The 144,179-nt window shown below is 42.8% G+C and overlaps 3 protein-coding genes and 2 non-coding genes across 5 annotated transcripts in view; 1 reads left to right on the top strand and 4 right to left on the bottom strand.

The window, feature by feature from the left end:
- LOC114667289 (keratin, type I cytoskeletal 10-like) overlaps positions 1-5,141 on the top strand; it is a 20,163-nt gene extending 15,022 nt beyond the window's left edge. The window contains exons 7-8 of the mRNA XM_028822544.2: positions 1,016-1,050; positions 5,022-5,141. Coding sequence (XP_028678377.1) covers positions 1,016-1,050; positions 5,022-5,032 — 46 coding nt within the window. The 3' untranslated portion in view covers positions 5,033-5,141. The remainder of the gene's footprint in view (positions 1-1,015; positions 1,051-5,021) is intronic.
- Positions 5,142-33,657: 28,516 nt separating this feature from the next.
- On the bottom strand, positions 33,658-74,734 carry LOC114667729 (transportin-2-like). Its single transcript, XM_051920740.1, is given in 30 exon segments — positions 33,658-34,923; positions 35,278-35,412; positions 38,942-39,016; positions 39,115-39,214; positions 41,969-42,044; positions 44,700-44,738; positions 44,741-44,794; positions 45,136-45,153; positions 45,156-45,191; positions 45,194-45,214; positions 45,217-45,231; positions 45,407-45,495; positions 45,765-45,861; positions 45,864-45,927; positions 48,910-49,017; positions 49,119-49,205; positions 50,527-50,698; positions 53,869-54,094; positions 57,175-57,327; positions 57,678-57,849; positions 58,131-58,191; positions 59,074-59,192; positions 60,906-61,028; positions 63,288-63,369; positions 63,647-63,780; positions 64,557-64,663; positions 66,613-66,762; positions 67,098-67,173; positions 73,751-73,889; positions 74,558-74,734. Coding segments are annotated over 28 exon segments (2,661 nt in total). The 5' UTR covers positions 73,850-73,889; positions 74,558-74,734; the 3' UTR covers positions 33,658-34,923; positions 35,278-35,304.
- LOC114668275 (small nucleolar RNA SNORD41) lies at positions 58,277-58,346 on the bottom strand. The gene has a single exon (XR_003718865.1). It is a non-coding gene; the product is annotated as a small nucleolar RNA SNORD41 (small nucleolar RNA).
- Positions 66,914-66,982, bottom strand: LOC114668276 (small nucleolar RNA SNORD41). The gene has a single exon (XR_003718866.1). It is a non-coding gene; the product is annotated as a small nucleolar RNA SNORD41 (small nucleolar RNA).
- A 6,098-nt stretch (positions 74,735-80,832) lies between the features above and the next one.
- On the bottom strand, positions 80,833-136,355 carry il12rb2l (interleukin 12 receptor, beta 2a, like). Its single transcript, XM_028822637.2, has 18 exons — positions 135,975-136,355; positions 135,760-135,839; positions 126,810-126,949; positions 118,637-118,712; positions 115,575-115,850; positions 115,353-115,461; positions 111,712-111,869; positions 109,178-109,317; positions 108,960-109,104; positions 108,485-108,546; positions 102,661-102,922; positions 99,489-99,695; positions 99,286-99,387; positions 94,594-94,749; positions 91,371-91,505; positions 87,613-87,703; positions 85,680-85,764; positions 80,833-83,985 (listed from the first exon to the last, which is right to left on the bottom strand). The coding sequence occupies exons 4-18, from the start codon at positions 118,689-118,691 to the stop codon at positions 83,689-83,691; spliced, it is 2,280 nt and encodes a 759-aa protein (XP_028678470.2). The 5' UTR covers positions 118,692-118,712; positions 126,810-126,949; positions 135,760-135,839; positions 135,975-136,355; the 3' UTR covers positions 80,833-83,688.
- Positions 136,356-144,179: the final 7,824 nt, after the last annotated feature.

Here is a 144,179-nt window from a genome sequence, read left to right as displayed (position 1 = left end):
TAATATATCTTTCACAGAAAGGAGAATTAAAATTTTGTGCTGAAATCTCAAGCTAAAACTATTGCCTGATAGTGACAGCATCGTTGCGACGATTTGCCCTTTAACTACAGTAGTTAAGTCAGCCGTGAGGCAGTTTTTAGTCAAACAGAAAGACCGAGCGCACCCCGGGTCGCTGTAACTCAAGTGTCGTTAAGCCAACTTTCATACATTTCTTCGGAAATTGTCGTTATTGTTTGACGAACACAAAAGTCGTGTCACTTACCGGCTTTGATTTCAAGCAGCAGGAGAAGTGAGTTGCTGTGACTGAGGTTCAGCAGCAGAGATGAGTGCAGGACGGGGTGGGGCGGAGGGAGAAGGCCAGACTTTGAGCGTTGAACAAGAACTACCATTGCATTCTGTAAGAGTAAGGGACAGTGATGAATAAAATCAACAATATGATTTCTACCGTGTGAAATAAATTTGGAATATTATTATTTGTGAAAAGAATAGAAAACCACATCTAATGTCATACCTTCTCGCATGGCAACATTCAGTCATCCAGCTGCGCCCACATCGGACTCCGCCCTGCCATGTGTCCTCTTGTACTTCAGTGCACACAATTGTAGGCGTTCCACTGTTTTGCCATCAGGAGCTACTGTTGACCAAGTAACTAACAAGTATGGGGTCAACATAAGCATCTAATTGGTAGCTGATATCACAACATTGCTAAAGTAGTGGGCCTTCCACCACTAAGTTCACTTTATTCTCTGGGACTGGGGACACCTGAACACTAAACAATTTGCTAAATGGTGTTAAAGCAGCGGGCAACAAAACCAGACTTGTTCATTCTACAGAGACCCACCTTTTGGGGAAGGGGTTTCTGGTGAGTTAAGGTGCTGGAACTTGGGAGACGAGCATTAGGCTTCCCCGGTCAACACTGGTGTCATAAACCCCTTCAATGCTCTTGGCGAACGCGTGTGTTTGCTTCAGGGATGGGACTCAGGAATTGATGGAGTTCTTTTTGATTTTCTCTTAGGGCGTCAGTTGAAGGCTCGGAAGAACATCATTCAGGTAAGCAGCAGAGTTCACCTGAAATAGATCTTCAAAAACCGGGGTCCGCTGCTCAGATGTTAACAATGAACTGATATTAAGAGTTACCACAGTGATAGCCAGGGCTCTAAGTGACATCAGGACCCCCGTGGTAACCCCATGGTGTGGGGGTCTATTCTTTCTTCAGGAGATATGTTTGTATTCTACCAGCTGTCTAGGATTACACGTTTAGTGGAGTTGCCAATCAACATAAAGTCAGGTGCCATTAGGTTTTGTGGGTAGTCGTTTTGAAGGTGTAATTCACATGGGATCAAAGTCCAAAAAAAACATTTTAAGAAATCTGACACTGGTGTTTTGTGACTCCCTTCTACCCCCTGGGGTTTCAATTGCTGCTCAATAAACTTCAAAACAGGTAAAACTGGGTAGTGAGATCATAAAGGTTGAGAAACACTGCTTTAAGAAAAAAAGCCGGGTAGTTTCCTGGGCAATGCCAAGTAACAAAAAAAATTACAACTCTGTCTGGTTGGGACTTTGCAGGTTAATTCAGTGACACTTGCAGCCTCCACACCTATCGAAGTAGAAGTCTGTTTACAAGCAGGGCGCTTTCTGGGGTCCCGACTGGTATATACCTACAGTATTTTACATGCATCGCTCAGTAATTCTTAATGAAGCCGTCTTCTCGTGTGTCACTCATCCCGTCTGTTAGCTTCTGAGCTGACTAAGGAGTTGCATATGGCTGCTAATGGGTGGGTGAGTTTGATCAAACAGATAATGATTCAAATTCTGACAGGTTCACTTTGCTTTTATTTTTTTTTTTGAGCAGCATTCACACGCCACATTTATGAACCCAGCTCCTCCTCTCTCTGCGTTGTGCCCTCGTTGCCCCACCTTCCAGAGTGACGTGGCTGCCTGAACTGTCAGGTTGTTATGTAAGGAGAGGGCAGTGCCAATTTAAACTTGGCACATCTTGGGGTTTGGCCTGTTTGGTAACATTCTGGATTTTTTCAGACTTCTGCCAAGTTTTCTTTTTAGAATTGCGACATCTTCATTTTAGACCAAGGGTGTCCAACTCCAGTCCCGGTGGGCCACAGTGGCTGCAGGTTTTCATTCTAACCATCTTATTAATTAGTATGTCATTTTTGCTGCTAATAAAGTTCTTTTTAGTTTTAATTGATGTGGCTCGGACCCCCTTAGTTCACAGGTGTCAAATTCTGGGCCTGGTGGGCTGCAAGTTTTCATTCTAACCCTTTTCCTAATCAGTGATCAGGTTTCAATAGCCAGGTTTCCATCCAAGGAGTTTTTGCGAAAAAATATTTAGCGCTTCAAATTTTTTTACCGATATAGCTGATGGAAATGCTAATTATCGATAAAATGTTGTACATGTCGACATAATATTTTTCCGTTTAACTTTAGCGCATAAATTCCATATCGATACTTCAGATGTCGCAAAAACTACATTGGAAACAGTTTTTGTCGGAAAAAAGGGCTTTAACGCAAATAAATGTGTCACATTTTCATCACGTGCAATCAAAACGAGAATGGCGGAGCGGTTCGCATGGTCTGATGAAGAGAGTTTTTTTTTTTGATTAAACGTCGTTATTTTGTATTAATTCAAATTTCAGTTTTAATTAAAAACCTTAAGGGAAGCAGGTTAATTCAGTTGTTATCGCACTGTGAAGGGATGTTGAAAGGTAGGCTCACCTGTACAGATCCGATGCTGCAAACACAGCTGCATCATGGGCACTTCCAGGAGTGCCAACGCAAATGTCTCGTATCATGCACCTGTCATCAACAAGGGCCTGGAGAACAATAGATGGCCACCCTTTGCGATTAATGTAATCGCGGTAGCCTTCCGTCGGGGGAAGAATAGGCACATGCGTGCCATCCAGCGCACCGTAAATCTGTGGCACAAGATGCACCAAGGAATTGCGGTATGCAATTTCATTGGCCTCCGCTACAGTCGGAAGTCTGATATAACGCCGCATTAATTTTTCTTTAATAGCGGTGCACACAGCATATACACATCGATGGACGGTAGTTTTACTAACCCCGAAAGTTTCTCCAACTACTCTATACTCGGCGCAGGTTGCCAGCTTGTAAAGGGCGATAGCAATCCGCTTTTGGGTTGGAACCGGTGGTCGGTGGCAACCTGTGATGGGCGCAACATCAGGACTGATGAATCCACACAACATCTCAAACGTCGGCCGTGTCATTATAAAATGTTGCAGCCAGAGATTTTCTGTTAAGTGTCTCTCCACCACCTCCTCCCAGAAGGTCTTATTCCGTCGTCTCTCCCATACCCGTGGGTTTCGTCGCACTGGGGTACTTTCTTCGAGCTCTAGGGCTATCAGACAAGCAACTGCTTCATTCTGCTGTCGTCTTCGGATATTATGTACAATTCCAATTATTTGTGAAACTGAAATAACAGTAAGCTGGCAAATTTCAAAAAACTGTCTGAATAATCTCTCCATTTCTTTGTTTCGTGGAGGGGGTGTAACGTGGAAAACAAAAGGTAGATAATTTGCGACATACACAAAATTATGTATGGAAACGGCTCAAGGGCAGATTTTTTTCGCGATACAACAAAAGTTATGCAACAGTTCGTTTTGGGGGGGGGGGGGGGGGTGACGTCATCACGCACACCATTTTATCGATAAAAAGCCAGTTGGATGGAAACAGGCTGGAGACAGCAAATTTCGCACATTTTTTTTACGTATATTCTGTTTGTCGATAACAAAACGTCGCAAAAAACTGGATGGAAACTTAGCTACTGTTAATTAATTTCTTTTCCCTTCATTTTAATAGCCCTGTTTTTAAGGATTCAGTCCTCTGATTTGATCCGTTTCTTCATTAAATGGCAGCCAAACAGAATGAGACGTAAAACGAGCCGACAGATGAGCAGCTAAACTGGGATTTCAAACTCCAGCCAGTTTGTTAATGAGAAGCCAATTCTTGCTGTTAATTTAACCCGTTATTTAATTCCATGGCTTGTTGCTGCTCTCATTCTGCCACAGCAGACATTTCCAAATCTGTTGATTTTCTGTTTTTTTCAAAGAACATCACCAAAAAGTTTTGATGACCTGAGAGATCAACCTCACAGAGACCTTCACCTTTCTTTATTTTCAGGTTAGCTGGTCACATGGCAGCTTGTTTGTGTCTCATTATTGTTTGGCTGCTAATCAAGGAAAAAAGACAACTAAGGGGCCGGAGTCAAGTTAATTAAAACTAAAGAAAAAGAAGTAAATTAGCAGCAAAAATGGCTCACTAATGAAGAAGATGGTTAGAATGAAAACCTGCAGCCACTGTGGCCCACCAGGCCTGGAGTTTGACCCCCGTTTTAGACCACCTGCTGTGTTACCGATGATGATATTATTCCAGCATTTCTGTTGATTCTCAGGCTGACATTGCCATGTGCCCTCCATGTGAGGTAGGCAGCTGATAGTACTAAAGGCGGCGTCATGCCCTTTAAATGTACTCGACCGTTCTGAAGACGGCATGAAAGTGAAATATTTGTTATGGCGATGATAGGCAAGCAGCCATTAGACAGCTTCTCGTTCACCACTTCCCTTCTGCTTTTCTCCTCTCTGTCCCAGACAACACTCCACAGTTTTGATCCAAGGCCCCTACCTGTGACAGAAAAGCCCAGAGCCATAACTGTTCTTGTTAGGCCAATAATTTATGAACAAATTGATCTTTAACAACATTAGTCGATGTGATTATATTATTACCACAGTAGTACATGCAGCCCCAGGTCATGGAACACAGCGTCAGTCTCTCCTGTGACAGCTAGCTAGCTACTCTTTGACTCCCGCAGTCATTCCAATTCCTGGCTCAGGTCCGAGTGCACACATTCTCTCTTCGCTTGACCAGATGGGTGACATCATACACTGATATTATGAAATGTTAAATGTAATTCAGGCTTCCCTGACAGCACTTGTATGTGGCGATGCCAGTCCCGCACATGTCTCACTTTTTCTTCTCTGTCCCTGCAGATCACAAGTAAGAACACCGGATGTCTCCACTACTGCTTCAACTGGAACAGCCCCTCTGGTCGGCCTCTAGCCAGGTGCCTTCATTTTCTCATCTGTTTCTAAACTGATTATTGCTTAGTACGAGAGTCACGTGGTCCTGCCTATTGACCCCACGTTTTCCAAATACAGCAGCTCTGCGTCAGCAACCCCAGCACTCCCTTCGACAGACACCAAGAGAAATCTGGTCATCGTCTCACCAGACCCCACCGTAATGACCGGCAAACTGGAGCTCTCCAAACACAGCCCATCACCCTAAGAGGTCTTGAAGATGGCATCCAGCTTGTGACTGCTCCTCGATTTCGAACTTTGCTCCAACACTTCTAGACATCACACAATGTGATAAGAGTGAGGGGTGGGTGGGAAGTCAAGGGTGGGCCACCATGATCCTTCTGCTACTCCTCTCTGTCTTGTCTTTCCTGAAAATGATGCTTAATAAAGCTTTCTGTCACAAGTGGTCACGCGTTTGGCCTTTTTTAATAAATCAAAAGGACAGGGTTGGGGTTTGGTAAGCAGCAGTTCTTTCACTTTGGAGTTCTTGTTTTCACAGTCCAGACAACTTAACGTATCTTTGGGGGGTTTCTCCGTGTAGTCTGATTGACCTCCAAACTCTCAAAGCCAAACCTAAACATAATGGAAAGCTCTTGCCTGGTGATAGACTTGGTATTGTTACACTACAGTCCTGCTTCCTACAACTTGGGTTCCATGATGAAGTACTCAAAAATACTTAAGGCCCATCATGCAGTACAAGATTACACCAGTTTAATTCAGATAAGCAGCACAGGGTGGGCTAGACCGCATCCCAGCATTAGGCACCGCACTAATTTAAAGTCATTAGTCACCAGGAGGTTTGAGGATGTGAGAGAAAAGTCACATGGACACCAACTGGATGAGGCATTCATGCCCGGCCTTCCAGACCTGTGGTGTATCACTGCTAAGCTCATGACCACCACGACTTCCCCATTACTTAGCAGTAAGATCTGTCCTCTGTCCATCTAACACCAGACCAAAGGATGAGTGTGTACGAGGGGGGACTCAAAAAAAACGAGAATTTTTTTTTTCTTGATGGGCATTAGTTCCAACGTCTGCCACTAGGTGAGCGTACTGGACCACCCTCAGCATCGTTTGCCCAAGCAGCTCAAGTTTGTCAAATTTATTTGAAAGCAAAAACTGGGATCTCCTCTACTAATTCCTCTCATAATTTTAAACACCTCCGTCAGGTCCCATCTTAACATCTTCTTTGTTCAAACTGAGGAGGTTCAGCTCTTTCTGTCTCTCCTCATAGCTCGTACCTCGTGTCCTGGAATCAGCCTGGTCGCTCTTCTCTGGACCTTCTCTACTGCTGCTATGTCTTTTTTTGTAACATAGAAACCAAAACTGCACACTGTCTGGATGCAGACAGAGACTCCAAGATACTTCTTATGAGGTGTACTTTTGATTTTCAGACCTCCCATTATGTATTCAAACCTGGATGCTGGAGTGCCACGCCACGGCTCCCTCATGTCTTCAATTTTTTTTTTCCCCCTATGTCAACGCAGAGCGCCCCCTGCTGAACCCAAGCAGAGAAAAGTTACTGTCAAGCCTGACCTGTTCAGACAAAAGGCTCATCTCTCTTGAGTGTCCTTGCACACCTCTATAAACGTATTGGGTTTTTATTCTCATTTTCTTAGAGGATAGATCAGGGGTGTTCAACTCCGGTCCTGGTGGGCCGCAGTGACTGTAGGTTTTCATTCCAACCATCTTCTTAATTAGTGAGCTATTTTTGCTGCTGATTAACTCATGTTGCCTTAGTTTTAATTGACGTGACTCAGGCCCCGTAGTTCACGGGTGTCAGCGAGCTGTTTTCATTGCTAATTAACTCCTTTTCCCTTCCTTTTAATTAGCCCTGTTTTAAAGGCTTCAGTCCGCTGAATTGATTCGTTTCTTCAATAAATGGCAGCCAAACAGAAATGAGATGTGAAACGAGCCAACAGATGACCAGCTAACCTGAGAAACGGCTTCTCATTAAGAAACTGGTTGAAGTGAAATTGGCTGGAGTTTGACATTCCAGTTTAGCTGGTCATCTGTTGGCTCGTTTCACATCTCATTTCTGCTGGACTGCTACTTAATGAAGAAACAAATCCATTCACAAGACTGAATCATTAAGAGGAAGACCCTCTGCGTTATTTCCCCAGTTGATTCTGGGTTTCATCAGGGGTGTATTCTGCTCCTACTCTGTTCAATGCTTGCATGGACTGGGTGTTGGGCAGGTTCATGGGGTCCAGCAGCTGTGAGGCATCTGTTGGTGAAGAAAGATTCACTGATCTCGACTTTGCTGATGATGCTGTGATCTTCATGGGCTCTGATTGGGCTTTTGAGAGAGTGAACAAGGAGTCAGAGTGTTTGGGCTTGCGAGGGTCCTGATAAAAACCAACATCCGGGCCTTTAATGACCTCTTGGGTACATCAGTGTCTGTGGAGAGAGTGTTGACCTCGTCGAGAGGTTTACTGACCCCGGCAGTGGCAGTCATATCTCTGGTGACTCTTCCTATGAAGTCAGTAGACGGATTGGGAGAGCATTGGGTTTGGGGGGGGGTTCATGAGGTCGCTGGAAAGGGGTGTGTGGCGCTCCCGATATGTGCAAAAGGATGAAGGTCCAAGTCTTTAGAGTTCTGGTGCTTCCTATCTTGCTATAAGGTTGCGAGACATGGACGCTATTCAGTGACCTGATACGAAGACTGGACTCCTTCAGTACTGTGTCTCTCTGGAGAATTCTTGGGTACCACTGGTTTGACTTTGTGCTGCTCACGGAAACCCAAACGAGGCCCATGATCAGCATTGTGAGGGAGTGTCAGTTATGGCACTATGCCCATGTGGCGCGATTCCTTAAGCACTCGAGGATAAATGAGATGTGGTCATGGTGACTCATTATAGCCTATTTAATCCAAAAAGTTCTTCTCCTACTACAATATCCAAATAACTAAGTACTTCCTTAGTAGGCCCTGTTACTTTTTGGAAGTTATTGACTTGTATACACATATAAACTTCAATAAAATGCAATATAATAGCATTTGCTGTTTCACTGTGTGTATTGAAGCTCATAATTACGCTTCTTAATACTCTTCACCTCCTCGACTCTCACTGATGTGTGGAGTTCACATGTTCTCTTATGGGGTGTGGTGGACGGTCAGAACCAGGGGAAGAGAGCTTTCTCAGGACATCTTCATCCCCCGGACCGATAGAGGGCAGCCCCCTTGGCTTGCAGCAGGGCTACAGGTTTGGAACATGGAAGCTCAATCCTGCTGTGGCCTATGGCCACCGCCAGGGGGCACCTGGACATCCACTGGGCCCTGGATGGCAGCACTTCCACCAAACCCAGAAGTGCTGCCGGAATAATGTCGCTGGACACCTGGAGTCCTTCCAGGTATCCTAAAAAACGGGGCCAGTTACCACTACTCAATGACCAGATTCAGGAGGAAGAAGACGGACGAAGCTACAGAGAAGGACTGTGCTTTGGTGCTGTGTCTGTGCTGTTCAAGTGGGAAATGGGAGAAAAGCGTTTCCCACATGGGAAAAAAAATGAACGTTTGCCGTGCAACATTTGTGTCTCCGCCAGTGTGTGTCGGGGTTGGGGCGGCTGGAGCACCCCTGGTATTGCACAGGGGTCTAATCCCATATGCCAAAGACAAGCATCACATAATGGAGGACGCTAACCTGGCCTCATGAGCAAGTGTGGATGTGTCTTCTTGTGGAGATGTACCCTAGCCAAGTTTGTTGCTGCCCCACATTGGCTCCAGTGCCCCACAACCTGTGAACTGGACTATGTGAGGTTAATAAGAGATTGTACTATACAGGTATGACAGTTGGTATTATGTGTCACCATTAAAGGCACTACGCACAAATGACATGGAGGATTCAGAACAACAAGAGAGTTTAGAAAATGGACTACCTACTTTATGTGCATCTATTAGTTTGTGTTATGGGACAAAAACAAGGCATCATTTGCTATTATTAAGTATTATAAAAGTGCCAAAGACACTAAAAAAACAGACTTCTACAGCTGCCGTTGTTAGTACATACAGTAAAAAGACTTTAGCAAATGCTTTGGTTGGTCATAAGATGACTTATAAAGCACAGATGACAACACTCTACCTAAAGAGCCTCGATCAGTCAGTTACTACTAAGAAATTAGTTAAGACTTTGGACTTAAAACCCTGAGGTTGTGGGTTCAAATCCCGCTACTGACACTGCGTGACCACAAGCAAGTCACTTCAGCTCCCTGTGCTCCAATTGGAAAACCAAAAGAAACGCAACCAGTTGTATCACAAATGTCGTAATTTGCTCTGGATAAAGGAATCAGCCAAATTAATAAATGTAAAATGTTTATGATGGCATTGATTTTTCTTAAAAAGACTGGCAACGTACCAGTGGCATTTGGGACTACTGTAGCTTTAGGGCTTCTATTAATCATTTTCTGTTACATGTAAAGAGCTTAGTTTGGTATTAATATGGCTTATAAAACTCTAATGATACTTTATTACGGGGGGGCCTACACTGCATAAGGCATTGCTATGAAAAGAAGAGCGCAACAAAGACTTGACTGGTTATGATAAGACTAGTAACACACAAATGATACCACACTTAACCACAGTGGATCTGTTTGTCACCATAACAAGACCGTCACAAAGGCTTTCTGCCGCGTGAAGTCCGACAAGACTTTTATCTTGTTGAGACTTTTGACACTTACACAACTTTGATGTGTCGTTTATGCTTTCTGTGAGTCACCTTGTGCTTTTGGAATACCCTTCAGGATTGCTTGTGTTGTTTAGTAAACAACCAACTGAGGTCTCAAAAGATGTTCTTGAAGTCACTGTTCTAAAATTACAGACGTCTTTTTCTAAAGAGCCCCTCCAACCACTGGTTTCTCCCTATGAACAGCTCGTCTGCCACCCTGGGGTTTTTATAAACGGTCCACACACGCCAAGCTTTCCCAGCCTCTGTGGGCCCCTTTAACAGACACGAGTACAATGCTTTTCAGTCTTCCCTAACTAGGTGCTCTCATCATTTCTGGATTAATGCCACAACCCCCAGCCATTTGCTAGTTCCCTATTGCTGAGACTTGTCCATATGTCACAATCTGTATCTACTGTAAATCTGAATATCTTACTACAGCTACTATATCATTCCTTAGCACTCTGTAATTACTGGCAACAAGCCAAATGTTTGAAAATTGGAAGATTTTCCTGCCACCAGGCCTTTCGAAAACAAACCTGATGAGACTTTCTCCCACGGTTGTGTGGTTGGAGGTCCCCAGGCTCTGTTTACTGATAACCTGGCAGCAGGAGCCTGGCTTGGAGACAAAGCTCCACATACTTAGCCCAGGGGCCTGTATTGCTCCACCTTACCCAAGAGCGCTCTTTCAATAAAATATGCATGTGGAAAGGTTTCAGGTGCCAGGTACAAAGAAACAAAGCTTTCAAATGCACAGTCAGCTCCATTTATGGAAATGTCTGATGCTGACTACTCAACTGCCTCACACTTAACACAGCAGGAAACGGACCACAGCAACTCTGGGCTGAATGCATCCATTCAAAGAGACACAGAATCAAATGTGCAAAAGATGGATCAGAACAAGAATAAAGGACATCTCCACAAGAAAAATAGCCCGGAAGAAAAGGCGATACCAAAACACAACATCATGTTGTTTATGCAGACCCAACAAGCTGGAGCTGCTGTATTTAAATGTCGAGGACTTTTACCTGTGGTACAATCTGAGCACGTCTGACCTCATCTTTCTGACACCTACAAGCCTATTGTTCACCAAGCCAGACATTTTTATGCCTGTCTGTGAGGGGTTGCTGTATATTATAATATTTATATTTTTCTTGAGTTTCTGTGAAGTTATAATTTTGACCATGGTCCTGATTACTATACTAATATACATCTAATATTTAGTGCCTTCCACATCCATCGATCTAATCCTGCCTACTGAACTAATATCTATCTATCCCTATCTACTGTATCATTATATACATACACACACACACACACACACACATATTATACAGTATACAGTGCATCCGGAAAGTATTCACAGCGCATCACTTTTTCCACATTTTGTTATGTTACAGCCTTATTCCAAAATGGATTAAATTCATTTTTTTCCTCCGAATTCTACACACAACACCCCATAATAACAACAACGTGAAAAAGTTGAGGTTTTTGCAAATTTATTAAAAATAAAAAAAAAAACTGAGAAATCCCATGTCCATAAGTATTCACAGCCTTTGCTCAATACTTTGTCGATGCCCCTTTGGCAGCAATTACAGCCTCAAGTCTTTTTGAATATAATGCCACAAGCTTGGCACACCTATCCTTGGCCAGTTTTGCCCATTCCTCTTTGCAGCATCTCTCAAGTTCCATCAGGTTGGATGGGAAGCGTCGGTGCACAGCCATTTTAAGATCTCTCCAGAGATGTTCAATCGGATTCAAGTCTGGGCTCTGGCTGGGCCACTCAAGGACATTCACAGAGTTGTCCTGAAGCCACTCCTTTGATATCTTGGCTGTGTGCTTAGGGTCGTTGTCCTGCTGAAAGATGAACCGTCGCCCCAGTCTGAGGTCAAGAGCGCTCTGAAGCAGGTTTTCATCCAGGATATCTCTGTACATTGCTGCAGTCATCTTTCCCTTTATCCTGACTAGTCTCCCAGTTCCTGCCGCTGAAAAACATCCTCACAGCATGATGCTGCCACCACCATGCTTCACTGTAGGGATGGTATTGGCCTGGTGGTGAGTGGTGCCTGGTTTCCTCCAAACGTGACACCTGGCATTCACACCAAAGAGTTCAATCTTTGTCTCATCAGACCAGAGAATTCTCTCTCATGGTCTGAGAGTCCTTCAGGTGCCTTTTGGCAAACTCCAGGCGGGCTGCCATGTGCCTTTTACTAAGGAGTGGCTTCCGTCTGGCCACTCTACCATACAGGCCTGATTGGTGGATTGCTGCAGAGATGGTTGTCCTTCTGGAAGGTTCTCCTCTCTCCACAGAGGACCTCTGGAGCTCTGACAGAGTGACTATCGAGTTCTTGGTCACATCCTTGACTAAGGCCCTTCTCCCCCGATCGCTCAGTTTTGATGGCCAGCCAGCTCTAGGAAGAGTCCTGGTGGTTTCGAACTTCTTCCACTTACGGATGATGGAGGCCACTGTGCTCACTGGGACCTTCAAAGCAGCAGAAATTTTTCTGTAACCTTCCCCAGATTTGTGCCTCGAGACAATCCCGTCTCGGAGGTCTACAGACAATTCCTTTGACTTCATGCTTGGTTTGTGCTCTGACATGAACTGTCAACTGTGGGACCTTACATAGACAGGTGTGTGCCTTTCCAAATTATGTCCAGTCAACTGAATTTACCACAGGTGGACTCCAATGAAGCTGCAGAAACATCTCAAGGATGATCAGGGGAAACAGGATGCACCTGAGCTCAATTTTGAGCTTCATGGCAAAGGCTGTGAATACTTATGTACATGTGCTTTCTCAATTTTTTTATTTTTAATAAATTTGCAAAAACCTCAAGTAAACTTTTTTTCATGTTGTCATTATGGGGTGTTGTGTGTAGAATTCTGAGGAAAAAAATGTAATCCATTTTGGAATAAGGCTGTAACATAAGAAAATGTGGAAAAAGTGATGCGCTGGGAATACTTTCCAGATGTACTGTATATGAGAAAGTAAAAAGACATGCAAATGTGTTTAATCTTTCACCAGAACTGAGTGCCGTTTCCTGCCATTAGTGAGTTAAGCCACTGCTTGGGACTTCACAGCCAGTGGGAGGAGCCAAATCCATGTAGAGAAGAGAAATGGGCGGGGCCAAACATGGTCTACTACCGAGGGACCCAAGAACACAGTATTAACAGCCACTGCCTTCGGTCACTTCTAAGTGAACTAAGATACTGGAATAGGCTTCAAGTGGGAGACCCTGAAGGAGGGTCGTGTTCATGTCATGCTTATATATCAGTAAACTGACTAAGCTTCGACGAAACGGTCCCTAAATGTTCTATGGGCAGATGTGTCAGAAAGTTGAAGTTTGCTTTTTGCAAACTTTTTCCCTTTTGCAGCCATAAAAAAAATCTACCATTACAGTCTAATAAGATTCATCAAAATCTCGAGGTCAACTTTTTTCACGATTCCTATACTATCTCTATACTACAGAAAGCACGGTATGACACATCTGCTAGACAAAGGATCCTCTAAATGGGGCAAAAAGTGTGCAAGAAAGTAACAAAAATAAAGGACCAGCTAACTAAACGAGATCAGTTATTATCACTTATTGTGAATCTGGTTGAAACAAAAACCAGCAGCCACAGGGGGTCCGCTGGAGCGAGTTTGAGAACTGCTAGTATAACCTACACTTGTATTTTAACTGAATCGTTCATAGCCTGCTGTGCTTGTACTCTGCAAAGAGGAAACACAAAAGATAAGTTGTATTAAAATTGTATTGTAAAATGACCTATGACATTAGCCCTATGGGCTGTCTGCTTCATGACTCCACCTGTACAAGTTTTTCTTGCCTTCATTAAAATACTAACATGACTGGCCGTATTTTTTCCAGACAAGCATTTAACAAAACTTTATCTTAATTGCAAAAAGAACATTAAATCATATTGAAAGAGCTATATAAAGCATTGTTAAAAATGTGTGCATATTTGAAATAACATGTATGATTTATTTTGAAGTAAAAGCAGATTTACAGTCAGCTACATCAGATAATGTCAGAGCCCATGGAGGGTCCACCCCTGAGGCTTTTGAGCCCAAAACAATGGCATTCCTGAGCAAAGCAAGCATTGGGGGACGGCGTCACAGGTGTCCATTACCTAAAAATCACATTCACACAAATAGCTCTGATACCCGTCAAGTTAACAATACAAGGTCAGGCAGGATCAAACATGAGCCAATTATAATTACCACTTAAACCCAACACAGACATCTTTAGGGTTCTGGGAAAGAAAGAAACTCTTATGCCCCCCAACCCAAAATAAAATGCACACACAAAGACAGCAAAACACTGGAGTGGCTTCACTCCTGTAATAAAGAAAATTGTTATCTTCCGTGATGTGCCCATAGCCCCCCAGACTTGCTTCTAACCTTACTGTATGTGCCTTCTATTTTTTTTTTGTTTTACATCAATGCTTATTTCTTGAAATATTTTGCTGCAGACACAAAGTGACAAGGGAAGTAAAAGCTTGGGATTTCAGATTTTAAAAATCAACCTTGTGCGTCTGTGGGGTGGGAGGCGGGGAGGCTAGTAAACCAGTGCCAATTCTCACAACTTAATGAAATCAAAGTACTTTAATGAGGCTAGGAGGAGGAATTTGAGATGGTGGTTGGCAAGTTTTGCAATAATGCAACTCCTTACACCTTAATAAGCAGCCCGCAGCAAAATAAATAAATTACTGTTCATCAATAGACAAAATTCTATTAAATTCTGGGAAGAGCCACAAGGGAGGGATGGGACAAGAGAGAGTGAAAAATGTAAAGGAGAAAGACATTAAACATGAATCAAAGATGAAGAGATTCGTAGCCCAGTAGAGACCTGCACAGAATGTTAATTACGGCAGCTTGTTGATGCAGTCTTAAGCACTGCAGCCTCACAGATCCATTGTTCTCAGTTCAAATTCTACATTTGGTTACTGAGCAGGTCTGTTGTCCCAATCCTATCCCCCTCAGGGACCCCTCAATTTGGGTCCTCTAAGAAACGCCTGTTAGCTGGTGACAGTGTAAAAGATGGGAGGTGTGCACGCAGAACCTGTGAAAGACCCAACAATCTCTTCCTGCAATGCATCCGGTGCAGTCCGGATTAGCTACTGTACAATTCCCACAACTGCAAACTAGACAGGATGCAGAACTTCCGGACAAATGGGTGATTGTTTTTGGGGGGGGGGGCGCTCCTAATGCAGAAAAACCCATGTGCCCTTTTACGAATGGTACACTGTAGAGCTTTGCATGCATGGGACAATTTCCCCAAGTCAGCTGCATTCATGCATGAAACTGCCATCGCAGATAATGGGGTGGAGATGCTACACTATTCTGAATGATCATTTATTGTGAAAATCCTTCGAAAAGTTGAATTGTGGCCGTTCTTGACAGGTTTTTGACTATTGACCAGCTCTGAATCTGCCCTACTGAGAGCGACAAATGACATGGGAGTTGTGATCATTCATTGTGGATCAGAGTGCGGCCTTTGACATGATTGATCGTGACATTCTTATTGACATACCTGAACTTTGGATTGGCATTTGGGGCGCTGCGCCTCGAGTGGTTGGCAGATATACCATAAGGGCAGGACCTTTAGTGTCAGCTTTTGTAATTCATCATCTCCCATACACCCTGTTAACTGTTCACAGACCATTTCTTTTTCCTTTGTATATGGTATTCTGCCACTTTGCACTATACAATGTAGGATGAGAATGGGCATCTCGGCCTAAGAAGGATGGTTTATTACCCCAGTGCTGTACGACAAACAGGTTGGCCGGTGGGATGAGAAAGTAATTTTGTGCCTGGTGTTACACACGTGTGCATGGGATGCAGTCGATGGGCTTAATTAAATAAAATGATTAAGCCAGAACGAGGGTTGACGATAACCAACAATGCCTCCTCTTCTCCCTCTGCAGACCTTCAGCAGAAAAGTCCTCCTGATACCCTCACTTCCGGTCCTTGGAGATGACCTCACTTCTGTTTCCTACCCCAAAAGCACACCCTTTATAAAACCGACATACTCCACAGCTACAAGTTCAGTTCAGTTGTGGACTCAGTCTACTGAGATTACTCGCAGTATTGTGGATTTACTTGTCTACACATTCAAGTGTACACAGTGGCTTCCCCAAACCCATTTTCTTTTTTTCGTCTCTTTCTTACACCAGCCAGTATAAAATAATGGATGGACCAGCAGAAGCTGAGAGTTGGGAGCTGTTCCATCCCCCATACACTAGATGGTAGTGGGCCACATATGGTAGCCCAGTCAGGACATCCGCAGAGGTGGCAGGGAGTTGGAGGTCCGGATGTGTAACCCTGTTGGTATCCCTAGGTGCAGATAGTGGGCACTTTCTGTATGGCCCGGAAGTGCTTCCAGGAAGGCACACATTCCCGGGTCAGGCTTAAAAAGGAGCCCCGCTACCTCACATCGATGAGTGACAGTCACGCTAGAAGTGGAGGAGGGGACTGGGACCCAGCTGTGTGTGTGTGTGTGTCTCATGTGGGAAGACCAGGGTGTGAGTCCTGACTCCTGGTCCTGGCAGAGGCCAATGTTGAAGCGGCCCTGCCTCACAGTAACGCAGACAGCGCAAAGGTAGCAAGGAGGCCGTGTGTTGCCCAAGATGCCTGGCAGGCTGCCCATACTAGTCAATGCGACAGCAGGCAGGTTGGGCTGTGTATAGCACAGACAGTGCAGGCGCTGCTGTGGTGTACAACATACACATTTCTTTATAATATGTTGTTAGGAGTATAAACAAAATAAAGGTGGGAAACGCTTCAGAGAGCTACAGTAACGCACCCTGACCACTAGAATGCACCCTAAGCCCTTGCCCAGAAATGGCAGACACCAATAACAGCTATCTGGATCATCGGCACTCTTTCATGGAGTTGTCCACAAATCTCCAGATTCGCGTCAGTGAAGTCTTGTCTGCATTAACTGCTTGTTCTGCACAAGACACACATTACAGGCAAACTCTTCATCAGTTGTAGACTCAAATATGGCATCATTTACAAAAAATGGCTTAGCGGTGATGCCATGCTGTCCGCTTATACAAGATAAAACTGAGCATACAGCACAGTCAAAGAAGGTGCTGCCCACTTGATCCTTTACATCCGATAAATGCAAAAATGCACTTGGACACAATGACAAAACTATGTGCTCCGTCCACTCAGGGTAGTCTTAACACATGGGCACACTGGGCAGGTGCCCAGGGGCCCGATGAGCATAGGGGCCCCATGCTGATCCATGTATGTTGTGACATGTTGATTAATCTTTGCTGTACAGCATGTTATTTTTGTTTGTACCAATACCAATACAATAAATGTGTTTCATTGTATCGACCATTTACATTTTTATTCCTGTGAGAGGTTGTGTAGGTAGGGGCACTAGTGCACTACTTTTCCTGGGGGCCTAAAATGCTGTTAAAACATCAGACAGTCTGCAAATCAGACACAGACACAGGCTTTTGAGAAGCAGCTGCGCGAGTTAAGTTCGGTGATGCCGGCAGTTCTACAATTCTTCTTGTCAAGTCTAGCAATTAATGGAGGGGGATAGCTGGTGGACAGGAACGCAAACAGGCAGAGCAGTTAATAATAATACTAATAATTCTTTGCATTTATATATCTCTTTTCTCACTACTCAAAGAGCTCAGCAATTGCAGGTTAAGGGCCTTGCTCAAGGGCCCAACCGAGCACAGTCCCTATTGGCATTTACGGGATTCGAACCGGCAACCTTCCGATTGCAGTGCAGATCCCTAGCCTCAGAGCCACCACTATAGCCTTGAAAATGCAGCATAAGAGGACAAGCATCTGCTTTGGGCTTAGTGGTAGACGTGTACACTGCACGTGCAGTGAAGAATTTAAAAACTCGCAATGGTCGAGCATGCAGTGAATTCAAAGTATTCAGACCCCTTCACATTTTTCAAACTTTGTTTTGCTAAAATCATTGAAAATGTTTTAATTCATCAAATAACACTAAATACCCAAGAATGATAAAGTGAATACAGGATTTTAGGAATTACTGCAAGAGGAATTATTATAGCTGAGGTTTTTGAGTAGGGTGGCTTGTCTGGTGGAAACAAAGCTGACCGTAACGGCCAGGAAAATAGAAACTCGGCAGCCCACCGTGCCGATTACTTAGACATGCAGCAACTTTGACACTGCTGTTTTTCAGGTCTTCAGCCATCACCCAACACTAGACACAGGGCACCCGAGTGGAAAACTAACATTTAAACGAGTGTCATTCATCACCGGAGGAAAGTTACCCAATACTGTACCACAGGGGTCTCAAACTCTGCTCCTGGAGGGCCGCAGGTTTTCATTCTAACCCTTTTCTTAATTAGTGACCTGTTTTTGCTGCTAATTAACTTCTTGTGCATTCATTTTAATTGACTTAATTTCACTCCAAATAGTTGCTTAATTAGGTGCCGTTTCTTGTTGTTAATTAAACCCGTTCTTTAATTCCATGGCTTGTTGCTGATCTCATTGTGCATTAGCAGACATTTCTGAATTTTTTTGATTTTCTTTTCTAAGAGCTCTGTTCAAATGTTTGGGGGACCTGAGCACATCAGCGTTCCTGAGACTTACATCTTTCTTTATTTTCAGATATTGTATGATTGGCACAGTTTGCTGGTCCTGTTTTGCCTCATTTTGTATCTCATTACTGTTTGACTGCTAATTACAGAAAAAAACAATTAAGGCGTCTGAGTTTTCAAGAACTTTTCATTCAATGAAAATGAATTCAAAAGATGTTAATAAGCAGCAAAAACAGGTCACTAATTAAGAAAAGGGTTAAAATGAAAACCTGCAGCCACTACGACCCTCCAGGTCCGGAGTTTGAGACCCCTGCTCTACATTCAGAAAAGCACAGCAGCATGATTTTTACATTTATAAGACATTTAGAAATATTTCTACTTTTGCTACAGATTTAAATGCTTAACTCTTTTGATGATTTCATTCTATTTTGCCCTTTCTCTGAGCAGTTTTCCCCTTTCATTGAATCTTATTAATGACAATTAAAAACGAGCAGAGAAAATAACACTGAATCATCAAAGGCTGCACCTATTTTAGCGTCAGACCCACTAATTAGAAAATAATGCATTCATTAAACAATTAGAACACCTGGAAAAGTTGAATGAAAATCAAGATGAAAATATTGCTAAAAAGAAAAAAAAAAAACATTAAAATGTACCAAGGAGTTACATGGGAATATTTTTTGTTTTTTTAACCAAACTTCATTTTCTAATTTCGGTATTGTTCCCAAAACACAGAACTTGGGAAATAACAGTTCACTTAATTAGCCCAGGAGTCCAATTACCAATAGAAGCTGGTGGGAGCAAAACCCTGAAGCCACAGTGGGCACCCAGGACTGAGTTTGGGAAGCACTGACCCGAGATGTTTTTTTCAGCACCTTTTTTTTTTTACTTCACAAATAATTTAAACAAAACAGACACACGACTAGTTCACTCCAGTGTCCATTATCTAATTCAGGGGTGTCGAACTTCAGGGGCACTGGAGGTTCCACAGTGGCTGTGTGGCTTTTCCTAATCAGTGCCCAGTTGTCACTGCTAATTAACTCCTTTTCCCTTCATTTTAATTGCCCTGTTTTTAAGGATTCAGTCCTCCGGCTGTCATTTAATGAAGAGACGAATCGATTCAAACAGAAATGAGATGTGAAACGAGCCGACAGATGAGCAGCTAAACTGGGGCTTCAAACTCCAACCAGTCTCTTAATGAGAAGCCAATTCTTGCTGGTAATTAATTAAACCCGTTATTTAATTCCATGGCTTGTTACTGCTCTCCTTCTGCCACAGCAGACATTTCCAAAACTGCCGATTTTTCTGTTTTTTCTAAGAAAACCATTAAAATGTTTTGGTGACCTGACAGATCAACCTTAAAGAGACCTTCACCTTTCTTTATTTTCAGATATTGTGGTTAGCTGGTCATATGGCGGCTCGTTTTATGTCTCATTATTGTTTGGCTACTAATTAAAGAAAAAGAGACAAATAAGGGGCCTATGTCAATTAATTAAAACTAAAGAAAAAGAATTAGCAGCAAAAAACTGGTCACCAATGAAGAAGATGGTTAGAATGAAAACCTGAAGCCACTGCGACCCACCAGGACCGGAGTTTGAGACCCCTGATCTAACTGATTTTAGTTGAACATCTGGAAACGCTTAAGTTTCAGAATTTTCTAGCAATGTAAGGAACTGAGAAAGGGCAAATACTTTTTCATAGCACTATACATCACGGGTGTCGAACTCCAGTCCTGGAGGGCCGCACTGGCTGCATGTTTTCATTCCAACCATCATCTTCATTAATGACCAGTTTTTGCTGCTAATTAACTTCTTTTCCCTTAATTTTAATTAACTTGACTCAGGCCACTTTGTTGTTTCTTTTTCCTTAATTAACAGCCAAATAATAGTGAGATACAAAACAAAACACCACACAACCAGCTCACCTGTGTCCATCACACAATATCTGAAAATGAAGAAAGGTCTCATTAAGGTTGATCTCTCAGGTCACCATAACATTTTGTCGGTGTTCTTAGAAAAAACAGAAAAATCAACAGTGTTAGAAATGGCTTGTTGCTGCTCTCATTATGCAATAGCAGACATAGAATTAAATAACAAGTTTTAACAACAAGAATCGGCTTCTCATTAAGAGACTGGTTAAAGTAAAATTGGTTGGAATTTAAAATCCCAGTTTAGCTGGTCATCTGTTGGCTCGTTTCACGTCTCATTTCTGTCTGGCTGCCATTTAATGAAGAAAGGAATCAATTCAGAGGTCTGAATCCTTAAAAACAAGACAATTAAAATGAAGAGAAAAGGAGTTCATTAGCACTGATCACTGATTAGGAAAAGGGTTAGAAAGAAAACCTGCAGCCACTGTGGCCCTCCAGGCCCGGAGTTCGACACGCCTGCTACACATCATTTGGTTATTCACCTCAACAGTTTAGAAAAATGTAGAGTTTAATGAAAGCGCCTCTTACACAGTGAGTGAACGTACAGCCAGCACTACACTAAGCTGATTTAATGACACTACATTTCTTTTCCGGACCCCCGTGACCCTGTAGTTAGGATATAGCGGGTTGGATAATGACTGACATTTCTTTTCTGAGAGCGGAGTGCCAGGGTCACTACTTTGGGCACCACTCTACTGGCACACACAGCTACATCTTACTGCAGGCCATAAAATTAAATCAATGAGTCAAGATAATATTAAATATAAACTAAAGACTGAATCTGGGCTGCCTGCCTCAAATTCACCTTTATTCGTTTAAGGGGTCAGTGAAACGTGTCTAGTATTGGAGGCTTGTGAGGAAAAGAACTAAAACGGATCACGTTCACACGTTCCATTGCAGACGCGTACGGTCACTTGGGAGTCCTTCTGACATGAAGGGCATATGGCGCACCAAGGGAAAGAAAACGGCAGTGCGAAAAAAAAAAGAGAGAGCACGGACCTCAGGGCTGCAGGGTGGAGCTCTCCCAGGGGTTTGTTGAAATACGTTTTGTGTATTAACATTTCACTCTTTTCTTGTTAGTGTACACCGCATAGACTTGGGCAGAGAAATAAGCATTGAATTGGCAAGGCCTGGGACTCGACATGCCCCTACTCGTAGATTTCTCCCTCCGCTTGCGCAAGAGACATAGTTGCTTTTTTTTAAAACAAAGACGACGTACAGGGAGATTCACTCAAAAGAGGCCCTGAATATTCTGTTGTTGAAGCAATCTGAACTAAAAAAAATCCGCTCTATACCTTGACGTTTGTGTAATCGATTGCGCTACATGTGATGCTGGAAGTGGTTTCCGTTTTCTGCCTGACACATTTTGATGTAGTGCTCCATGTTCCTGAATGTATCAGCAAGCGTCTCGGTGGAGGGAATAGCAGTAATTTCACACTGGATGTTTTCCCTCAAAATCTTCTACAGTGCAAGGCTTGTTCCGATAGACTTTTCCTTTGAGCAGACCCCAAAGGAAGTCCAGTGGTGTCAGATCCGGCGACCATGGAGGCCAAATCACCCTGCTGCCGAAGAAGGACTCAGTTTCTGCCATGCTCCTTGCCGATGTGTGACACGTTGCTCCATCTTGCTGGAAGTCACCTTCCGTTAACTCACGATCATCCAGTTGATTCTGACATCGCTTAAACGAATTTGTGACCCAACAGGTTCACACCATGAAGACGTGCTGCTCAATACTGTACACCACCATCTTGATGAGAAGTTGAGTGACTGAGTGAAGGGGTACGGGCGGTAGGCATCCAGAAGTTGCAAATGGCTGTCCGGCGCCTACAGTTGTGCTTGAAAGTTTGTGAACCCTTTAGAATTTTCTATATGTCTGCATAAATGTGACCTAAAACACCATCAGATTTTCACTCAAGTCCTAAAAGTATATAATGAGAAAGCAGTTAAACAAATGAGACAAAAATATTATACTTGAGTCATTTATTTATTGAGGAAAATGATCGAATATTCCATATTTGTGAGTGGCAAAAAGTATGTGGACCTCTAGGATTAGCAGTTTGAAGGTGAAATTCGAGTCCGGTGTTTTCAATCAATGGGATGACAATCAAGTGTGAGTGGGCACCCTGTGTTATTTAAAGAACAGATCTATCAAAGTCTGCTCTTCACAACACGTTTGTGGAAGTGTATCATGGAACGAACAAAGGAGATTTCTGAGGACCTCACAAAACGTTGTTGAGGCTCATCAGGCTGGCAAAGGTTACAAAACCATCATCTCTAAAGAGTTTGGACTCCACCAATCCAGTCAGACAGATTGTGTACAAATGGAGGAAATTCAAGACCATTGTTACCCTTCCCAGGAGTGGTCGACCAACAAAGATCACTCCAAGAGCAAGGCGTGTAATAGTCAGCGAGGTCACAAAGGACCCCAGGGTAACTTCTAAGCAACTGAAGGCCTCTCTCACATTGGCTAATGTTCATGAGTCCACCATCAGAACACTCAACAACAATGGTGTGCATGGCAGGGTTGCAAGGAGAAAGCCACTGCTCTCCAAAAAAAAAAAAAACATTGCTGCTCGTCTGCAGTTTGCTAAAGATCACATGGACAAACCAGAAGGCTATTGGAAGAATGTTTTGTGGACGGATGAGACCACAATAGGACTTTTTGGTTTAAATGAAAAGCGTTATGTTTGGAGAAAGGAAAACACTGCATTCCAGCATAAGAATCTTATCATCCCATCTGTGAAACATGGTGGTGGTAGTATCATGGTTTGGGCCTGTTTTGCTGCATCGGGGCCAGGACGGCTTGCATTCATTGATGGAACAATGAATTCTGAATTGTATCAGAATTCTAAAGGAAAATGTCAGGACATCTGTCCATGAACTGGATCTCAAGAGAAGGTGGGTCATGCAGCAAGACAACGACCCTAAGCACACAAGTCGTTCTACCAAAGAATGGTTAAAGAAGAATAAAGTTAATGTTTTGGAATGGCCAAGTCAAAGTCCTGACCTTAATCCAATCGAAATGTTGTGGAAGGACCTGAAGTGAGCAGTTAATGTGAGGAAACCCACCAACATCCCAGAGTTGAAGCTGTTCTGTATGGAGGAATGGGCTCAAATTCCTCCAAGCCGGTGTGCAGGACTGATCAAGTTACCGGAAACGTTTAGGGGGGGGGGGGGGGGGGGGGTCACACCAGATACTGAATGCAAAGGTTCACATACTTTTCGATCATTTTCCTTAATAAATAAATGACCAAGTATAATATTTTTGTCTCATTTGTTTAACTGGTTTCTTTTTATCTACTTTTAGGACTTGAGTGAAAATCTGATGATGTTTTAGGTCATATTAAGCAGAAATATAGAAAATTCTAAAGGGTTCACAAACTTTCAAGCACAACTGTACCTCATCGCTCTGATGCAGGGGCATCCCGGCTTGTTCGAAGCTGCATATAACAAGGAGCACATTTCATGTAGTTTCGTTCAGATTGCTTCATCCTAGCAAGTTATTACAGAATATTTGGGGCCTCTTTCGAGTGAATCTCCCTGTATAACACAAACAAAAAACGGCAGAATAATGCCTAAGGCCAACCTAAACTCTGTTACATGCTAATAAAGCAGAACTTGTGGTAAAGCAGATGCTGTTAAGTAATGACTGGTGGTCTCTGCCCCTCCACTTCACATTTGTGGCTCAGGATGTTCGGCATCTTACTGTCACAGACACCAATGCAGAGCAATTTGACAACCAGACACTTCTGTTCTATAAACATAACCCGCAAGTGCTGCGTTCACAGTGCAAAACAAATTTAATCCACAAGAGCCAAGAATTAATTTTTTATATGCATGGTATATACTTAGTGTCTCCATACCTTCTTTGAACGTTACACTTTCATTCCTGTCCACACTTAGTATTAGGAGATGCACCTAGGGAACACAATAATATCTTTTATTTATATGCTGATACCTCAGCAGCATTTATCAATTAGACCAAGCACTTTCAGATACATCATTAATTGCTTCATTATTGTTAATAAAGTAGATCAACTGTAATTTGTGAATGGTCATTTTGCAATGTTTAAAGTTACTAAAGAATACTCTTAACTCATAACGCTTGAATTTGAGTTTACCTGAACGCATCCCCAATGCAGGTGACATTTTAACATACACAGCACAGGCCTGAATGTCACCAGTGCATAGCCCCTGAGCACTAGCACACAGCAGAGTGGTTAAGCTGGGAATCCAATATAAAATTGGGATTTTTTTTTTTTTTTTAAAGAAATATTTTAATATAAATATTTAGAATTTGTGCTTAAGGCACAAACTGTGCATTCCCACCATATACTTTGTAGAAGCAGAGTTAGTCTTGTGCTTTTTTTTTCCTTTTTAAATCCTTTAGGCATTCCTCAAGATGTCAAAACAACCATAAAACAAATCGGGACACTTGACATACAGTAAGGCAGATGACTCAGCAAGTACATATTTAAAATCAGTCAGATTTTCCATAGAAGTTTCTATATATGTATGTATGTATGAAGGTCATGGGAGTTTGACAGTTCTGTCTACAGAGTTGCAGAAGTGGTAAAGGCATACGACTATGCACCCCGTGGTATCTGGTGGGAGGTCACTACATGTCATTTGTTACTCGTATTTGTATTTAGTATTGAAGTTGAGACTAATCAGTGGAGGTGCTGAACTCTGTCAAAGGTGCATCTTGATATTTATGAACATAACCAGGCACAGCTGCCATTTGGATGGTATTCAGTCTGGGGACCCAAGTGTTGCTGTTTGCAGAGATGTTCTGCCCTTGGCCTCATCTGATTGAGCTCTGCTACACAACAGAGAAGTCCGCGGCTAAGCACGATTGAGTTAGCACCTGTAAATCTGAGGACATGGTCTTCTCTCAGAATTAAAATGACCAGCTACCTGCATAGAAGAGGTTAGCGTCTCTCCCACCTGGTGGAGCTCAATCAACTCTAGTGTACTGATCACGAGTGAGGTAAGAGGTGATGGTCAGTGCACCAGTTTGTTAGCGAGACTGACCAACATGCTGGTGCACCAACAGTTTTTACTGATGCTGTACCAGACCACAGTAATGAAGCAGGAGCAAAGTTCAAGGACAAAGCTGTTGATACACCAGTAAGTCAACATTGCCATTCTCAGCTATGACATGGAGCTTAGGCGAGCGCCTGAAAGAACTACCTCACAAGTAGCTGAAATGAGGGTCCTGCACAGGACTGCGAGGCCCACTCTACACTGACATGGTAAGGAGTTTGTCCATACTACAGGATGAGCTCAGAAGATGCTCCCCTTGCAATTAGTTGATTTGCACAAATAGATGAAAGTTGGAAAGACCCCAAGGATAACCCCTCTTGGTTGTTATTTGAAAAATCTGGGCATTTCCCCAAGGAAAACCTGAAGAATTCTCTTCAGAACAGTATGCCTGATTGGTCATTATATTTTACAGAGAAACTATACAGTAGACCTTATGCAAGCAATATTCTTCTCCTAACCATCCAAGAACAGTTTGGTGACCAACATGATGGAGCACCAGTGCCATAAGGCAAAAGTGAAAACTAAGTGGCTTGGGGTCCATGGCCAGGAAACTCCTCAGACACCTTAATCCCATTGAGAGCTTGTGGTCAATCCCCAAGGGGTGGGTTGACAAACAAAAGCCCACCAATGCTGACAACCTCCAAGCATCGATTCTGCAAGAATGGGCTGCCATCAGTCAGGATTTGGCCCAGAAGTTGACGGACATCATGCCAGGCGAATTGCAGAGGTCTTGAAAAAGAAAGAAGGGCCAACACTGCAAATATCGACTCTACATAAACTTGGTCATTGTCAATAAAAGCTTTTGAAACTTATGAAATGCTTGCAATTCTACTTCAGTATACCAGAGAAACATCTGACACAAAGACCTAAAAAACACTGAAGCAGCAAACTTTGTGAAAACCAACATTTGGGTCATTCTCAAAACTTTTGGCGGCAGCTGTATAGATAGACCAGAATTGTAGCTGTGAAGGAGGTCTATACCCCCACATTGAAGGAACACAGTCTGAGAAAGGAGGAGAGGTTCAGAAGCATACGCTGATACGGCGCATTGCTGTACCCACCACATGACAAATCAACTCAGCATCCCAGATTAGGACCAGAGTGCGGCCATGCAACAGGTGACCCCTCAGCACCGCACTAGCTCAGATGGATTGTGAGGTTTTTAAATCGTGGCTGGAGTGCCAATTCTGCCACCAAGCCCCAGGTTTTTCCTGAAAGGTTGGAGGGCCTACATGTAGGGCTGGATACAGATTAATGTCATACTCGGGATGGAGCAATTGCAGGTTAAGGGCCTGGCTCAGGGGTCCAACAGAGCACAGACACTTTAGGCTTTTACGGGATTTTAACCGGCAACTTTCCGATTGCCAGTGCAGATCCCTACCTCAGAGCCACCACTCCGCCTTAAGTCAGAGAGAGAAAGAACGAACGAACGAGAAAGAATAAGAGAACGAAAGAACAAAAGAATGAGAAAGAAAGAACGAAAGATGTTTAAATGCATGCACAGTGTGATTTTGGGAGAGATAGTACTGAGCTATCAAGCCAACTCTGCTTGACATCAGAATGAAAACATATGAAAATCCAGTGCATTTAATTAGGTTTCACAGATAAAAGACCAACAACCCATCCCCAACCAACAAAGAACATATTTCCACACTGAGCCTCTAAAACACGTCAAGTCAAAAAGCTACATATAATAACTATCACAAAAACTACGAGAGCTGCTTAAGAATCAAGCTGGTAAAACAATCAGGCAATTAGAGGGTGTGGGGGTCACCCACACTAATACCAGCCACATTGTCAGTTTAGTTAGTGGAAAACAAGGAAACACAATTCTCTTCTCACTGCCTATGAGTACAGACATTCAGCAAGGGGGCACATTTGCCTCACCAACCCCCTTGCCCCACCCATTATTATTTATTTTTATTTTTAAGATGCAGGCCTTTGATAATAGTAACAAAGATGACAATTAGTATTGTTTAAGACGACATCCTCTGGTGACCTCTAGTGGTAGGTGTCCAGTAAGCCAGCTTAAAAACGGGGGAAAAAAATCTGAACTGAAACCAAATGCATTGCATTGAAGTCATGATTGCCAAACAGGTTTACAAGTTTGTTAATTCAATTTAAAGTTGTTTTTCCATATTTGTAGTTACAAAACTTACCACATATTTCTAGCAAAAAAGGGTCTAACTTCAGAAAACATTAGTGCTTTTAATTAGAGCTTCTTGATACTCCCATTCCTGTTAGCAACAACAGAGTTTTTAGATACGACAGCCAGCTTGACAGAACTGCCGGCCTAAGACAGACCCACCAGGGCACGGGAGAGGTGAAGCATGTGTTTAGCAAGAGACCAACTGGAGAAAGTGATGAAAAACCTTACATAGGGGTGTCTCAAAAAGAGATTTTGGTGAGCCACAATGGCTGCAAGTTTTCATTCCATCCACTCTCTAAGGAGTGGACAATTACTGCAACATAATTTATTAATCTGGCTGGGTAAAGTAACACACATCATTAACAGCAAGAACTGTCTGCCAATTATGGTTGCAGTGTAAACCATGTTGCCATTGTGAGACCCCTGGCACATTCTAATATGTCGCTTGGTTTATCCATTAATGTGATCCTGACCTGAAGCAGCTTTGGAACTGGCAGCTGGTTTAAAAAAAAAAAGTTAACATTTGGAATCCTTAAAATCAAGACTGGAAAGTGACAGGAATGAAAACCTGAAGCAACTATGACCCTCCAGAAACTGAACCAAGAGCCACTTGAAGATAGCCTGTGAGAAACGCTTCTGTTCCAATTCTGTACCTCTTTTCTCCGCTCTCTTGTAGTCAATATGCCGTAGCTCATCTTTTGATAGGTTCGGGCTCATATGGGTAACATTTCACAATGCCACAGAAAGTATAAAAAGACAGCTCGTTTGAGTAAATGTCAAGTTCATCTTTACCAAAATATGACTGCACTTGAACCTTTTATGAAATGAGCTACAAGAAAGCAAACTCTTGGGATTGAAAAGTTGGATATGGAGAGAGGGAATGAATTGAACTGACACAAGGAGTTCTTTAAAATAGGGGGAGCCTCGCAAAAATAAACTGCATCTGGGAAAAGGATATGTGCACAATGTCAAGAAGTGAATCAGCAATACGGCACACTACTGGCTTCAAAATGAATGCATTTGTTAAATTTTAAGGCTTTTGATGTGGTGTTGCCATTGTAAACCAATGGTGGTGGTAAAGCTTTGATTTAAATTAAATCTGTTTCACTTCTGAACAAATGTTTCTTCAAGAGATGAATGGCGGAGTGGTGGCTCTGAGGTTAGGGATCTGCACTGGCAATCTGAAGGTTGCCGGTTCGAATCCCCTAAATGCCAAAAGGGACTCTGCACTGTTGGGCCCTTCAGTAAGCCTCTTAACCTGCAATTGCCGAGCGCTTTGAGTAGTGAGAAAAGCGCTATATAAATGCAAAGAATTATTATTATATTCGTATGATTTTTGGAGAGGGAGAGAGAGAAACAATTAAAAGAATTCCAAACTAAACCTTTTAGGGCGAGATTTTTTTAGCCTATTAACAAAAGATTTTTTTTTTCTTTATTTTGCCTTATACTATTTCTTGTATTAGGAATTTGTTAGTTTTCGCATACCCCTTGGGGTCAGAGCGCAGGGTCAGCCATTGTATGGCACCCCTGGAGCAATTACAGGTTAAGGGTCTTGCTCAAGGGCCCAGCAGAGTAGGATCTCTCTTGGCAGTGACGGGGATTCGAACCGGCAACCTTTGGGATACCAGCGCAGAACCTTAGCCTCAGAACCACCACTCCACCCCAAACCGTTGAACCTATAACAATTTCACAGCAATACTAGCCTAAGATATTCTATTACAAACTTAAAATGATGCAATAAAAAAAACAAAGGAAAAAAAGTTTAAAACCAAACAATCCAAAGTCTTTTTATAGCATAGACACCACCAGTGTAAAAAAAAAAAATGAATGCAGTGATTACAAACCAAAGAATTTAGATTTCTATTTTTCAATGATGATATTTAGTTCATGTTAACACTATGCTATAATATACAAAACATGGAACACCGATTACAAACTAAAAATTAATGCCCAGTGAAAAACATATTTGACCCTAAAATACTAATGATGTCTTCATCAAAGACCCAAAATTTGGGACACGTGCTATTAGGTGGCTGCCGCTTTGAAGTAAGTTTAACCATTTTTTTTTTGTTTTACATAGAGTACGTCGACTTATCCTGAATAACGTAATTTTGCTTGTACTTGTCTCATTTTTACTGAATCATATTTAATCACAAGTGACACAAGCTGTACAAGCATTAGGCGAGTTATGTACTCGTTATGTTTACCACCACTCAGGTGCTTAATTCAAAGGCACACAACCAGGCTTACAGACATATCCCACAAAAGGAATAACGAAACAGAAATCTGTGAGGTCTTTCAGTTGTGAAGGGTCCAGCAAACAGGAACCCCAACATTATGAGACCAAACAAGTTTCTCACAGATGACAGAGCACTTTGAATAAGGAGGAAGAGGACTTACCTTCAAGTTAATGTGCCAACTCCAGAAAAGCTGCTGCTGAGTAGAAACGGCATTCAGAAAACATTAAGACCTGCAGAAGTACTTTGGGTAATTGAAACAAATCTGAAAATCTTCACATCAGTGTGACTGAAGTTGTCATGAGTAACCAAGGCCTTCAGCGATTGCAATATGTACAGGCATTTTAAAAAATAAATGTTTGATGTTTTGTCTTCATGAACTTTGTTAAAAGAATATGATTCAAGCAACAGTGTCATCGTCAAAGTATTATGCGCTAGCCCAGGCCCATCAGGACAGTTGACAAAGATAAAACACGCAGAAAAGATGGCAGAACATTCAGTTTACCAGCCACCATCCTTCAACAAGACACAACAATTTCAATCATTTAGTAAAGTTTATTCTCTTTTTTTTTCTTTCTAAATTTTCTCCTGCTATGTATTATACTGCATTTCATCCATAATACAGGCATTAACAGTTCTAGGAATGTTAAAAACAGTGAATTATTGAATATTCAAACACAAATTTAGCTGAAACAAAAATAAAATAAAATAAAACAAAAAAAAAAAAAAAGGTCCTTGATTGTTCATCCAGTTCATGAAAACATTCACAGTTCAAAATCCATTCTTTTGGTCCTAATTTTAAACTAAAATGCAAACGCTTAGCCCACAGAGATTAACATTCTCACATTTTGTAGTAGACAGACAACTGAAAGGAAAAGGCTCTCTGTCAAAAAGAATTGCATGATATGAGCATTTTGCATTGCAGAAAGTTTCAAAACAGACGTTTTCAAAATTAGCTAAATCAAAAACTTTAAATGAGCTGTAGGAATCAAGACAATAGTGTGCCAGTCCACTTGCAACTGAATGACAATGGTAGGGAAGTAACCTTCTACAATCTCAAACAGAAGTGGAAACACAAGATAGTGCAATGGAATGAATACACGTACAGTATAATAGAAAAACCAACATGATGAATGGAATTAGCGCAAGCCAAAACCGCCAACCTAGTGGTCAGGTCAAATAAATTACTCACAAAAGGAAGCAGCCCTTTCAAAACAAACATTTCATTAATTATTCATACCAAGCATATTATTTTCTACCATGCCACTAATTCTCTTTATTATATAGGCACAGTGTGGAGTCCCACTTGGACATGTATGTGGGGAAGCTTTACAATGTAAATAGAGCATTTCAAAATTCCAAATGAGGGGCAAAAAACCAAAAATAAAATAAAAGTTTGTTCTTTGAAGAATCCCCATGTGCAAGCAATAATGTGACTGAGAGAGCTTTATTTTGGCTATCCTGAATCTCTAGTGCCCAGCAAGAAACAGCAGACAAAAAAATGACTTTAAAAATAAAAAATAAAAAAAGGTAAGAACTAGACAGACAACACCAAACAATAAGGGAACATGGCACAATTTTAAACCATCAAGACATAAAGACGCATGGGTAGGAGGAGGAGAGATATGCCAGACATACACATTAAATACATAATTTATTACATTAAGAAAAAAAAAAAAATCTAAAAAAAAGCAGCAGACAAAGACATGTAAACTGGAGTCAAGAATCTTTAGTCAAACAAAAATTACATAAAAATGAGAAAATAAATCTCATTTTAGCAAGGTGCAAGCAGTTGCCATTACACTGATCATCATACACTGCAGTTTAACCATAGGAAACATTACATTACACACGTACAAATATACAGAGTTAGGGAAAGAACACTGTAGACAACCAAGGAAGGGGAGAACAAGTTCAATAGGTCCCACAACAAAAAGGGGATGTCACACACGATCACGGTCTCCCACTCAATGCGACAATTAACTGGGGTAGGAGGGAAAAAAAAAAAAAAAAAAGGGTGGCCAAACACCAGCATCCGAGTAGCCAGCTTCCCGAGCGCACACATTCATGGTTAAAATGTATTAAAGTAGTCCAATACCGAAGGATTTAGTTATAAAAAACTATTTTATGTCATGTCAGATTTGGAATTCAATATTACGTGCTAAGGAAATGTCAGGTAGGATTAACAGTAGCCAGAAAAAAAAAAAAAAGACTTCCCCACATATATTAAATTCAAGTTTACAGGTATGTAAAGAACGCTATAATTAGAAAGCCTATTCGACTGTCAGAGTATTTATTACCAGTGTAAAAAAAAAAAAAAAAAAACTCAGAGCAACTGGCTTTTAGCAGAGTGGTGTTCGACAACCCTACACGTCATTTGCTTTGTAACTCCCTCTTCCTTTACAAAATGGTCCAAAAAAACTTTTTCAATTTACCACAAATCCCAAAAAGGAGGCTTTTACATGTCAATAAGGCCAAGGTCTGCTTTTTAGAAATGATCACAGATTGAGCCAAAAACATGACAAGCAGCTGGCAAACTCATCAGTTTTCAGTTACAGCATTTAAACGTCTCTTCACTTTACATGAACACACATAATAAAAAGAAGAAGAAAAAAAAAAAAAGGACAATGCAGAATCTTTGCAAAATGATTAACACAGCCTCTGAAGTGTAAAGAGGAGAATCTGACCACTGATTTTTGCGGAGAACTGGAAGGCGAAGAAGCACAGACTATTTTGCCAATAAAGGTTTTTTCCCCCCCACTCTACAGAAGAGCAGAGCCTTCGGAATTACCTTTTCTTTTTTTTTTTTTTTTGCAAGCAGCAAAGAAACTCTCAGGTACAGGTTTAATAGCCTCAACACAGCAGAATGAGACACATTCATAATGAAGCTCTTTAAACATCTACTGTTAAGTAGAGACAGGCATACTGTCCATCAGAATAAGAAATGGTCAAAGTAAACAAAAAAAAAAGACAAAAGAAAAGCCAAACTTCCTCATCTCCACTAAATACCCTACAACACCCAATTTACAAGGAGTCCAGGTCAGTTTTATAATGTCTTCTTGGTTAAGGTGAAGGCTGCAGCTATATCTTGAACATTATTTTCTAAAAACAAAAAAATGAAATCACAATATTTTACCCAATTAAAGCAAAAAAAAAAAAAAAAATTATTGCTAGGTATCAATGAATTTGACAAAGCAGCTCCATAAAATTATTCTTCAAGGTTTAAGAACATTTTCTTTGCACGCTCCACTGAAGCCACCAAGGCAGTATTTTTTATTTTTTTACAGTCTTTTCCGGTGTAGGCGTTCATGTGTGCCACATCCGAGCTTTCAAATACCTGCTGGACTGATCAAGCAGTATACCACAAATACAGGAATTTGTACTGAATAATTACAAAAAATATATATATATATATATAAACTAATAATTCAAATCAAGCAAGCAGGCCCCATGCAACACATTAAGTAAAGGCATGCAGCAGCCAGTGCTTCATATGAATTAATTGCTCAATAATCCAACAAACACTTCCCACCCTCCCATAATAGTTTATGTCCCTTCCAATATTGGCAGCAATCCCTTTTACACTTAGGTCTCGTAATAACTCAATGGTTCACTGAAACAAAACAAAACAAAAAACAAAAAAAAATTGTAAAAAAACAAATCAAAAAATAAAAAAATAAAATCTGTGCGAATGCTAACAAAAATATAAATAAATAAAATAAAAGTCTAAAATCATTGTTGCAGCAAAAACAAAAAAAAAAATAAAATAAAAAAATATTAAACGTGGAGGGCTTATTGAAGATTAAATATATTTCTTTTACTACAGCCAATCAATTAAAAAATTTTGTAGGGCAGGGCAGCTTTTCAAGGATTCGTATTTGAACCTGGTGGATACAAGAGCTAAATGAACCACCAACCTAGACCACTAAACTACCTGGGCAGGTGGAGAGGCCGCGATTCAACAGTTGTAATGGCCGTCTCTCCTGCCCTTTTTCATTAGGGCTGGTCACAGTAGAAAGAAGTTCACTCCTAGAGTTCTGGATTCCTTCATTAGATAATATTGCCCGAGCAACGTCTTATGGTAAGATGAAGTTTAAAAGGCTTTTCAATGCTTGAATGGAAACAAGTAGTTTCCGGGCTTTTTTCCTTTTTGTGTGCATTATTCAAGGGTGTGAGAGCAGACAAAACAATACAAAAAAAAAACTAAAAAGACAAAATCAGTGCATAGATATGTTTGGTGATACAAACAAAGCACCCTGCTGCATTGCAGTATTATTGGTTTTTCAAAGTGGTCTCTAACTGCAGTCCAACAAACCCCCCCGTCTACTACAATGCACAACTAGCTTTGTGCTTCTCTGCCCAGTAAGGTCAATTAAATGTGACCGTTGTGTTGCAAAGCAATTCTGAAAAAAAAAAAAAAAATCCAAAAAAAAAAAAACAATAAAAATAAAAATAAATAAAAAAGTGAAACAAGGGGGTGGGGGGAGAGAACATCCATACACACCACCATGGCAAATTACTCATCTAGCCTAACAAAAACCTGGTCAACACAGAGCCTATTTTTTTACCTCCTCCTTTCAAGTAAATCCTGCACATTTCATGCTGTGAACTGCATCGAGACTAGACTGGTGGGTGATTTACACATGGAATCACATATATTGAAGAAGTGAGTACCCACCCACACCCACCCTCTACTTCCCCCTTCTCTGAAATACAGCAATGTTTGTGTTCTAACACTTGCATTACACACCAAATTGCTTTTTGTTAAAACCATAGCTTCAAGTCAAATTCCACTTTGTTCCAAAAGGAGAATAAAGGGGGATAAGCCATTTCCACCAAATTCTCATTACCTAAGATTTTATAAAATGTTTTTGACTGCAGATTTTACCCTGGCTATTAAAGTCAAACTATAAACCTACCCAGTTAATTTCCCCTTATACATCTAAAGCCTGGTGGGTTGCAGAGTTTATGATTCTGTGGAGTTTGTCCCCTTTGTGTTTATTGGTCTAGGTATATAGCGACTGGAGTGGCTGCCATCTCCTCTCCAAAAGTTGCATTTTCACCAACACATTTTCCCCCAGGTGAGCAGGATGTGTTCACGTTGTTCAGCAGAAGTTCCCGAACCCCACAGTATTAAATCCAGGGGTGGGGCATGGGGGTGGCAAGCATTGTCCCCTCTAGCTCCTCCCTAACCCCCCAAAAACAGGGCAGTGCAATATGAGACATGGATGAGTTCCCAGTAACCCTCCCATAAGATACCTGCAAAAACAATAAAAAGTTTGATTTAATAGAAGTTAATAGAAGGTTTTCACTCACTCCTCATAATACAAGTCCAATAAGCTAAACTGTTGCATTGCTTACTACTCTTATAACATTTCCAAGGCCATTTTCTGGTAAGATGGGCCGGAGGTGAAAAAAAAAAATTCAACAATCCACTAAACTGAAAGCAAACAATTTAATAATTTTGTTCAAAACCTACCAAGGTCTAACTGGCATGATGAGGTTACTCACTAAGAAAATACATAAAAAGATTGGTGAATCTAACACCACAAACAGTCATAAATAGAAGGAAAAAATAAGCTGCCAAGGAAGTATGCATGAAAAGTTACCTACCTGACATTTACCCCCACACCGCCATGGTTACACTCCATAGCATGCAGAGAGCCGCTCCTTTAGGAGAGGAGGGAACTGCTCAGAGAACTGCTGCCAGTTCTCCTCTCCCACCTGGTCTTTGAAACCATGCAGGATCTGAAAGGAGAGAAAATGAATTTAGTAATTAACTAGCTGAAATACCTGCCGTTGCCTGGGAGGAAAATAGTTGTTTTTTTTTTGTTTTTTTTTTTAAATTGAGAGAAAAAAAAAAAAAAAACTTTAAAAGTAAAAATTAACAAACAAAGACTCACTAAAGTGAGTGTCTTGCGGTCTTCTATGCATGTTATCATCCAGTTGGCTCTCAGAACCGGCCAACTCTATTTAATTTGAAGCGCAGTGGTGGTGCTCAAACAAAGAATGCTAGCAGTCACCTCCAGTTCGCCCTCTGGTGGTCGTTCCAAGTGTCAACGGGATGATAACATGCATACAAGACCACAAGATCCACCTCCCAACTCTACCCAGAACAGAAGAGGGTGGGTTAGGGTTCATTTCACCCTACAATATTTTTAGTTGGCCAGTGAGAAACATGTGTACCAAGTTTCACGAAAATCGCTCCAGCCATTTGGAAGTGATGCTGGAACATACATACAGTTAGGTCCATAAATATTTGGACAGACACAACTTTTTTCTAATTTTGGTTCTGCACATCACCACAATGAATTTGAAATGAAACAACTCCGATGCAGTTGAAGTGCAGACTTTCAGCTTTAATTCAGTGGGGTGAATAAAACGATTGCATAGAAATGTGAGGCAACTAAAGCATTTTTTGAACACAATCATTTCATGGGCTCAAAAGTAATTGGACAATTGACTCAAAGGCTATTTCATGGGCAGCTGTGGTCAAGTCCGTCGTTATGTCATTATCAATTAAGCAGATAAAAGGCCTGGAGTTGATTTGAGGTGTGGTGCTTGCATGTGGATGATTTTGCTGTGAACAGACAACATGCGGTCAAAGGAGCTCTCCATGCAGGTGAAAGAAGCCATCCTTAAGCTGCGAAAACAGAAAAAACCCATCCAAGAAATTGCTACAATATTACGAGTGGCAAAATCTACAGTTTGGTACATCCTGAGAAAGAAAGCAAGCACTGGTAAACTCAGCAATGCAAAAAGACCTGGACGTCCATGGAAGACAACGGTGGTGGATGATCACAGAATCATTTCCATAGTGAGGAGAAACCCCTTCACAACAGCCAACCAAGTGTACAACACTCTCCAGGGGGGTAGGTAGGCGTATTGATATCCAAGTCTACCAGAAAGAAAAGACTGCATGAAAGTAAATACAGAGGGTGCACTGCAAAGTGCAAGCCACTCATAAGCCTCAAGAATAGAAAGGCTAGATTGGACTTTGCTAAAGAACATCTAAAAAAGCCAGCACAGTTCTGGAAAAACATTCTTTGGACAGATGAAACCAAGATCAACCACTACCAGAATGATGGCAAGAAAAAAGTATGGAGAAGGCGTGGAACAGCTCATTATCCAAAGCATAGCACATCATCTGTAAAACACGGTGGAGGGAGGCAGTGTGATGGCTTGGGCGTGCATGGCTGCCAGTGGCACTGGGACACTAGTGTTTATTGATGATGTGACACAGGACAGAAGCAGCCAAATGAATTCTGAGGTGTTCAGAGACATACTGTCTGCTCAAATCCACGCTAAATACAGCAGTCAAATTGATTCATGATACAGATGGACTAATGACCTAAAACATACAGCCAAAAGCAACCCAGGAGTTTATTAAAGCAAAGAAGTGGAAAATTCTTGAATGGCCAAGTCAGTCACCTGATCTTAACCCAATTGAGGAGGGAATTTCACTTGTGAAGACTAAACTTCAGAACAGAAAGGCCCACAAACAAACAGCAACTGAAAGCCGACTGCAGTAGAAGGCCTGGCAGAGCATTAAAAAGGAGGAAACCCAACATCTGGTGATGTCCAGGAGTTCAGGACTTCAGGGCTGTCATTGCCAGCAAAGGGTTTTCAACCAAGTATTAGAAATGTACATTTGATTTCCAGTTATTTAATTTGTCCAATTACTTTTGAGCCCCTGAAATGAAGGGATTGTGTTCAAAAAATGTTTTAGTTGCCTCACATTTTTATGCAATCGTTTTGTTCACCCCACTGAATTAAAGCTGAAAGTCTGCACTTCAACTGCACCTGAGTTTGTTTCATTTAAAATTCATTGTGGTAATGTACAGAACCAAAATTAGAAAAATGTTGTCTCTGTCCAAATATTTATGGACCTAACTGTACACACATATACAGGTCAATGTTATATAGAGAGAGATACACACATATAACAGAGAGAGAGAGAGAGAGAGAGAGAGAGAGAGAGAGAGAGATATCTACATACATATTATTACAGATACCAAACTAACATATCATCTGCAATCATTCAAATTCTATAATCTGTGAGTAATTTGTGATTTCTTACTCAAAATGAATGTCGCGCTTTCACGATATTAACATACTTGCTGGCAGAATTGAGGCAATCAAACTGAAAACCTTTCCGCAATGTAGGTTTGTGTGGGGAACAATCTACTAGTACAGAATTGCCCATACTTTGCAAAAAAAACTATTTACAAAAAAAAAACAAAAAAAAAATTGCACAAAATTCGGGTAGAATAACCGTCTTTAAATGAACAGAGGTATAGATGATCTACTATAGTGAAATACACAAGCAGCAGCTTCATCCCTTTGCACACCAAGGCCTCAGGGAGTCAAAGATGTAAAATTGTTAGGTACCAAATCATTAATTGCTCTAACAGTAGATTAATAACATTCAGCAGGCAATTAGGTGAGATCATCTATTCACTATGGAAAACTCAATTACCCCAACACAGTACAAAACTAAGGCTATAATATTTTAATTATTTGCCGGTATTTTAAATTAGGACTATGGAAACTGTATTCACTCAGGCCATGTTATTCAGAATAAAGTATTTAATAATATCATGGGATTTCTGAAATTGCCATCTTCTATTTGCACTCAGCTTCCTTATACAACCCAGCTGCATTTTTCATTGGAGTTGCCAGAAAACACTACTTTTCTCTACTTTGGGAGATAGGAGGTCTTAAGCAGATTTATACTTCAAAGATACAAATCAGGAATCTCTGTATGCACAAACTGATGTATGGAGAAGAATACACTTTTGCCTTATGGGTCTGTCCTCAAGCAAAGAAAGGCCACAAAAAGTTTATAAGAAAGAAACTAAAGCTGAAAGAGCGCGTTAAATCTGGCTTCATTTGAAAAGCTCAAAAAATATATTAAAGATTGTAGAATGAGAAACTGTAGGGTCACTGATAATTTTTACCCAACTGGGTACTACATTAATCCACTGCTTGAGCATATTCACAACCACATGCACCATTGCTCATAATGGTCCAACTTAAGAGCTGTCAGTTAGGCCAACTCACCTTAAGGATGTAGGAGTAAATCCCACAGACATGGACCAAATACACACACTACACACTGTCAGAAAAGGGGATCCTAAGCAATTATAACATCATCTGCTTTATATCATGTTTTACAGCAAGCATAAAACTTTGCACCTTATTCATGAAAAAGAAAAAAATGCTCCCTCAAGTACCAGTTTAGAACCTTATCACGCAGACTACACAAACAACTTACCTTGTAAAACATTTCCCTTAAGTCATCCTTTGGGCTCACCCATGAGGCCACAGCATCACAGAAGAAAATGAAATCCTGAAAACACAGCAAAAGCACCAACTCTTGAACAATTACAATATTGGAAGAACAAATACATAAATGCACGATTGAACAAACAACCAAAGCAAGCTTACTTGAACCACACCCCCAGGGTTCACACCAATCATCATGCAAATTCCTCGGAATGCAGAGTCCTTTTCTTCATTGTCTCTGATATTTCTCAAAGATGTACACCTAAACAAAAAGCATAAATAAGCATTTCATAATTTGTTCTGTAGGTTTTGTATTTCTGAAAAAGAAGAAGTGTCAAGAGTAGACTCAACACTTCAACAGCTGATCCAAACTAATCCAGCATAGATCTGTACCAGGAGACTTTTCTATTCTAAAAGAAAATCTTGAGACGAGACTATTGCCAAGGTTTTTTCAATTTCCCCCCTCCTCTCAACCATTTCCTGTTAACACCCCACATCCATGGTCCTCTCACCTCTCATTCGTGTCAATGCTTTTGTCAGACACAGTTCCTGCGCTCGCAGCTCTAATAAATTTTTACATTCTCCTCACTTTAAGTTCCCACAATAAAAGAACTTATTTTGTCCAAATCTTATTGAAGAATTTCATCCCGAAGGGTTATCAACATAAGAAATGAGTACACAGGCAATCCTAGCACAGAGAAACAAAGTCAAACGAATTAACGCGAAAATTGTCAATCGGTTACACGGCAAATTGGTTAAATGCGTATCAATAGACTCTGCCGAAACAGTTGGTGGCGATGCTGCGGAAGATGAAATCATCAGCTTACAATAACCCGAAGAATATCTACAATCATTAACACCATTTGGTCTTACACCGCAAGAATTACTGTAGAAAGAAGGATGCATTGTAATGTTATTGCGTAATTTATGTCTGAATGATGGGCTATGCAATAGGACAAGATTTACTTGTATTCAAAATTGGTCAAACAATTCTGACATGTAAAATTTTAACAGGCGACAAGAAAGGTAATGTAGTCCATCTTCAGGGATAACATTAGACACCAAAGGAGATCTTGATATGCCATTCGTATTAAAACGTTTACAGTTTCTCATTAGAATAGCTTTTGCTATGACAATTAACAAATCACAGGGACAAACATTCAAAAAAGTTGGTTTATTTATTAGACAGAAAGAAACGATATTCACTCACATGCAGTCATATGTTGTGTTGTCACGATGTACAGTAAGTCCAAACATTGAATCAAAATTCAATTCGATATTGACGAAAAGTTGATTCCAAATATTATTTTTACTTAAGTTTTACAAGTGTAAGTTCAAAAAGTATTTGCGTGTTAATTTCAAAGCCAAACAGAACGAAAACGTATAACGCAATGAATACCTCTAACACAACATGAAACACTTTTCTTTCAATTAATTACGTTTTACTATAGTTAATTACTTGCTGTAATGTAAAATAGTTCTACTATGCATATGTAACAATTCCCATGAAAATAAATCGATTAAATTGTACCTCCGCTTCCCCGTTCGCGAGCGGCAAAGCCACGAAGTGGCTAGCGTGTAGCGTCCCCCAGGGGGTTGGTGAGCAAAGCAAGCAGGGGCACAGCCCCCTCTGCTAAATGAACAGCTGGAAGTGTTAGTACAATACATGCAGATTAATTCTAATCGCATTAACATGGTGATCTCACAGTTAACCTCTTTTGGAAAACCTGATTTTTTTAAATGTTGCAGCCTTGCTTGCTGTTTAATTTAAGAAAGATGCACAGACAAGGAAAAAGGGTTCTGGTTCTGGTCATGCCTTTCAATTTACAGGAATGAGCGAGACAGATCAAAATGTTGAGGCTTATTTCAGTTGTCAGACTATAGCCAGACATCAGTCTTTAAATTTATATGTGCAACTTTAAACTAATAGACCTGTTCTAATGTTGCCTAAAAGCTTTAAAACTTTGATAATTTAGCACATGCAAACGAAACATGAAAGAATAAAAAGAAGCAGAGCAGCACCCATACTATAATAACCATATGCATCGTGGACAGAAACATTAATAAACTTTTGAATAACATTTAAGATAATTGTATCTACTCATCAGTCAACTGATTGGCTGTATTATTTGTACTGTATTTTTGTTAATGTTTCTGCAGCTGTATACTCATCTTTCAGCAGGACAACGACCCTAAGCACACAGCCAAGATATCAAAGGAGTGGCTTCAGGACAACTCTGTGAATGCCCTTGAGTGGCCCAGCCAGAGCCCAGACTTGAATCCGATTGAACATCTCTGGAGAGATCTTAAAATGGCTGAGCACCGACGCTTCCCATCCAACCTGATGGAGCTTGAGAGGTGCTGCAAAGAGGAATGGGCCAAACTGGCCAAGGATAGGTGTGCCAAGCTTGTGGCATCATATTCAAAAAGACTTGAGGCTGGAATCGCTGCCAAAGGTGCAACGGCAAAGTATTGTGCAAAGGCTGTGAATACTTAGATAGATGTGCTTTCTCAGTTTTTTTATTTTTAATAAATTTGCAAAAATCTCAAGTAAACTTTTTTCACGTTGTCATTATGTGGTGTTGTGTGTAGAATTCTGAGGAAAAAAATGAATTTAATCCATTTTGGAATAAGGCTGTAACATAACAAAATGTGGAAAAAGTGATGCGCTGTGAATACTTTCCGGATGCACTGTACATTTGAATTTCCTCATGGGATTAATAAATGAAGTCTATAAAAACTACTATTTAGAATGTAATTAATACACAAAGTATTTATTAAATACGTCACTACATTATTGCATTCCCTTTTGGGGGGTTGAGACAACACTGATTGTCTCTGGATAAGGCATTTAACTCTTCTTTTTTTTGTGTTGACATCACATCATTAAAATTTTTCTATATTTTCCAACATACTAGCATTTTATATCCATGGCATATTTAACTAAGTTCTTGCCAAAAGTTAAAACTAATGAAAAGAAAGGCTTCAGTACTTGTTTGGAAGCCTAATTACACACCAGGGTCTGATGAACTGCTGCAGCATAGGAGCAACCTCTTGAGGCACACAATAGCCAAGCCTTCCAATGGTGATTGCTGAAAATGCACAAAGAAAAGAAAATACATTCACAGCCCTTAGACAAAGGCTCCTTTAGTGCATACTAACAAAGTCATAATGACGCATATGAGGTATAGCTTCCCAAATGGCAAGGTTTCATTTTTTTTGCATGTGCATAGCTGTGAAGATTAAGCACCCCACTACCTGTAATATGTTTCTCTGGAAACTTTAAAGAGCATGTTATCAAACGGATGTCTACAGCTTAAAATATCGATCAACAAAACACAAAAATCTTTACTTTAAAAGGTGTCTTCCACTGAAGGCATCATCAAAAAAAAAGATTATAAAACAATACAAGTAGCCACTGTAAGCCACTGCACATCAGAGTCTTACACACAGGTTGAATAGTTATCAACAGTAATAAAGGTCCATTGTTCAGGGTGTAACATGCTAGTCAAAGATTGACATCGACTCCAAAAAACTGTGGCATACAAATTTTTTTAATGGAAACTTCATGTTAACTATGGGTAGTCTGTCCATTCAGTTATAAATGTTCATGACAACAAAATGTTTACACTTGATAAGATTTCAAAATATGAAAAACGCTTTTTTTTTTTTTTATTTTAAAGATAGGCACTACACTAATTCAACTCCCAGTACACAAATTGTTATGGTGGCAGAGTGCAATATATGATAATCAATACTTATGATGAATAAATTTCACTGAAAGCGACTTAAATTACAGGCGGAAACAATTATTTGTAAAGTATCGGCATGTAAAGTGAGAGCAAGAATTAAATCTGTACATTTGCAGTTCACATTCCATATACAGGGGGTGTCGAAAAACTATTTGGCCCCCTTCCTGATTTCTTATTCTTTTTGCATGTTTGTCACACAAAATGTTTCTGATCATCAAACACATTTAACCATTAGTCAAATATAACACAAGTAAACACAAAATGCAGTTTGTAAATGGTGGTTTTTATTATTTAGGGAGAAAAAAAAATCCAAACCTACATGGCCCTGTGATAAAAAGTAATTGCCCCCTGAACCTAATAACTGGTTGGGCCACCCTTAGCAGCAATAACTGCAGATCAAGCGTTTGCGATAACTTGCAATGAGTCTTTTACAGCGGCTCTGGAGGAATTTTGGCCCACTCATTCTTTGCAAAATTGTTGTAATTCAGCTTATTTGAGGGTTTTCTAGCATGAACCGCCTTTTTAAGGTCATGCCATTAGCATCTTCAATTGGATCAGGTCAGGACTTTGACTAGGCCACTCCAAAGTCTTCATTTTGTTTTTCTTCAGCTATTCAGAGTGGATTTGCTGGTGTGTTTTTGGGTCATTGTCCTGTTGCAGCACCCAAGATCGCTTCAGCTTGAGTTGACGAACAGATGGCCGGACATTCTCCTTCAGGATTTTTTGGTAGACAGTAGAATTCATGGTTCCATCTATCACAGCAAGCCTTCCAGGTCCTGAAGCAGCAAAACAACCCCAGACCATCACACTACCACCACCATATTTTACTGTTGGTATGATGTTCTTTTTCTGAAATGTTGTGTTCCTTTTACGCCAGATGTAACGGGACATTTGCCTTCCAAAAAGTTCAACTTTTGACTCATCAGTCCACAAGGTATTTTCCCAAAAGTCTTGGCAATCATTGAGATGTTTCTTAGCAAAATTGAGACGAGCCCTAATGTTCTTTTTGCTTAACAGTGGTTTGCGTCTTGGAAATCTGCCATGCAGGCCGTTTTTGCCCAGTCTCTTTCTTATGGTGGAGTCGTGAACACTGGGGGGGGGGGGGGGGGGGGGGGGGGGGGGGGGGGGGGGGGGGGGGGGGGGGGGGGGGGGGGGGGGGGGGGGACCTTAATTGAGGCAAGTGAGGCCTGCAGTTCTTTAGACGTTGTCCTGGGGTCTTTTGTGACTTCTCGGATGAGTCGTCTCTGCGCTCTTGGGGTAATTTTTGGTCGGCCGGCAAACTCCTGGGAAGGTTCACCCACTGTTCCATGTTTTTGCCATTTGTGGATAATGGCTCTCACTGTGGTTCGCTGGAGTTCCAAAGCTTTAGAAATGGCTTTATAACCTTTACCAGACTGATAGATCTCAATTACTTCTGTTCTCATTTGTTCCTGAATTTCTTTTAGGTCTTGGCATGATGTCTAGCTTTTGAGGTGCTTTTGGTCTACTTCTCTGTGTCAGGCAGCTCCTATTTAAGTTGATTTCTTGATTGAAACAGGTGTGGCAGTAATCAGGCCCTGGGGTGGCTACGGAAATTGAACTCAGGTGTGATATACCACAGTTAGGTTATTTTTTAACAAGGGGGCAATTACTTTTTCACACAGGGCCATGTAGGTTTGGATTTTTTTTCTCCCTAAATAATAAACACATCATTTAAAAACTGCATTTTGTGTTTACTTGTGTTATATTTGACTAATGGTTAAATGTGTTTGATGATCAGAAACATTTTGTGTGACAAACATAGCAAAAGAATAAGAAATCAGGAAGGGGCAAATAGTTTTTTCACACCACTGTATTAAGTAAGTGCCATAGAAATGTAATACTTCTTTTGGGTTTGTCCCACCAATCAAATATACCAAAGTAGCAATTACAATCACACCTCATTTGCTATGTGGTTAAACCACACTGTTTGATAATTAAAGTAAACCCCAAAAATTTGCAAGCCATCTTTCTTACCTGTGTTTTCAAGCAGTGTTTTAGGTGTATTTGGCCTATAATGATTTCAACAAGGTTATTTAAAACCAGCTGAACATATGGCTGCATTTCTGGTCCTAAATTTAAAAAGGACAAAAATAACACTATTAAATAATAATAATAATAATAATATTTTATTTATGTAGTGCCTTTCATACATTCAAGGACACTTTACAGTTCAATAAATACATTAACAAAATAATAGAAATCACATACAAGAAAATGACTACTCAATAGTTTTGTTGGTAACACAATCTTCTAAATGGGGACTCAGCTTACACAGTTTTGTTGTGGATCAGAGCAACTAATGTCAGAATTCGCCTACTGTGCATGCAATTAAAATAAAACATTTTAACCCAATTTAGGAATTTTGACAGCAGAACATGTTATGATTAACCATCACAAAAGATACACTTACCCATCTGCATACATATCTCCCAATAGCCCATGTAGCATTGTTGCACTCAGAGATGACTCAGGGTTCAAGTTTGTACCAGGATGGGCATGAATTCAGCTAGAGAGGAAAAATATGGACAATTCAAACATGAAATTAATCAACTCATGACTCAAATATTCTCTGTACAATTAACAGCTTCTATCAATTCTTTGCTGAAAATTCTGAAGAAATGGCAACGGTAATAACAATGCATACCAAATATTAACTTTAGAGATAGAGAATTCGCTCTTACCTATGCAGGGCTTGACATGGGGGAAGCAAGCCTTGGTAAGATCTCCAAGCAAAGCAAAAGAGCTCTGTCGGACCTCTGGCATTTGTGTCCTTTAAACAAAGACACACAAAAAAAATATATTTTCTTACAGTCATGACATAAATTGAGAGTTAATTAAGTATTTATAAAAAGTGAAAATCTATGGAGCCATCTAAATAGAGAAGAATTATTTCAGGTTGGTTCCTTTGGAGTATTTCCAAAAATACAGTTTAGTTTACACACCGCCTTTCAAAACTTTAATCATTTATGGTTATACAGAAAAGCCTTGTAAAGCTCATTTTCAGCATACTAGTGAAATTCTTGATCCACCAGATGCCACCTCACCTGCATGCACTGAAACAGTAGAGTCATTATATTGCTTCGTGCCACCAGCTGTTCCACATGTACGCCGAGCCCCTCTGCAAGCCCACTTAGAGATCTAATGCTACAATCATGAAATCCTTGTCAGGAGCTTCATACTGGTCTGGATGTTGATTGTACATCTATAAGGGAAATGCATATGCATCTTAATTCAAACAAACAAACAAAAATGATACCTTCTTTATCTTCACATACATAACTTAGTGAGGGATTGGGAGGGCAAAAGGCTAAGCCGAGGAAACAGGGCATGCAATCCTCGGTAACCAGTCTCCAGGTGTTTTGGGGGAAACTTCCAAATGCTCCAGGTCACCCGAGAGGGAGCGATTCCTCCAAAGTGTCATGGTGGCACATGACATAAATAACTGATTTTCTCTCAATCAGGGATAGCATCAGTCAATAAAAGAAAAAAGGTGTGAACTTGAACCTGGACGCCAAAATGTCCCAAAACACACACGTTTTAGCACAACACAACGAATACCCTGCACCAACCAGGCCACAATGCTCAGTTCTGTCCTTTTCTTCTGCACCACTCCACTCCTTACCAATAAGCTCCGTCTTCTTCCTCCCAACTATGGCTCCCCAAGTGGAGTGAGGCAGCCTCCTTTACACTGCACCCGGAAGTGCTCCAGGTGCTTCCTAATTAACATCCAGCAGCACTTCGAGTATGGCAGAAGTGGCTGTATGCCAAGGCTCCAGAGCTGTCCAGGCAGCCCCTGGTTGGGTGACCACAGAACCAACACAAACCCCCCCCACCCCCCAGAGGAGCCCTGATGCTACCCAAGGGGGCTTGCTGCCCTCTTGCACCCCAGGGAAGATATTGTCCCTCTCCTGGTTCTTTCCCTTCTCCAGACGTCCCGGTGGGACAAGGTCCCTGGTCGTTGCCACAAAGGTAACATCTTCCAATACTGAACTTCATTCTATAACTAAGTGAGCCCAGCAATCATGCAAAGGTGACCCATCCTAGTTGCACCTCAGGCAACACAAAGAGCATTTAAACATTAGATTCTTTCTGCATGAAAATAAAAAGGAAAGGAAACACAATCTGGTACAACAATGCTCCAAAAGGTATTTATTTTATGTATTGAAATCATGTAATAAATTTAGAGTTCCAAAGTGCCCAGATTGGCCAAGGAAATACCAGAGCACACCTGCCACCCACGTGCACCTTCAGGGAGGCCATGCAGCACTGGTGGCAGACCACATGACTGACTATGTCACAATTCTGCACTCAATCCAGAGACTAATGATAATCTCATTTTTTTGGCACATAATCTGCAGTGTGAAGTGGAACAGAGTTTGTGCAGAGCTTCCACCTTTAGAAATGTTCACACTAAGCAATACTTGGGAGTGGATTACATTAATGATTGGATATAACAGGTTTACTTAAGTTCACGTTCTGAAACTTTTGTGTTTCCGTTCTGCAAAACAAGAATGTGCTTAAAATTTTTTGACTCTACTGGAGTTCATTGTGAAAATTCAAAAAATACTAAGGGAATAAACAGTTGTTGGTGAACAGTTAATAACCTAATTAAATAAAGGCATTAACAATGTACAACTATGGCCTTGTACTCAGTTTAAAACAAATAAGTTGTTGAAAAAAAAAAAAAAAGTTACGTTATCTATCATTTAAAATGGATTTTGTATCATATCGGTGATCCCTATATTCATCGATTATATTACACACTCTTCACATGCAAGTAAGAATCTCACCGTACAGTATAAACAAGCCATATCTGAACTTTGTTCCTCACACTAAGGTCAATTCTATGTCAAAGACAGAAGCTAAACTTAAGATATACTTCCCACCCAAACAAATTCACTCCTTCAGTTAACCGCTGGTTTAAAAAATCTTTCCTAAGTTTGCACAGACATGATTGCAACTCACAATAAAGCACAAGTGGTTGAGTTTGCAAAGCACCTGAATGACATTTAGATGCATGTATTCCAACTAAAACCCAGTGGATCTTGCAGGGTCCAAATTAATAATTCACAGGAAGAAAAATAGGACTGCAACGGGACCCTTTTGGGGACTCGTAAATGGACAGAATTAGACCTTTACAACACCAGCAGTAAGTGGATCTAAAATGTCCCATACTGCCTACTAGACTGAAAAGGTTATACAGAAAAAATTAACCTACCATTAATCATCATTACTGCTCAATTATCTATAATGTGCTGTCATCCAGTATTATTGATCATTAAGTAGTAAACCAACTAAGAAGAGTGACTGACAGACGAAAAAAATATCCAAACCAGATAAAAGAACGCTATGATAAAGGGTATTAAAAACTGTGCTCAGGTCTAAAAGGATGCCAATGGTGCCATATTACTGCCTAAAAGAAGATCAGAAAAACCTGAGTTAAAAACACTTATGCAGCCACTAACAAAAGCCACTAACAACCCACATTGTAAATCAGCAAGGGACCAGCGTTAGGCAATTTTCAAGTAAATTTCTTCTAAATCCCAACCCCATTTTTTCACAATGTGGTAAAACAGTTTTGTGGATTTCAAAAATTGAAAATGACAAAGATTAGACATGATCTGGATTTCATTGAAGCAGTGCACCAGAGTGCCTGGAGTAAGGCAGGTTCTTTCAGAGTTATCTTATTATTTGTGTCTGAACCGTTTTGGTACCAGTCTGAGGTCCAAAAGCTGCTTATGACAGTGAACTACCAATCCACTATTCCAAACAAGCTCTGTATACAGAAACATGATGCATGCAGCACCAGCATACAAAACATTCTTCCAACTTTTAACTCATCAGTTAATATGACAGATAATGGATTTGAAATGGTAATGAAAGCAAAAGGCTTCCCTGTTCAGTGTACCATATCAACACCACCCACCACCCCCAAACATGCAAAAATGGCAACTTCCTTTGCAAGATGGAGAACGAAGTTAGCTGTCCTTGTGAGATTGCAGTAATGAAAAGGAAAAAAAAAAAAAATGAGGGGGAACTATACAAGAAAATGTCAAAAACTTAGCAACTATAAATCCACATGCAACAGCAGCATAAAATGTCACCATCCAATGTGATGAGTAAAAAAGAAAAATAAAAGAATACAAGGTATGCTCTATTTGGAATGAATAAAGGAAGCACAAACCATTGCTTGAGCCAATGTCTTTTGCACCAGTGTAACACAGCGCTGATAGACTGGCTCACAGTAGGGTAAGAATCCACTCTGGAGGGCAGTAGCTACAGATGACAAGCACTAACAAAAGATAAATGTTATACAGAGTTGATTTAAAAAAAGTTTTCGCAATAAAAGCATCATACACAGAATATGACAAACTCAAGAGCAGGCTTTCATACCTCTAACAAAGGAAACAAGTCTTTATCCTCATCTTTCAGTTCGTTCCACTTTTGAATTAGAGGAGGCATTAGTTTCTGAATATATTCCTAGGGGAAAAGAAACTGAAAACTAAAATGCAAGAAACCCAAACAAAGTAGTTGTAGGTTTTATCAACTGGACAAACGCATTGCACAAAGATTTACAAGTGTTCTTGAGATAGCCTGTTGAATTTTAATTCTTCTACCTAAACTACGAAAAAAAAATGATTCCCTCCCCACAGGGATTCTTGCATGGAATACAGGCAGTCCCCCGGGTTACGTATGAGATGAGATACAGACTGTAGGTTTTAATAAATGTTATTGTTGATCGACTGTAACCAAGTGCTCTGCCAATGAATGATGAAGTTTCACCTCTTTTTGACCTTTTTATTATTTCTACTTTATTTTCAATGGTGATGTTTTTTCTCTTCTTTACTGTAGCACCAGCACTTGCATCAGACTTGTGTTTCAGAGACATTCTTGAAGGGTGATGACAAAAGATCTAATTATGCAATTTTCATTACGCTATAACTTATTCAGTTTATTACACAGAAAATCACCCGAAAAATCCCGCACCATCGAGAAGTGTGCGAACTGACGACACGAAGAATTGTCTTCGCGCCTAACTGGAATCGTCCCTGCATAAATCAAAGTCATCCAGACAATCTGGATCTGCAGAATTAGATCTGGACCACCCTGTACTGACAAGAGACAACTTCCTGCTATGTGCGTAACAGTACAAGCAGGCGTGCTATTGAGAGTGAATGGGGGCAGCGAGGGGCGGTTCATCACCAGCCCACATCACAGTCACCTCCACTACAGCATGTTGCCTGCAGTGTCCCGCCGCACCACCGCCCCCATTCAACATGCAGCCATTCAAGGCACACTACAATGCTACCCACCGCCTCCCCGTTCACCCTCAATGGCCTCCGTTCAGCCACAACAGGGTCACCACTTGCAGCGGGGGGGCGAGCAGTGAAAACACTTGTCGCTGGGAGCCACCGACTGACACTACACTGTGCGAGCAATGAAATCGACCCCCTCCAGCCTCCGTCCAGCCACCGCTTGCAGCGTCCCTGGGCCTAAGATGACGGAGCGGCAGTTACTGAGGTGCATGCAGCGCAGCTGCAGCCCTGTTCGTATATTGTATGTCGGGTGTCCGTAACCTGGGGACTACCTGTATACTGTATCATAAAACATCTTAATGCACTAGAAAACACCAATTTCAATTTAGTGCTGTAATACAGAACAAACATTAAAATATAGTTAAAAAAAAAACAAAACAGTAGTGCATGAATTACAATTTATTAAGTTGACAAGAGGAAAAGAAGAGTACATTAACAGTAAACTAAGGCTAACCATGTGTCAATTAAAGGGTGGAGATACTCACAGGTTGGTTAAGATGATGACCTACGGAGTCTGCCAGAGTACCAATGGCATCATACAGTATGAGCAGATTCTTGTGCTGGTACTTCCCAAACGCAAACACCAGAGTGTCTAGGATGTAGCTCAAGTAGGGTACTAGCTCAGTACATGCTTCCTCTTCTAATGTTGCAAAGGCACTGTGCAAAAAACATACAGCACCTCAAGTAAGAAAATAACTTGTTTCCGTTGTGTCTCCTTAAAAAGTACCAAAATTAGCAGCATTGCACCTTAATTGGATCAAAAAAAACCAACAACCTTCCACTTTGTAAACAAATTGTATTTTAATGAAATAGAAAAATTAAATAAAATGCTAATGTACTAACTCAAATTAGTTTTATAGATTCTCACTATATGGTCCCTAATATTAAAATCCTATAATCTACTAGAAGACAGAGTGGATTAAAAAGAAGCAAAGGGCAAAAAAAAAAAAAAAAAAAAAAACTGCTGTGGCCTGTGTGGAACTTCTATGGGGGTTTAAAAAAAAAAAAAAAAAAAAAAAAAAAAAAGCCACGTGACAATGCAATCTTTATTTCATAAATCGACCACAATCACACAGAGCAATTTGATAGCAAAGCAACCTGCAGACGTTTGTTCACCTTCCACAAATCGAATATCGACAATATGGACTATTGGACCAACAGATCAGCACAGCAAAGAGCACTCCTCACAAACACAGCTGAACAGAGCAAGCAACTTATCAACTATGTCAAGAGTTTTAGTATCAACAGCTGGTGCAACTAGCAAGAGCGTTTATATGACATGCCTGCTACATCCATACACTCATTGAAAGGGTTTTTCCACAGCAGAACTCACCGTAAAGCAGATGCACTTGTCTTCACCCAGACCACAGACAGGTTTTGATTTAGGAAAATTAACCTGAATAGGCTAGAGACGGGGACATTACATCCTCATTTTTTCACACCATTTTTTTCAATGCAGACTAGGGGGGCTTCGCTCACCAAACCCTTCACCACGCTATTTTTTTAATTGTGACCCCTCTTTAACGGTGATATAATACCTCCTCTTTTCTCCATCAGTTGCTGGCTTGCTGCTGCTCTCATGCCACGTGTGCGGTTTCAAACATTTTAAAGTCTCTGCCTTGTCTCTCTTCTCCCCGAGACATCCTCAAAACACTACTCAATCTCTTTTTTGCTGCTCCGCTATTTCACCGAGTAATATTTTCAGTTTGTTTGCGTTAATGCGATTTTTACTTTCATCTTTTTCAGACTTTCGAATTTTCCTACTTCCATTATCTCTAAGCTGCTCTGCTTGTGTATCACGGGACTTGCTTCCAAAGGTTGCAAGTATGACGTGACTTGCCCGTCTCACGGGATGTGACAGTGTCTGTCTCTTTTCAAAAGATCACGTCTCGTCTCAAGTTTTTTTTTTTTTAAATAATAGACTAGTTTTCATATTGCTATTAAAATGTTAAGAAATACCACCGAGTTAGGCATGCTTAATAAAACAATTATAGTTAAGTGTTATTACCTTATTGTGAATGATTGTTCAATTTGTGTGAATAAACAAACAAATGACTATATAACACAGGGGTCCTCGATCATGGTCCTGGAGGGCTGCAGTGGCTACGGGTTTTCATTCCAGCCAGTGTCCTAATTAGAACTCCGTCCTTGCTGATAATGAAAGTTGGTGTTTAAGTCTATGCCTTGTTAGTGCCTTTATTCATCAGTCACATTTGAGTTACTTTGTAGATCAGCGGTCCTCAATTACAGTCCTGGAGGTCTGCTATAGCTGCAGGTTTTCACTTTAACCAGTTTCTTAATTAGAACCCTTTTATTTACTACTAAAGCAATATGTTTTTTGGGCTTAACTTTAGTTTTTTTGCCCGTTACCTTTCAGATTCCTTAATTGTCTAAGATTTAAGCAGCTGCATTTACGTTTTAATCGTTGCCTGTTTTCTTAATCAGACATTAGTTAATAATGAGATGCAGATAACCAATAAACCAGCGGCTCTCCAGCTAACGTGCTTGCCATGAAGTATCTGGGATGAAAAATGTTTAGAAATGAACGAGAGGGGAATCGGAAGGACTATTAACTTTAAATCTATTCTGGTCCACAAAACACGTGTATAATGTTCTCACAGAAGGAAACTCTACAGTGCAATTAAAATTGCTCTTGGATGAATGCAAACATTAACAAGCTAAACAGTTCAATACCAAGTTTCATTATCAGCATGGACTGCTTGCTAATTAGGAAACTAGTTGGAATAAAAATCTGCAGCCCTCCAGGACTGTGATTGAGGACCCTTGATATAAAATGTGTTACTGGGGAGGAACTTGAATATTTTTCAAATAATGCCTTGGAAATTCCAATCAGAATTTTTGTCAGACCTGAACCTGATACATCTATATAACTACGGTTAAACCACATTATTGTTGTTCCAGCATTTACCACTATTATTCCAAAGACTGCTAATTCTGCACAGGCTGATCAGACTGACAGCATCACTTCCTCCACATTCATCCTCAAAATAGGCACCTCACAGGGTAGTGTGCCAAGCACAGGGCTTTACACATTGGATCACAGATGACTAGTGGCAAAACACAGCTGTAGCTCCATCAATGTTGCTGAACACATCACAATTAATATGAGCAAAACGAAAGAGCTATCCACAGACTTCAGGAAGCAGTCAGTCATCACCTCTATATTGGCATGAAGGGCTATGGAAAGGGTTTGAAGTTTTAAATTCCTTGGTGTCTGCATCCCTGATGACAAAGAGGCTTGCCAATGCCTTCATTTCTTTAGACATCTCTGGAAAAGTCAGAGCTACGGTTAGCAAGTTTTACAAGTGAAAAGCTGGGTGCACTATGTCTGTTTACATTTAGTAAGATACCTTACACAGCATCGTAACACAAAACAAACAAGAATGTGGCAAAGTTGGCACAGAATATTACTGGTGCATAACTCCACTTCGGTGACAAGTGTAAAACACTGCCTTAGTAAAGCAAATAGCATTATTAAAGGCCTGAGATATCCTCCAGTCACGTCTCTTCCCATTCTCTTCTGGCCAACAGTACCAGGCCATTAAAACTCACACCAATAGATTTATGAACAATTGTTCCCCTCAGGTCATAAGAGCAGCTTGTACTGACAACAACAAAAGCAAATGTGATGTGCATATCTTAAAATCTGTTGTCAAATGTTGTATTTAACGTCCGATGTTTATATTACACTACTGTTAACCAGCTATGCTAGACCTGCAATTCAAATATCCCATCGTGCTATGTACACATGATCAAAAAAAGCTAGAAGCAAACTTAAAATAACACTACACTACTAGAAAACCTACCTGCAAGCTGCTTCTTGCACCCTTTTGTTGCCATCTAAGATCCTTTTGAGTAGCTCAGTCATTAGGGGTTTCAGGTAGTTATCTGGAGGTTGGCTCACCACCCAATGAGCATAGCGACTGAGAGTCCAGCAGGCAATGGAACGCACCAGAGCTTTCTTATCAGACAGGCACTGAATTAAGTGTGGTATCAACTCAGGCAGGAATGGCACCATGCCCTGCATGCAACCTGCAATAACCCAAAAATAAAATAAAAATATATATATAAAAATATATAATTTGTTCCGTTTAATTAAAGCTCAGTCACGGAAAGAATTAAGTCGAAATGCTCGTATCTCAAATCAATTTTCCCCATTGAAATTAACTGAAATGAGATTAATTCGTGACAGCCCCCAAAAAAACACCCCAATTTTTTGTTAAATGTTTTCAACATAAGAAAAATGTATTTATAATGAACATATATTGTATACAAACAAAACCTAATACATAAAAGAGAATCTAAAGAAATAAACAGATGTTGGTGAAGCCGATTAGCGTATTGTAATGTTTTTTTTCTTTCACTTCACTTTTGCTTAACTTAATTTTCTTCACTAGTTTTTTTCTTTTTGCCACGATTTCGTCACTTTCATTTTCAAGGCGTTTCAATAGAAACCTGTCCAAGGAGATTTGTTTAGTCCTCCCCTTTAGAATGTTTTTGAAATGAGTTAGGCAAGTGTCATTAAATAGCGCCGCTGCACAATCAGTTGTAACTTTTTTAGGGTGTTTCTTTTATTTAAAGTTCAAAACTTTTTCCCACTTTGCAAACACTTCCTTTATCTCACTTTAAGAGATAACCTCCTCCACCATACTGATCTCCTGCAGAACCTCCGTATGTTGCCACGTCTGTAGTTCCGTCAACTCCTTCGTCGTCAGTTCCTCAGAATGCTCTTTGATGGCTCATATTTCGAATTTTGGCTCCTAACTCAAGGCAAAAAATCGACGGCGTTTATCTCAAAAAACTCATACCTTGGGGCACTCGTATCCCAAGGTTCCACTGTATGTAATATTTTATTTTTATATTATATATAAACACACACTGTGCATCCAGAAAGTATTCACAGCGCATCACTTTTCCACATTTTATGTTACAGCCTTATTCCAAAATGGATTAAATTCATTTTTTTTCCCTCAGAATTCTACACACAACACCCCATAGTGACAAAGTGAAAAAGTTTACTTGAGGTTTTTGCAAATTTATTAAAAATAAAAAAAATGAGAAAGCACATGTACATAAGTTTTCTGCCGTGAAGCTCGAAATTGAGCTCAGGTGCATCCTGTTTCCCCTGATCATCCTTGAGATGTTTCTGCAGCTTCATTGGAGTCCACCTGTGGTAAATTCAGTTGACTGGACATGATTTGGAAAGGGCACACACCTGTCTATATAAGGTCCCACAGTTGACAGTTCATGTCAGAGCACAAACCAAGCATGAAGTCAAAGGAATTGTTTGTAGACCTCCGAGACAGGATTGTCTCGAGGCACAAATCTGGGGAAGGTTACAGGAAAATTTCTGCTACTTTGAAGGTCCCAATGAGCACAGTGGCCTCCATCATCCGTAAGTGAAAGAAGTTCGAAACCACCAGGACTCTTCCTAGAGCTGGCCGGCCATCTAAACTGAGCGATCAGGGGAGAAGGGTCTTAGTCAGGGAGGTGACCAAGAACCCAATGGTCACTGTCAGAGCTCCAGAGGTCCTCTGTGGAGAGAGGAGAACCTTCCAGAAGGACAACCATCTCTGCAGCAATCCACCAATCAGGCCTGTATGGTAGAGTGGCCAGACGGAAGCCACTCCTTAGTAAAAGGCACATGGCAGCCCACCTGGAGTTTGCCAAAAGGCACCTGAAGGACTCTCAGACCATGAAGAAAAAAAGAAGATTAAACTCTTTGGTGTGAATGCCAGGCATCACGTTTGGAGGAAACCAGGCACCGCTCATCACCAGGCCAATACCATCCCTACAGTGAAGCATGGTGGTGGCAGCATCATGCTGTGGGGATGTTTTTCAGCGGCAGGGACTGGGAGACTAGTCAGGATAAAGGGAAAGATGACTGCAGCAATGTACAGAGACATCCTGGATGAAAACCTGCTCCAGAGCGCTCTTGACCTCAGACTGGGGCGACGGTTCATCTTTCAGCAGGACAACGACCCTAAGCACACAGCCAAGATATCAAAGGAGTGGCTTCAGGACAACTCTGTGAATGTCATTGAGTGGCCCAGCCAGAGCCCAGACTTGAATCTGATTGAACATCTCTAGAGAGATCTTAAAATGGCTGTGCACCGACGCTTCCCATCCAACCTGATGGAGCTTGAGAGGTGCTGCAAAGAGGAATGGGCGAAACTGGCCAAGGATAGGTGTGCCAAGCTTGTGGCATCATATTCAACAAGACTTGAGGCTGGAATTGCTGCCAAATTGCATCGACAAAGTATTGAGCAAAGGCTGTGAATACTTATGTACATGGGATTTCTCAGTTTTTTTATTTTTAATAAATTTGCAAAAACCTCAAATAAACTTTTTTTCACGTTGTCACTATGGGGTGTTGTGTGTAGAATTCTGACGAAAAAAATGAATTTAATCTATTTTGGAATAAGGCTGTAACATAACAAAATGTGGAAAAAGTGATGTGCTGTGAATACTTTCCGGATGCACTGTATGTGTATGTGTGTGTGTATATATATATATATATATATATATATATATATATATATATATATATATATATATATATATATATATATATATATATACACACACACACACACATATATATATATAAATAATGGACAAACTACTCCCTTCTGATTAAACTTTTCTATTTTTAGATGAAACAGCAAAACTCTCTTGCACAGCAAACGTTCAACAGTTTCACGTCTGAATACACTGTATCACGGTAGTGTCAAACAATGGAATAAAGAAGCCCTACTCTTTGTTCCCTGAATTACCTACGACTAGGGATACTCCGATGTTTCCACAGGAGCAATTTAAGACACGCTGCCATCTTTTTATTCTCAATTACGATTCGAAAAAAAAGTGTTCTGCGTATACCAATACTTTTTCATTAACTTTACTAGTGCATTTCAAATCAATAGTATGATGCAGTATTAATTCAATCCTAATGTATAAATATAAAATAAATAAAAGCACAGATTCAAAAAAACAGCTTATTTACATTGAAGTAAACATTTCTTTCTGGTCTTGTAGGTAAGTGAGAAGGGCCCATGTACAAAGTGACAAATAACTCAATTTGAGCCTTGTATCTAGGACTCAGACCAGCTTACCTTCTGCAATAGCTCCTAGTACAAGAATACCAGATTCCTTGATCACCCAGTCTGGATGAAACAACAGTCCTTTCAGAAGAGGGAGGAGATGTGGCAACAGGTCATCTCGAAAAACGTTGGCGAGAACATCAAGAGCTGCTGCAGAGCATTTTCCTGTTGGAAAATAAGTGGTTAACTTTGTACTTTTTTTTATAAATATGAAGTTAGGAAAATGAAAAAAGTCAGACCGTATAAATGCAAAAATCCACCAGGGCCACTATGGTGGTCACTTTCTGAACTTGCTTAAAATGTTTGACATACTGTATCTGACATAGTAAAACAGCACTAGACAAAACAAGATCAGATTGACTGGAGGGCTACAAAGTAAAGGCTCAACAAAGTATAAAGCAGCCAACTGCCAATAACCTATTTTAAACCTTTTGCTGAGCAGCAGGAAAATTGTTATCCATTAGCCACAATGCCAATCTAATAAATCCTAGACCCCAACTTCCTCCTCAACTCACGCAAGTTCCAGTCAGACAATGTGTCATCATCGTCGTCGTCGTCATCTTCAAAATCTTCGCCTTCTTCAGTGCCGTCTGCTTCATGCTGCAAAGTGACTGTACGCGATTTGTGGAAGCGTGGTTTTATGTCCTGCTCGCTATCAGGCACTGTATCATCTTCCTCTACATCACCCTGTTAGGTACAAAGGCAAATAATACTCAAGGATCTGTATAAGGAGGGCAATAATACAACACACCAGATATGTCCACATTTTGAATTTAGCAGAAAATCATAAGATAAAAAGGCAATTTATAAACACATTTAATATTCACTTGTGCCAAAACATGGATATTAATACCAAACTTCAGCATAACAAATACTCTACGCTACATTTCAAATATTTTACTAAGGCTAAAGACTGTTACATTTTATAATCTGGTTTAGAGGAGGAGGAAAAAAAAATTAACAGTTACCTTTAATAAAATGATATCAATCTCTGAATACTTCATACCATTAACCAAGATGGGAATAAGCCTAGTGAGGGCAAACAAAAATAACCAATGATATAAGACCCCCAAGTGAGGAAAAGGCGGTACTGAATAAAAGTATTCAAGAAACTCTGGATCAGACAGTATGAATACAAAAGTCAATCACTGATCATCAAGCCTGAAGGTCTGCATCACTTCCAGAGTGTGGATTAAATACAATGAAATGAAAAGGGAGAGACTAACTTACTGGGTTTTAGAGAAGGTACAGAGTTGCAGGCTACCAAAAGTATCACCCAGATTTGCTGCATGCAGATTATATCCCTGATTTCTGTTAGTATATAAACTCCTTGCTTAGATACTCTTTTCAATTGATGAATATTACACATTGAGAGTGAATTCTGATATTCTCAAGAAACAAATGATTTTCTTTTTTTTTCAGTTGCCAGTTCAGATGGTAAATTTATTTATAGAAATGTCTGGGCAGTAGACAGCTGAAAATGGCTGCAATAGACAACTGTACTGCCACAAACCGTTTCCTTTTTCAGACCCTTTATAAGCTAGGGCTTCATGAACCACCAACTTGCCCAACAACACTTCAGATTTAGTGTTTAATGACAACAGTCTAGACTAAACAAAAAAAGTAAAAGGATTTCAATAAGAATTTCTTCTATAATTTCAATATATGCAAGTCAACGAATTTATGCATTTTGTCAGCATACAGTATTTAATGTATTCTATTATATCCTAAATTGGCAGCTCCATTTAAATTATCATAAAAATGAGAACAGAAAGAGGAGGGGTTTTGGCAGGGGAGAAATTTAAACATTATTATAAACCATTACTAAGCCTAACCCTCCAATGCCCACTCAACTCAAGTGTGTTCTCCTTAAAAGGGGAAAAAAAAAGCAAAACAAAATTGATAACTTACTGTACCAGGTGACCTGACAGCACATCCTTACAGATCGGCTGCTCGGCTAACGTGAGCCAGAACTCACAAGCTTCCAGGGCAACATTCTCATCGCTATCCTGTGTTCTCTGAAGCATGTACTAAAAGTGAAAAAAAAAAAGTCACATCCGTAGATCAGCGACGTTATTCTCCCCAAAAACACACCCCACTATAGAACAATGGACAACCAATGCTTGGCTTTCAAATGATGCGATTATGGTAAAATGTTGCCTATTCGGCTGCATAAAGACCTTTTAAATTTGTAAGAAGTTGTGTCACAGACATTGTTCTATATGGTTAACACATCAGTTTTGACAGCAACTGTTTTGAACATCACCTTTAGTGAGAGAAACCAAAAAAAACTGAAAAGACACTTACATATACAAAGAGTGTAGGTAGATTTGACTCTAAGCAAGATGTGTAACAGAGCAGCAGGATTGGAGACAATAATCTTACAGTCTTAAGCAAAGCTGGAAAGCACCAGACTACAGCCCACAATACACTATGAAAAACGAGTGTGCATGTGGAAAGTGAGAGGAAAACAGTGAAGGAAAAAAGTGACCTGCACAACATAAAAAAATGAATGTAAAGTTTGTTATATATTTTACTGTTATTAAAACTTCTATATGATATGAAGTGAAAACATTCACCAAGCCTTTGAATGTATGATTATATAGAACAAAGTTACACATCAGCCTGGTACAGCTCTGACTTCAGGCTCTCCCTAGGAGTAGGGACATTCTAGTAAGTAGGTGGATCTTAAGTTGCCACTTTCCATATATGACCTTTTTTTATATAAGCAACCCCAATTTGTTCCAGTTCTGAACATGCTCAGTCACAGCAAATTGCATGCAACTGGCTAGAATATTTTGCGTGTGCCAAGTTTCGTGTTTCTGCAATTTAGGGTTATTACCTTTTATTAGCTAACTAAATAGATTACAAATACAAGCTTTCGAGGCAGCAAAGGCCCCTTCATCACCTTGCCTGATGAAGGGGCTTTAGCTGCCTCGAAAGCTTGCATTTGTAAATCTATTTAGTTAGCCAATAAAAGGTGTCATTTCACCCTACTTTTTACTGTATCAATCTATGGCTAACACAGTACAACACTCTACTGCTAGGGTTATTACCTAAAATTTAAATGTTTATAAATGTGATAAGGCACATACCATATATACACGCAGATAACATCTCCCATGGATAAGTCAGGACTTTTTTTACCGTATAATTTCTGGTATTTTACAATGTCGAATGCAGAAAACTCATGCTATTGGTACAAGAGATGATATGCTAACGCCCACGTGAGAGAGTAACCACAGAGCACACAACCTTTTTCTTTTCTATGTGGGTGCGACAATGCGCTATAACAGTGTGTGCTCCTAACCTCTCTCTCTCTCTAATGTGTCTACGTGACCACACAGTAATAACCAAACTATTCCAAAGTGATGTTTGCACCGATGTGTGTTTTTTTGTACATCTCACCCTCATACACCTTTATCGTAAGAGCATCCCTTATCTACGATGGAGCGTTCGATCAGAAAAAAAGAAGCTGGTTTTAAATTAAACGTTGTTGAAGTAGCGAAAGAAATTGGTAGCTGCGCTGCTGCAACAAAATTCAATGCATCTGAGAAACTGCTGCGAGATTGGAGGAGGCAAGAAGATATCAAAAATAAATAAATAAGACGCATTTTTGAATGGGCGTACAAGTCTGGGTTTCAAAACCAGACTTACACGTGAGCATATATGATACTAATATCAACTGTCATGAGGACAAACAAAATGCAACCTTAACAAATGTCAGCTTTATAAAAACTCACCTGTATGATGCTATGCATGTGAGGTATGAGACGATCTATGCGAACCTCAAGCAGCATTACTAATGCACGACAAACATTTTTTCTGACTTCTGGGTCTTCATCTGTAGCCAGTGCAAATAAGTGCTAGAATGTGGATGGGAGAGAGAAAGGAAAACAAATTGCAACTTCTCATCATCTCTAGCTTTCACAGAGGTTCCATTTTTTTAACTGTTAAACTTAATTAACTATGAGAAATGATTACAATCATTGAAATAACAGAGTAATGATTGGCTATTAAACCCCTAAGCCAGCAAATGATTCAATTCTGATAGTGATCCAAGTACTGGACAACTTTGATGCACAGAGGAAATTTGACTTTTTACTGAAGCTCAATAAACAAATATATTATAATGAATAAATACACACAAAAATTACTAAAAAGGAAGAAAACTTAACTTGGCTAAAGACAACAGCAGTCACAGTGAGGCATTATAATGGCATAATGCCATTGGTATAAAACAGCCCCAGTGGCATTTATACCAATATTCACAGAAAATCTTAATACTTAAAAAATAGAATTAGGTACACATTTTCCCCAGATCAGACAGTATGAGCACATTAAAATCATTAAGAATCAACTATCATGTTGTCCATCATTTCCAGAGAAATGTGCTAACATAAGCTACAAAGGCCTACGATTTAAAAAAAATTATTGATGCTAGCAAGAATGATGGTGTTAGATTGTCACTCCTAATACCTTTCAAATAAACCTCATATTATATATTTTAATAATATATATATATTGTTACTGAAGTCAAGGTAATGGCTGAAATGCTCCAGTCACTATATGGTAAATTACTCTGCTTGCAGTCAGAATATAAATCATGGGCGATAAAAACAGGCATTTTGTAAGAAATCTACAAGGATATAAGCAGTCAGCTCAACTATTTTAATTTGTTCTCTCTTTTTTCTAAGATCCAAAAGAAATGTAATGTATTTTAATCTGGGAATTCCAACTGATGTATGTATGTATGTATGTATGTATGTATAGAAAAAAAAATATGTTCTTCTGGCAGCAAATTGTGCGGGTGTTCACTCATTTGGGGAGACCCACATCCGACAATAAAAAATAGTCTCATCGCTTGTTTAATGTCTGCGTAAACCGATCATCGTTTTTCTTCAGGAACTAACAAAAATGCACAGTATGATGCATGGAACAGTTATTAGTTTTACAATATAACATGGAAAGATTTGACAGTATCTGTATGATTTTCAATTTAAATTCACACCATAATCATGTCTGAGCTCTGCAATTTTAAGAATCTACCGTTTTTGTGATAAATGGTCTACTGCTCAGCATTAACCAAAGTTCGTCAACGGCCGTTTAATGCAAACACACAGACCTGCACACCAAACTAATTTCAAGCAAGGTGAAAGGCAGTGATGGCACTACAGAGCATTTTGCAATTTTAAAAGAGTTACATATGAAGTGTGGTTTTGCTATGATTTTATAAAGTTTTAACTTAATCCTTTTTGATCAGTTTGCCAACAGAACATGCAAAAAAATTGGTGTAAGGACCATGCATCAGAGATGTCTAACCTTTCGAAGAAGCTTTGTGCATCCCAGCAACCTCTGGGCATTCAGAGATTGTTCAGTGCCAGTGGGCACACATTAATCACCACTCTCCGACACCAAATCAAACCAAACAAAGTAAATATGCAGATATTTTTACATTTCAGCAGTAAGTAGCAGAACATAACATGATGGCCTAACATCTGTTTATTTCTTTACAATGCAGCAAACGGACATACAATTCTTGCTGCTCACTTGATTTGTTGGCATATTTTGAGCACATATTTGTTTACATAGGACTGAGTTGTTCCGATACTGTTAACATCTGCACTTCATTCTTTACACGTGGTTATATTTTAATATTAATGCAAAGAGTGCTGACAGTCCAAGCAGGACATAGCTCTAATACTTTTGTGATTATTTATTGTTCATTTATGTGTTAAGCGACCAGAAAAGAGGGAATGTTTATTTCATTTTTAAAATCACAGTAGCTTACATATTCCAAGATTCCAAAAATTTATACTTCAATGAAAACGTGGTGAAACAATTTCAGATTGTATCAGTCCTTGTTCAATTTTGTTAGAAATATTTAAACATACTGAAAACACTGACAACTGAGAATTTCGATCACTATACTCAGATCACTCAAATCCTATTATCAAGTAAACAATGAAATCTTAAAACTGCATACCATAAAAGCCCTGGATGAAAAACAAAGGTTACTACCATTCCTAGGTAATATATAGCTAGATATACAGTAACTTCTATATATTATTTAATTGAAAGCATTTTAAGAAAGCTTAACTGATCAACCAAACTCATTTATGTACCTCAATGAAAGTGTCAATGTTGTCCATCAGTGCCTGTGCTCGGCCAATAATAAACTGGTTAACACAAGCAATGGCATGGGACCTAAAGAAAAAAAAAATAATACATTAAATCTAACGGGCACAGTAATCAAAAGAGGGCTTCAAACATAAGCGCTTTGAGTACTGAGAAAAGCGCTATACAAATAATAATAATAATTCATTACAAGACCCAGAAGTAAACATACTTTCAGATGTTCAAGTTCTATAAAACTAATTGTGGTTGAAAATTGTCCACTCCCACTGCTCACCAAATTCAAAAAGCAAGCACTTTCAAAATTCCACATTTTGCCAGTATGAAGTAAACTCTACAGAAAACTGACCTGATCTTAGGACTACAGTGCTTAAAGAATTGGAGGAACTTAGGAATCATGATGTTTAAAGGCCTGTTCAGAGCATCACTATCCAGAAGCTCAGATGAATCTTCACAGATTTTCTGCAGGGCTCCAAATGCACCCTAATAAATCAAGAGACACCCCGCTTAAAAAGCAAGAAGAGCACAACAAGTAGAATTAACCGATGTAATCTAAATTTTGATGAAGCAAATGGACCTCAAACACAAAACAAATGAGAAAGCAAGGTTCTTCTGAATAATGTGAAAAATATAGTACAGCTCTATGATACATCATGTAGAAAGTTATAAAGTTAACAGTATGCACAATGAAAGCAAGGATATACAAAAATATCAAAACATTTTAAATATCTTCATTTCAGGAATTTGCATATCTACAGTACTACTTGGGTGTGAAATGGATGGAAAGTATGGAATAAATAATAAAGATGACTTGCAAATTGCAAAAATAAAGCAGATTTTCACACTCAAGACAGCCAACATGCACATTTTTAGCTTGTAAGAAGCAGATAAATAGAATGCATAAGTCACTTGTGGCATTCTACATGACAGGGATAGGAAGGTACTCAGTCTCCTGCAGTCAGGCACATACATGCTCCTTAATTTCAAAATACCTCCCTTTACTTTTAGCGCATATTAAAAAGGTAGTAGATAAGTTAAGCCTGAATGGGTCCTGAACGGAATTCTAATTTAAAGCTTATCTATGTATAGGCAAAATTACAATTGCTTCTACACTGCTAAATAATGTAGCTATTAAATACAAAGAGTTCTACAGAATACCGTAAAGATGTTAAATTACACAGTTATTAATGTTTCAGTCAAACCTCACACAGTTAAAAAATACATAAATAAATAATGCTCAAATAGCTCATTTGGATTACCTCACAAGTATTATAATCTTCAGAATTCAGCAGGTTACATAACTGGGGCAGCAACTCCGGCCACGTCTGAAGTTCGCCCTTGGAGGCAATTGTAGTTATAAGGATCCCTAAAGGTGAGCAGACGGTGCATTAAAGAGGGTAGAAAGCAAAAAAAATAAATAAATAAAGCATACAAACATATGCAAATTAGTAGAGTTACATCAAAAGAGTGGAAACACAGTGCAAGCCTAGAAATGCCCACACGTTTAATAGAAATAATACATATATATTTATAAGATACATATTTATATTTTTTAACTTGCACTGCAGTTTTATCACTCTTTAATTCATACTGTTTTTATCAGTATGCTGCTGCTGCAAGGCACCTTTCTGAGCACTCAAGAACACTGAACAAATAAATAAACACATCATAAACAAAACTTAAAACATCAATATACTGAAAATATAAAAATTAAAACCAAACAAAAAGACTAATCATAGAGAAAAAGCCATTTTAAAACAGATGGGTTTTAAGTTTACATTTGAAGGTTGAAAATGATTCAATATTTCTAAGCCCAGTAGGTAGTGAGTTCCAGAACGGCTGAATGCTCTGCTCCCCATGGTGGTTAGTCGGACGAGAGGGACGGTCAGATGGATGGAGGAAGAGGATCTAAGGTTACGGGAGTGAATAGCAACATGAAGAAGGTTGGACAGGTATGGAGGGGTGAGGTTATGAATGGCCTTAAATGTTAACAGCAGAATTTTAAAATCAATTTGAAACTTAATTGGGAGCCAATGAAGCTGTTGCAAGACCGGAGTAATATGGTGAATAGACGGGGTCCGAGTAATGATGCGAGCAGCAGAATTCTGGACTAGCTGAAGCTTATGAAGAGATTTATTACAGAGACCAAAGAGGAAAAAACTGCAATAATCCAGACGAGAAGTAATAATAATAATAATAATAATAATTCATTACATTTATGTAGCGCTTTTCTCAGTACTCAAAGTAACAAGACTGTGAACAAGAATGGCAGTGGTATGGGGAGTGAGTGAGGGGCAGATGTGATTAATATTACGTAGGTGGAAGTAAGCAGATGGGGTGATGTTATTAATGTGAGATTGGAAAGATAGAGTACTGTCGAGGATGACACCCAGACTCTTGACCTAAGGTGAAGGGGAAACAAAAGAGTTATCAATAGCAAGTGAAAGATCATCATCTTTGGATAATGATGATCTTGTACCAATGAGGAGAACCTCAGTTTTGTCACTGTTTGATTTAAGAAAATTTGAAGAAAACCAGAATTTAATTTCACCAATGCAGTCAATAAGCAAAGATGGTAGAAAAGAAGAGGTGGGTTTACTAGCAAAGTAGAGCTGGGTGTCATCAGCTTAACAGTGAAAATTAATGTTATACTTATGAAAGATATTATCAAAGGAAAGAAGGTAAATAAAAAAAAGAGGCCCCAGGACAGAGCCCTGGGGCACACCTGAAGTAACAGCGGTGGGTTGGGATGTGAAAGTTCTAAGCTGAATGAAACGAGTGCGGCCTGAGAGGTAGGATCTGAACCAATCTAGTGGAGTGTGGGTAATTCCAATAAAAATTCAAATCCCAATGCCACTATTTAAGCTACCTTAAATTTGGTATTTGGTGGACTGTATTAATCCCCGAGGGGAAATTGTCTCTTCGAATTACTGTTGGATACATTATTCTTATGCAATTATTTTGCAAAGGCAACACATTTCTAAAATTCCATTTGCAGTTGATAGTCTTATTTTGAAATTACAATGAATAATAAAATGAATCACTCATTTCCTTTTTCAATTTTTCAATTCCACCCGAGGGGGGAAAACGTTAACATTATTCAAAGTTATTGTCTGTTTTTACCTACCTTTTTATTACTCTTTAATATTTTTATTTTTTCCTATTAGTATGCTGCTGCTGGAGTAAGTGAATTTCACCTTGGGATTAATAAAGTATCTATCTATCTCTCTCTCTCTCTCTCTCACTCACTCAACTATAACTAATTTCTAATACTGATCAAGATAAAAGGTAACATAAAACAATGGGCAGACTTACCAATGGTGGCTCTGATGAGAGGAGAGGTGTCTCCAATGTTGTTTAGACATTCCTGCTTGATAAAATCAGCTACAGTTGCAGGAAAGTGCTGGTAGTGTGCTTTCACATTGTTTTTGAGGATTAAGCCACTTAGAGACCGGGTTGGTTCATCTACAAAACAATTCTCAAAAGCATCAGAGCACCAATTTGAGCAAAGAACAAAGCAGAATTTACAACTTAAATTACAGGGAGCAAGAGAATTGGCTAGTTAATTTCAATCTCTTTAAAAAAGACATCAAAAAGAAAATAAGTGCACATTTTCCCAGATCAGACAGTATGAGCACATTAAAAATCATTAAGAATCAAATGTCATGCTATCCATCATTTCCAGGGAAATCTGTTAACAAAGATACAAATGGCTTTAATTTAAGGCAAAAATATTGATGCTTGCAATAAGAAAGAGGTGTTAAGAGTATCAGTCCTAAAACATTTAAAATACAACTTACCCTCTGATTTAAGTCTTGTTAGTACAAATATTAAGTAGTTATTGAAGTCGGGATATTGGTTGAGATGCTCAAGTTTCTGGATGGTAAATTAAGGGCATAGACACAAAAACCCTAGCTTTTAAAAAATCAAGTCAGATAACATGCAAATCTAACAATTCTGAAGTTATGTCTGCAATTTTTAGTGCCTTTACAAATAACCATTACTTACTTTAAAAAAGACTTCTATAGTTAAATTCCTCCGAAGACGGTAAACAAAACAAAAATATCAGAAAATCATGCTGAGCAGAATTTGTAAATACTACACAGTTGTCAAAGACTGCTAATAATTCTCAATTAAAACATGCCAGCTTTGTATTATTTCATTAGGGCTTGGTGACAGTGGGCACTTTCTAACACTTAAACCAAAATACAGATCACATCACAAAAATTACTGCAAAGATTTTAGATAGAGATAGATAGATAGAGAGAGAGAGGTAGATAGATCCCAAGGAGAAATTCATATTTGATACACAATTGTATCTGGTTTAATCTAATGTTGTGGTCCTTTTCACATATGACACTTATGGGCGGGTTGCATCACAAAATTTATTGCCCTTGTATTTTTTGATTTGACAATTCCCTAATTAATTATCATTGACACACGAAATTCCAACTCCAGGCCGAGAAGCTGGAACGAAGAAGGATGTGTAACAATTCAACGAGGAGGGATATTATGGTTGGGTATAATTAATATAAAACTGATTAAGGGTTAGAAAGATGAAAAATTAGAAAGAATTTAAGGTTATTACTAATTTAGGTCTTCCGTAAAGAACTTCAACCACAAAGACATACAATACATTACTGTACACCACTCAGCCACAACATCCATCCATCCATCCATTTTCCAACCCGCTGAATCCGAACACAGGGTCACGGGGGTCTGCTGGAGCCAATCCCAGCCAACACAGGGCACAAGGCAGGAAACAATCCTGGGCAGGGTGCCAACCCACCACAGGACACACACAAACACACACCAAGCACACACTAGGGACAATTTAGAATCGCCAATTCACCTAACCTGCATGTCTTCGGACAGTGGGAGGAAACCGGAGCGCCCGGAGGAAACCCACGCAGACACGGGGAGAACATGCAAACTCCACGCAGGAAGGACCCGGGAAGCGAACCCAGGTCTCCCAACTGCGAGGCAGCAGCGCTACCCACTGCGCCACCGTGCCGCCTCAGCCACAACAGTAAAACCATTAACAGGTGAAGTGAATAAAATTCTCATTACAGTGGCACCTTTCAAGAGATGGTATATATTAAACAGCAAGTGAACAGTCAGCTCTTAAAGTGATCTGTTAGAAGACAAATAAGCAAGCATATGGAGCTCAGCGACTCAGAGGGGCCAAAAATTTTGTTGGCAGACAACTGGGTGCAAGTATCTGGCAGGGTGTTTCAAGTACATAGTAGTTTGTACCTACTAAATGTAGTCCAAGGAATGAAAATTGGTGAACCAGCGACAGGGCCATGTGCACCCAATGTTCACCGATGCAAGTCTGGAGCGAAGGCTAACCAGTCTGTTCTGATCCCACAAAAGCGCAACTGTAGGACAAATTGCTGAAAAATGTGCTGCTGGCCATGAGAGAAAAGTGTCAGTCAGAGCACCCATGCCGAACCCCCAATCATTGTGGAAAGTGCCTACAATGGGCGGGTGAGCATCAGAACTAGACCGTGGAAGAAGGTGGCATGGTCTGATGAATCATGTTTTCTTTTAAATCATAGTGATGGCAAGGTGCGTGGGTTACCTGGGGAAGAGATGGAGACATGATACAACTATGAGGAGGCGGCGAGCTGCTGAAGGCAGTGTAATACTCTAGGCAATGTTTTGATGGAAAACCTAGGGTCCTGGCATTAATGCGGCTGTTCCTTTGACACGTGTCGCGTATCTAAAGAATATGGCAGACAATGCTTATGGCAATAATATTCTCTAATGGATAATATGCTAAGCCAAACTGCAAAAAAATATTCAGGAGTGGTTTAAATGAACATGACAAATGAGTTCAAGAGGTTGACTTGGCCTCTCAGTTCCCCAGATCTCATTCCAATTAAACATCTGTAAGATGGGCAGGGGGAAAAAAACAAATTTTAAAAAGTCCAATCCACGAAAGCCCTGCCTCACAACTTACAGGACTTAAAGGATCTGTTGCTGACATCCTGGTGCCAGATACCAGAGGATATACACGCACACATACACAACTCGAATACGAAACAGCATAAATCCAAAGGCATACACTTCTGTATCTGCATTATTCACAAAAGATTCAAAAATCTCATTTTCAAACTAAATAAGCAACACTTGCTCTTTATTTTACAACTGGTTCATTTTTGCATGAGCACAAAATTGTATTTGTTGTCAAACAGCAGGTGTAATGTCTTTTTTGTTCAATGCTTACCCTGGCAGTTTATTGCATTTGCACATACGAGAGCACATGTGGAAAATGCCCTGGAAATTGTCAGACTGATGCTCTCCAAGACAGTTAACAGCGCAGTTCACACATTGACCTGGCAAATTAATAGTAAATGTCGGAGATAGAAGCCTAATATACACACATTTTCCATTCAGAAGAAAATCAAAAACTAAAAGGTAACAGTGATGCAGGACTCAAATGATTAATCAATCCCACACATTTCCTGAAACCAGTTAATCCAAAAGTAATGATGCCACGAAGGGTATCCCATAACTGGGCACAAGGCCAGAATCAACCTGACAGGGATGCTGCAATCAATTAAAAAAAAAAAAAAAAAAAAAAAACGAAGTAACTGAAAAGCATCATACAAAACAGGCAGTATAGTCATCCTGGTCAAAATTTCCAAGTACCAAACTATAAAAGTATAATACAGAAAAGGTTACTCAAAAAAAGATATCTTACAGTTGGATTCTGCACACTTCTAAACTATAAATTTATCCATTCATTTTCTAGGCTCATTATTGTTGTAGTATCCAATATGCCTAACACACTAAGCATTATACGCAAACTTGCAATTCAGCTATCAGCCATCCTCCACGCTAGTGGGGAAAAAAAAAAGCTTTAGTCCTACTTTAAACCAGGGGCTTAATCTTAAATTCAGCCCTGGATGCCCTCTGAGGCTGCATATTTGTTTCAATCAAATTCACAATTAGCACGCCATTATTATTGTTGTTAAATGAATATTCCACCCCAAAACTATATATATATTTTTTAAACGTTAAATTTAATATGTACTTTGTAGGGAAGGCAGAGAAAAATTTTTCTAATGTTTTACAGAGAAATGACACATTGAATATTCAAACTCAACAAGACCAAGTGGTGAGCAACTGCACAAAAGCACTCTAGCAAGTACCTCTGTACCAGGACTTTATGAAAGGTACAGGCGTCATTTAAACTACAGTAATCCCTCGCTGTATCGCGCTTCGACTTTCGCTGCTTCACTCTATCGCGGATTTTATATGTAAGCATATCTAAATATATAACGCGGATTTTTCGCTGCTTCGCGGGTTTCTGTGGACAATGGGTCTTTTTACGTCTGGTACATGCATCCTCAGTTGGTTTGCCCAGTTGATTTCATACAAGGGACGCTACTGGGGGATGGCTGAGAAGCTACCCAATCAGAGCACGCAGTTAAGTTCCTGTGTGCTGATTGGCTCAGCGACGGAGGGCCAAATTCGATCCCGCTGCGTTAACAAGGAAGTTTCGTCTCGCTCATTCAGCATCAACGTGTTTCGCTGTGTAAAGAGTTAACTTTTGTGCTCTTTTTTGCTTATCTTTGTGCATAGTCAAGCCCTTCGTTATGGCTCCAAAACGATCTGCTACTGCTTCAGGGGCCGTGCCCAAGTGCAAACGGAAGATGCTAACGATTGCCGAAAATGTAAAAGTTTTGGATATGCTGAAGGCAGGGAACAGCTACACCGCTGTAGGACGCCATTACGGCATCAATGACTCCACGATTCTTTTTATTTAAAAAGGAGGAAAAGCATATAAGATCTATGGACACTGAGGCGGTAGTCCAGATGGAATCTGCTTTAGGGATTTGGATTGAAGAGTGCCAGAAGAAGAACGGCGGCGGTGCTACACAGTCGCCTGAAGAGGCTCCTTTAGAAGAGCTGTAACGCTCTCCTTTGTTGTGCAGTAAAATTAAACTCATTGTTATCGGACAAGTCGTCGTGTCATTGTTGGTGAGTAACCATAATTACATTTTCTACGTACAGTACTTATTACATGTACATAGTTTAGTGTCACTGTACACACATTTTACTGTATACAATTTTTCTTGCATTACATATTTATTGCTGTTTTATTACGGCCTGTCTGTCGTAATGGCTGTAATGTATGTGATATCAGAGACGCTGGATATCTTTAAAATAATATATAGGTTTTACTGTATATAAACAGTGTGTTTACATACATCATTTCAACGAATCTTACCTAATATCTAAGAGAATACAAAGGGTTTATGCTGTATAATTGTGCGGGAAATGTTTACAATAGTGTGGGAGCGTTTATAAGGTCTTAAAATATATAAAAATAACCATAAAACCATATGGTTTTTACTTCGTGGATTTTCACCTTTCGCGGGGGGTTCTGGAACGCAACCCCCGCGATCGAGGAGGGATCACTGTATAACCAACCACCAATCAAGTAATGTGTTTAACACACAGATACGGGAATATCCATCCAATCACCTCATTAAAGAATAAAAACATGAAATTTGATTTTAAAAGGCAAGAAAACTTTATGTACATTAATTACTGTTCTGGGGGAAGAGGTAGAAAGATTGACTGAAAATAAAAACTTAGAAACTAGAGAAGTATCCTAATTAAAATATTAATATTACAAACATATACTCTTGAGTTTCAGCGGACAAATAAGCACCGTTTCATTTAAAGTATTCTAAGTGGACAATATTGTCCTTTTATTGCAGTCTGATCCAGTCGGTCATCACTTTCAGCTTCATTGCCTGGTTTAATGGCCCGACAAATCGAAATTTAGACCAGCTGAAGGAGATTACTAAATATGTTGCTAAAGTTAAAATTTGGTGCGATTGGCGATGTTAAGGGGGAGGGGGAAAAAAAAAAAAACAGGAAATCATCTCAACTAATGACCGACTCCCACTACACTCAGAACTTAACATCAAGGAGGAGTCGCTCTAGAGATGCACAAAAATCACTCCAGAAATTCTTTTCCTCAAAGTCCCAAACATCTTTTTTAATAGGGAATATCTGAGTTAACTTCCAGAAGTGCGCTGCCGCACAGTTAGGAGACCCGGGTTCGCTTCCCAGGTCCTCCCTGCGTGGAGTTTGCATGTTCTCCCCGTGTCTGCGTGGGTTTCCTCCCACAGTCCAAAGACATGCAGGTTAGGTGCATTGGTGATTCTAAATTGTCCCTAGTGTGTGTGTGTGTGCATGTGCCCTGTGGTGGGCTGGCACCCTGGCCAGGGTTTGTTTCCTGCCTTGCACTCTGTGTTGGCTGGGACTGGCTCCAGCAGACCCCCCGTGACCCTGTAGTTACGATATAGTGGGTTGGATAATGGATGGATGGAACTCCCAGTAGTGCAGTTTTTCCATAAGAACCATTACAGGTAAAAAAACATTCTACCCAACTACTAGAAATAAACTGCTGTAAATATTATAGAATTTCTGTTTAAGTTTTAACTTGTCTTTTTTTACTTCAATCTGTTATTGGATTCAACTAAGATGACGGCTTTCATGTTTGTTTTTACTTTCTCATATATGAAATACAGGGAAATTATTGTAATCGTCCAAAGTTTCGACGAATCTTGTCATTTTAGACCTCCCTGACTTTCTTGTATATGAAGTATGAGGAAACTATTGGAATCCTTGAAAAATTCTACTTTGAGATTTCGTTTTAGACCTCCCTGAGCCAGAAAATACCATTTCTGGAATTATGCGTGTGTGTGTGTATGTAAACACGATAACTTGAGTACGCTTTCACTTAGGTCAACCAAATTTTGCACACAAGTATTAGATACAAAACGTAGATTTCAATCAACTTTTAGCCTATTTCCGCTAACTGGAAGTGGTACTTTACCTTTTATTCATGCAGCTGCAGAGTCCGATTGATTCAAGTTTACTTTTATAATAATTGTTCAGTATATTATTAATTCAATTTGTTGTTCATTGTTCTTTAATGTACATAATACAAAAATATAATCATTATCTAGTGGTTTACTCCTCAAATATCCATCCCCATATCAGAGTACTGTACATGACAAAGTCCAGGTGAGACCACTCCCTATATATATTTATTTTTTGTAAACATTGCTAAATAAAAGCACTGAATCTTCCTAGCCAGCCTTTCAAGGGCAGCAAGGCAGGGCTGCTCGAGCCTATCCCAGAAATCAAAGTGTAAGAAAGAAAGAAACACCACCTGGCCAGGAACTGGTATAATCTTTGTAAAAAAAATAAAGTTAACATAAAGGAAGGTTAACCTAAGCTTCATATGCCACAGGTGGAAATACACATTTTTAAATCATTTTCATATTTAAACGCAAAATCAAACCTAACTGGCTCCCGCGTGTATGAAGTGTACACCTTGGTCTTGATCGTACCCTCGCACTTCGGCTTCTGACTTTCTCAGACAGATGATCTGATGAGCACCAAAGTATAAAAAGGATACTTGCTGAACAGCGCGCTGAGTAGCAGTGTTGGGAGACTGAGAATCCTTGAGAAGTTGAAGGACTTGCTGGAGTCCCTGCTCATCTGGCTGCCACTCCATTTCCGAATCTTTGAATACAAGCGAGAAAAAGATGCATCACCTTAATATAAAGAAAAAAAATAAACAAAATTAAATTTCTCTACATTGTGGTGAAATACACCACTACTACCACCACCCCTCCCCCTTCACGCCCCGGCGCTAGGTTTCTCGTGGCTGACCAGCACGTTTCATGCAAGATCCGTTCTTTCCCCGAAAACTTTTTCACGTAATCAAAGCAAAAAAAATGGTTTGTGCAATAGAAGAATGCATTTCAAAAACGAAAAACGCGGCGTTCATATTTTCCCCATAACAGCTGTCCCAAGAAGGCCGAATGCAAGGTCCCAAGTGCACCCACATCGCGCTTTATTTTATCACCCGAGATCCTTTTATCCCTTGCGATGGGGTTTTTCTACGGCAGCGTTGCACTGGGATGAATGGCGCTGAAGCCGGTATTAATCTCACTCCAGTCCCCGGCATACAAGCATGCAGGCCGCATGGCCTCCCGCGATATCTTGCCGCATGTGATAAAATATAACTGAAAAAGGCAAACATGGCAAGTGCAATGTGCTCGAAACAGAAATTCATCAACTATTTCGAGAAGGCCAAATCGTTAAACAGATTTCGAATCTCCGGTTAAAAATGTACGAAGTGAAATTAAATCGGCGCGATTTATTCTCATAAGCCCTCTTGTGTTCCCGACTGCTTAAAGCCCACATAACGGACGAATACCTGTAAAAATGACACAAATCCAGCCGCCTATCACCACCGTACCCCGAAAATTTTCACGTTTCAGCCTCTTAACTGCGTTGATTCTTGTTAATTTTAATACACTTTAAATTAATTCTGGCTCCACTCGCCTCCTCTCGCGCTCGCTCTCGAATCTCGTCACAGGGGAGGCCTGGCCAATATTCCTTAACCCCGCGCGACCGCCGTAGAGGCTTCAAATCTGCCTTCATCCAATTGGACGGCGCGGATAGAAGGCGCACCCCTGTCATGTGACAGGGGTGTCGGCATCTTCCTAGTGAGCCTCCCCGTTTCGGCTTACTGGCTTCCTCATCTACGAAAGGCAGCAGTCGTGGGTTGTTTTAAGTCAAGAAGATGTTATCAGAAAATTACAGGTCAATAACAATTGTGTAATAGTGGTATTCTTTGAAAAACCATATGTCACAGAAGGAAGGACTTTTAATTAAATTAAGAAATTTAGGAATAGGAGGAAAAATGTATAATTTATTTGTAAAGATCTAAGCAGGTAAGGGTGGACTCCGGATATTCTGGATTGTATACGTTAGATAATGGTTCTCCACAAGATAATGTGTGTAGCCAATTATTATTTAATATTATGATTAATTATAGTTTTTCTAAAATATGAACAGTAGTGGGTAAATCGTTACACACAGATGATGGAGCATTAAGGATCAGAGGTATAAACACTTTAGATATATACACTTCATAAAATGCAATTATTGAAGCAGAATGAGCGAATGAAGGGGTTTTAAACTGGGAAATTGTTGTGTAATTTTCAAACCCTTTTAATCCAGACCAGGGTCGTGGGGTGGCTGGAACCAATCCTACCTAGCACAGGGCGTGAGGCAGGAAGAAACCCTGGAGAGGGCACCAGGCAAAACACACCCCAGGGCCAATTTGGCGTCGCCAGTTTGCCTGACCTGCCTGTGTTTGGACTGTGACAGGAATCCCACACTGACACAGGGAGAACATGCAGGTACCACGTAGGGAGGACCTGGGATGCAAACACTGGTCTCCTTACTGCGAGCCTGCAGCACTACCACTGTACACCGTGCCACCTACACTAAATTTGAAACTATATAATTAAACTCTGGATGCATCAGTGAATACATTTTTTGGCATGTTGATGAATTGTCAAGTCAAGTTGGGGAGCAGGCACTGATACAGTGCATTGCCGCACCCACCACATTGGACAAAACAGCTCGGGATCCCGGTTGGCAACTCCCAAGGCAGACACGGGTTCCAGTCCCACCCTTCAGAAATGACCCTCTATCTGCCGCAGCCAGGTGTTACGTGGGCGACCCCTTGGTCTGGTCCAGCCACTTGGGTCCCTGACAATGAGGATCCTTCGAGCTGGATCACCCTCAGGGAATTGCGCCGCATAGCAATAGTACCGTAACTGACTCTCTCTCACAATGCAGGTAATGTGCCTCATTCGAGACTCCATGAACAACCGCTCATTGGACACAAAGTCACACCAACGGTACCCAAGGATTCTCCATAGAGACACAGTAGCAAAGGAGTCCAGTCTTCACCTCAGGTCACTGGATAGTGTGCATGTCTCGCAACCATATAGCAAGACAGGAAGCACCAGGACTCTGAAGACTTGGACCTTCGTCCTTTTGCAGATATCGGGAGCGCCACACACCCCTTTCCAGTGACCTCATGACCCCCTATGCTCTCCCAATCCGTCTACTGACTTCATAGGAAGAGTCACCAAAGACATGAATGTCACTGCCAAGGTAAGTAAACCTCTCAATGACAAGGTTGACAGTCTCTCCACAGACAGACACACTGATAATGGCTGTGCCCAAGAGGTCATTAAAGTCCTGGCTCTTTGGTTTTTATCCAGGACACTCACAAGCCCAGACACTCAGACTCCTCACTCAGTCTCTAGAGTGCACCGATCAGAGCCTCCATTAAAGATCACAGCATTGTCAGCAAAGTCAAGATCAGTGACTCTTTCTTCACTGGTAGATGCCCCACAGGACCCCACGACCCTGCGCAACACCCAGTCCGTACAAGCATTGAACAGAATAAGAGCAGAACACACCACTGATGAATGTCAGAATCAACTGGGGAAAACACAGAGGTTGTGCCTCCACTCTGCACAGCACTCACAGTACCAGTACAGGTACAGATTCATGATTTCCAGCAACCTTGAGGGGATCCCGCGAACCCTCAGGATGTCCCACAGGGCAGCTCGATCAACTGAGTCGAACGCTTTCCGTAAGCTTTGTAAGCTTACGTGGAAATGTCATATATGTATGGTGACTGATAGACTCCAATGTCAAGGTGGATATGATTGAAGATCCTTATTGTGTTCATAAGGATTCCTTCTGAGTGCTTTGAAATCACTTCAGTTTTTTTTTTTTTCACTCAGTGCCATCTGACTGACTGGTACAACAACAACATCATTTTTTTCTACAGGACATTTTCATACAAATGATGGAGCTCAAAGTGCTTTATAGGATGAAGAAAAAAAAAACATAAAAATAAAATTAGGCAATACTAATTAACCAAGAATAAAGTAAGGTCCGATGGCCGGGAGGACAGAAAAAAAAATCCAGAGAGCTGGAGAAAAAAAAAACAAAATCTGCAGGGGTTCCAAGGCTACGAGACCACCCAGGCCGCACTGGGCATTCTACCCTTAAATAAATGATCTAAATCAGTCCGTATGGTTTTCAGGCTTCACATGGAAGAATTAGATGATGCTGGTCATGTGGCCCTCTGGCCTTCAATCCATCAGTGCAAGGACTGCATGGTGCCCTGATCAGGTGGTGGTGGCACAGATCGCCACCACAGAAAAAACAAAAAAAGAACAGCAGAGAAAGGAGGGGTTAGTATGGCTTGTGGAACCATGAAAAAATGATAATTAAATACATATACAGAATATCAGGGTTACACTAAAATTTGAACATCAAAAGTTAAATTGCGATTATCTCGAAAACTGGTTGTTTTTCGAAAAAATTCAAAGGGATAGAAAATGCTTATAATGTGGTGCTTTACCACAATAGGTTGTGAAATGATCACATTTTTAATATTTTTCGGGAATGTTACTTCCACTTAGCTTAAATAGCTCAAAAGTGGATAGAAATCTACGTTTTGTACCTAATACTTGTATGCAAAATTTGGTTGACCAAAGTGAAAGCATACTCAAGTTATCGTGTTTACACACACAAACACAGACATAATTCCAAAAATGGTATTTTCATGCACAGGGAGGTCTAAAACATCGAGATTCATCAAAATCTCAAACTCAAATTTCAGGAGGATTCCAATATTTTCCCTATACTTCAGTATACAAGAAAGTAAAAAGAATAAAGTGAACAACTTCAATAATATTGTGAAGTTCGCTCTCAGCCTCACTCCAATGACCCTGGGTCAGAGGCAACTCGTATGCCCACTGTTCCCAGGCTCTGTGAGTCCATACACCCAGACAGATGGACTCTAGCAGCCAGGAGAAGTGTCCGAAGTGCTCTGCAAGTGTTGTGTGCGCACAACAGTGATAACAGAGTTGCCGGCTTCTCCATGTAGTCCCGTCCTCCTTGGACAGGTCTCAACCACCTGAAGAGTGAGTCCCTCTCAGGTCCGTACCCAGGGGCCTTACACCTTTATTTCCATGGCATACAGTGGGGCAAAAAAGTATTTAGTCAGCCACCAATTGTGCAAGTTCTCCCACTTAAAAAGATGAGAGAGGCCTGTAATTTTCATCATAGGTATACCTCAACTATGAGAGACAAAATGAGAAAAAAAAAAATCCAGAAAATCACATTGGCTGATTTTTGAAGAATTTATTTGCAAATTATGGTGGAAAAAAAGTATTTGGTCAATAACAAAAGTTCATCTCAATACTTTGTTATATACCCTTTGTTGGCAATGACAGAGGTCAAACGTTTTCTGTAAGTCTTCACAAGGTTTTCACACACTGTTGCTGGTATTTTGGCCCATTCCTCCATGCAGATCTCCTCTAGAGCAGTGATGTTTTGGGGCTGTCGCTGGGCAACACGGACTTTCAACTCCCTCCAAAGATTTTCTATGGGGTTGAGATGTGGAGACTTGCTAGGCCACTCCAGGACCTTGAAATGCTTCTTACGAAGCCACTCCTTCGTTACCCAGGCGGTGTGTTTGGGATCATCGTCATGCTGAAAGACCCAGCCATGTTTCATCTTCAATGCCCTTGCTGAGTGAAGGAGGTTTTCACTCAAAATCTGACGATACATGGCCCCATTCATTCTTTCCTTTACACGGATCAGTCGTCCTGGTCCCTTTGTAGAAAAACAGCCCCAAAGCATGATGTTTCCACCCCCATGCTTTACAGTAGGTATGGTGTTCTTTGGATGCAACTCAGCATTCTTTCTCCTCCAAACACGAGTAGAGTTTTTACCAAAAAGTTCTATTTTGGTTTCATTCCTCTTCTGGATCATCCAAATGCTCTCTAGCAAACTTCAGACGGGCCTGCACATGTACTGGCTTAAGCAGGAGGACACGTCTGGCACTGCAGGATGAGAGTCCCTGGTGGCGTAGTGTGTTACTGATGGTAGCCTTTGTTACTTTGGTCCCAGCTCTCTGCAGGTCATTCACTAAGTACCCCCGTGTGGTTCTGGGATTTCTGCTCACCGTTCTTGTGATCATTTTGACCCCATGGGGTGAGATCTTGCGTGGAGCCCCAGATTGAGAGAGATTATCAGTGGTCTTGTATGTCTTTCATTTTCTAATAATTGCTCCCACAGATGATTTCTTCACACCAAGCTGCTTACCTATTGCAGATTCAGTCTTCCCAGCCTGGTGCAGGTCTACAATTTTGTTTCTGGTGTCCTTTGACAGCTCTTTGGTCTTGGCCATAGTGGAGTTTGGAGTGTGACTGTTTGAGGTTGTGGACAGGTGTCTTTTATATTGATAACGAGTTCAAACAGGTGCCATTAATGCAGGTAACGAGTGGAGGACAGAGGAGCCTCTTACAGAGGAAGTTACAGGTCTGTGAGAGACAGAAATCTTGCTTGTTTGTAGGTGACCAAATACTTATTTTCCACCATAATTTGCAAACAAATTCTTTAAAAATCAGACAATGTGATTGTCTGGATTTTTTTTTCTCATTTTGTCTCTCATAGTTGAGGTATACCTATGATGAAAATTACAGGCCTCTCTTATCTTTTTAAGTGGGAGAACTTGCACAATTGGTGGCTGACTAAATACTTTTTTGCCCCACTGTATCTGAGTAGCTCACACAGTGTGCACCATTGCGCCACAGCATACCGGTTGACAAACACAGCCCTAAGGTCTCCATTGGGTTCAGTTGTTTTTGAAATATAGTTTTAATTTTGATTTGGGTCTTTAAATGGATGCCATCCCGACAGCACTAATGTTGATTCCCATTGCTAGGAATCGTCCCAGTGTGGGTGTGTCCTTAGAGGTTGTAGCCTGTCAATCATGATGGTAGTGGGTAAAAACAGGGGTTCCCAACCTTTTTTGCCCCTTTTAACCTGTGGCAATTTTTCAAAAGTAATTTTACGCCCACCCTGTTTCATTCATTAATTTGAGTTTATACTTCTACCATAATAAAGTGATCGACAAAGGGGAAATTCTAAAATATCTTTTTTAACATTTTTTTATAAAGTTCAAATGACAGTAACAATAATCATCACACATAATAATAATGCCTTTCCACATATTTAAAGACAGGTAATGATGAGCAGATACCAGAACTAAACACAAGGAGTCAATGAGACCTCATCATTCCGCCAGGCGCTTGTTCTTGCTTTTCACATACAATTTTGGATATTCTTGGCACTGCTGTTGAAAGAGCAAGTCTCATGTCGTCTTTGGAAACTAATTGAGATCTTCATGACTTCAGCGTTTTTTTAAGCAAATTTAACCTGAGTAGGCGAAATGTAAACCCCAAAAGTTGAGTACCCCTGGGGTAGAAGGTCATCCATGGGTATGCTCCCCCTATCTGACTACACAGACCCCCAGATCCTTCACAACTTTTTGAAAAGTTCTCTTTGTTTTGTTTCTCTGGTTTTTGGACTCCCTGCACTCCCCCTGACTTTGCGATTCATGGCTTTGAGGTTTCGTTTAGTTGTTCTCCTGGTTCGTTTTTGTGACTGCGTCCTTGTCTTCCAGTCGCCCTCTGAAGTCTCGGGCCCGATTGGTCAATGAGAATTGAAACACAGAATGCTCACACCTGACAGACTCCTGCCGACAGTGCCCACATTTTTTTTTTTTTTGGCATGGCCCAAAGCCATCGTGAACCAGTAAGCCACTTGGATTGGGTCAGAATGTATCTCGTAACTTTCAATTAGTAAATTTACATCCTTCAAAGACTTTCTCCTGTTTTTAACACCCATTTGAAATAAAAGAAACTCCGGGGCTCACAAAGTAGGCTAAAAGTCACAGTGTTTACCCACCCTGTTTTTATAGGAAGTGTGCCTAAGGGTATAAACGGAAACTGTACGCCACAAAGCTGGACACAGGCAGCTATTGACCTTTTTTATTTACCGTATATACTCGCGGATAAGTTCTCCCGTGGATAAGTCGGACTTGATTTTACCAATAATTTCCGGTCTTCTTATATAATACGCTACCGTGGCTGTTCATTTGTCTGTCCAGGATTTTAAATCACCTGTAGCTTACAAACCGTTTCACCGATTGACATGAAATTTGGTACACATATACTACGTGACGTCTACTATCCGCTTTCGGGGTGATGATTTTTATTCCTCTTTTTATTTTATTTTATTGTACAATCAACTCTCAGCAGCGCGCAGCAGGGCGGCTGTGCAGCACATGCGTACGGGCGCTGTTCTCATTCTCTACCACCTTCGCGGTCACTTCCCCTAACTCTTCATATCTTAAATCATTCTTGTGGCAGATTGAAGTGCTAACTTAAGTAAAAAATTAAGAAAAATGTACTAAGTAATTGCAACACAAAAACTAAATCAGTTTTAACGCGAAAAGATGCTGACGGAAGAAGAGAAGCAGCGGGCCGCTAGGGTGGAGAAAAGAAGAGCCGCTCAGGAAACAGCAAGCGCATCAACCTCTGAGCAAATGAATGATAAACATACAGATGAAGACTAGGAATGCTCAAGTCAAGTGTATTCACTGCACAGCCGTTACTGGTATTTTATAATGTCAGTCATGTAAGTTGAATGCGGAAAACTCACACTATTCGTCCAAGAGATTTCGATATGCTAACGCCCCCGAGAGAGTAACCACGGAGCACACGGCCTTTTCTTTCTATGTATTGTGCCTACGTGACCACACGATAATACCCGCCCTATTCCGAAGCGATGTTTGCACTGTTTTGTGTTTTTTGTATCTCACACCCTCATACACTTTTATCATTAGAGCATCCCGTATCTACGATGGAGTATTCAATCAGAAGAAAACATGAAGCTGATTTTAAATTATACGTCATTGAAGTAGCGAAAGAAATTGGTAACTGCGCTGCTGCAACACGGTTCGATGCGTCTGAGAAACTGGTGCGAGATTAGAGGAGGCAAGAAGATGTAAAAAAAAAATGTAAGTGTCGCATTTTTGAACGGGCGTATAAGTCGGGGTCTGATTTTATGATCGATTTTTTGGGTTTCAAGACCCGACTTATACACGAGAATATATGGTAATTTGGTACCAATAGACAATATAGACCCTTACAGAAAACCAGCAATGCTCATATAAATTATAAATTTGGACGTGAGCATCAGTAGGCTTTGCACCCTACGAACCGAGTTACCCAAATTCTTCTACAACATTTCAGTCATTTTTTTTACCGCTCTGATGCTGATCTTTCTAATCATAAAATAGGTCATTACGATAGCAATTGACGAGAAGAATTCATCATTAATTGCAGAATGACGGTATTTGATGGTTCTTCTAGAGAGCCTCTCTCTCTTGCACACATATCTGGCATATACATGTGGGATTTAAAAACTAAAATTTGGACGTGAGCGTCAGTAGGCTTTATGCCCTCAGAACCAAGTTACCCAAAGGATTCTATGACATTTCAGTAATTATTTACCGCGCTGATGCTGATCTTTCTGATCATAAAATAAGTCATTACGATAGCAGATGACAAAAAGAATTCATAATTAATTGCAGAATTACGGGATTTGAGGGTTCCTCTAGAGTGCTTCTTTCTCTTGCATGATTTAGCTCAAAAACATATCAGCACATCGTCATCTCATAGCAGGTTTAAGTTTCCAGTTTGGTATTCTTCCGTCTAGTTATTTTAACTCTCGACACACACACACACAGACAGACAGACACCCATCATCGAGATTATCAGTGTTTTCGGTGTCAAGAGACCCTAAAACGTCGAGATCCATCGAAAACCGGAGATTGAAATTTTTGACTAATCTAAAGCTTTTGCTCCTCACCCAAAGACGATAGGTTAGGGTGAGGGAGGAGGGCCCAAAGCAAAAATGCTTCATATGTTTAATTTGTTTTTTGTTGTCAGACTTCCATAAAATGTAAATTCCTGTTGTAGTTTTTGTAAATACTAAAAGGTTTTGACCGAGTTGGCAGGTCCCACCCAACATATAATAATGGCAGTTTCTTGTTCGATTGTCTGCAAGATGCTAAATGCTAAAGTTCTGCTCAAGCTGGGCAAGGTCTGTTCTGGTTTCCCTTTCCCTTATCGTCATCCTTTTATATAAATACTTAATAAGCTGCAATGGCATATCACCACTCCCCACATCTTCTTTTTCTGTTGGTCAGGCCATGTGCCATGCCTCTCCGTTTATTTATCCACAACCAAACTTAGACTTCTGATTGCCCCTAGCCAATCCTGCTGTAGATGGAGAAGCCCCGATTAGTAGGGAGCAGTCCTGCCACTCCGTTTATACAGACCATGTCTTTCCCCCTCTGGTGTAGGGGTACTATAACTCTGTATTGCCTTAGGAGGACCCCCCCGAGTTGAAGCAAGGTCTTCCTCTCACCCTGTCTGTTACATTCACCTCAGCATCTCAGTTAGGGCTGCCAACTGCACACTGAAGAATCTCTGCATGAGGTAGACAATCGCATTAAAAAATGAGCTTCCTGAAGACTAACTCAAAGGACTTTCCAGGCCTCAAACAGGACCCCCCCCCCCCCAATCAAATTGTGACCCCCCCCTGGTGCTATATTTCATCGGGAGATGGCATGAAGTGTTTCTCGTATCCTGATATGACAGGCTTCCAATCACAGTCCATCTCCTCCTCCTCTGGCAGCTGTGAAATTGGGACAAAGTCTGAATTGTTCATCATGCTGTAGTCCTTGTGCAACTCATCCTCTTCATCCTCCTCCTCCTCCTCCTCCAAGACAGTGGGGTCTTCAGTAGTCACAGGCCTCTCAACAACTTCCAGGTCAGTCAGGATGTTTCCCAAAGAAGACCCCAAAGCTGTGGGCATGAAACTTATGTGATGATGACTGTCATCCTATAGTGGGGGACATGAAAAAAAATTAGAGAGGTCAGCAGTCAAATGGCAAGTGGATCACAGGTGACACGTGCAATGCCAGCTTGAAGAGTGTTGTGTTTAGGGCTGCTCACCCGACCAATGAGCCCACGTCTAGGCCTTGATTCTACTAAGCTAACCAGATGATAAGCAATTTTTGTTTTACTGATTTCACTGAGGTCAAGGCGGGAATTGTCATACGTGATGGAAGACCACCTGGACTCTCCTGAGCAGGTCCTGCATATTCAGCTTCAGAGGGAAGCATCCCAGTTAACCAGTGGTTTTTTTTTCTTTCACATGATATTATGACATAAATCTGAAAGCGATTTAAATAAAATGTATTATTATTAATAGTGGTAGCATTTTCATACAAATTGGTATGGGTGCCAAAGATAAGATTATGAGCTGTAAATATAATAGCAAAGCAAGGAATGGAAACAAAACTGAGTGCCATTATGAACAACATTGCACATCCTCTCTGTGACACACTGACACTGAGGACTTTCAGCAGAAGTGTGTGAAGAAATCTGATGGGGGCTCCTTTATACCAACAGCAGTACACCTGGAATAGCACCTCACTGGGACTGGGACTGCCGAGTCAGAAGTCTTCTTTCTTTTTAACTTTCTTGCTTTTTAGTCATTCTGGTGTGTGTTCAGACCACAGTGTATCCGTTTGTATGTGTATAATATATATTATATACATTGTGGCGAGCGGCTGGGGGTGGTACCACCACCACGTCCTCTCAGTTGTGAGAAGCGGATCATGAGATACAGTACCTGTCAACTTACATACAGACAGACACACACACATACTTATTTATCTACCTATTGTAAGTGCCAGGCAGGAAGGACTGACATCAAAAATGGGGTCAGAGAAGATGCCCTACTGAACCAAGAGGCCATAATGCAGCGGTTCTCAAACTGTGGGGCGCACCCCCCCCCCGAAGTAGCAAAAAAGGGGGCGCGTATGTTGCCATATGTGGCGTAATTTCGCTATTCGTAGGGAAATTTTAAACTTGTAGCGGTGTATCGGCAGCAAAAAAATATAGGAATAAATTTTATTAGGGTTTCAAAAAAACGTTAGGGGGGGGCGTGATTAAAACTGTTATGAAAACTCGGGTCGCAAATACTTAAAGGTTGAGAAACACTGCAATAATGGATGGAGAAGAAGAATAGAAGCACAACCCAGCTGGGATGACAAGATAATGGATGGTCAAGGAACAAATGGATATTCTGAGCAAGTTGCCCCCTAACACGAGAGATGCCAGTGCTCCCCTCCCTGGCTGAAGTCCAGTCTGGACACCCACAAGGTTGCCTGGGAGTTGAAGTACACAAAAGCAACCTTGTCGGGGTGCCATGCAGGGGGTGTGTGGAGGTGGTCACTGTAAAGAATGGACCTCCCTATTTCAGGGAGCTTCTGTATGACCCAGAAGTGCTCCCAGCATGCAATGTCATTGACAACATTGGGTCACTAGTAAAAAAAAAAATAAAACACATAAACCTTTGCTTTCTCTCCTTAACCCACTTTACAAATACACCCGGACAACAGCGGGTACTACGGCTAGTAGGCTATAAATAAATTTCTACCTGATGAGCGCCTGACCGCTGGTGTGGGCAATTGTCCATTAATTGTTTATATGCAGAGTGTATTAAGTAAAAATGTTTTGTCACCTCACCTCCAAGTCTGGCTGGCAGTTGACTGGTTTTGGAACTTTCTGGTAGCACCACTCAGGAATCAACGGACAAGCCCACTCCCGAATTCTGTCAGGGAAGAAAGTGGAAATACTCAAAAAACAGCCACAAATTATGACATCCACAACAAACCAGGTTAGTGAGCTTGAGAGCTGTTACTCTAAAGATGCCCAACCCGATCAAAATCCATACAATGAATAAAATAGTGCAATAACAGTTTATAAACATATTGGGAAAACAGAAAGTGGGTCAGACCTCCAAACGTCAGCACAGGTAGAGGGACTACGCCTCCTCCAGACCACGAGATGGCAGCCGCCCTGGTTGGTATGGGGACCACGGGAACACAGCATGGAAGCTCAATCCGACAGTTGCCTGTGGTCACCGCCAGGGGGTGCCCAGATGCCTATGAAGCCCTGGACGGCAGCACTTCTGCCACACCCGGAAGTGCTGGCGGAAGGAAAACCAGGGACACCCAGAGTGCTTCCGGGTGCTCAGCTGGCACTTCCGCTACACCAGGAGGTGCCGGCGGAAGTTCATCGGGAGGCACCTGGAGCACGTCCGTGTGAACATAAAAGGAGCTGCCTCCATCCATTCGTCAGCTGGAGTCGGGTGGAAGAGGACAGAGCTCGGAGGAGAGGAGTGAAGGCGGTGAAGGAAGGCAAGAAAGGACTGTTGAGAGCCCGGACTTGACGGTGTGTGGTGCAGGGGCACTGGGTTGTGCGTGGTACACTGTAAATATCTACAATAAACGTGTGTGGTGTTGTAAACCATCTGTGTCCGGGCTGGTCTCCACACACTGAAGTACAAAATTCATAATGAGAAGAGCAAGAGGTGTTTAGGCCTCCGATCAGCCCTGTGGTCCACTGTGTAGTGACTAAAATTAGTAAGGCCAGCAGGGGGCGCTTACCCTGTGGTCTGAGTGTGGATCCCAATGCCTCAGTGCAGTGATGGGGGACACCGTGTTGCAAATATGGCTCAGTCCTTCAGGTGAGGCCTAAAATTGAGGTCACGACTCGCTGTGGTCATAAAAGATCCCTTGGTATCCTTCATAAAGAGAAGGGTGTATCCCAAAGTCCTGGTTAAATTGCCCACCACTGCCTAGTCATTTAGGCCCCCTAATCATCCCCTGCCTCTAATTGGCTCTCTCTCTCTCACCACTTTGCCACCTAACAGTTAATGTGTGGTGAGCATACTGGCACAAAAATGGCTGCCGTCATATCATCCAGATGGGTGCTGCACATTAGTGGCAGTTGAAGTGGCTCCCCACTCACGCTGTAAAGCACTCTAAGTAGTAAGAGAAGCACTATATAAATGTAAAGATTATTATTATTTAAGTTCCACATCCAAAACCTGATGTATGGCATTAAGTGCATGGGAATTCCTTTTTAAATTATTAGGCAGCCATGCATGAATTTAAGGCTCATTTGTCTTGTGCATTGCTTTTTTTATTAATTCACCATTTTTAAATGTAAATACAGCTGAAGCATTCTACTAGGAGCAGAACTGAGGCATGGTGGGGGCGTGGGGGGGGGGGTTGGCATAGAGTCTGGGCAGCCACTGGGGTAGAAGCTGCTGCAGAACTTGGCAGGACGAGTTGAGATGCTGCAGTACCTTCTACCAGATGGAGGTGGGACAAAAACACCGCGGGGGTCTGACAGTGGCCCTCCACAATGCTGTAGGCTTTTCAGATGCAACGTGTAATAAAGATGTCTTTAATGAAGGGCACCCCCAACCACCATTTAAGTTAATTCATTAAGGGCTAACTAAGCACATGCTGTTAACTGGAGGAATGTGTACACTGCATGAGGTGTGTGTGTGTGTGTGTGTGTGTGTGTGTGTGTGGCGCTCGGCTCCCAGTGTACCCTTTCAAATGTACAGTGTCTACTATATATTAAAGAAAAAAACAAAAATGCTTACTTCTGATGAAAGATCATTGCCACTATGAGCATGATGAAGACAAACAACATGAATGCAAATAACCCCAGCAGGCCTTGGTTAAAGGCATCCCCTAAAAAGCAAATAAATAATTGCATGTTATAAATTTAAGGAAAACAAAAACAGATCATAGCATAATAGCTGGATACTGGCAGACTTAAACATTCTACCTTGGGGGCTCCTACCTTTCCTAAGAAATAAAACCTTTGGGACTCAGCGTCCTGTATTTGGCATTGCCAGTGCCGTTGCCCCTAACCATTCGTCTTTGGACATTTCAGTTCTTCAGCTCTCACGGGGTAATGCTAGAGAACCCTTAGGTCTCATCTGTAAAATGGCCCGACCAAGTCCTACTGGGGGAGCGCTGTGTTGCCCTGAATCACTACTTTGGGGTCCAGTTGTGTTGCGGTGTGAAACGCCTGCTCCCAGGAGGTCCCCTGCCCTTTACTTACCCTCTCTTAAATTTGAGGTACGTGTGAGGATTTTCAGGCAGTCAAAGGAGTTTGGTGTGACCAGCGCAGAAGCCACAAAAAGTCGTAACGGCGAAGTGGACTGGACTGCCTGCTGTCCTTCCTCAGCCAATGGGCCATGTTGCCTTTTAACTCTTTCAGGGCTGATGTCGGCTTTTGTCACAATTAAGGGTGGTAATCAACTGTAATCGGTGACCCAACCCCACCATCTTCTTTTAGTTTGACTCTCTCTTTGTTGGAAGGAAAGTTAGCTTTGTTGGTTTGACTGAGATTCCCTAGGCTCACCTGAGTAGCCGTAGAGCAAACGGCGGCAAAAATGGTATCGACATCCGGTGAGAGATCGAAGAAAATGTGAAAAGCAAAAAAAACTCTGTGGACGATGTTTCAAATGTTAGCGTTGAGTTAGACTCTGACTTCTCACACTCTGATTTTGATGCAAGTAATCGAAACAAGCGTAAGAAGCCAGCATCGGCGGATCAGTCCCTAGCTGATTGTGGTGTTGAACTCGTTTGCGTAGCTGACGTGCCTACGGCAACGTTCACCTGGGAGGACTGCCACTTACGGTGACGAGAGGTCCAAACCAGAGACCACGATCACACCTGCCATAAAGAAGACACCCTGGCAGCCCTCACCAATTATGGAAAAACCTTGCATGTTGCATCTTTCAAGTTTTTTGGAAAACTGAGATAATGATGGCGCCCCTATAGTTAACGATCTCTAGATTTCATTTTTCCTGAGACGAATCAACAACACCTGCCATTTAAATCACACAGTCGTGGCATTTAAATCACATGATTGGAATCTGACGTTTTCATTGGTAGGCAGTCTTTCCTCATTGGTCAGTGGAGTTGCTAGTAATGTTGGAAGGTTTGGCTCTTTTCAAAGATTTAAGGCTCTTTTGGTTTGACTCCCTTAGAAGAGCCGGCTCTTACAGCTTCCAAATGGCTCTTCATTTAGTATCACTCGGGGCCTTGTATTTTAGTCTAATTTACCAATTATGAATGGTTTGTGTGTTGGTAAGTCAATTTTTTATTCAGTTTTTTTGTTGATAAAAATGACACAATTACTATTGTTTAACATTTTAATCAGAACTCTAAATGAACAACTGAACACAGAACCACTGCAACCAAATCAAATAAATAAAGGCCAAAGTCTTAACATTATGACGCATCAGATAAAAATGTTTAATGCAGGTTGGCATTCAGAAATATCAGATGCCTCAGCTTGGATGGGTTGATGCGATTTCTCATCTCCGTGATTATTTGTCGATTTTTGAAAAGACTCTATCTTTGCATTTAATTGGCCGCATGGTGTATCCATCAAAATAAAGTCCCGCCCCTGCCTGTATGGATTCTCAGCGGACGCGGCTGAAGATTCGGCTCAACCCCGACGGGACTTTGGATGTGATTGGTCGCATTGTGTGCCAATCAAAATAAAGTCCCGCCCCTGCCCACACGGATTCTCTGCAGAGTTGTGCAGGGGCAGCTAAAGATTCGGTTCTCCCCCGACGGGAGTCGGCTTTTGTCGTTCGCTACAAAGAATCGGCCCTTAGAGCCGGCTCGTTCGCGAGCTACATATCACTGGAGCTAGTATGTAAAATACTGTGCACATACCATCTTCTTCCATCGTGCTATGACCGGAATGAAGACATATTTGACCATCACCACTACCTAGTTATAACATCAGGACAGACCTCCAAAAATTAAAAAAAAATTTAAGTAAAACGATTTTATTTACTTCAGTTATAAATACACTAAAAAACAAAAAATACATTTTTCTTTAACCACAATTCTCATGGTTATATGTGACTAAATAAAATGAATAAATGAATTTATTCAAACAAGTTTTGAAACTTGTTTAGCATGATGGGTAATTACAATGTGGTTGTATTTTTAATAAAATCATGATAAAAGTAGTTATTCTATTAACTGAATGAATTAATTGGTTACGTTAGACGGGATGTAGCGACACTCCTCGCTGCTTCGCTGGCCTCCTTAAGTCCCCAGCAGCCTCTGCGCCCGTTTCAGACATCCAATGAGGGCAATCCCCTTCGGGGCTGCTGGGAAATGGAGTCTTTAAAGATTACAATATGCAAGCTTTCGAAGCATCTCAGGGCCCCTGAGTTGTAATCAATCGATTGCATATTGTAATCTTTTTAGTTAGCCAATAAAAGATGTAATTTTGCTGGACTTCTCGTTGAACTTCTGTATGAAGGGCCGTATTTGTCCCCAAGAGGAAATTAAAGTTCTACTTATCTGTCTAGCTAGCTTGTTATCTCCTTTAGGTTTCATTAGCCAATAAAACACACCTTTGTCAAAGTGCAGTTTATCCAATCACACGCCTGTTCATACCCTTCTTTTGAACCCTCTTAGCCAATGACAACGGCATTTTGCTACACTGATAGCGAGTTGCCACACCCCACCACACGCTGAACCACCCAGATTGGGACCCGAGTGCAGCGGGCAACACCTCAGCACCACACTGGAACAGCGGGAGGTTTATTTTTTTTACTCTCAGAGTCAAGTTGCCAGCTCGGGTATTCAACTAACACATAATGATTTATGAAAATTAACAGCAAAAGTGGGGTGGGGGGGGGGGGGGTCCTGTTCTGGAAAGCACTACAAATCCATTATTAAGACTCTGGGACTCCACCAAACTGTTAGTGAAAGCTGTGATCTCCAAACGGGTCAAACACTCGTTACAGTGGTCACTGTGCCCTATTTGGTGCCAGCCCGCCATAATTACCCCAAAAAATGGAGACTGACATCATACAGGAAGTCACAAATACTTAAGGAAAAAACTTCCAGAATTCCACAGTAAGATCACCGTCCCAACAGTCAAGTAGTGTGGATCACTTGCTGTAACTGAATGACCCCTGAATACTCCTCGGTGTCGGATGAAGTCCGCTCATCTGTCCCTTAGAGAGACAGAGGAGTTAGGAGCAGGCGCCGATATAGCGGGTCGCTGCACCCACCACATGACAACCCACCTCAGAATCCCAGATTAGGAGCCGAGTTCAGCCCTACACCAGTTCAGATGGAGTGGAACACTGGGAGTTTTTTATTTTTATGGTGGCTGGAGTGACAAACCTGCCACCAACCCCCAAGTTTTCCCCTTTAAGTTGGAGGACCCCCTTGCAGGGCTGGATGGCGATTAACGTCATACCCAAGATGGAGCAGTGGCGGGTTTATGGGCCCAACAGAGCAGAGTCACCTCTGCCGTTTACAAGCTTAGAACTTCATAAAATCTCAACAAGGCCATAAACGTCATTACCTATCATGATGTGCATCCGCGTGCTGCACTTGCCCTCCTGTCCATTTGTGACGCCGCACACCCAGATCTGGTACTTTTCCTTTGGGTTTAGATCTTTGATGACATACCACCTCTGGCTGACGTTGACCATGTGCTCTGCAAGGAAACACAACAAGACCAAAGAAATTGGAGCGTGCAGCGAGACGAGGGTCCATCAGTCGCTCATTCTTCACGTCACAAGCAGGGTTGCGCCCGGTATGTGAAGGTGAGACACTTTAGATGGATGCTCTATAATTGAGAAACAGTAAGCCTCTAGAACAGGGGTGCCCAACTCCGATCCTGGAGGTCCAAAGTGGCGGCAGGTTTTCATTCCCACCAGTTTTGTAATTTAAAGCCAGGCCTACCAGATGATGAAGATGAGGTGTTTAAATTACGATGGTAAATCAAAACGTTAAAGCAATTTGAAAAATTCATGGTAACCACAATGGATAGAAGCTGACGCAATAGAACACGATACAGGGAGTCTGAACATACCAAGTGCAGTGCCCACCAGTTAGTCTGGCTGAAGCCAAGGTCACACGAACATGGACGCTCCACTGCAGGACTGCAATGTTGCTGAACGATGCGCCAGCATGAGATTTCTTTGGGCAGGGGGAGTGAAACCTGCTGAAATTGACCGAAGGATCAGTCAACTGTTTGGGTAGCCAGCTTGCGCAATCTTTACGGCACCCCAAGTCATCATGCAGATCCACTGCTGCTATCCAAATGTGAAGCAACGGCAGACAACGTAATCTGTCGGTCTTCTCTGACAAAGTCATTCGAGATGTCAAAGGCCGGGTTTATACTTCACGTGAGGCGTGCGCCTGTGTACTGTTCATACTTGCATGCGTACTTTACGCAAATCTGGAAGATTCCACCGTGCAGGGGCGGCCTTAGGCATGTGCAAACTGTGCACCCACACAGGGCCGCCAAATACAAGGGGCCGCCACGCCAATATATCCAGCCATCCATCCATTTTCCAACCCGCTGAATCCGAACACAGGGTCACGGGGGTCTGCTGGAGCCAATCCCAGCCAACACAGGGCGCAAGGCAGGGAACCAATCCCGGGCAGGGCGCCAACCCACCGCAGATGCCAATATATATTGAATATAAAACAGAAAGAGAAAATAACGACACAGCTGACAGCAATGTGGCTGAAAAACATGTTTCTTGTTAATTAGTACGCTGTATTTACTAATTGTGAATTTCCCCTTGGGATTAATAAAGTATCTATCTATCTATCTATCTAATGTTGCTAGAGTCGGAACAATAAGCTATATGTAGTATTATAACGTTCTGCCCTAATGAAAATATCATGGGCCGCCACTTGGTTTTCAAGTTACAGACACGCGCATGTAGAAGCGTGTCATGAGCACGAGGCGGCTATGCAGTGTCCGCAAGGGACGTAGCCATCCGCTGTGCATAAGATACCATATTGACATTGGCGGGCGAAGGGGCCACCGATTCTTTCTCTGCCCAGGGCCACCCCTGCACCGTGTGGCAGTGCGAGATGTCATCACGGTGAGAAAACGTTCGGCTTTGCTGTGTTATGAATTGCCTGAAACATCCATTAAATTCTGAGGACATCTTTGTTATGTCATTAATTTGGACTGTAGGTGGCACTGTACACATACATAAAAAGAACTTGGAGAGGGATGGGAGGAGAGTTCCTAGAAGGAGATGGTAAGACAGAGATTTTACTGTAATAAAGAAGGCATTTGGAAATTACAACCTGGAGGTTTCTTTATGTACTGATCGATACAACAACATTGCCACACTATCTCTGAAAAGGATAGATAGATAGATAGATAGATAGATAGATAGATAGATAGATAGATAGATAGATAGATAGATAGATAGATAGATAGATATGAAAGGCATTGTATGATAGATAGATAGATAGATAGACAGACAGACAGACAGACAGACAGACAGACAGACAGACAGACAGACAGACAGATAGATAGACAGATAGATAGATTTGTCTCGATGGGGAAATTTGTCTTTTCAGATGAATGTTCAATAAATAAATATTTTTATTTTTTAATTAATAATTATATTTTTTATATTTTTTTACATTTATATAGCGTTTCCCTCAACATTCAAAGTGCTTTACACAGGGAGTGGGGAGCCACTTCAACCACCACCTGGGTGATGTGACAGCAGCCATTACTGTGCCAGTCCGCTCACCACTCATGAGCTATTAGGTGGTAAAGTGGTGACAGTTAACCAATTAGAGAAAGGATATGATTAGGGGGCCAGAATGACTAGGCCATGGTGGACAATTTAGCCAGGACATCAGGAAATATACCCAACCCTATTATAACAACCAAATACACACCAGAATTCATATTGGATCTTAAAGTGAAGAAGTATCGAACAAAAAACAAAGAGAGCACAGAGCTTAATCAGTTAATTCCATTTCTGAGCGAAAACAATGGGAATCATGTAATCTATGCTTATCTTCTCAGATAAAAGTATCACTTGAAGTGATTTTTATTTATAACGTCCACCACCTGTTTGTCAGTCCAGTTATTTTAACAAATTAATCAATTCAGATGAGTACAATTTTGTACAGGGGCGGCATGGTGGCGCAGTGGTAGCACTGCTGCCTCGCTGTAAGGAGACTTGGGTTCACTTCCCAGGTTCTCCCTGCATGGAGTTTGCATGTTCTCCCTGTGTCTGCCTGGGTTTCCTCCCACAGTCCAAAGACTGTGTGCTTGGTGTGATATTGTGTGTGTCCTGCAGTGGGATGGCACCCTGCCCAGGATTTGTTCCTGCCTTGTGCCCTGTGCTGGCTGGGATTGGCTCCAGCAACAACAACAACAACATTTATTTATATAGCACATTTTCATACAAAAAGTAGCTCAAAGTGCTTTACATAATGAAGAAAAGAAGAATAAAAGACAAATAAGAAATTAAAATAAGACAACATTAGTTAACATAGAAAGGAGTAAGGTCCGATGGCCAGGGTGGACAGAAAAAACAAAAAAAAAACTCCAGAAGGCTGGAGAAAAAAAATAAAATCTGTAGGGGTTCCAGGCCACGAGACCGCCCAGTCCCCTTTGGGCAGACCCCCGTGACCCTGTGTTAGGATAAACTTGCAGCCACTGCGGCCCTCCAGGACTGGAGTCGAGTGCCCCTGCTCTTTCCCAACAGCATCGCTGTTCTGTTTTGCACAGCGGGTGGTCTCCTCATACTTACCCCTCACAGGAGTGATGCCCAGTTGCACTTTTCCCCAGGCCAGATGGTAGAAGCGGATAAAACCTTTCCTGTGGGTCAGTGGAATTTCCTCCCAACTCACGTTGATAGTGGAGGTGGTGACACTGAAGAATGACAGCGGGGGACCAGCTGAGGGGGCTGTGTGACAGCAGGACAGAGTTAGGAAGAAATTCAATAACATGTGCAGATGTGTGCAAAGAAATACCAGACATGTAAACAGAACCCCAAAAAAAAATTCGTTCGAAGGCTACACCAGTCAGACCCACCAGAGACTGGAAATGAACCTGAACTAACATTAAAGTGCTGCAAAGATGTAGAAAGCAGGAGTCCAGTGAACGGCCCACAGGAAGGTAAAAACAAAGGGTGGGATTTGTCATTACTGAATTGTGATTTACAAAATCTCTCGGTTAGGGACGTGAAAAGTAAAAAAAACTAATAATGATAACATCAAATAAATGTGTCCACTGGTCTGTGCTATAAATTTGTTTTCTGTATGACTCCAATAATTTTGATCATTTTTATAGTTAAAATCGCTGAATTAGCGCATTTCCTGTTGAATTACAGAGGAGAAACGCGAGGTGCGCTCTCCTCGCACACTGACGGGGTTGATGCCCTCAATTAGCGCGTGCCTGTTGCTGTTTCTCTGTATGTCGCCAATATAATGTGTGCAGACACGTTTATTATACACCCCGACTTTCCACAGTCTGGCTAATATCTTTAATGAATGTGTGTGACATATTTAGTCTCTCTGATCGGACATAAAACCGCAGTGAAAAGGCACAGCGTGAGGTATACAGTACCGTGCCGTCCTGAAGGGGGCGCATGTGAGCTCAACAGCTGCTCGTGGCTGCGGTTCTTCTCCGCAGAGGCGCCGATAAGTTAGCTACATCAGAAAGTCACGTGCACTGCAGCAGTCCGCTTATTTTTATTTTTTGTTTCGACAGACTGCCAACATAGAAGATAAAGACTTTTAAAACAAAAGAAAATAAGGAGGACTTTTACAAGAAAGTGACAGAGATTTTCGTGGAGAAGGACAGGCGCATGGACTTCATTTACAAATAAAGGTAAAGATCATAAAACGGTTTTCAATTTTATAAAAAAATGGGATCAGACTAAGAAAACAAAAAACAATCCCTATTTAAATTTTGACCTTAAATAAAATATTCTTTTGTTTTTCTTGTTATCCTTTTGTTGAACAGTCTGTATTAAAATTGGTTAATGTATCAGAATTAAAAGATTTTAAAAACAACTAAATATTTCAATTAAGGTCAAAATTGAAATCCGTTTTTTCTTGTACACCACTCTATACTTTCGTTTGTATTGAATGAGTGTGAATTGTGGGATTGCAACGGCAAATTTAGAACACATGGAGGGTGAGGAGCAAATGCGCTCTCTCCGCTCTGGTGGATTTTAGGAGGACCAGGCCCCTCATGGACCCCGTGATCATCAGAGGTGACTGTGTGTAGAGGGTGCAGACCTATAAATACCTGGGAGTGCAGCTGGGTTATAAACTGGACGGGACTGCCAATACTGATGCTCTGTGCAAGAGAGGACAAAGCTGACTATACTTCCTTAGAAGGCTGGCGTCCTTCAACATCTGCAATAAGATGCTGCAGATGTTCTATCAGACGGTTGTGGCGAGCGCCCTCTTCTACGCGGTGGTGTGCTGGGGAGGCAGCATAAAGAAGAAGGACGCCTCACGCCTGGACAAACTGGTGAGGAAGGCAGGCTCTATTGTAGGCACGAAGCTGGACAGTTTGACATCTGTGGCAGAGCGACGGGCGCTGAGCAGACTCCTGTCAATTATGGAGAATCCACTGCATCCACTGAACAGGATCATCTCCAGACAGAGGAGCAGCTTCAGCGACAGAGTGCTGTCACCGTCCTGCTCCACTGACAGACTGAGGAGATCGTTCCTCCCCCACACTACGCGACTCTTCAGTTCCACCGGGGGGGTAAACGTTAACATTATACAAAGTTACTGTCTGTTATACCTGCATTGTTATCACTCTTTAATTTAATGTTTTCTTTATCAGTATGCTGCTGCTGGAGTATGTGAATTTCCCCTTGGGATTAATAAAGTATCATCTATCTATCTATCTATATATCTCTCTCACTGCTATAGACGTAACGTTCTTTCTTAGCCTTACCTGTGTGTGTGTATAAAGAATGCTGATGAGATATGAAACATATCCAGTTGGCAATGTGTAGGCTGGCTGCCAAATGAATAGTGATTAAGCGACTCTTTTGGGTTCATCAATCCATCATCCAACCCGCTATATCCTAACTACAGGGTCACGGGGGTCTGCTGGAGCCAATCCCAGCCAACACAGGCAGGAAACAAACCCCGGGCAGGGCGCCAGCCCACCGCAGGGCACACACACCAACCCACCCACCATGCACACACTTGGGACAATTTAGGATTGCCAATCCACCTAACCTGCATGTCTTTGGTTTGTGGGAGGAAACCCACGCAGACACGGGGAGAGAACATGCAAACTCCACAAAGGGAGGACCCGGGAAGCGAACCACAGGTCTCCTTACTGCGAGGCAGCAGCGCTTTTGTGTTCATATATTTGTAAATCTGAAGGAGTCACCAGCCATGAACCTCACCGCATGTCACTGCTCTCGGTATTACTAAAGAGGGAACCCGTCCTGCAGAGTTACTTTTCTCCTTCATCTATCAGGATCTCGTGACGCCATTCTGGGACAGTTTTGATCCTCAAGTCACAGGGCTACTCAGCAGCCATTCGTGTTGATGACACCATGACAATATCTCATATCTACTGTCTGATTTTTATCTTTAACCTCCGTCACGCCTGGGCACATGGGAAACAGATTGAAGGCCCGGCTGACGGAAATTCTCCTCCGAGACAGGAGGTGGCACCGTGCGCTAACAACCTCCCTTCTCCCCCTTCTGCAGAAAGCCTGATTGGTCAGGCGTTACTTCCGGGGTCCATCCACCTGGCCCCGCCTCTTCCTCCCAGAATGCCTTTAGCTCAGAGGAGCCGCCATTCTAGTCAGTTTACCTAAGACGGAAGCCGGGACGACATGCTTTTTGAGTCATTAACACGCATTTTCTTTCAATTTATCGCTATGAATTTTATGGGGTTGGCCATAAGGTGTCCCCAAAACTCTAACCTTATCCTATTATTGCTTTCCCACCTCATTAGCATTATGTTTAACCAAAAATGTTGAGTTTTTTTTTTTCAACAAGAAGAAAGCTATTAGGTGTAACAGAATCATGGGCTCTCCTCACTCACTTACCGCCAGCCTCGGGGCATACCTTACCTCTGCTTAGCTAGCAAACGAGAGAACTACTTAACAGATTTTCATTGGGTTTATTTCTAGAATTTGCGGTGGGCTGGCACCCTGCCCGGGGTTTGTTTCCTGCCTTGCACCCTGTGTTGACTGAGACTGGCTCCAGCAGACCCCTGTGACCCTGTAGTTAGGATATAGCAGGTTGGGTAATGGATGAATGGATTATTTCTAGAATTTGCTTGAACATTCCCGTTGATTTCACGACTTCTCTCATTGCGCTAAGTATCATAGTTCACTTGCGGTTTCGATTTATTTGCGCGAATCTGAGAGAGACGGGTATATTGGGGGGGGTTTGCAGGACCTCCTCACTCATGCGCCAGCCTCAGGACGTGTACCTTACCTCCGCTTAGCTAGCGAACGAGAGAACTACTTAACAGATTTAGATCAGGTTTATTTCTAGAATTTGCTTGAACGTTCCGGTTGATTTTGCGACTTCACGGTCAGCAGCAATACTCAGGTAGGCCGTGGCATTTAAACGATGCTCGGGGCCCAAAGTGTGCCAAGAAAATATCAACCACACCATCACACCACCAGCAGCAGTGTGAACCGTTGATACAAGGCAGGATGGATCCACACTTTCATGTTGTTGACCCTACCATCAGAAATCGAGACTCATCAGACCAGACAATGTTTTTCCAATCTTTTATTGTCCAGTTTTGGTAAGCCCATGTGAATTGTAGCCTCAATTGCCTGTTCGTGGCCCCCAGTGGGGTCTCCTGCTGCTGTAGCTCACCTGCTTCAAGGTTTGACGTGTTGTGTGTTCAGAGATGCTCTTCTACAAACCTCGGTTGTAACGAGTGCTTATTTGAGTTCCTGTTGCCTTTCTATCAGCTCAGACCAGTCTGGTCATTCTCCTCTGACCTCTGGCATCTTCACCCACAGAACTGCCACCCACTGGGTATTTTCCCTTTTCCGGACCATTCCCTGTAAATCCTAGAGATGATTGTGTGTGAAAATCCCATTTGATCGGCAGTTTCTGAGATACTCAGACCAGCCCGCCTGGCACCAACAGCCATGCCACATTCAAAGTCACTACCTCATTCTGATGCTCAGTTTGAACTTCTAGACAAAGTCTACAGGCCAAAATCCATGGAGTTGCTGCCGTGTGATTGGCTGATTAGATATTTGCGTTAACGAGCAGCTGGACAGGTGTACCTAATAAAGTGGCCGCGGAGTGCAGATACACAGTAAAGCGTTGCATGTGACATGTTGAAGGACACAGAATCCGTCAATGAGTGGAGTCTGAACCAGCAGCCTTGCTCTTTCCAGTCACATTCCTCACCGTTAAGCCACGATGGCTCTTTTCTGTCGCTCCCAAATAACGTACAGAGAGAAGAGAAGAAGTAAACTGACCTGCCTCGTCTGCGTAGGCCAGACAAGAAGCCGGGTGGCTGATCCCCTTACTGGACACAGCAAAGACAGACACCACATATGGGACAAAGGGCTTAAAGTCACCTGTCAGAGGCAAACGCACAGACCACAAAGACGGGGGTTTAGACGTCTCCTTCAGTTCACCGACGACCCCCCCAGCCCAAACCCCACGCTGTCTGTCCTACCGTTCAAGGTGGCGGCGGTGCTGCTCGTGTTCAGCCTCCTCCACTCCAGACTGCTGCACTGACCTTTGGCCAGCTGTCTGCTCTGCACCAGATACTCCTGTAAGAGTCTCGCTGGGACATCCGGTGGGGGACACCAAGACAAAGTGAAGCCCTTTCCCCGTGGAGTGTCCACCACATGTACTCGCAGATCCGCAGGAGCCGAAGGGCCTGTTAGACAACAAAGATGGCGTTAATGTCTGGCGCACGAGTCAAAAAGAACACGTATTGTGCTTCGGGGGGGGGGGGGGGGGCTCTACGGGCACGTTAGACAGGTGGGTGCTTGGAAGTAAATAGGCAGCAAAGTCCTTCCCACGTCCTCTAAACGCAATTATCAGAGTATCCCCAGAAACAAGATTTAAAAAAACACACATTCTGCCACATCTCGAACTCGGGTACGGGACTGGCCGACCGGGGCGTTATCGTCTGGTTCACACGTTTTCCAAATCTCAGCTTAAGCACATCCACGGTCGTAAACGTTTTCAAAGCAAGCCTGGCAGGCAACGTGGCGAAGGCGTGAAGCGTTAGGGAAAGCAAGAAAAGTGATTTAATAAAAAAATGAAACAAACAGCAAAGAAGCAAGAGAAATTTCTAGATGTCCATGGCGGACATCAAGAGTTCAGCAGGAATGCTAAGGTCAGTAACTGCTAATCATGTAAGACATCACCTTCCTATTTTTCATTTTATTCTAAACAGGTCAGCCAGGATTACAATTCTAAATCAGCAGCACGACTTTACAACTGCAGTTCTTGCGTCGCTGCACTGGCTTCCAGTTAAGTCTTGAGCCGCTTTTTCAAGGCCAAGTCTTACCTTATTTATTAAAGTCGGCAAACCTGAGCGGATTTAGTAATCTCAAGGCTCAGAATTAGGCAGTAAAGAAGATATTAATGCACACTCCCTTGGCACCTGCCTATCTGTGCAATTACCTGATCAGCCAATCATGTGGCAGCAGTGCGACGCCTCCAATCCGGCAGATTCAGGTCAGCAGCTTCCGTTCACCTCAAACACCACAATTGGGGAAATTGTGATTTCGACCGTGACTTGAGTGCTGTTGCCAGATGAGACGGTTTGTGTATTTCTGGAACTGCTGATCTCCTGGGATTTTCACACATGACGGTCTGGAGAGTTTACCGGGAACGGTGCGAAAAAAACGAAACACACGCAGTGAGTGGCAGTGCCGAGGATGGAAATGTCTTGTTGATGAAAGGAGAATCGTCAGGGTGAGTGCGCTGAACTCACTCTCAGTGGGCGACTGAACGGGATCGCCGATATGGCCAAGACAAGAACCATCATGCGGACCTTGGTGGACGGTGTGGCATTTGCCAGATTCTAATTTGGTTGTATCCCCAAGATTAATATACATCATTAACATCTATGATTATTTTTATTATTGTATAAACATTGTAGGTGGCACATGTAATGGACGGGCATCCCGACAAGGAGATGGGAAGATACCCTACCTGGACGGTAGGCCCCCTAGTGGACAGAAAAGCATCCCAGCTGAGAGAGGGAAGGATTTCCCACCTGGACAAGGCTCCCCAAATGGATGGATGGACATCTCAGCCAGAAAAGAAGAGGATTCCTTACCCTGGGTGGGAAGCTCCAGGCAAGTGGATGGGCATCCCAACCCAACATTTGTGAAGCACATTCCCTGGCTGGGATAAAAGAGGAGGACAGGGAGGGACTGTCTCTGTGGGGGGGTGTTTATTCCCCCCAGTCACTAGATGGCAGCCATTGGCACCCATTCGGGAACCAGCGGGAAATGCCAGGAATTGTAGTCCATGGGTGCCACATGAGGGCGCTGCAGGGAAATGTACTCCCTGCTATGTTGGACTTCTGTGTGGCAACAGCCCTGGCACTGGAAGTACTCCTGGATCCTCAATTAAAGGGTCCGCACTCCCTTGTCCAAGTGAGTGTGGAGCTGTGAGGAGGACGAGCAACACTCGACTGGAGGAGGAGGAGGAGGAGGGCAGTGTGGTAGTGGAGAGAGGACAGGTGATTGGAGGAGAGATCACTTGTGCTTTGGAGTTTTTGTGAGGTACAGTATTTGCATAAAAAACACCCCTTTATTTGAACCCGGGAATGTTTGGTGTATTCGTGTTTTTGGCACACTGACGCCCCCTAGCCTTCACAATATGTAATTGTTTTCATTTAATGTCAGAGCCCGCTTCTGTTTCCGCTGCACCATTTGCAGTTTTGCCCCATATGGTCCATGGTAAATCTGGCAATGGAAAATTTTTGTGGTGCCCCTCTCCTTGATGCCCTAAGCACGTGCTTACTTTGCTTAACAGTTAATCCAGCCCTGCTTTCAATAGGCCCCTCCAGGATCTCTAGGACTGCATAAACGAGACCTGCAAAGACAACAAACCTCTGTCTCTGCCATTTCCTATCCATGGAGGAGAAGGCCAGGCCATCGCTGTGGGGACGAAGACGAAGCCGGAGCAGAACAGAAGACAGCGAGCCACCTGGTAGTCAGCCTCTACTTATGTTGTAGTGGTACGTTTGCCACACTCATTTTTCTCACTTTGTTTATTTATTTTGGGCATATTACCTGTCATAACACATGAAGACTTTTGTAACGTTCTCTTCTGCCCACTTTGGCACTCCTATCGAGTTGTCTGGGGTTGTAGAAGGGAAAAGATGTCAACCCTAACAGATGTGATAAGACTACGGGACTCGGGCCATCCTGTTCTGGCCTACGTAATAAACAGCATAAAGGGGAGAACAGGGTCACTCAGGACCCCATCGTGACCAAACAAAGGGTACTAACTGGTAAAACTGAGGCCTGTGGAGGGCACTAATAACTAATACTGAGAGCACAAATAGCAAGTGAAACGGGCAGCCACGGAGGGCAATAACAACAGACAAGAGAGAGAGACGCCAAGCGCACAAACGGCAAGTGAAAGAGAAGGCAGGCGAGGGTACTAATAAATTAAGAGATGGGCACAAGGCACACGTAGCAAGCGGGACAGTCCACAGATGAGGGCACTATTAACAGGAGACAGAGAGAGCAAGTGGTGGGCACTAATATCAGAGGGCAGGAGTGCCGGCTAATCCTGCAGAAGTGGCGTTTCATGGCTTCCTCTCCCTGCAGTAAGCCCATCACAGCCCTGACGGTTTCGGTGATTTCCCCTACCGAGGCCAGTGAAAAGAAGTTCGGTGGGTTCCGTTTTCCCAGCTGCACTGTACGCAACGATGCTGGCCATGCCCGTCCAGTTTTCCGGAAAGGGGATGTTGCAAATTTGACGACTATTCCATCTCTGCTGTTCTTCCTCTTTCTCTGAGGAGCAGTTGAAGTCCTCCACGGTGCTGTTGACCATCACGCTGCTGCCATCTGTGCCCGTAAAACATACCACATATCCCAGTATTTTCCCTCTGGCTTGATTCATCGGTAGTGTCTAAAACAAAAGAATCGGGAAATAACTTAGGAAACTGGTAAAGCCTCCATCTGCAGATTAACAGGTTGAAGGCTAAAGGATTACCAATAGAAGAAGTGCATTTCGAGATGTTTAAATATGAATAGAACTGAATTCTGTTATTAGTTTGGAATGAAATTAAAAAGTTTATTTTTATTACCGTCTTGATTTTCGTTATTTACGTTATCAGTCACACCTGTGACATCATCAGGATGAGACTTAAAAACATCAGAACGTGTCAACTTTAACTTCTCTCTCGGTGGCCACAAAATCTCTCATCCTCTTTAGTGCTAGTTATCTGTAAAGGATACTCCACCTGAAAACGATATTTCACTTCAATGTTACTCACCACATGTGCTTTATGGGGACGGCCGAGGAAAAATTGAAATCTCGTGTTTTCATGTGTAAAGTATGTAAGAAAGTCAACAGTCGCAGCGGAAGGGCCAACACAGAACAGCAGCAAACGATATCAAAACGTCCCTGAAAATTATTCTCGCGTAACTCGTGTCACGTAATCCACATACAAAGTCGCCCAGTCGCTTACTCACAAAAACGATGTTCTCGTTAAATAAATTAGATTTTTTTTCCACGGATATTTTGATATTGTTCGTTTTGGCATTGGTCTGTCAAATTTGTCAAATCGTAAACTTTCTTACCTCCTTTCTGTATGAAATCACAAGATACCCCACGTGCTTTATGGTGACGGTCGAGAAAAAACTTGCATATCTTGTGATTTCACGCAGAAAGGTAGTAAGAAGGTCTACGATTTGACAAATTTGACAGACCAATGCCAAAACGAACAATATCCAAACATCTGCCGAAAAAAAAATCTCACGTTACTCATGTCACGTAATCCACAGGCAAAGTCGCCCAGTCGCTTTACTCACAAAAACGATATTTTCCTTAAATGTTGCTTGCTCCATGTGACGGTCGAGAAAAAATATGTACATCTCACGTTTTCACGCAGAAAGGAGGTAAGAAATTTTACGATTTTACAAATTTGACAGACCAATGCCAAAACGAACAATATCAAAACAACCGCGGAAAAAAAATCTCACGTTACACGTGTTGCGTAATTCATGTGCAAAGTTATCCAGTCGCTTACTCACAAAATCGATATTTTCCTTAAATACTTATACACTTTTTTTTCGACCATCAACATAAAGCACGTGGGGTATCTTGTAATTTCATGCAGAAAGGAGGTAAGAAAGTTTACAATTTGACAAATTTGACAGACCAATGCCAAAATGAACAATATCAAAACATCCGCGGAAAAAAAATCTCACATTACTCGTGTCGCGTAATTCACGTGCAAAGTTATCCAGTCGCTTACTCACAAAATCGATATTTTCCTTAAATGTTGCTTACTCCATGTGATGGTTGAGAAAAAATATGTACATCTCACGTTTCCATGCAGAAAGGAGGTAAGTTTACGATTTGACAAATTTGACAGACCAATGCAACAGCAAACGATATCCACACATCTGCGAAAATGAATCTCACGTTACTCGTGTCACGTAATCCACATGCAAAGGCGCCCAGTTGCTTACTCACAAAAGCGATGTTTTCCTTAAATATTTACCCCACATGCTTTATGTTGATAGTCGAAAAAAAAACATGTATGTCTTGTGATTTCGTGCAGAAAGGAGGTAAGAAAGTTTACGATTTGACAAATTTGACAGGCCAATGCCAAAACGAACAATATCAAAACATCCGCGAAAATAAAATCTCATGTTATTCGTGTTGCGTAATCCACAGGTAAAGTCGCCCAGCTGCTTACTCATAAAAACGATATTTTCCTTAAATGTTGCTTACCCCATGTGATGATCAAGAAAAAAAATGTGTACATCTCATGTTTTCATGTAAAAAGGAGGTAAGAAAGTTTACGATTTGACAAATTTGACAGACCAATGCCAAAATAAACAATATCAAAACGTCTGCGAAAAAAAAAATCTCACGTTACTCGTGTCGCGTAATCCACAGGCAAAGTTGCCCAGTCGCGTACTCTCAACGTCCAAAATATGCATTTTCACTAACATTTTTAGAACTACACTACTTCTGAAAAGTGCTGTCGTGAACGAGGAGGTTGAAGACCCGCCTACCTTCCTTTATTCATTGGTCAGGACTCCTCCTTATTTGTTGGCTGCCCCCGAAGCATCACTTGCTGCATGCGCACGTGCGTTCTTTCCTCATTCATGAGCGCGCTTTCCGGAAGTGGTTACTTTAAAAAAATTTCAATATACACGTCTCAGATGTTGTGAGCAAGCAACAGGGTGACTCTGCCTGTGGACCATTTGACATAAGTAACACGTGATTTTTTTTTTTTTTCATGGACGTTTGTCTGTTAAATCCGTTAAAATGTCTTACCTCCTTTATGCATGATAACAGCCAGCCCACATTTGAACCCGTGACTGTGTTGGGTGTAACTGTGTCTGGAGTTTGCTCAGCTACTTGGTTTGAAAGTACTGCGTATGAGAAGAACCCGGGAGTCTAAGTGCACCAGGTCAGGTCAGGTTGGGGAGTCTGCACTGGCACAGCGCGTTACCACACCCACCACACAAAGAAACACCTCAGGATCCTGGTTGGCAATCCCCTCACCCCTCCAAGGGTAGATTCGCGGTCCAGTCCCACCCTCCTATCTGCTGCAGCCAGGTGTTACTTGGGCATCCCCTTAGCCTGGCCCTCAACAATGAGGGTCCGGATTATCCTCGGGTAATCGTGCCACATGGCCGTAGTGCCGTAACTGACGCTCCCTCACCATGCGGGTCACGTGCCTCATTTGGGACAAAGTCAAACCAGTGGGACCCAAGGACCCTCTGAAGAGACACAGCACTGAAGTCTCAGGTCTCTGGATAGCATCCATGTCTCACAAACAGAAAGCACCAGGACTCTAAAGACTTAGACCTTCGTCCTTTGACAGATATCGGAGGCGTCACACACCCTTTTCCGGTGACCTCATGAAAGCACGAGATTCAAAACGTTTCTCATCCATCACTATAAAGTACGTGAGGTAAGGCACATTAAACAATATCGTGTTTGGGTGGAATACTCCGTTAACTCCAGCAGGCCCTAGCGACAGGCTTGTTTCTCTCGTTTTCGATTCCGTTTTGCCCTCTTGTTCTGGTTACTCATTCTTGCTTTGTCTCCTGGTATTTTGAGCCTCGCAATTCCTTTTTGACTTCAGTTCACTGCTTGTTGATTATTTCCTAGGCCTCCTCCCTCACAATAATATTTGGGCATTTTTGTGTGTCCTTAACACACAGCAAGACGTCTGTCGCGTGTACGGATACATTTTTCGTTCCAACAGATGGCGTTACAACCAACACTATAACCTAATAAAGGAAATTTTAAATGGAAGAAATTGATATGAAATTTAAAAAAAAAAGTCTGTAAGAGGAAATGCTAACCCCCCCCTAGACCCCCAGCAGAAAGTAGTGGATGGTCTGATGGCGGGGGTCTCAAACTCAGGTCCTGAATTTGTTGTTAACTTACATGATTATTTCTGCTCTCATTTTAAATTTTTCCTTTTTTCAGTTACAGGCGTAGTAAACACTAACAGGGGTAGATTTGAAAATGTGGGTCACGTCTCAGCCAAGGTTCCTCCCCTGGCTGGGGTTCAAATTTATGTTTCACGTCTCTCTTTTTTGATTCTTTGATTTATGGTGATGATGTATGTCATTTTTTATTTTTGGGTTTGTATATGCACTGTATATAAGCTCCATGTGTTCTGGGGTTGGTCCCTCCCCCAGGAGGCGGGGCTACCTGCCAATCACCAAGTGGGAACTGCTCTCCAGCCTATAAATCCAGAGGGTCTCCCACAGAGGGTGTTTGTCGAGTGTTTTTGCTGTGCTTTGCCATTTTGATTCATTGGTGGGGTTTTATTTCAGCCCCCCCCCCCCCCCCCCACTCCAATGGTGGGGTTTTCCAAGTCCTTGTTTCATGTCCTTTATATTCATTTTTTTTACTAAGTTTCATTATTTGCAGTGTTCCTAATTTTTGATTTTGCTATATTACGATTACCGCCTCTGTTATGTGCCTGGTGTTTTGTGGGTGGTCCTCCAAGAGGCGGGGCCACCTGCCAATCACCACCAGGAACTGCCCTCCGTCCTATAAATCTGGAGGGTCTCCTACGGTTCCTGCCAGTTCATTTCGAGTGCGCTTTGGAGTGGCGAGTCCTTGTGCTTTTTGTAAATTCTGAATGCTTTGCGAGTTTTCCCGATTTCAATTTTTCGACCTTCTGCTCTGTGTTTTGGTTTTGGAGTCCATCTGGGATTTGTTGGATTTGGAGTGCAATTCCATTTTGGCTTTTATGCTCTCCATGGAGCTTCATTGCGATTAGAATATTGTTTTTGTGAAGAATAAAGCTCTCATTTTATAAAGATTCAGTGCTTGCTCTTAGTATTAGCCGGGGGTTTGACAGTGATTTCCCCCTCTAGTGGGTTTTGTTTTAAAAATTGTCCATCTGCATTGCCATTTTCAGACCATTTTCTAAAAGACTAAAAAAGCAGAAAATGGGTAAATCTTACCTGTTATGTCGGTACAGTTCATTAGCCAAGCATATGCGTGCCATTTGTTTTATGATGCAACCAAAGAAAATTGAAATGCTGAACAAAAGATGAAAAAAAACCAAAACGGACTTCTCTGGGTGGGCAGACGATGAAGTACAACTGCCTTTAAAAGATACAAGCGAGTGTAAGGTTACCAACACTAGGAGACCTGCCAAAATAAGGACAGTGAAACATTTTGGAGTGGGACACCTGGTGGCCGATTCAGGGAAGTTAGGGACGCCGACAGTGAAGATGAAATCACAGAGGGCAGATATCAGAGCAGACTGAGGCTGGCACCTGATCACATGGCCATCACACATCAGCGTTCTTAAAAAGCTCCTCCCCTCCCTCCCCAATGTTACACAAGACCCTCCATCGACACAGCTTCGAAACGATTTCTTTACCGCGGTTGAAAATGCTATTTTGGTGTGGAAGGAAGATCAAAGCAAATACAAAACAAGATGCATGTTTATTTATTTCCATGTTAGTGCGCTCATGGCGTCTCAATTATCTGGCATTTGCTATTGGATTCTAAAACAGCAGTGCTAAGGTTTACAATGCACCATCTGTTGGAAAGAAAAATACAATGCAGTTCATGACGACAAGCATTACAAAATACATTCTAACAGATGGCGCATTTCAGATGTCAACTCTGAATATGCCCAGCAGAAGGTAACTGCCAGATGGGCAGAAATTGGCTCATCATGTATACATCAGTTATAGGCTGTCTGACGGAACAGGAAAACTGCAATAAAAAGCAGGTGAACCTCAGAAAGTGGGCGACGAGTGCGAATGACGCTTAAGGTTTAAAGGGCTGAGAGGACAAGAAGTGCCCCACTAAAGAGTGCCCATGCTCATTACAAAGGGACTAGCGGACTTTCTCGGTAGAACCCCCCATAGTGCGTGATATGCGTTAAGGGTATTCAACAATCTGTAAATTTCAAAAGGAGCAGAGGATGAAAAACTCTCGATGTGAACCCATCAACTCCAGCCTTACCTTCCAGACAAGAGCAGGGCTGTCTGTCAGATCGATGAACACGTCAAGGGGTCCGACTGGTGCTGCAGGGACGACAAACGAAGAGAGGAGAAAACACACGTGATGAGCACAATGGGGTACAGCAGGGGGGGCCCGACACTAAAACAAATCGAACATCCACTCAGCTTAGGGATGGACTTCAAAGCAGACAGACAGACAGAAAGCCTGCCAGACAGGCAGACATATTCCATCCACCCATCCATTATCCAACCCGCTGAATCCGAACACAGGGTCACATGGTTCCGCCGGAGCCAATCCCAGCCAACACAGGGCACAAGGCAGGGAACCAATCCCGGGCAGGGTGCCAACCCACCGCAGTAGACATATTCCTCTAACAACAATGGCAGGCAGGCAGGCAGACAGACCCCCCCATCAGGCCAACAAAGGCAGACACCCAGATAGATGCCCCCCACCAAGGCGATACATTGGCTCTTACACTCCTCCATGCTGCGCACAGACGAGGGTTCACTCCAGTCGCTCCACACGTTTCCATTGCAGGTGCATCGGACTTGGAACCAGTACACCGTGTAAGGCTGGGGGTCTTCGAGATTGTACTCGATCCCCACATCCTCCCCATCAACCTGAAATTGATCAGAAACGTTACTACAAAAAACAAAAAAGACAAACAAGTCGCCTGGCGGAATGTCACCGTACCTCGGTCCAGCTGTCACCATCGGCTCGGTAGCGCAGCCGGCAGTTTCTCTCCTGCACTTCGTTACAAGGGAAATACCAAAGAACGGATATCAGGGAATTCTCGGCGTCCATCTCTGTAATGTTTGGAGGTGGCAACTTGTCTGTAATACGAAACGCAGAAAGACGCCTGTAAGAGACACATGCTGTGAACAGTAGGGGGCGCCACCGAGCCCTCAAACCCCAGACACATAAGACCTGACACAACTCCGGGTTCGATTAACTGGATTTTTTAATCTCCTTCTCTCATCCGCCAAGTTTTCCCCACTGCCTCCCAACACACTGAGGTCATGCGGTGGGCTCCTTTAAAGCTGGACCCTGGAGTATTTCAGGGGGCACGTTGTGGCTTGTTGGAAGCACTTCTAGGTCATGCGGAAACCAGGAAGGTCCTCCCCCTGGCAGCGCCCTCTATCATCAAACAAGGACCCCTGCAGGGCTGCACTCTTGGACTACAGTTCCCATACAGCCCTGCGTGTGTCCAAACTGGGACTTCTTGCGAGGAACACTGCCACCTATTCATTTGGGGGATGAACTGCTCCCGGCTTCCAACTTTTCACCAGTTCATCCATTCCTTTCCAGGATCCCAGCCAGGAGGGGAATTAATTATAAAGCGTCCCGGCCGGGTAGTGATCGCAAACCTTCCATTATGGCTTCCCAGCTGGGCAAGAAATCCTTCTCCATCCCAGCTAGGGGGATGCCCGTCCGTCCTCCTGGGCACTTACAGCACCCTACTAAGAGAACCTTAATCCTGCCTTGTGTCCAGCGTTAAAAGATTATGTTTAAAGTAGCGAATAACACACCATAGCACTCATTTTCTCAAAAGTAAAAATACCTGCCTTACTTAAAAAATAAATAAATAAAATCTGCGGTGATACATTGCATTATTCCTGCTGCTGTCCATGTACAGTAAATTCTTATTTAACTTCCTGGTGAAGTTTGCACGCGGGTGGCAACACTAAGCGTGTGTCTGGTCAGCAACCTAAACGCATTTATTACACTTGTGGTGACCCACTTCTTCTGGTCAGCAGGTGGCAGTGTTTGGTCAGTGTCCCACACCTAACCTTTTCACCTGCCTTATGAAGTCCCCATTCGCCTTCACTCCAAGTACAACACACTTATATGATGGCACCGCCTCCTCCGCCTCCTTCCCCGCAACTGTTGACGCCTCCCCTTGCCCTGCCTTTTGACTCTGATTGGTCATTTGATTACATTCAGTTTTTGGCACGATTAGCACCAACCTGGTGACATTGCAATGATGGAGAAGTGGTATCAGGGCTAGAAGTGGAATCGGTCAGTGGTAGCCGCAGTGACGTTTATGTATACTTAGAGGACGAGAGGAAGTCTCAAAAATTAGGTAAAAACAACAACAACCCTAACCGAACGCCAATAGGATACACGTAAAAGTGTTCAGGAAGCCAAATCTTCATTGTCCAGAGCAAGTGTGACACAGAAAGAGAGCAAAGTCACCGAGGTCATCATCAGAGCCTTTCACATGCAGGAAATGACAAAAAGGGGTCTGTACACCCAACTAAGGGCGGCCCTCCTACTGTGAAGTCATCTCTTACATGTGCTACAGTATGAAGTCATTTCAAGAAAATAGGAGATCATGACTACACCGCGGGACCATAGCTGAGAGGATGAGCCGTATGTAGCATCTCACAGGAGACACAAGGGTGGGACATCACCGACACAGTGGGCACAGTGGCACAGTGGCCACTCAGACGTGGTGGTCCGCCAGGACCAGAGTGGATGAACGCAGGCTGCACTAAACCCAAAGGTGGATCTACTAAGAAACTAATGAAGCTTAAGCTTTAGGGCTCCTAATCCCAGAGGGGGCCCCAGAAGCGACTTTTATTTTCTTGCCCTCCCAGCTCGAGACCTATAAAAGTGAGCGACCTGAACGTGCGAGATGATCCAGTACAGCCATTTTAATCAAAATCAGGTGACCTGTCATGGAACAACCCCATTGAAGAATATAATGGTGGTTACCCAGATCTCAGCACTGCTTACAAAGCCCCCCCCCCCTTCCGCCCCCATAACAGTTCACGCTTTCATCTTCAGACTCCTTAATGACGGTGACTGCTCTGCTTCAACAATCCAAGAATTTGTCAGTCTGGCACCATTCCTGCCATTTTCCTCAGTTTACTCCTTGTAGATTCCTTGTGATGTGGCCATAGGCAGCCTGCAATTCCACTGTCTGCCAGCAGATGCTGCTGTGTAAATCCCTACCACGCTCAAGTTATGCAAGTGCCTTGTCGCCCCCCAAAGAACGTAGAGCCACCACTGACTGCAGCACAACCCAAGGCTCCTTTGTTGAGTTTGCTTTCCTGCCTCTCATAACAGGAAGTCTATGGTGCTAAGCGACTTCTCTATGAGACCACCTAGACGGCCTGTGTAGGACACACCTTCCATAAACAGGAATTCAGCAGGCGGGCAGGAAGAAAATCATGAATAACAGCATAAAACAGAACAAAGGTGAATGGGTCAGTATTAGGTACCGATTCTTGAAGTGTCAAAGCTGAATGTTTCTGAACTGTACTCTTCTGCAGCATCCGAGGTGCTGAGCCAGACTTGCACATTGTGGTAAATAATATAATGGAATCGCTGGACCGTGACGCTGGTATTCCGTGCGGTGATATTCAGGGACCACTCGTATCTGGAAAAGAAGACAGAAACACACATCGACAAGAGTTCAGCTTCACTACTGTGGCCAAATTGTGCCTTCCAGGGACCTCGGAAGTCAGATGTCGGAGCTGGGAATGACGTCACACCCAGTAAAAGATCCGGAAAAATCAATATGGACGCGTCCAGGAAAACCGTTAGTCACGATTGCTCCTTCGGAATAAATAGCCGCTGGTAGCGACACATTCCACGGTATTGTGCGTATCCCAAACACCGTAGCAACATGTCCACGGATGGACGTCGGACAGCTCGGCGTGTGCGACTGATTTAATGAGACACGAACTCCATCACGTGACCGCGTTCACAATCCATTTGGGATTGGCGTCATGATCTGAAGCCACATTAACTCACACTTGACAGACCAGCCACAAGTTTCTAAGTTGGAAATCCGACTTAACTTGGAGAGGGGGGGGGGGGCTTCAGGTCCTGGGGGGGGGGGGGGTCCCAGTTGAAAATTCCAACTGGGAACTCAGAAATTGCGACTACAAATGGAGCGCAGCATATAAGCAGCGTGCCACTATCGTTCTGTCACGGGGACACTTTTAGTAGCGACACACCACTAAGGTTCACTACTGCCACCTCGTTTTTACTTTTGGTGGGTTGGCGACGCTACCCAGGCCCCCTATTGTGTGTGTTTATGTGTGTCAGTGTGTGTGTTCCTTGTGCCCTGTGCTTGCTGGGATAGACTCCAGCTACACCAAAGCCCTGCTCAGGATAAAGTGGGTTTAGAAGATGGAAGGATGTTTATTACTGTAGCCTAACGGCAGTGCCACACAAGTTATTGTAACACAGCTTATCACATTCATACTGCCGCAGAGGGGCATTACTGAAGTCTTAAGGCAGCCATTGTAAATGTTCAAACAAATGGATTGGCATCACGACTGGGACAGAGTGTGAAGGCTTACCCAGCTGGGAGGTCATAATGGATGGACTACATAAGTGGGCTGGCTGTAGGTTCCTATCCCAGTTGAGGCAAACATATAATGGATAGACAGGGGGAGGCTGGTTATCACGGACAGTTTATCTCCCCCGGGGAGAAAGGTGACACTGCCACCCCGGTACAATCCCAGTTTGAACTCCCGCAGGGTTGTATGGGACCTTGAGTTTGGAAGGGAACCCCAGTTTGGATCCCTAGGTACTGCCAGAGGGCGCTGCAGGGAGAAGGTCTTCCTACTTTGGGGAAAAACCACTGCATGACTTTTCACCAGGAAAGTAGTCCCGGGACCTCCATTTATGGGGCCCATCTCGTGTCATTCGGCCTTGAAAGGCAGAGAATGAAAGTGGAAGGAGAGGAAAGAAACTTTTGGTCTGAATTGTGGTGACAACACTTCAATTGAGTCAAACGCTTCATGAAAATCAACAGAGGCAGCAAAGGAACTCGGTCGAAATTCACGTTTGCGCTTCATGAGAACTCCCAGTGCCACGGGGCGGGTTAGATGGTAGATTAGCACACCGTTCACAATCAACTGCCAGACAGTGTTCAGATGCCATTAAGAAGGCTAACAGCATGTCAGGTTATATAGCGCCTTGACATGTGGAGTCCAAGTCACAGGAGGTTCTGATCAGCTTTATAACACACTGGTGAGGCCTCATCTGGAGTCCTGTGTGCAGTTTGGGTCTACAAAAAGGACATAACAGCACTGGAAAGGGTCCAGAGAAGAGCGACGAGGCTGATTCAGGGCTATAGGGGATGAAATTGAAATTGTCAGAAAATGTAAAGTACAACACGTAGGAAGTCAAAATGTGAGGTCAGAATGCACAATGGGAGATCCGAAAATCGAAAGTCCACCTTATGAGAAGGATTTAGGAGTCGTATTGGACTTGACACTCTCAACTGCCAGACAGTGTTCAGAAGCCATTAAGAAGGCTAACAGAATGTCAGGTTATATAGCGCCTTGACATGTGGAGTCCAAGTCACAGGAGGTTCTGCTCAAGCTTTATAACACACTGGTGAAGCCTCATCTGGAGTCCTTTGTGCAGGTTTGGTCTCCAAAAAGGACATAACAGCACTGGAGAATGTCCAGAGAAGAGTGACAAGGCTGATTCAGGGCTACAGGGGATGAAATTGAATGTCAGTAAATGTAAAGTACGACACGTAGGAAGTCAAAATGTGAGGCTTGAATAGACAACGGGAGGTCTGATGAGTTAAGATAAGAAGAGCTGAATCTTCTCAGTTTAAGCAAAAAGAGATGAAGAGGAGATCTGATGTATGGACTACAAGTCCTATTAATGCTTTATAACACACTGGTGAGGCCTCATCTAGAGTTCTGGGTGCAGTTTTGGTCTCCAGGCTACAAAAAGGACATAACAGCACTAGAGAAAGACCAGAGAAGAGTGATGAGGCTGATTCAGGGCTATAGGAGATGAACCTGAATGTCAGTAAATGTAAAGTACGACACGTAGGAAGTCAAAATGTGAGGTCAGAATACACAACGGGAGGTCTGATGAGTTGTGAGGAAAGATTAGAAGAGCTGAACCTTCTCAGTTTAAGGAAAAGGAGATGAAGAGGAGACCTGAGGTGTGGACTACAAGTCCAATTAATGCTTTATAACACACTCACACTCATCTGGAGTCCTGTGTGCAGTTTGGGTCTTCAGGCTAAAAAAAGGACATAACAGCACAGGAGAAAGTCCAGAGAGGAGCAACTCGGCCGAGTCCAGGAGTGTAGGGGATGAGTTTTGAGGAAAGATTAAAAGAGCTGAGCCTTTAACCTGAGGTCTGTGGACCCCTAGGGGGTCCATGGATGGGTTTCAGGGGGTCCGTGAGGGTCAGATAAAAATGAACCTTTATATACTGTTGATTTAGAGTAGATGTATTAGTAGTAGTAGTAGATCTGTTTTCATGTGCACTACAATAACAGGACTGCAGTTCATAATTATAATGAGTGGCTGTGACGTTTTGCATGTTTTTTTAGACTGTTTAAAGTTTAATTATACTTTGTGTTTGTCATATATGTATGAGACAATCAAATCTCGATAAATAAAGTATAATTATATTCATTGCATGCAAAGTTGTGTTTATGTGAATATTTCTGGGGCAGGGGGTCCATAGCTTTCATCAGATTCTTAAAGGGGTCCGTGACTCAAAAAAGGTTAAAAATCACCGATTTAAAGTGATGAAGAGGAGACCTGACTGATGAAGGGAATCAAGACGGTGACTTTAAAATGAGTTCATCAAGAACACGGGGACACAGCTGGACATTTGTGAAGAATAAATTTTGCACAAACGCTAGGAAGTTTTTCTTCACACAGAGAGTCACAGACACTTGGAGTAAGCGACCAGGAGGACTTTAGGGACCTTCAGAACTCGACTTGATGTCATTTTGGAAGAATGAAGTGGGCAGGACTGGCGAGCTTTGGTGGGCTGGATGGCCTCTTCTCGTCTTTCTAACCTCCTAACACAGGTCCCAATTCTCACAGCGCAGACATTACCCCCCACGGCTCCTCGCTCATCTTACCTGCTCTTAAGGTGAAATGTAAAGTTGGCATCATCTGGCGTGCCAGGGCTGTACTCCCAAGAGCACTGAAGCTCCTTTGTGAAGAAACACCGGAGATTTGACACCGAATCTGCAATCGAGACAAGAGGCTGAGGCTGACGACATGAAAAGCTAACAAACAGCTAAACAAGACGGGCTTCTCCCAGCTCCATAGACTACAGGATTAATAAAGTGGCCACTCACAGCGCCGGGTGACAGTAGCGTCACAACGGGGCCGAGAAGTCAGTCCATGGCAGATCATCACACAGCCCAAGACTTGAAGCAGAGAAGGCCCAGTGAAGGAGATGCTGCTCTTGTCTCGAGTGAAGCCCGCTGTGACGCTGGAGGAACCAGCATGGAGTTGCAGAGATGCGCCGGTGCAGCCGGGGGGCAGCGGAGTGGACAGGGCACAGGTGCGGTTTACGGTCCTGCCCATCTGGAAGGAGAGTTGCCAAAGACACTGCACCGATACAGAAGACGCTGAGGGTGAGAAGGTGAGAAGGTCATCTGTATTGGCGGAGGGGGAGGCCACTGCTAACCACCAGAGACCACCAAGAACAACAACTACATTCACCCAGTGCTCCTCTTATTAAAGATTTATCTGTGGAGGAATACTTTGGACAAAGTTACATCTAAACATGAGACATTGTTACCATCAAGACGTGAAATTCATAAACAAGGGTCAAGATTTGCACCAAGAATTGAAGCTGGGAAGACGGGGAGCCAAACGGGTGAACAGGTAAGCAGAGCCAAGATGAGCAGACGTCAGTCGTAGTCCAAGAACAGAAGAAGAAAACCCTAACAAGAAGGATGGGTGAAGGTAGCATCCGAAATCTCAGACATCTGGAAAGGCACAAAGCGGACCTTCACACAGTCACGCCGATGACGTCACATCTCGCACACTCCTGGCCAGCCTCGCCTGTTAGTGACAACGGAAATGGCGCCGCTCATGAAAAGAAAAATGTGGGAGAAGGTGATTTGATTTGTAACATCGATGAAGAAGACGCCCTGCAAAGACACAATAAAACTTCCAGGTATCCGTCCATCTTCTCAACCTGCTTATTCAGGATAGGAATGTGGGACAGCTGGAGTTTACCGGGCAGAAGGGCAGGGACAGCACCAGGCCAGGGCGCCAGTCTATTCACACAAACACATGTGCGTACACACACGCACACACACATGCGCACATGCAAATACACATACATACACGTGCGCACGCGCGCCTGCACAAACACACACACACAAACACATGTGCGTACACACACACACGCACACACAGGTGCTGGCACAAACACGTGTGTACACACACACACACACACGCCTACTCGCACACGTGCGCACATGCAAATACACATACATACATGTGCGCACGCGCACCTGCACAAACACACACACACAAACACATGTGCGTACACACACATGCACACAGAGGCGGCGGCACAAACACAAACACTTGTGCGTACACACACACACGCACACACACACACATGCGCACATGCAAATACACATACATACATGCGCGCACACGCGCCTGCACAAACACACAAACACATGTGCGTACACACACACGCACACACATATGCGCCTACTCACACACGTGCACACATGCAAATACACATACATACACGTGCGCACGTGCGCCTGCACAAACACACACACACAAACACATGTGCGTACACACACACACGCACACACAGGTGCTGGCACAAACACGTGTGTACACACACACACACACACGCCTACTCGCACACGTGCGCACATGCAAATACACATACATACACGTGCGCACGCGCACCTGCACAAACACACACACACAAACACATGTGCGTACACACACATGCACACAGAGGCGGCGGCACAAACACAAACACTTGTGCGTACACACACACACGCACACACACACACATGCGCACATGCAAATACACATACATACATGCGCGCACACGCGCCTGCACAAACACACAAACACATGTGCGTACACACACACGCACACACATATGCGCCTACTCACACACGTGCACACATGCAAATACACATACATACACACGCGCATGCGCTCCTGCACAAACACACACACAAACACATGTGCATACACACACACACGCACACACACACACACCTACTCACACACGTGCGTACATGCAAATACACATACCTACACGCGCGCCCGCACAAACACACACACACACGCGCCTACTCACACACACATGCACACACGCACGCACATACACACACGCGTGCCTACTCACACACGTACGCACATGCAAATACACATACATACACACATGCACGCGCGCCCGCACAAACACACACACACACACAAACACATGTGCGTACACACACATGCACAAATGTACACATGCGCCTACGCACACACAAACATGCACACACACACGAGTACACACACATGCGCACATGCAAATAAACATACACACACATGCGCGCACACACACATGCATTATATAAAACTGATAGATAGGAAAGTCACTATATAACAGACCAGTTAGACATTAAATAATAATAAACAGATATATTCAGTTATAGATACAAACAAACATTCATAGACAGACGTGAAAGGCCCTATAAAGCAGAGAGAAGCTGCTATATGATCAGGACAGAGAAGGTCCTATATAACTGGTAGACAAGACAGGCACTTATATAATAGAGAGATAAAGGCTCTACTTAATAGATGGATAGATGCAAAAGGCACTACAGTATATACGTAACAGGCAGATCTCTACATACAGTAATAGAGATATATACACATACACATAGATGTGAAAGGCACTATATAATGGAGAGAAGGTGCTATATTATCTAGTTAGGAAAAGCACAATGTACAGTGACAGATAACAAAGGCAATACAGAACAGCTAAGCAGGCAGTCAGATAGGAAAGGCACTATATAAGACAGACAGGTTAGGCATTAAACAATAAACAGATATGTACACACATAGATACATACAAACAAACATAGACAGGTGTGAAAGGCACTATAAAACACAGAAAAGATGCTATAAGATCTGAGTAGGACAGGTCCTATATGACTGGTAGACAAGAGAGGCGTTTGCGTATCTAGTAGACAGATAAAGGCTCTGCCTAACAGACGGATGGATGGAGAAGGCACTTCACTACACAACACACACGGCTCTATGGTGAAGCATCACATACATCTTATCTGCAAGCCACAGAGGCAGGTAGCTCAAGGAATTAAGGCGGTCGAAAATCATTCTGTAAAACAAGGGGAACAACAAGACCAATTCTTACCTTCTGTGGCCACAGCGGTGCCCACAAGAACGACGGCCAAGTACGGGACAATCATCCTGTGCCTCCAAGGCTGAAGCTGAAGGGAGACGAAAGAGAAGTTGGTGAGCAAACACCAGGAGGCCAACTGCAGTACCAGAAAGTGCGCCGATGTGAACAAAGTAACCGCACTCTTCAAACGAGTCACGTTGCACTTCCTTCCTGGAAGCGGGGCCCTCGGTGCTTGTGAAAGTGGAGCCATGTCCAGCGCCAGCGAGCGGATGCCGCTCCGCGCCACTCGTGAAGAGCACCGACCACAGCGCCTTTGTGCTTTTCTCGTGCCTGTGAACTGATCACTCATTGATCACTCACTCATTGTAAAGCACCACGAGAGGATGTGCACTCATGTTTGAACCCGAGCCACTGCTGTTGACTTACAGCTAGATATCAGGGGGTCTCGATGCAGTGCCCTTCACGTTTGTGGTGTCAGGTGTTTTTTATTATTTTACACTCGCCTGAGGACGAGTTTTCAGCCCAGTTGTTTCCATTTATGGCCAGGGCAGGCGGGTTAAGCGATCTGCTCAGTGCTACGCAGCGAGCCGCTTACTGTCTAATGAGCTCCGTGGACGATTCTTGCCATCCATCATGCCACCAGTTTAATAAACATACTTTTTCTATTCCCCCTGAACCAGTATGAGACTGGGACAGGCACTGGGTGGGAGGCACTGCGGTCAGGCATGTTTGATGCTAAAGTTACGAGGCGGTGGTGTCAGGTTGGGTGGTTTGCAATTATCGTGACATCTTATTTTTAAACTACCTGCTGTAACATCAGCATTATAAGGTGGCGCCATGTTCTTCACCCACTGCTCACGCATCAAGTACAACGAGTCCACAGACGAAGGAGGAAGATCAAGTCGCACGGGACTCGTTATTAGTGCACTGCACACAAAACCCGTCCAAAAGCCAAAAAGAGGAAGCAGACCACCTCATAGGACTGAGAAAACTAACCCCAAACACTAAGAGGCAGGGTCACTGACCAATCAGAAGGCACAATTTGAAACAGACCTCCCTTTGCTGGAGGTGCTGCGCCGCTCATCCTCCATCAGCCGCCCCTATTTGTCACCTGACGCCATCGTACACGGCGTAAGCAGGAAGACGGAGGGAATGGCAAGGCACCTCACATCCTGCCACGCTGACAGAGTTTTTTTTCCAGGGGGTTGGGCTCAACGGGGTCCATACCACCCCAGGCCACTAGTGGTCAGCAGAGGCAACAGCAGAAATAAAAGTCCAGCAGAGGCTTTTGGGAACTGTAGTCTTTGAGAGAACAAATGTGTCCCGATAGGCAGGAGTCGCACCAGAAGCACTGCTTTAAAAACAACTTCCTCCGGGTGGGGGGTTGGGCTGGGAGGAGTTTGGGGGATAGGGGGGGTCCAACTGCAGACTTCAGGAGCCAATCGAATTACATGTTTACATCATGTGGTATACGCAGTGGAAAATCTGAGAAGCCCAATGCGCCACCCAAGAGACAGTCGTACTGCGTGACACGCCCACCACAAGACACGCCCACTCTTCCGTCTCATAACTCCTCCTACAAATCTACTCTTAACCACTGGGTAAGGAGAACAAAGCGCAAGGTACGTGTTGAGAAAGATGCAAATGACCGGAACATATGGCGTAACGTCATGGATGTGTAATGCAAAGGCCGCTAAACACCAATTTGATCGCGTGGCACTGTGGTGGTCTGCGGCTGGTCTCTACTGGAAGCTCCGCCTCCTGAGTCAGCCAAGAAATTGAGGTGAAGGCTCGCAGGATGAAGACAAGGACAAGGACAATAGGTGAGTGGGCTTGATAAATGACAGGTAACGTAATTTGGTTATTGCTTACGTATTTGGCCATGACCCTCGTGGTCTGCTCAGCTGAGTCAGAGGATTATGGGAAGGCCAAGAATGGCACAGCCTTTGTTATTTTATTGAATCTTTTGAGTTGTGTTTAATTCGTTCTGTTCACTGTCCCTCGTATTTAATGAATCCCCTTCCTCATATTTGCCTGGACTGCCTTGGTGTTACTCCAGGGATGGGGTCTGCTCAAGAGCGTCCCCATTCTGTCGCAACAGCTAAAGCAGGCGGCACAGGGGATGCACTTCGCAATCACGGGACATCTGATTGGTCAGATCTGACCTGATTGGTGATTAAAAGCAGCACACCGATGTAGAGCCAGCGCACTGTCGGCACACGTTGCTGCAATGTCACCTCTAAAGCCGATGTCACATTACGCACCTTCTCGTCGTAGGGTATGTCGGACTTATCAGCTGCAGTTGTTGATCTTGTCACCGGACCACGAGAAAATCACCGGCCGTGTCAAATTTAGGGAGAGTCATGCTCGCTTGCTTTTGTGACAGCCAACTGTGTGTGGCCTGATGGAGCCGGTGCTGTATGAAGAGTCAGCATTTAACAGCGAGTTCGGCCTCCATCTCATTACTTTTTTCATGGTGCATAAAACACACGGCATCAGACAGACGAGCTTCTCTTCTGTTTGTGAAGTCCAAAGACCCCCACGTGTTTCTTATTCCTCGCCGCTTATTCCCCTGAGCTCTCATTGGCTCTCAGCTCTCATGACTAAGGACAACATCAAACTGGTTTTGTCGGAGTGAGTTGCTGGATGCGGTATGTAAGACTACGCGACTGGCCTTGACAGGAGTGCACCACCAATCGCCTCCTACTATGCAAATGAAGGCTACGTCTAAAAATCGATAGAAAAGTCACATGACACGACCTGGCCTTAAGATACGGGGTAAGTTTGTATATTCTAAGAATAAGTTCAGAACAGGAAAGTCGGGGTCGATAAAAAAGGCTGCCCTGGGAGATGAGAAGTTGGTCACCCTAAGTCGTGACAACCAGTGTCAGCATTATGTCACATTCTCTAACCTGCTTGATCCAATTTAGGGTCATGACAGCATTGGGATAATGGCAGGAGCAACCCTGGACACAGTCCATTGCCCACCAGGCCATCATTGAGTCCTCAATGAGCCAAACCTTCATGTTTTTAGGAAGGAAACACACACAAATGCAGGAAGAACATACAAAAGATGGCAGGCCTTGGGATTTGAACACACGATGCTGAATCCCTGTGGCAGCAGCACTACCCACTGAGCCACCATGCTACCCACTGTCTGTTAGTCCATCATTATGTCACACAGCGCCCTTCATGATGAAATCGCTTTCGAGGCACGTCACATGAACAGTACAAGTGGCATGAAATCACCATGGGGGACCCCCACCACCACTGAAAGAAATGATCAAGTGTGTGCACACCAAAATCACCAGGGGGACCCCCCCCCCCAACTTGATGGAATGATTGAGTGTATTCATGCTGATATCAGCAGGAAGGACCCCCACCACCATTTAATGAAATGATAGAGTGTCCACAGGCCAAAATCACAAGGGGGTCCCCCATCCCAACTCGATGAAATGATCCAGCGTATGCATGACAAAATCACTAAGTGGTCACCATACCAAAATTATCAGGGGGACCCCCGGCTCAACCCCCTTGATGAAATGTGATCAAGCGTACATGCGCTTAAATCACTAATGGTGACCTGCCACCATCCCTCAAACCTCAAAGCTGATTACCACACCCCACCGCTCTGCGATGTGCAAATCACGCATACAGCGGCTGCCTTCAAGACCCCCGAGGACCGGGTGTGACATTTTCACTGCTGGGCAGCATTAAAAGCTCAAGATGGACAACCTTGTAGGGCACAGTGACCTGTTCTCATCACCACGGTTGTAACGTTTACTGAACCCACTTGATCCAATTCAGGCTCCATAAGGCTCAAGACAGGTGCCAACCCTGGATGGGGTGCCAGTCTTTCTCATGGCACATTCACACACACACACACACACACTCCCACATATCAGGCTAACCTGGGATCACCAATCAACCCAACCTGTTACTCTGTGACTGGAGACTAGAATATGGTGACCGCCCCTCTTGTGGATATAACAGATGACTGAAGGTGGTTGGCATCTAGACGGGCATAAAAATGTATGATCTGACAGCCGGTTTGACAGAGCCACCCCAGGAATGAACCAAGAAAATGGCCGTTAAACCCACAGAGAGAATCAGTCAATGCCTGCACATCTCGGAGGTGTGGGAGTCAAACCCAAGTCCTGAGATAAAAGCCCACGGTGGGCACACTGAAACCGTGCAGTAACTGTGCCCCAGCATTTTGAACACTGTGAATTTTTTTTTGTTTTGAGGTGGCACTTTCTCAACATACAAAATTCGCTCTTGAACACGCTGACCGTTGTCAGTCATCCGCATATCACACCACAGAAGTGTGAAGGCACAACACGGCAGGTGAGGTGAACATGGTGTGCTCTCATCTCAGAATGAGGTCGACGCAAAACCAGAAAACGAGTCAGAAGAGGAAGAGGAGGAGGAAGAGGAGGGCAAAGCTTCTTAAAGGTCAAAGGCAAAAAAAGAGCATCGCTTCTGTAAAACGGGCAAAGCGGCTGCTGGTTCATCAGAGTCCACGCCATGGAAGACCACAATTAGCCAGCGGGTATGGGGGGGGGGGGGAAAGATTGCCAGCACTGACCACTCATTGATTCTCACGTTAGGTAGCCATATCGAAATTAGCGCCAGTGAACATTTCTCTTCTGCATGCTCTGGTGGTGTATGCCTGGGCAGCGTGGGGATCGGGCAAAGGGAAAACAAAACCCCCTGGCCAACCAAGAACATCATGTCAGGAGTCCCCCAGGACGTCGCTGGTGTTCACAGAGTTACGGCACAAATGAACAAAATCCCTGAGACGGAACTAAAAAAACAGCTGCGCTTATTGTCATTATCTGTCACTTTTGCTTATTTTACATTATTCGTCCAACCACAAATTCTCCATTAGACTGACATCTGGACGCCAACTCGGCCACCCTGAGACCTCCATTCCTGTGGAGCTTTGGCTTCAACGCTTGGGCTCTCGCGGTCTTGCTGGTTCCTTGCAGGCTCCAACAGCTTCTCCTCCAGGACTTCTCTGTATTTTGGTGCATTCATTTTACCCTCACCAGCCTTCCAGGGCCTGCTGCAGAAAAGCATCCCCACAACCTGATGCTGCCACCACCTTACTTCAAGGTGAGGAGGTGGCGTTTGTGGTAACGTGTAAACCTGGTGTTTAGTCTGATGGCCCAAAAGCTCAATTTTGATCTCAGCAGACCACTCAATGTTCTTCCAGTTGACTTGAGAGTCTCCAGTGTGTCTTCGGCTGAGATGTCCTGTGTGATTTTTTTTCTCTTAGCCGCAACTGGTGAAGCACCCTGGCATAGTTAACATCTGCCCAGTCCCTCCCATCTCTGCCACTGTAGCTTGCGACTGCTTCAGAGTTCTCAGAGGTCTCTTGATGGCCTCCCTCACGCGTCTCCTTCTGCCGTAGCAGACTTCCTCCTCTGCCATACCCTCTCCATCTCTTCATGATTGATGTAACTGGATATTCGGTGACTTGGAGATTTTTCTTGTCTCCATCCACCAACTTACGCTTTCACAGAGTCACTCTGAGTGTTCTTTTGTCTTCATTGACCACCATACTGACACATCACAAGCTGGACCTGCCAGTTACAGTCAACCGGACCCCAGACAGGGGGAAGACTATCTGTGCTTTACCACAAAACAACACAAGTCTGTCTTGTAAAGGAATTCAACAATTGCACTTGTTGATAATTTCTGGTCACTGATTAAGCGCTTCTGACTTCAAATTTGGGTTTGTTGAAAGCTAACTTGATCGACTGACCCCTCAACCCCTCCCAAGATTGCCATTTCTGTTAAGCATGCACTGGTCTCTGCTACCTGGAAAATATGAATAGGTTACTAGCAATCAGCTGTATGGGAAGGGCGGAGCCTGAGTAAGAGAAAAACAGTGGCACTGTCTGGAGGGGTGGAGCCTGAGAGAGAGAGAGAGAAAGAGAGAGATAGATGCTGTCTGGAGGGGTGGAGCCTGAGAGAGAGCAACAGAGAGTGAGGAAGGGAAAGAGCGATACTTTCTGGAGGGGTGAAGCCTGAGAGAAAGAGAGAGAGAGAGAGAGAGAGAAAAAAGAGACACACACACACACTGTCTGGAGGGGCGGAGCCCAAGAGAAAGTGCGGAAGGGAAAGAGAGATGCTGTCTGGAGGGGTGGAGCCTGAGAGAAAGAGAGAGAGAGAGAGAGAGAGAAAAAAGAGACACACACACACACTGTCTGGAGGGGCGGAGCCCAAGAGAGAGTGAGGGAGGGAAAGAGAGATGCAGTCTGGAGGGGTGGAGCCTGAGTGAGAGAGAAAGACCCAAACACACACACACTGTCTGAAGGGGTGGAGCCTGAGAAAGAGTGAAAGAGGGAGGTGGGAGATGCTGTCTGGAGGGGTGGAGCCTGAGAGTGACAGAGAGAGAAAGAAAGAAAGAAGACACACACACACACACACACACACACACACACACACACACACTGTCTGGAGGGACAGAGCCTGAGAGTGAGAAGGGGGAGAAGTTGTCTTTAGTGATGGAGCCCAAAAAAGAGAGATAAAGAGGCATTGTCTGCAGGGGTGGAGCCTGAGTGAGAGAGAAAGACCCAAACACACACACACACACACACAGACATGCTGTCTGGAGGGGTGGAGCCAAAGAGAGAGAGATCAGGGTGTGGCCTTATAGGGCTGGGGGCGATGGTCCAACATGGAGACAGACAGGTGGCCCCGCCTCTTGGGGAACCACCTACAAAGCACAACCAGATCCAAACCTTCACAATAACAAAGAATTATACAAATTATACACGTGACATAAATAAGTATAACAAACATATAAGGTTGGGAGCTGCACTGATTACAGCACAATTGCCACACCTGCCACACGACTAACCTCCCAGACTAGGATCCATGTGCAGCCATACAACGGGTGACACCTCAGCACCACACCGAACAGACAATTTAAAAAAAGAGAATTTAAACAGTGAATGCGAAACATAAACAAGCAGAACCGAGACAACAACGGCCCCAAAGCAGGAAAGGAGCAAGTGACGCTGGCATTTCTGCTAAGCCAAGAGAAGGCAGGAGGTCCTTCATTTAAGTGAGAAAACCAAAATCCTTAATTTAGTATCAAAAGATAAAAAGTCGTATGCTGAAGTTTCCAGAATGTACAACAAGAAGGAGTCATCAATTCACTGGTAAAGTGACATCCTTAGATAAACACAATGCATGGAGTTCGGCATTCTCCATGGATTTCACTTGTCAACAGGGAGGCATGGAACATATCCCCCATGGATACAGGGGGACTATCGTACTTAAATAAGGATACAGAAATGCAGATTGTGTTCTGCTAAATAGTTTTTACTCATTTTTGAGGGCACAACACTGATACCCATTAACAATAAAAAATGCTCATTTTCCCTTAAAGCATAGCAGTGTGATATGGTGGTCTTCTGTACTACCAAGAGACCCATGACAGCTGTGCCCGACCACAGACCAAAGCCAGCCCAGCCACACTTGATCCGACGCCAATTCCGCTAGCCCACAGACTGAGGCCGACTCCGCCCACAGACAGACTGATTCCACTCACAGACCAAGACTGACTCTGCCCACATACTGAAACTAACTCCGCCCACAGACCGATATCGACTCTGCCCACATGCTGAAACCAACTCCTCCCTCATACCAATATTGACTCCGCCCACATGCTGAAGCCAACTCCACCCACAGACTGATATCGACTCTGCCCACATGCTGAAACCAACTCCTCCCTCATACCAATATTGACTCCGCCCACATGCTGAAGCCAACTCCACCCACAGACTGATATCGACTCTGCCCACATGCTGAAACCAACTCCTCCCTCATATCAATATTGACTCCGCCCACATACTGAAACTAACTCCACCCACAGACTGATATCGACTCTGCCCACATGCTGAAACCAACTCCTCCCTCATATCAATATTGACTCCGCCCACATACTGAAACTAACTCCACCCACAGACTGATATCGACTCTGCCCACATACTGAAGCCAACTCCTCCCTCATATCAATATTGACTCCGCCCACATGCTGAAACAAACTCCACCCACAGACCGAGGCCCACTCCGCCAGGAACTTGCAGAAAAGCCATCACAGCCCGGAAAGGTGGCCATAACACTCAAATAGACACAGCGAGTGACAAAAGAGACTGATGGTACTTACTATAAAATATCTGAGCCTTCATAAGCTTCTCCAGTTGGTTATGTTCTTTAACTATTTTGTAGATGATCAGACATTAAAGCTGGATTAATGTGTAGCACTCCGGAAACTTCACTTCAGGCTTCATTTGCCCTTTCAGTCCACTACAGGAAAAAATAAAAAAAGAGAATTATCTTCACCAAGTATTTGGTAAAAAGCTCACTGATGACAGATCAACAAGATGGCCGAGCACTGAGCCCGGCTGCGTCATGGCTCCTTGAGTCCGGGGTCCGCTCCCTGCCTGGGTTTTGCACGTTCTCTCCGATCATCTTTTGTTGGCCTTTTCTCGCACATCTCAAAAACAAATTGAGCACCTTGGTGTAAACGGTGCCCCAAAAGGGTGCGAATAAAGCTGACGTCACGCTACACGACTTCTGCTCTATGTGTGAGTGGACTTGACGACGGCGGCTGAGGGTCTCATCGCCTGAGCAGGTCGATACACACGACTAGAACACTCAGGGGATGTCCAACTGCACGACTCCTTCACGACATTTCTCAAGCATCGTGAGCTCGTCAGCTGACAGCGCCGGTATGGCATCTTCCCCGGCAATCTCAGACATTTTATTTTCTTTTTCTTCCACCATTTTGTCATAAGTCAAGTCAAGTTGGGGAGCATGCACTGGTACAGCGTGTTGCCGCACCCATTACACGTCGAAACATCTCGGGATCCCGGTTGGCAACCCACCCCCAGGCAGACACGCGGTCCAGTCCTACCCTGTGGAAATGACCCTCTATCTGCCACAGTCAGATGTTACGACTAGTCCAGTTTTCCAGTCAGTTGGGATGATGGCAGCCTCCCAAATGGAAGCAAAGATTGCTTGCAATGCCAGGAGGACAGCCTTACCACCAGCCTGGAGATGCACAAAAAGATGTTCAACCACGGATACCACAGATCCCTGCAGTCTTTCCCCCCCCCCTCAGCTGGTTCACCACCTGTGCCATCTCAGTGAGACTGGGGGGGGGGGGTCACAGCTAATTGGAGGATCAGCCTTAAGAACTGGGGACCCAATCAATTTTGTCATAGCAGGTTTAAAAAAATGTGACATCAGACTGACGATTTCTCAGAATTCCACATTGTTATTCTGCCCAGAGTCGTGAAGACTAAAACGTTTATCAGCTAGAAACGAATCCAAACCGTTAAGACTAAGCCTAATGGACCAAAGCTGAATCACAGAGACAGAAACTTTAGAAAGTTGAAAAAGCAAACGCGTTTCAGTCGTTAAAGAGTTTTTACCCAAATCACGGATACCGAAAGACGTTTTGTGGAGAATTTAAAGGGTCGTACTAGTGACGCATGGCGCAGTGATATTCTACGCAACTTCCATGGCAACAGGCAGCGGAATAATAACATGGCGGCGCCCGATTGTAAAACAAAATAATGGCACGGGACTGTGAATAAATAATCAATACATTCTGGAACCAAATAACTGCACACAGAACGTGAATACAGAACATCCATCCAGTATCCAACCCCCTATGTCCTAACTACAGGGTCACGGGGGTCTGCTGGAGCCAATCCTAGCCAACACAGGGCGCAAGGCAGGAAACAAACCCCGGGCAGGGTGCCAGCCCACACACACACCAAGCACAATTTAGGATCGCCAATGCACCTCACCTGCATGTCTTTGGACTGTGGGAGGAAACCCACGCAGACACGGGGAGAACATGCAAACTCCACGCAGGGAGGACCTGGGAAGTGAACGTCTGGTCTCCATAACGTGAGGCAGCAGCGCTACCACTGCGCTAATTGGATTTGATAAACTTTTGATAAACGTAGTGAAAAGGCACAGTGTGAGGCAGACGGTACCATGCCGTCCTGAAGGGGGCGCATGTGAGCCCAACAGACGCTCCTGCCTGCTGTTCTTACGCTGAGGCGCCGATAAGTTAGCAACGTCAGAAAGTCACTTGCACCGCAGCGCTCTGCTTTTTATTTTTATTTGTTCTAACTGACTGCCACAATGGAAGATTACGAAATAAGAAGAAATTTTTACAAGTAATTGACCGAGATTTTCATGGAGAAGGATAGGCTCACTGCAGTGGGCTGGCGCCCTGCCCGGGGTTTGCTTCCTGCCTTGCGCCCTCTGTTGGCTGGGATTGGCTCCAGCAGACCCCCGTGACCCTGTAGTTAGGACATAGCGGGTTGGATAATGGATGGATGGATGGATGGATGGTGTTTATTTGAGGGGGCCTCCTTGATTGTCAGAATAAAACAACACCAGCTGTGCTACCCACCTAACACAGAGTGAAGTCTAAGCAGTCAACAGAGCCCTCAGTGTCAACGCTTGCAGTGCGCCATCTGTTGGAATGTATTTTATAATACGTGTAAGAATTAAGTGCATTGCATTTGTCATTCCAACAGCTGGCCCATCACAAACATTTGTAGTAATTAAATGCATTACATTTGTCATTCCAACAGATGACGCATCACAGACATTAACAATGCTTTTAGGAACCCCATGCCAAAGAGCATGTAACACAGACATTTGCATGGCATTTGTCACTCCAACAGATGGCACATCACAAAGATTTGTAGTAGTAAAATGTGCTGCATTTTTCATTCCAACAGATGGTGCATCACAAACATTAACACTGCTTTTAGGAACCCCATGCCAAAGAGCATGTAACACAGACATTTGCATGTCATTTGTCACTCCAACAGATGGTACATCACAAAGATTTGAAGTAGTAAAATGTGCTGCATTTTTCATTCCAATAGATGGTGCATCACAAACATTTATAGTAATAAAATGCATTGCATTTGTCATTCCAGCAGGTGGAGCCTCACAAACATTAACACTGCATCACTTTTTCCACATTTTGTTATGTCATTTACAAATAAAGGTAAAGACCATCAACGGTTTTCAATTTTATAAAAAAATGGGATCAGACTAAGAAAAAAAAACAATCTAATATTTAAAAACTTAATTTTGACCTTTAAAAAAATATTGTTTTTTGTTTCTTGTTATCCTTTTGTTGAACAGTCTGTATTAAAATTGATGAAAGCATCAGAATTAAAAGCTTTTAAAAAGGTCAAAATTGAAATCCGTTTTGATACACCGCTCTATTCTTACCTGTGTGTGTATAAAGATTGCTGATGAGATACGAAACATCACCAGCAGTCAATGTGCCAACTGAATAGTGAATACGCGACTCTTTGGGGTTCATATATTTATAAATCTGACCCTGAAGGAGTCACCAGCCATGAACCTCACCGCACGTCACTGATCTTCTGACGGGCACAAGCAGCCGACCAAGGAAGATCAAGGGTTAGGGTGTGGACCACAGAGCTACAGAAACACCAGTGGACTTGCATAAAAAGCTCGAACTCCGCGCCCACAGTGGACGTCACATTACACGACTTCCAGACCAATGCGATCATGTTGCCTGAGGATGTCAGACCACATGACCAGAAATCTCAGGGGGATGACAAATATGATGACTTTGTGACGATTTCCAGCTTTTCCTTTCGGGTATGGTGGGCTCACCAAAATGGACAGCCCTCCCTGAAGGTTTAACAAGAACGGCGAGTTCTGACGCAATCTCCATCTCATTCACTTTTCCTATTTTCCGTTCCGTCGTGGTACATAAAACACGAGACACCAGACGGACGGGGTACCTCTTCTGGTTTCGAGGCTCCTTACTCCTCGTTGCTGCATCGCAGCGCACTGTACTTGTTGTGCATCTTAGGTGCTTTAACGTTGGTTTTGTTCCCACTCCCTGCGTGGAGTTTGCATGTTCTCCCCATGTCTTCCCAGAATCCAAAGACGAATGGCTGACCCTAAATTGGCTCATGTGTGGGGCTCATTCAACTTCATTTTCCTGTGATGCACGTTAAGCTTACTGGCCTGAACTTGTTAGGATCTGCCCTGTCACTCTTTTTATATAATGGGATGATATTTGCTATTTTCCAGTCTTTTGGAAATTCCTCAGTGAACAGGGAGTTCCTAAAAATACGTGTCAAGGGTTTCTATCTGTACTCGCCAGCCTCCTTAAGAACTCAGGGTATATATGATCTGATTTGTTTGATTTCGGCCTACTTCATCTGAGCAGCTCTTCTCACCCTCTACAATCTCTGTATCCCTCCTTAGTAGTCCCTGTTACTGCTAGGAGGTTATCCACTTCTGCACATGTCAAGACCTCACAAAAAAAGCATCTCCTAAGTCACGGGTGTCGAACTCCAGGCCTCGAGGGCCGCAGTGGCTGCAGGTTTTCATTCTTACCATCTTCTTAATTGGTGACCAGTTTTTGCTGCTGATCACTTCTTTTAAATTCACTTGACTCAGGCCCCATAGTTGTTTCTTTTTCTTTAATTAGCTGCCAAACAATAATGAGACACAAAACAGGCCGCCACCTGACCAGCTCCCCTGTGCCCATCACACAATATCTGAAAATAAAGAAAGGTGATGGTCATGGTAAGGCTGATCTCTCAGGTCACCAAAATGTTTTGACGAACAGCAAATCAACATGGGTGGCATGGTGGCGCAGTGGGTAGCGCTGCTGCCTCGCAGTTGGGAGATCTGGGGACCTGAGGTTCGCTTCCTGGGTCCTCCCTGCGTGGAGTTTGCATGTTCTACCTGTGTCTGCGTGGGTTTCCTCCCACAGACATGCAGGTTAGGTGTATCGGTGATTCTAAATTGGCCCTAGTGTGTGCTTGGTGTGTTTGTGTGTGTCCTGCGGTGGGTTGGCACCCTGCCCAGGATTGGTTCCTGCCTTGTGCCCTGTGTTGGCTGGGATTGGCTCCAGCAGACCCCCTGTGTTTGGATTCAGTGGGTTGGAAAATGGATGGATGGATGGATGGAAAACCAACTCTTTTGGAAATGTCTGCTGTGGGAGAATGAGAGCAGCAATAGGCCACGGAATTAAATAACGGGCTTAATTAACAGCAAGAATTGGCTTCTTGTTAAGAAAGTGATTGGAGTGAAACTGCTTGGAGTTTGAAGCCCCAGTTTAGCTGCTCATCTGTCGGCTCGTTTCACGTCTCATTTCTGTTTGGCTGCCATTTAATGAAGAAAGGAATCAACTCAGAGGGCCGAACTCTTCTAACGGGGCGATTAAAGTGAACAAACTCACAGGTGGCGCACTGGTAGTTGCTGCTGCTTTGCAGTAAGGAGATTGTGGGTTCGCTTCCCGGGTCCTCCCTGTGTGAAGAGCGCTTTGAGTGGTGAGAAAAGAGCTATATAAATGTAAAGAATTATTATTATTATGGGGAAAAAGTTAATTAGCAGTGAAAACTGGTCACCGATTAGTAAAAAGGGTTAGAATGAAAACCTGCTGCCACTGCGGCCCACCAGGCCTGGAGTTTACCACCCCTGTCCTATGCCATTGTCTGTACTTTTAATTCTCCTTCACTATTCCTGATTCACTTCTCCTCCTCCTTGACTATTAGCTTATGAAATCGGAATCTCCTCGGGTCGTCTTTCTCCTTATCTTAATACATAATTCGCCTGCCTCCTCACTCACTCACGTCCATCCGAAGCCGAATGCGCAGTCGCCTTCTGCGCCGCTGCCCGAAAAACCTTACGAGACCGACATCCAACCCCAACATCGCGGCAGGCGGCAGATTTAGCCTACGCATTATACAACTGTCTTCAACAGGTACATTCATGACTTAAACATTTCAAAGTCCGTCTCACTTCCAACTTATACAAATGCCTCTAAAGAGAAAATTTGCTTCATCGTGGCATGTGGCAGATTTAGCCTATGCATTTCGGGATTATTATTCTGAAATCGCAAATCCTTCCTCCCAGGCGTAGGATATTAGCCCCGATCACAGCCAACCCTCACACTCAAAATAATACGTAAGAACATTTTATTATTAAGTACTTTCAGCGGGCGAGTGATGTGAAGGTGCAAGTTAAAGATGGGCCACATCAAGGGAAATTACTAGCAAACAGTGAGAGTGTCTTCACATAAATGTAGTCTACAGAGAGATTTTACAACTTTAGTTGCATACTGACAGGCCTCCAGTATACAAACAAAAAACGTTGTCATAGATAGCGTGTCTTTTTTAAGTGTACAGTATTTTTCGCCGTGATAAACTCATATATATCCCAAACCTCTTAGTTAATTATCATTACTTACATCACTTTCTTATTTGTTTCTTACTTATCATTTGACTGTTCAATTCCACCCGGGGGGGGGGGGGGGTAAATGTTAACATTTAACATTATACAAACTTATTGTCTGTTTTTATTTATTTTTTTTTTTTTTTCACCTGCATTATTATCAATCTTTAATTTAATATTATTTATAGTATCAGTATGCTGCTGGAGAATGTGAATTTCCCATTGGGATTAATAAAGTATCTATCTATCTATCTATCTTTGTTCTTCATACACTGCTGACACAAACTCGTCCCCGTTTCATCTTACGTTATCGAAACGGGCTTTTTGTCTAGTCTGCTATATTCCTCTCTAACAGCATTTTAACAATAATAATAATTCATTACATTTATATAGCGCTTTTCTCAGTACTCAAAGTGCTCTCCACACAGGGAAGACCCGGGAAGCGAACCCACAATCTCCTTACTGCAAAGCAACAGCAACCACCACTGTGCCACCTGTGAGGAGTTCAGACACCCTGGGTACATAGATAGATAGATAGATACTTTATTAATCCCAATGGGAAATTCACAAAAAGAGCACTTAAACAAAAAAGACACGAGTCCAGGTTGGTTGATTGATATGTGAAGGGCACAATGGGAGCCTTACAGTTAGGTCCATAAATATTTGGACAGAGACAACTTTTTTCTCATTTTGGTTCTTTACGTTACCACAATGAATTTGAAATGAAACAACTCAGATGCAGTTGAAGTGCAGACTTTCAGCTTTAATTCAGTGGGGTGAACAAAACGATTGCATAAAAATGTGAGGCAACTAAAGCATTTTTTTAGCACAATCCCTTCATTTCAGGGGCTCAAAAGTAATTGGACAAATGACTCAAAGGCTATTTCATGGGCAGCTGTGGTCAAGTCCGTCATTATGTCCTTATCAATTAAGCAGATAAAAGGCCTGGAGTTGATTTAAGGTATGGTGCTTGCATGTGGAAGATTTTGCTGTGAACAGACAACATGCGGTCAAAGGAGCTCTCCATGCAGGTGAAAGAAGCCATCCTTAAGCTGCGAAAACAGAAAAAACCCATCTGAGAAATTGCTACAATATTACGAGTGGCAAAATCTACAGTTTGGTACATCCTGAGAAAGAAAGCAAGCACTGGTGAACTCAGCAACACGAAAAGACCTGGACGTCCATGGAAGACGACAGTGGTGGATGATTGCAGAATCATTTCCATGGTGAAGAGAAACCCCTTCACAACAGCCAACCAAGTGAACAACACTCTTCAGGAGGTAGGCGGGCGTATCGATATCCAAGTCTACCATAAAGAGAAGACTGCATGACAGTAAATACAGAGGGTGCACTGCAAGGTGCAAGCCACTCATAAGCCTCAAAAATAGAAAGGCTAGATTGGACTTTGCTAAAGAACATCTAAAAAAGCCAGCACAGTTCTGGAAAAACATTCTTTGGACAGATGAAACCAAGATCAACCTCTACCAGAATGATGGCAAGAAAGTATGGAGAAGGCGTGGAACAGCTCATTATCCAAAGCATAGCACATCATCTGTAAAACACGGTGGAGGGAGGCAGTGTGATGGCTTGGGCGTGCATGGCTGCCAGTGGCACTGGGACACTAGTGTTTATTGATGAATTCTGAGTTGTTCAGTGACATACTGTCTGCTCAAATCCAGCTAAATACAGCAGTCAAATTGATTCATGATACAGATGGACAATGACCTAAAACATACAGCCAAAGCAACCCAGGAGTTTATTAAAGCAAAGAAGTGGAAAATTCTTGAATGGCCAAGTCAGTCACCTGATCTTAACCCAACTGAGCAGGCATTTCACTTGTTGAAGACTAAACTTCAGACAGAAAGGCCCACAAACAAACAGCAACTGAAAGCCGCTGCAGTGAAGGCCTGGCAGAGCATTAAAAAGGAGGAAACCCAACATCTGGTGATGTCCAGGAGTTCAGGACTTCAGGCTGTCATTGCCAGCAAAGGGTTTTCAACCAAATATTAGAAATGAACATTTTATTTCCAGTTATTTCATTTGTCCAATTACTTTTGAGCCCCTGAAATGAAGGGATTGTGTTCACAAAATGCTTTAGTTGCCTCACATTTTTATGCAATCGTTTTGTTCGCCCCACTGAATTAAAGCTGAAAGTCTGCACTTCAACTGCATCTGAGTTGTTTCATTTAAAATTCATTGTAGTAATGTACAGAACCAAAATTAGAAAAAAAGTCGTCTCTGTCCAAATATTTATGGACCTAACTGTATAGGTCACTTTTAGGAGACTTGATGTTCTGCCATGCTGCAAGGTGGCAATGTGGCACACGCAGTTCCTTCACAGTAAGGCGACCTGAGTTCACAATCCCCGGTCCTCCCTCCATGGACTTTGTATATTATCCCGTATGCAGGTTAGGTGGACTGGTGATCCCAAACTGGCCCCTGGGGTGTGAAGTTGGGGTGTTTATGTGTGCCCTGTGATGGGCTGGCAGGTTTGCCCCACGCTAGCTGGGATAGGCTCCAGCAGACCCCCACATATCCCTGCTCAGGACTAAGCAGATTGGACTAAAAATTAAAATCAGTGCAAAGGGCCATTGGATTTAAATGGAATTATCTGCTAATTTTACTTTATAAACGTTTATTTCCGTAAATATCTCAGCACGTGTGGAGAAGCAGCTACCGAGTTCCACACTTTAAAATACAAGGCGGGTCAATGAAGATTGCAGTCCTGGGTAGAAATGTTTATTTTACGTCACAAAGCGGTTTGAAGTTATAATGAAAATCGACAGTCACCATCTTTTTTATTTTATTTTTTTTTTTTGTACAGGGACAATAAGTGCGGTCAGACTTACCAAAAACGCTCGAGTTTGATTGTGTTACACCTTCAACAAAATCATCACCGCTGTTCATCGTCCAAAGGAATCGGGCTGACCTATTGGGCGGAGAAAGGACCAAAAATCAGCCACGGAGGTGACTTACTCGGGGTTTACACCCCACTTTGAGTTTTGAAGCTCTTTGTATAAAGACCCCCAGCCCGACCACCGGCGGATGAAGGCTCCGTACTCACTGCTCTGCCGGGCCGATGCTTTCCCTCAAAGCGCCGCGTGCCGCTCGGATTTGTTGTTTTCGTTTATTTTTATTATTTTTTATTTCTTTATTCATCCATCTGTTACTGCGCGACAAACCCCGCTGTCCCGGTCCGGGGTGCGACGTTCAAGTGAAGGAGGGGAGACGAGCGGCACCGCCGTGCACGGCTCGAGACGAACGCTGCGCAATCCTTCCGAATTTAAAGCGGACATCCGGAGCGATCGCCGCCTCACCCCGACTTGCACGCGAGCGCCCAAATGAACTTGGAATATAATCCGTAAAAAAAATGAGATGATTAAATAAATAACTCCGTGTGCTAAAATCGAAAAAAAAGTAAAAGAAAGGCAAGCCTGTGCACTTCAACTCACTGACAGGACTTCGCGACTCAGCACTGCTGTCGCAGCAAATGCCCGGAGTGACACTTTTGTGTTTTTCATGACAGCGGTGTCACATTTCATCATGTATTCACACAAAGGCTTCCCTTATTACTTTATCGCTTCTTTTATTTTCCAACCCAAACATTTCGCCGCTTTTTGGCTCTCAGTGCTTTCAAACCGGGAAATCGAAACTATTCTTTTCCCACAATGCATCTCTCTATTAAAGTCAAAAACTCCTAACAGTCCTAACATGAAGAAGAAACGGGAGACGGCGGCACGTGCCATCCATCCATCATACGACATCACGGCGACGGCGGGGCAACGCTGGACCAAATCGGCAGTGCGTAAGAAACAAACAACCCTCCAAGAACACCCCAAGTCCACAACCGTCACACCTATGGTGGAATAGTTCGGACAAAATTAATTAAAAACACAAATGAATGTCTTGCAGTAGCCAGTCAGCGCTGTCACTCTGGAGATGGGCGGGGCTGGGCAGGTGATTGACGGCCGGATGTTCACAGGTGTGCTGAGCGCGGCTTATTTCTCGTTATTCCTTACAAGGCTCGAGATGACAGGTGGACACCCCTTGGGGCGTTATTAATACAGAGACAGCTGAAAGGGACAGCAAAAGGTGACGCTGGACGACGATCGGGGACACTACGAGAACAGAATGGCCTGTCTCGTTGAAGGGACTGTCATTTTTACGGGGCGTTTGTCAGAACTTTAACAGCGAAAGGTGACTCTGCTAGAATTGCGACTGTGAATCGTTTGTCGTGAAATAAACGCGCCCGTTAGTGGGCTTGACTCCCATTCGGTGTTGTGAAATGTGATAAATAAATAAAAAGTAACAACATGGGAACATAAATCATTAAATGTGTTATGAAATATGCCTGATGTGTCATGTTGCTTCATATATTTGTTGAATTATTTCTTCACTCATTTATTTCAGTGACACCACACGCAAGGCGAAATACGCAAAGAAATGAAAACTGTCAATGTCAGCCGTCAAAGGGCAGAGGGAGGGGCAGAGGGAGGGCTCTAGTGAGTGCCACGTTTTGATTGGCGAATCGTCCATAAAGCATGAAAAACATCAAGCATGTGGCGGAGTCATAGAAACAACCCGCTTGAGAGAAACTGCAGTCTGCCGTGGATGGATCTGCTGTGACGGAACACAAATACATCATTTAGTAACTGATAAACTCTATAGGTGTGTGCAGGTCGTTATATAAATATATATATTGTCAGCGTTAATCAATTTAAATATAATTATTATTGTATAAATGTAAAATCATTTATATATAAATATATAATTATTTAGAAATGAAAAAGATGGCTATACATTTCACATGATGCCATTGTCCAGTTTCCATACACAAAGCGTTTTAACTCTTTTAAGATGCATAATTCAAATAAGACATTTCATTGCTGAATCATAAGTGAAGGAGAATTGTGTAACTCATAATAATTCATTCACACATCAAAAACAACAAGTTCTAAAACCCGACGGAAACTTGTCACGAACAGGAGGTTTATTAAGGTGATCATTTAGCTTTGTAGTGACGGCCTGTTCTTGGATTTTACATAAGAAAGGCAGCTTAGAAATCGGTCTAAAATTGTCACAGAGGAGTCGACATTATCTTTCTGGAGCAGGAGTTTAATAACAGCAATGTTAAGACAGTCTGGGAAGACCCCCATAATCTCATAATAAGTTTATGATGTCAAGCAAACCCTCAGTTAGCACATCAGATACTTAGCTGAAAAAAAGTCAGGGACGCAGGTGGAGGGTCTCAGGTGGGAAAGGATTCTACATAACTAAGGTAACTCTATCCTGGTGAAAGAACTGAATTCACTTAGAGTGGAATACCGGGATTTAATAGGATCAGCTTTGGGATGGGGTGTACTACAGTATTTCTAATATCATTAATTTTGTAATTAGAAATATAGCAAAAGTCTCATAAGTTTCACTGGAAGTTTTTTAGAGGAATTCCATTGAGTGACCAGAGATTCATATCAAATGAATGAGAATTGCAGAACTGGTTTGGGCAGAAATGATAGATAGATGAAAGGCACTATATAATTATAGATAGATAGATAGATAGATAGATAGATAGATAGATAGATAGATAGATAGATAGATAGATAGATAGATACTAAAGGCACTATACTGTATAATAGATAGATAGATAGATAGATAGATAGATAGATAGATAGATAGATAGATAGATAGATAGATAGATAGATAGATAGATAGATAGATAGATAGATAGATATGAAAGGCACTAGATAGATAGATACTAAAGGCACTATACTGTATAATAGATAGATAGATAGATAGATAGATAGATAGATAGATAGATAGATAGATAGATAGATAGATAGATAGATAGATAGATAGATAGATAGATAGATAGATAGATATGAAAGGCACTAGATAGATAGATAGATAGATAGATAGATAGATAGATAGATAGATAGATAGATAGATAGATAGATAGATAGATAGATAGATAGATAGATAGATAGATAGGAAAGGCACTAGATAGATAGATAGATAGATAGATAGATAGATAGATAGATAGATAGATAGATAGATAGATAGATAGATAGATAGATAGATAGATAGATACTAAAGGCACTATACTGTATAATAGATAGATAGATAGATAGATAGATAGATAGATAGATAGATAGATAGATAGATAGATAGATAGATATGAAAGGCACTAGATAGATAGATAGATAGATAGATAGATAGATAGATAGATAGATAGATAGATAGATAGATAGATAGATAGATAGATAGGAAAGGCACTAGATAGATAGATAGATAGATAGATAGATAGATAGATAGATAGATAGATAGATAGATAGATAGATAGATAGATACTAAAGGCACTATACTGTATAATAGATAGATAGATAGATAGATAGATAGATAGATAGATAGATAGATAGATAGATAGATAGATAGATAGGAAAGGCACTAGATAGATAGATAGATAGATAGATAGATAGATAGATAGATAGATAGATAGATAGATAGATAGATAGATAGATAGATAGATAGATAGATAGATATTAAAGGCACTATATAACAGTGTTTTATGTTTGCACTTCATTTTGACTACCGCTGTCTGCTGTCACTTAGTCACTTGTGCCATATAACAATAAAACATGAAGACCTCCGAGGGTCCGGGTTGGGGTCAGCCCCGTGAGGTTGCCGTGCTTTGGTCTCGATGTCGTCATCGCCGTACTCCAGAAGTTCTCCAAATAATTTTCACTATTTCATGTCCCTTGTCCTCGACTTCTGCTTTTCGCCTGTGACCCCCCCGTGGCCAGTGGGCTCGGTGCCGATGGCAGGCTGCTGCTCCTCCGCGTCTTTCGCTTTCCCCCTTGGTGGCCCCACTTGACTCATGGCTGCGGTTCTTCGCACTTCTCTCGTTTCTCTCTCAGACCTGCCTATGTTGGCTCTCGGGCTCTCAGGGTATTTTCGGTGTTTTATTTCATGAAATTGAGATGCGCATGCAGAGCAGCACAACACCAGGCTCAGGGTTCAGTTCCTGACCTTGTCAACAGCTGTGTGGGGTCTTCATGTTCTTCTTCTATTCCACTGTGACAGTTAATTGGGTGAAAGGGACCAGGAGATGAAATGTCATCAAACCAACTGCAAGAATTGAAACTGGCAGCACTACTCGGTCGCTTACTCCATGTGTCTGTGGTTCTTCACCACACAAAGACCTTCTAACATTTGTGTGCAATCAGCCCTGGATGAGTTCCCAACTGTGTCCCCGTGTTCCTGATGCAGAATGCAATTTAAAGTAACCACTGGGGTCCAGCCGACTACTTCCTTGCATGGTGGCGCAGTGGTGGCACTTCGGCCTGGCAGTCACGAGATGTTTCAGGTCCTCCCTGTGTGGAGTCTGCGTGTTCTCATCCATGTGAGTTTCCACCCGCAGTCCAAAGACAAGCAGGTTAGGTAGGCCGGCCTTGTTAAACTGACCCCTGATCTGCATCTGTGTTTTTTTACCCCACACCGTGTCCACAGATTGTTCCTGCCTGGTGCCATATGCTTGTTGAGATGAAGCAGGTGTAGAAAATGACATGACATGGAAATTCTTCTCATAATTTTGAACGTGTCACTAATGTCACCTCCTAATCTCCGCTCAAGTCCTCCAGCCTCCCCTCGTATCTCACACCTCGTCGTCCCACAGTCAGCTCTCCTCTGGACTTTCTCTAGTGCTGCTGTGTCCTCTTTGTAATACGGAGACCACCACTGCCCGCCATCCTCCAGGGGGGCCCATACTCTTTCCAAGTCCTCATGATTGAGTTCCCTGTACATTTTCTGGTCTCCATCCCCTGCTTTGAGCTTTTCCTGGAGTTGCTTCTTGTGTTGTTTGGTCTTCATTGTGTAGGTTTAGACCACCATACTGACTCAACACACAAGCTGGGACCTTCAGATGCACTCAAGTGAAACCCCAGGCAGGTGACCTCCATGGCACTAATGATGGGACCTCTAAAACCAGTGGGCTGCCCCAATGATGGTTCAGGGGTGTCCCATTATCGAGTGTTTTCTGTTTGTCATTAATTTAGACCACCTTGCTGAGATCCATGTTCAACCCTGGCCACTTTATTAGGTACACCCTCCTATTACTGGATTGGACCCCCTTTTGCCTTCAGAACTGCTGTAATTCTTCATGGTGCAGATTCACCAAGGTGCTGGAAACATTCTTCTGTGATTGTGGTCCATATTGACATGATAAGATCATGTGGTGACTGCACATCCATGATGGGAATCTCTCGCTCCACCATATCCCAAAGGTGCTCAGTTGGATTGAAATCTGCTGACTGTGGAGCCCATTTGGGTCCAGTGACCTCATTGTCATGTCTGAGGTTATTTGAGGTTTGTGACCTGGTGCGTTATCCTGCTGGAAGGAGCCATCAGAAGATAAGAAAGGGATGGACATGGTCAGCAACAATACTCATTTGGTACTAAGGGGCACAAAGTGTGCCAAGAAAATATCCCCTCCCCCACCCCATTAGACCACCAGCACCAGCCTTAAGTATTGATACAAGGCAGGATGGATCCAAACTGTCATGTTGTTGACCCCACCAGCTGAACGTAGCAGCAGAACTTGAGACTCATCAGACCAGGTGATGTTCTTCGTATCTTCTGTTGTCTAATTGTGGTGAGCCCCTGTGAATCGTAGCCTCAGTTGCCTGTTCTTAGCTGACAGGAGTGGCTCCCCTGGTGTGGTGGTCTGCTGCTGTAGCCCACCTGCTTCAAGGTTCAAGGAACTGCTGTAATTCTTCATGGCGCAGGTTCAACAAGGTGCTGGAAACTGTTCCTCTGTGATTGTGGTCCATATTGACATGGCAGCATCATGTGGTGGCTGTACATCCATGATGTGAATCTCCTGTTCCACCACATCCCTAAGGTGCTCTGCTGGATTGAGATCTGCTGACTGAGGAGGCCATTTGGGTCCAGTGACCTCCTTGTCATGTTTGAGGTGATCTGAGCTTGGTGACCTGGCATGGAAGGAGCCATCAGGAGATAAAACAAAGGGGTGGACACGGTCAGCAACAATACTCAGGTGGGCTGTGGCATTTAAACAAGGCTCAGTTGGTACTAAGGGGCCCATAGTGGGCCAAAAAAACATCCCCCCACACCATTAGACCACCAGCACCACCAGCCTGAATTGTTGATACAAGGCAGGATGAATCCAAGCTGTCATGTTGTTTACCCCATCAGCTGAACTCGAGACTCATCAGACCAGGCACCGTTTGCCCAATTTTGGTGAGCCCCTGTGAATCGTAGCCTCAGTTGCCTGTTCTTATCTGACAGGAGTCGCCCCCCGGTGTGGTGGTCTGCTGCTGTAGCCCACCTGCTTCAAGGTTCAAGGAACTCCTGTATTTCTTCATGGCGTAGATTCAACAAGGTGCTGGAATCATTCCTCAGAGATTTTTAGTCCATATTGACATGATAGCGTCACATACCCAAGTATGGTGGTCTGCTACTGTAGCCCACCTGCTTCAAGGTTCACCATGTTGTGTGTTCAGAGCTGCTCTGCTGCACACCTCGAGTGCTTAGTTGAGTTCCTGTTTGTCTTTTCTATCAGCTCAGACCAGTCTGACCATTCTCCTCTGACCTGAACTGCCACCCACTGGATATTTTCCATTTTCCGGACCACTCTCTGTAAACCCCAGAGATGGTTGTGTGTGGACAATCTTAGTAGATGAGCAGTTTCTGAAATACTCGGGGCAGCCCGCCTGGCACCAACAACCACGCCACACTCAGAGTCACTTCAGTCCCCTTTCTTCTTCTCTATTCTGCTGCTTGGTTTGAACTTCAGCTGATAGTCTTAACAAGGTCTGCATGCCAAAATACGTTGAGTTCCTGCCCTGTGATTGGCTGATTGGATATTTGTGTTAACGAGTAGCCGGACAGGTGTGCCTAATAAAGTGGCCGCTGGGTGTGCATCCGTTAATCTGAAATCCAAATTCAGAAATCCGCTGTGAAGGTCCGAGGGGTGGTCATGTGGTGCCAGTAATGCACGCCACTCAGTTTGGCTCACGGCCACCATGACATGCTGATCACCCTCAGGACTGCCAATCTGTCAACACCCCCCCTTACCCCCCACACACACACAGCTTGGCCGCCATTCCTCACAAGGAGCAGAATTAGTGAAGTGAAACTCCTAGACATTAAAAAGGAAACTTCAGTAAAAGGGGTAGGTGTGGTGAGGGGGGATTGGGGGGGGGGGGTAGACAGGGCTGGCAGTCACATGTTTAACCCCTGAGGGCACGTGACTCAGTATCCACTGGGGACCTCCACATTACGGATCGTCTATCTCTGCTGCAGTGCCAACTGGGCACTCCACTGGCATTGCTGTTCTGTAACGCCAAGTGCTGCCAGCCTTTGGGCAAACTCCTGAGTAGAAACCTGCAGCACCAGGGCCTATGGATGAGCTGAGAGTTCGGCTACGGACCACAAGAGCTGCTGCTGCAGGAAAGTTCAGCCTCACTGCACCAGATTCGAGTCTATAATGTCCTCCTCAGTCCAGCGGTTGTCATCTGTTGGGTTGAGAAGGACAGGTCTTTGTGCCCCTCGGAAGCTCATCCTCAATTGTTACCCCCAAAGCCCTGAAGAGGTGACACCAGGACCAGGCTGGCAGTGCCATGAACTACGGCATTATGATACATCTGTCCATCGGTCCCGGGGAGACGCTCAGGTTTTTTGCCATAATGCCCAGTGCTGACTCCTGTTGTGACCCTGAGGAGGTCACTTCACGTCACACACATTGAACTCGTGTCACAGCTCAGCTCAATGCACTTGTGACGTGTTGGCTTGTTTGCATGAAAGTCTCCATTTATCTTTACATTTATTTGTTTAGCGGACGCTTTTATCTAAAATGACTTGTAAGTTTTGAGTAAACATCAGCCTGGGGGACAGTTTGGGAACAAGTGTGACAGGACAAGGTCACAAAAGTGGTCATGAAAAGTGAAGTGCCCAGAACAAAAAAACTCTAAAAAAGCCTTCATGCATTCCACAGACAAGCACTTCCTGCAAATGACCAGTTTGGCAGACACTGTGGCCCCCCAGTGGCCGAGCTGATGAACTGTCCAGGTCTTCTCCTGTTTCTGTTTGGTGACTGCCAGTTACTGTGTGACCCTGAGTGGGTGACCTCACTTGCCAAGCCTTACCTTGTAGAAGCAGAGAAAGAAACGTGCTGCTTCAGTGACTCACCACGGGCAGGAACCCTCAGTGGATGGCACAACACCTTCGTATTTCTCATACTGGCACCTTCACC

Source organism: Erpetoichthys calabaricus, chromosome 17, assembly GCF_900747795.2.
Source record: "Erpetoichthys calabaricus chromosome 17, fErpCal1.3, whole genome shotgun sequence".
Taxonomy (NCBI): Eukaryota; Metazoa; Chordata; class Cladistia; order Polypteriformes; family Polypteridae; genus Erpetoichthys; species Erpetoichthys calabaricus.
The sequence above is the reverse complement of the archived record's forward strand: the minus strand, read 5'-3'. Positions and strand labels throughout refer to the sequence as shown.

Coding starts and splice junctions, on each gene's coding strand:
- il12rb2l (XM_028822637.2), bottom strand. CDS start 118,691: ATGATTGTCCCGTACTTGGCCGTCGTTCTTGTGGGCACCGCTGTGGCC. Junction 115,462..115,574: donor CGCTACTGTCACCCGGCGCT/GTGAGTGGCCAC, acceptor TCTCGATTGCAG/ATTCGGTGTCAAATCTCCGG. Junction 102,923..108,484: donor GCCCTGCTCTTGTCTGGAAG/GTAAGGCTGGAG, acceptor CTTTTGTTTTAG/ACACTACCGATGAATCAAGC.